The following is a 144,179-nucleotide window of genomic DNA, read 5'->3' on the forward strand; positions in this document are numbered from 1 at the left end:
TGTAAATTCGATATTACATAAGTAGTAAGGCATCTAAACAGCCAGTTATAAGTTAAATGCGAAAGAATTTGTCTGCTTTTGCGACGTTGTTCTTACATAAAGTACTGGGCGCTGGTAGTGCAGAACCCGTATACTAGAGAAATTATCTTCTTCCCGAAACTTTGAAACAAATCAACAAAAATTGAGGAAAAACTTGACAGCGTTATATTGTAATATTTAATAAATGTAAACCAAACAAACTATTAAACATTACTACAATTTTGATGATGTTCATACGGTACAAGTTTACAATGCGAAACTAATAAATCACGCAATATTTTAAAGAGCATGCGCATGGATGTAGCATCCGATTTCCTGTTATAGTAAATTGTTGTGCTCGATGCGTATTTTTAGGTCGTTTGTATTTGTTAAACTTACAGCTTAACTAAAGCATTAATCATTTTAGTCGTTTGTTTGTTTGTTTTTTTGTTTGTTTGTTTGTTACCAAGTGAGCTTTGTAGGTAGTTGTTGTTTTTGCATGTTATTTATAGCATATATTGCAAGATACTCTGTTACAAAAATCTTAATAATGGCACTGCTAAATCACTATACTTCTCTTTTTACTTTAGTGCGCGCTTGACTAGAATAAGCAGTGTGCCTCACTAATTTAATTTTTGAACCAGCTTGTAATAAGTATTTTGTTTCAATATGGTTAACTTTTGATATATATTTGAGCATCAGTTTGTGGTTGATCTTCACGATCGGAGTTTAGATACCAGTAAATAGTAGGAAGTTAGCTCCGTGATACCGATGTAGTTGTGACTGTATTTGGCTTTTTACTCATGTCATGCATCGGCACATGGTGCAACTAGGGAATTGTGAAGCATTTACAGTACTCTGAAACAACGTCTCTTCGCTTGAAAACTACCCATTTTACTCCAGTTTTGTATTTTTAATATAATACCACATAACGTTGTAAGTGAGCAGATATAATAGCATTAAAACTTTATTAAAATGTTTTAGAATAATGCAGATTTATGTTTATTGTAAAGTTATATTCTAAGCTGCAGAAAGTAATTGCTTATGCATAAATCAGATATATATTATACTGGCTTTAGTTGTTTTTATTGGTAAGATATGATTACAACCTCCTTCAAAGTCTATTATTGTATTAAAATTGACATGCACATAGAATCAATGAAAAGGTTAGAATGCCCAGACCTGCCTTAAGTGGCTCAGTAATTTCTAAGTTAATTTTTAAATAATTGTGCAGTTGAACTAAAGATTAAGTTAGAGGGATTTATTACAAAATATATAGTACTGTCAGGTCATAGAAATTCCACCACCACTTTTCAGTATTTATTGTTATCACTCTACAATTACCATGCATACTATGAACAAATTTTATACAATAATTACTATGAACCAATTTTATACGAAAGTTCTTTTTTCATTCGTTATAAGAAATAAGGTTTGTTTGAGTACCCCAAAAAACCAAGTTGTTTTTGTGTATTTCGTCATTTGTGGCATTGTGTTTGTTTCTTGATGCAGTTTTATGTGGTGTGTCTTCTAATGGGTTTGCTAGAAAATCTTTACCAATTATATACCAAATTTAAGTTGGAGATACATTTACCTTTACTTTTTGATTGAAGCTGCTGTATCACCTGACCAGTTTAATTTTTGTTGCAAAATTTTGCCAGTATTAGATAGAAACTCTCTACACAATTTAGTTTCATACTCATTCTCACTAAAAGCTAGCTATTTGCTATTTGGAAATTTTTGAACTTTCAGTTAATGCTGGCAAAAATTGTAGTTCTTTCTTCTCATAGTTTTTCCACGAGGAGTTATTATTTGAATATCTGTACCAGTAGATATAAATTGTTTTGTTATTCCACATTGTTTTTGCTTCACTCAAATACATTAGACGGACAAATAAAGGAAAGCAAATAATGGCTCGTACAATTATTTGGTTTGCTATAGAGAGCAGGTTTTTCGGTTTGCGCCCCAGACCATGGAATCACATACTAACATTAACCTTTATGACATAATTGTAGCCATGAATTGATTGCTGTCATGGTTCTCTCACACAAGCAGCGCGAGGAATTGTAAGTTACATTTTTTATCAAATAACAGTGTTGATTTTGATTTAGTTGTAATAGCCAAGGCAGGCACTAACATTGCTTTTATGTACACTAATGTGATTTTTGGCAGTTCATTCTGACATATTGTTTACTTTCACATCATCATTCTTTGCTGATAGACAAGGAGGCAAATATGTGTTAGTTTTCTGTTGGCTTGGTAACTGGATTCGCCAGTGGCTATATAAGGTTCTTAGCCTGCATCTTATTGCTTTAGGCGGCAAAATAGCTTGCTGACCCCTGCCTTCACAGAGTGTCAAGGTGATGCTGCTATTGTTTGTACTGTAATTACAGGGATAAAGCGGTGGGTGACTATTTAAAATCCAATGGATATCACAAAGCCTATGCCGAGTTTCATAAAGAGGCTGAACTGGTATGTAGATTTTAATTTATAACCCAAACAGTTTGGCTGTTCGGTTGTTAGAACAAACTGCTCGTAAAAGTTTCTGACGAAGTCAATGACACTAGTACTATTGTGTTAACCGGCATTTATTTATGGTTGCCTAAAATTCAGAGAAATTTTTGATACTGTAGCAATGACTTACCTATTGCTAGTTACACAGGTGTAATGTCAGCATATACCTTTCCAAAATTACATGACTACATTATGACAACGCTCGCACTGACTTCTGAAGTATTTCCATGTGCGCTTGCTCTGAAATTTCAATTGTGCTGATATTTTCTTTGCGACCAAATCGAACCGCTACTTTTCATACTTGTGCTGACTGTGTATCCCTAGTGAGGCAGCTGTTAAAGTTAATTTGCAATGATTTTTTTAAAGTTTTTACTTGGTATAAAAAGAATTATCTCAATGGTAATTTTATTGCCTTCAGTAATTTAAAAGATGCTTTGAACCGACCTCGACATGCCATGCTCGGACACATTAAGTTACAGTTACATAGATCCATCCCTTTCAAATATTGTGCTATATTTAATACCGAATGTGCGCTATATTTGAACAATAGTCAACCGATTGAAGCAATAACAATGTTATTTTGCATCAGCTTTTCAATTTGTAAATTGATTAAAATGCATAATTTTATGTACTAAAATTTCATAGAAATTTAGCTTTTGATTGTAATTGTATTTTATTGAGTTTGTTTCATTTTAATCTTTTCATTTTTATTATTGCTGTGATTATTCTAAGCAAGTTGATGATGGCATGACCAATGTATACTCTAACCTTCACTCGATGTCTGTTTTTTTACTTTGCCATAAACAGATTCAGTGTATTTGTTAACTTCTCAAATGTAACAGTGTTCAGAACACCCACTGAACCCACAAAAATCTTGAAATGTATTTTCTTGTTAGCTTGTTCAAATTTGTAGCTAGACCAAACCTTGCAAATGGCTTGCTTTGCAAACAGTGCAAGCATTATGGGTTTTTAGATGGATCTTAACTTGTTCACACAACCGAGGGCATACATCGTTGTGTGCCCTCCTCCGTTACAATCTTGCGCCGTTCTTTCTTACTATCCTGTGCCCTTCTCTGTTACAATCCTGCGCCATTCTCTCTTACTATCCTGTGCCCTTCTCTTTTACTATTCTGCTGTCTCTGTCACATCTCTATTTACAAAGTTTAAGTAATACATCCAAATATTGCACATACTTATGATGTCAGATCATCTTAGCTACACGTATGCATGCATTCCCTGAGTCTTGCTTCCTCTTATTTCACATAACATAAATATTCCTACCAACATACGCAAAGGGTTTATATTTTAGTATTCCTCAAATGATAGAGGTTGCTAATGTTCGCTACGATTTATATGACTGCTCTCTTAGCAATTGTAGAGACGACTGTAGAGATATATAATTGTGCTGTGGTGCAACTTGCATCAAAAATAGGGTTCATTTCATTACGAGGAAGTATTTTTATGTATACATTCAATTGTGTGATGCGTTAAATAGTACTGGCAGCTTGATTGGAATGCCTAACAAATTAGCTAAAATACATGCCCCATCATTCAAATTATAAAATATGACAAATCACAAACAAGACTGCCACGTGTGTGAAGGCTTGTTGAGTAAGGGTTCTCTGTATTTGCGTTTATCAATGGTGAGGTAGGAAGCGGGGTTTCTCCTTTGCTCTTAGAAGCCGTTTTGCTCAAGCGCTTACATTAGCTAATGGACATCAGTGCAGATAAGATACATCATGATTGCAAACATTGTCTAGCGTTGTGTTTTAACATAAGCTGACTTACGGCATGTTATCTTGAGTGATTTATCTTACAAATCATGTTCCACAAAAGTCATTAAAGGTACATGTAGATATTCAGAACATATACAGTGTAGTTACAGTCAATATGACACTTATTAAAGCCTTTGCTGGTGGAGCACAACTAGCTAATTTTGCTACAATCATTCTCTCCGCTTGTAACTGCGTTTGCATTAATGCTTTAATACTCTCCTAGGGATGCAGACATGAACAGCGTTTGGTCAAGTTTGTTTGCAGCGTTCTATTGATTTTAGCTCATTTATCAGATGAACTTAGAGCAGTGACTCACATAGTTCCATTGCTATTTCTAACACGAATATAACTACAGGAATAGAAGTTACTGCGACCTTTTGTTATGTTGGCTTGTGTATCGCAATACCCCAACAATATGCCTGTGTACTGGTTTTCTATGTGAATAGAATATTTCTCTTACTCTTGTTATGCTTTCTCACGTGTTCAAACACTTTCTTTGCAGCCTGATAAAATAGAGGATAAATTTACCGGCCTTTTAGAGAAAAAATGGACATCTGTGATAAGACTTCAGAAGAAGGTACGTGTTCCCTGCATGTGTGACGCGTTCATGGGTCGTAGGTGGCTATACAGTGCACCCTCGAGATACGATGTTAATTCGTTCCAGGGTTGGCATCGTATGGTGAAAAATTCGTATGTCGGGGTATAGAGACCATTGTAATTATACAATGCAAACACCCCCTGGTGAAAATCGTCAATTTTTTTATAAAAATGTGTACATATTGACAATTAGCAACAAAATAGTATGTTAACTTTAGTAATTATAGTTACCTACAGTAACTGTATTGTATTTAGTGTATTTAAATGGTTATGATCTGCAATAAAACGCAAAATTATAATGTGTGTACCAAATGTAGTACGTAATTTAAGGAGTTCTTGCCTTCAAAAGGGACGCATAACATAATCTTTGAATTCACTTCAAGTTTAGCTTGCTATGCCTACACTTAAACCTAAGTTTTAGTATGTATTTTGAACTATTTTACTGAATTTCAACTTTTTATCACGAAATATTATCTTTCAGCAGTTCCTATCTTCACTTTCACTATAAACTTTAGCCTATCTGGTTGAAACCTTTTTCAACCTAATTCAGTAAGGCCGAGCGATGCAGTTATAGAAAGCGGCCTCTCGCACACTTGACCATTTAATGGCTACCGAAAAGAAAAATAAAATTGTTTTCTATACTGGACGTACATACCTTTGGAATAACGTGGCTTTAGCTGGTACATGTAGCGGGTAAAGCAGAGAGGAGGCAAAAATGTATCAATGCTAATTATGGTGTTGTACACTTTAAAATAAATTTAAAACGTAATGAATTGGAATTTTTAGCAGGCTAAAAGAAGTTGTCCATTTCTGTCCAATTTTTCTACGAACAAATTGATGGTGCAATGCAGAAAATTGCTAGCTAGCGCTTGTAAAAGGATCCAGAGAATGTGGTACAGTAGTTTGTCTTGTATGAAATTTGCACAAGAATCAATGTAACCATACATACAAAGTTTGTACGTATTTATACCCTATGGGGGGACAGGGCTTTAGCAAGTTTTAAAAAGTAATGTGGATGCGTCAACTATCTTGAGTAGCTAGTTATATGAGTTACATGCATACATACGATGAATTATATTCACGTAGAAGATAACAAGCCCACATGCGAAGACATGGTTAAACAAGAAAATATAACATAAAATCAAAGGGAAACAAAATTAATAAAATATGAAAAACATGCCACACAAGAGATAAATAATATATATTATACATGCATTGTTTTAATGTACCAGTCCATATCAGTAAATTAAACACTTGAAATATTTCTGCAAATGTGGGATTTTCTGTATCTTCCACATCCTCGCCTTTACTAAATGGTTGCTCCTTTTGAATGCTGATCGCGTGCATGACCTAGCTCATTCAAATCTTCAGTCGGAAGCTCTTTCTTGTGCTTGCTTAATGAAGTTTTTGTTTTAATAATAGTTGCAAATACTGATTGGTTGCGATCATATTCCTTGACAATGTTAATAATACGGGTCCCTTCTTCTTATTTACGACATCCAACTTTGTTGACATAGAAATCATTTTTCCTTCGCTTTGTAACGTTTGTATCGGTCTCAGATTCCATAGATAACAAATTAAATGTAGCTAGTTGTAGTTATATACGTATGCTGACTTAAAAGTTTATAGTAAAAGCTATAATAACGCTACAAATGAATATTTGCTTTCGCTTGTGTAATTTACACGAAACTTTCCACGTGAACATGAGAGAAGTCGATCCTCGTGTCTCTTCTAAACATTCTAAGAATGTTTTCGGCAAACTATATTTCGGTGTCATTTTTATTTCGACGTGTGTTATGAGCACACCGACGGCCAAATTTTAACTCGGGCGAAACTTTTCTCAAATTCGTATGGTGAAATAAAATTTGTATAGCGAGGTGAAGATATCACAATGTTTGACTTCGTAAGGTGAAAAAATCGTATATCAGGGTAATCGTATCTCGAGGGTGCACTGTATTTGCCTTGGCACTTTGAGCTTAGGTATACCTTTTGCAACTATTGGCCTATATATTCTTGAAAATGCCTTTGCAGCTTTTTGCTGGATCTATAGTATGATAGGATACCATGCATTTATATCATGTGTAAATTGTTATTATTATATATTTGCATTCTTAATGGTATCTTATTTTTTTAATTCATAATTTGAAGTTAATCGTTGTTTTACGTGAACATACAACCAATTTCATTGAAATGCATGTTAATCTGATATCATTATAATTTTTCTTCGTTGGTGTCGTCGAGGCTTACATCGAGCCTTACATGTACCGTTACAGCGATGAGAAGGAATTCATTGCTAAACAAACTTTTGATACTGGTTTTCAGTGTTCACCTGCTGCCGGCAATTCTTGGCTTTCACTTTGAAAGTCGTTTGTGAGGTTGTGTTTGGACATCTGCATTATGACTTTATCAAGTTTATAACCCGTAGTTACAATCTACTTGTTCACTTAATTTTCGTTCCGTCGAAACATCTGTTATTTCAACAAAAGCAAAACGTTGCACTGAGAAGTTACTGCTGTCTTTATGCACATGCACAGTAGATAGCTTATAGGGTTGCTGAATGTAATAAGTAGACACATATCAACACGACACTGTAGTGAGTAGACACATATCAGCATGACACTGTAGTGAGTAGACACATCAACATGACGCTGTAGTGAGTAGACATATCAACATGACGCTGTGGTGAATAGACACATATCAGAATGACACTGTAGTGAGTAGACACATGTCACTGTAGTGAGTAGACACATGTCAACATGACACTGTAGTGAGTAGACACACATCAACATGACACTAGTGAGTAGACACATGTCAACATCACACTGTAGTGGGTAGACACATATCAACATGGCTATATAGCCAGTAGACTTTCCCCACTTCCCCTAACTACATAGAAATACTATGTTCAGAAGCTCATCTACTGGTTAGGTTATGGACTTGGAGTCAAAGCTAGCAGATGCTGAGAAGGAGTTTCATTCAGGAGGCCCAACAAGGGACAAGAGAGATCCAAGTGAATGGATTCCGAGACCTCCTGAGAGGTTCTCCCTAACCGGTCATCGTAGTCCTGTGGTAAATGTCATCTTCCATCCTGTATTCAGCGTGTGTGCCAGCGTCAGTGAGGACGCCTCTATAAAGGTTGGTACTTGTGTCTTTCTCTGTCTTTAAATAAATATGTCCTCTTTCTTATCACATTTGCTTTCATAAAAATTCGCCATTAGCAAGGAGATCTGTGCTGTTTGATTAACAAAGATTTTTGTTGATGGTCTCACTGTAAAGTTTGTTGGTCAGACATAGCGAAGTGATTAAAAGATTTGCTATTTGTTCAACTCTCTTGTATCTCACAGCTATGGGACTATGAAACGGGTGACTATGAGAGAACATTGAAGGGTCATACTGATTCGGTACAAGATGTAGCCTTTGATCACACTGGTAAACTGATGGGTAAGTCTATTAAAATATTTTACATATCTTTTTATCTTGTGTAAGGTCAATGTTTTTAACGGGGTGCCCTGCTTGCCTTGCAGTTGTACCTTCATCCCTGTCTATAAGTACACCACTGTAGCCTTTTCAAAACACTTGAATATTGATACTATGGTACTTTACATTCCTGATATTATGTAATTGTCTAACATATATCAAAGTAATATATTGTTTTAGTTATCAATGTTTCTTTTTTCATATGGTGTCAGCGTTTTGTTTGTCTGATAAAAAATTGATATTTGGATTCTTCAATATTCACACTCACAGATTGCTCATTATTTTCTGACATTAGCATAAGGCAATTGCTATTAATTCTTTCTTTCAAGAACATGGTAAATACTTGAAAGTTTTCTCAAGTTTTGCACCTTTTTACTTCCACAGTATGTATAAGAGATTTCTTGATATTTTAACCATACGAAAATACAATTGGCAATTGATTAAAATATTTCCCAGTAACCAGCTTAACAGCATAACAGAGTTTTAGTTCTAATGACTAGTAAATCAGAAAACACTAAAAATTCAGTGCATTAACTTGCTAGTAAGTTTTTTTATATACTTTTGTTTTTTAAAATCACGCACAATTACCGTAAAAACTATTTGAATGCCATGGCACTCTATTTTTCGACCCTTCTCCTATAGTGGAATTTTATTAGAGGTGACGTTCACATAGAGGGTGGCGCTGTATTGTCTATCTGGTTCATCAGAATTTTGGATGGAAAATTTTTTCGGCTAGTTTGTCAGAGTTTTGGGATAGTAAATTTAACTTTTTTACGAATGAAGCAATGTTATTATTGCTTATATTTTGCACTCTCCTTCAGGCGGAGCGACATTAATGTCGTCGGCCTCCGCATTTTTGCTAAACCGTTTTTCATATGCATCGAAGTGTCAGACGGAGTTGAACAAAGAACAACTTTCAGTAAAAAAATATTGTCTGGATACCGCTATTGATTATATTTATGGTGTCGCTTTCATAATTTTAAAGAAGAAACTGTAAAGCTTTGAAGTTAAAAAACGAACATAACATTTTCAAGTTTTGAAAGGTTTTTAACGTTTTAAAGTTAAAATATGCCATAACAATGGTTGCTATTATGTCGAATGGTGTTCTTGAAGAGTATTCTCGTCGCTCATTGAAGCGCTTTAAAGTTTTCAGGTAAAATTGTAAACCACGTTATGGACAAATCTGAAGACAATGGAATCAGATTTAGACCTTAGCGGCTTCGAATCAGAGTGTAGTTCTGATAATTGTGACGATCGATTTTTCAGGTACACTGTCACTAAAACCATGACAACCACTACGGCAACAACAACATAATTTATTGTTATTGATGCGATCAAGTCATTATTAGCATCGTTTTGTGGACACTTTTTTACTGATCACTTTCTATTTTGGGTTCGTAAAGATCAATGAATGTCAAAGTGGTGGTCAAATAGAGGTGGTGTTCAATTAAAGAGTTGCGCTGTATTTTTTAATCTGTCTCCTATAGTGACGTTCTATTAGAGGTGACGTTTAAATAAAGGTGACATTCAAATAGAGGTTTTACGGTAGCTGTATCTAAGAAATACTAAATCTTTGTGGTCAACTCCATACTTGCCCATGACTGTATTGTGGTTCTACTGTACTCTCTTGCATTATTGCCTGTTCATCTCCCATCAGCCTTTTGTCTGTCTATTCATTTAGTCATCTGTTTATCTGATTCTTGCAGCATCCTGTTCGTCAGACCTTAGTGTGAAGCTGTGGGACTTCACGACCTATGAGTGCACGAAGACCCTCCAAGGTCATGACCACAACGTCTCTTCTGTCCAGTTCTCTCCAAATGGCGATTTTATATTCTCAGCTTCTAGAGACAAGTCCATTAAGATGTGGGATGTTGCCTCAGGGTGTGTATTGTTCCTGCTTTATATATAGCAGCCAATACACATGTCTTAATTTGAGTTTATACCCAGATCTAAACAGTTTTGATTTTGTTCAAACCTGAACATCACCTAGCCATAGCAAACCTGTGGTCAAGTGTGCTCATCTTAAATGTAGAAGGAATTGTTTCATGTCATTTAATTTGTACTAATGCTGTGGAGACAATTGCATGCATTCCACAATTTATACAAATTGGTAGTAAAAAACCTTTAGCAACAGGAAGAAAAGGCCATGTTATGAACATTAATTCACGTGAACAATTTATTTGCAAAATTTTTGTTTGCAAATTCTACAAGTTTTACAATTTGATAAAAGCAGCTAGGTTTATAAGTAATAAATATATAATAAACAACTTGTAATACAATTAGGTCGGGTGAAATATCATGCTGTCAAATTGTTGTAATATCTGTTTTTCAGATGTGCTCTACAGAACCGCGTGGAAATAGCGAACTAATTTCAATCAAGGGAGACAAATCCCCAAACAATTTTCTATGAAAAATAACATTACAGGCTTATGTTGTTAATAGTTCACGTTGCACAGATATCTCTAGTGTAATCATAATATTTAGTGTGTTCATGAATTATCAAAAACATTTTAACTGGAAATAACTTTAGTCCGAATAAAACTTTCTAGTTACATGTAATTCGTTTCTAATTCAACTCTTGTCTCTTTGAGAAGCTCAGTGTCATGTTATTGATTGTCGCGTGTCAATGATTTCATTTTAGATTTGATACCAGCTTGGTTAACATTAATTTTGGTAGCAGCGAAAGCTATGTAGACGGCTACTAGCTGCTATCTCTGACAATCATCTTACACAGCAGTATCTTGAACAACATTTATTTATGCAGTGACATAGACTCCTCGGCTGACCGCCATGCAACTATGAAAAGAGTGTTCGTTGTGTGTTAGAGACCCAATGTCATTATATTCTAAGAGGTTCCAATCATCCCATAGTTGTTTAGATCGCAGTCTTTTCATCTTTTGTCTTTCTTAAAATTGTTCAAATTGGTACGGGCCCATCTCAGAAAATCTTTTTTTTAAAATTAAAGTACAAAGGTATTTGCTAAGTTGGCCCCATATAATTTCTATGGCTGGATCAAAACTTATTATTGACTGTAAAACAGGGAAGGAATTGTACAAAAATGTTATCATTTTGTGTAACTCCAAAAAACTATTTATTGGTGAGATGAACAATTGCTGTTTAGCCTGTCCTTATAGACATGTTACTTCTATGTTAGTGGAATCATTTCCTCCTGTGACCGGCTAATATGATATAATTTTCTAGAGGAAAACTCACTGTTGCTGAAACTCTTTACCACTGAAAACATCTCAGTATACAGCTGTATTATTAAGCTTTAGCACCTCTTTAAAATATGGCTAAAGTAAACATGGATGTAATACCTTGCTAGAAAAGTTCTAATGCGTCTTATTTGCACTTGTACTCTGTCTTTAAGTACTGTGCACCCCTGCCATACTTCATCAATTTGTTCCGGTGTTGGCTTTGTAAGGCGAAAATGTCGTATAGAGAGGTATAGAAACTTGTAGTAGTTATCTATTGCAACCACCCCTGGTAAAAGACATCAACATGTTATATAAGTACTGTACATATAAAAAATTAATAACAAAATAGTATATCAACCTTAGTAACTGTGGTTACCTACAATAACTTCAGTGTATTTAGTGGTTATGCTCTGCAATAAAATGTTGTTACTATTTACAGTATGTGCCATATGGAGCTCTTACCTTCGAGACAGACATATAACACAAACTTCTAATTTAACTTAAATGAATTTAGCTTACTAAACACTCACATAAAGCTGAGCTTTAGTATGTATTTTACTAAACTTTAATTTTGTCATCGTATTAATCTTTATTACCCATTTCTGGTTTCCTTGTCACTATAACTTATAACGAATAATGCTGAGCTGAGAGAGAGCGAGTGAGCATCTCATATTTTGATGACGTTGTGGGAGGGGTTTCAGCAAATAGCATATTTGCCTCTTCGTTATTCCGATGTATTCAGCGCACTGACCGCCAAATTTTGATTTTAAGAGACATTTTTGTTGATTTCATATGGCGATAAAAAGCGGTATGTAGGGGAGGAAAAAACATTGGTTTCGCATTGTACGGCGAAAAAGCCATAAAACAGGGACGTCGTAACCTGGGGGTGCACTGTAACTACTGTTTGTAAAATTTGTCATAGTTTTTTACACTTGTTTTTATACTACGTATCTTACCCTGCAGATATTGTACGAAGACATTTCTAGGACACAGGGAGTGGGTGAGAGCTGTTCGAGTCAATCAAGATGGTTCTCTCATAGCCAGTTGCTCTAATGACCAGGTTAGTTTTGTTTCAGAATCAAAAATCTAAAGCTAGCTTTTTTGTTAATATCTCTCTTCTCTCACATACCACCATTCTCTAGAACATTCTATTGAATGTTTCTGTTCCCTCACAAATCTTTCCATAAATGCATATGCTTTCTTAAGCAGACAATAAGTTTGCAGAGATATCTCTAGTCTTCAACCTCATTTCATTCTCACAGCTATTTTGCTCCATCCATGACCAAACTTATTGATGGCTGTATATTTGACTGAATGGATATTTGGCTTGGAGGATTTTTAAAGGGTTGAAATTTGGCGTAGAGGACTTCTAGCCGAGTGGACAGTTAACCGAAAAGTGTAGTAACAATAACTTTATTTGACAAAAATGTGCTTAACCCTTTCGATGCCGTAGACACGTAAATGCATTTTCTATGGTCAAGTGCCGTAGACGCATAATTGCGACTTTCCCAGCAATTGCGTAGTAACTTCATTTTATTATTCGTTGACAACATAACCCGCGGTCTTAAGGACTTTCACGATATTGACAACGTTGTCCGAAGATATCTCTATAAAATTAGCCTAAAATAATGAAGCAATTTTAAACTTTTGTTTGAGAACTACTAACCTAAAAACGAACAATTTTTGTCTAAGTTTTGCTAAGTACCGCGCGAGTCAGAAAACAGGTAATTACTTATGTTGATGACGTTATAGCCAATTCAGATTTAGATTTTCGTGATTATACAGATAATCAAAGTAACAGCAGTGAGTCTGATAGTGGTGAAAATAATAGTTTTGTAAGAGTAAGGAACTTTGTGGAGGATCGTCTTAGCTTCGTAGCGATCGCTTCACATAGCTTTATCATCGCCGCACAAAGTATAGATACATTGAATTTTTTGCATAGCAGTGTTAGTTAAAAGGTTGGCAAAATAAAATATGTTACTAAAAATGTTCTAGATAGAGTTTGAAATTGAAAAAATATTGTATACATATCATGAAAAAATACCAGCAATTTTCGGTAAAATGGCTGGCACTAGGCCGATAGCTAAATTTGTACATGGATGGCACGGAAAGGGTTCAAAAATCTTTTAATGAAAGAAAATCAAAAGACTTGAAGATTGTATACAATAATTTTACTGTAGTTAAACTTTGTTTGAAAATATCTTGTATCTATTATATATACAACTTCATGAAATTCTAGTTTGGCGTAATAAATCGTCAGATGTGTCAACAAAACAGAATATGTATCTGCGCAGTTATTAGTTTTACTTTGCGGATTAGACATTGCAGTCGGGAAAAACTAAATAGTAATTGTGACAATAGTAATTGTTGTAATAGTAATTACAACTGATTGTAAAATTACTGCAGTCATGGTCTATAAAGCCAGTGAAGTTGATCAAAAAAAATGAGAAAAGTTCTCGATGCCAACCAATAATATTTCAGTTAGCGTACAGCCCACAAAATTAAGAGTTTTTTCTTTCTGCGTGGCCAAAGGGGTGAGTTTGGAAAAATCTTAGAACGGATTAGGCAATTTACATGTATGTTACTGTTCCATAACATAAAATCCCTATAATTGTTATTATTTATTTATTATTTATATTGTATGAGCGTCTACTGTATTATGGAAAAAAATCACTTAAAAAGAGAACAATATTTAAAGATTGTGAACAGTTTCCTTCAGAATATTGCTTTTTTATACTGCTTCTAATTCTCAATAACAGACCCATAGAGCATCTCTATTGGTAACTTCAAGTCCAATTGCTCTTTTCTTGCCTTAATGACCGAACAGCAAACAAAAACCCGTTTAGTTTTCATTTTCTGTTCGAATTCTCTAAACCAGCCTATACTAGTTGTAGCTGAACCATTTATTTTTAAAATATGTTTGAATTTTGAGTGAGATTGGAATCTAAAGGTAGTAATTTTAACCCTTTGAACCCTGGCCGTTTTTGACAATGCGTGTTTGTAACCCCTGGGCAATTTGTGTCTGTAACCCTGGGTAATGCGTGTCTGTAACCCTGGGCAATGCGTGTCTGTAACCCTGGGCAATGCGTGTCTGTAACCCTGGGCAATGCGTGTCTGTAACCCTGGGCAATGTGTGTCTGTAACCCTGGGCAATGCGTGTCTGTAACCCTGGGTAATGCGTGTCTGTAACCCTGGGCAATGCGTGTCAGTAACCCTGGGCAATGCGTGTCTGTAACCCTGGGCAATTTGTCCAACAATCCGAAGTTTTAAAACTTTAATTAAATATATCTAAATGTGCTCATATTACAATGATATTTGATAAAACACTAGTAAAAAAGTTGGGCAACCCACAGCAAATGTCATCAAACAGAAAAAAAACTACTTTCTGTTTTGTACAGTACTTCACCATTATTCAGGCTAAAACTAAAAAAATTCAAACTAAAAAAATTCAAAAATTTTTTTATAAAATTCGTAAATACATTTACAGTAGTATCATATCTATCAAGCACATGTTCATCATCATTTCATGACTCAAAATATGCTATAAAAATATAATGAATATAATAAAACTCTTTATTTGCATCATAATCATTTATTATTTACCAACGAATGAGCCGCATCGATTTTTTTGCGATGTCATGCTAATAAAGATTTGGGTCGCAATCACAGAAACCATGGTTAAGTCGCAAATCACGAAGTTGAGTTATCCGACTTTGAAGTTGCACAAACTGAATTTATAATATTGGTAACAATTTTTGTAACACATGCATCTGGACCAATCAAAGAATGATCTTTCTGAATCTGAAGTCAGTTTAGCCAATAGAACCCTCGGAAAAAACCCCTTAAAACTGTTGCTATGCTAAACAGTAAGTACTGAAAAATGGCATCCGATAAAAGTATTCGTTTTTTTTTGTCGATTTTAAAGATGACTCTTGCCATTTTGGACACTTATAATGAGTACTTTGGTATTCTAACTGATGTAAAAAGCAGTGAAAGTAAAGGGAATGACGATGACGAATCCTAACGATTCTTATAAGATTGTTACAATATTTACTTATAAGAATAATCATTCGCATTTACAAGATCGAAGTATATAGTGACCGATGGTGTGCAATATGTTACTGTTATTATTTTTCTAAAGATTTTGTTGATGATACTACGGCTGTGCCAAATATCACGGTACTACCAAGCTGTTTTTAATATCTGGAAAATTAGGTAATACATTTTCTTATATACAGCTATTTCCATGACAAGCTAAAATCTGTTTAGATTTTTAAATTCAGCATAATTTTTTCGATATAAATACAGAAATCTAGATAAATATTACAACTTCTTGATTGATATTGGTTGCTATGATGTTTTGAAATGTAAACAAAGTTGTGCATTGGTTTTCGTTTCTCAAACTTTAACACCAGTTTTCTCAGAACTATGTTTTCGCACTAATGGTTAGCCTGTCTTGACAAGCTGTTGTTTTTGCGTAGTTGTCCCCTCGTCGAGCGGCGAGCAACAACAGCTTGTCACAAGACGTACTGCACCTGATGCATCAGCTGCACTTATAAGGAGTTGTTCTCTTCCGTCCACGCGGCTCGGCTGCGATGTTATTCCAGTCGCTCCATTGGTAATCATAACGGATTTCATGCAAAAATTTATGTAGAAAAATTAAGATAAGAACGTTTAACTGGCGACCCCTCTCTGCAGCAAACTTTATTAGAATTTGAGAACTTAGGCAACAACAGCGACTAAACATGTCGTTATTTGTGCGCTCAGTCAGTTTTATTTCTATTTTTGTATCAGTCAGTTTTATTTGCTCTTATGGATTTTATTTTGAGTTTATTATATTCTTAAGTTTTACTAAAGTTTATCACAGAAACTGGTTTTTGGTTAAACGTTGTAATCTTGTTTTTTTTTCTACATAAATTTTTGCGTGAAATCCGTTATGATTACCAATGGAGCGACCGACATAACATCGCGGCCAAGCCGCGTAGACGGAAGAGAACAACTCCCTATAAGTGCAGCTGATGCATCAGGAGCAGTACGTCTTGTGACAAGCTGTTGTTGCTCGTCGCTCGACGAGGGGACAACTACGCAAAACAACAGCTTGTCAAGACAGGCTAACTAATGGTAAATGTGCATTCAGTTTATTGACCATAAAATCTGCTGAAATTAAGCTAAAATCAAATTTTTTTTTCGTGCAAAATAACTGAGAATTTTATCCTTCTGCTAGTGTAGATAACTCCAAATCTTACAATCCCGACTTAACCATGGTTTCTGTGATCATGACCCATTTGTTATTATAACAGAGGAAGTAGATAAATATCTTTGAAAACAGTAAAAATGGATGTAAGAATTCCCGGGCTTTTGTTTTATGCAAAGATTAAACAGATTGGCGTGCGTTGTTGCTTAGAAACAGTGATTGTAAACAGAGTTGTGCCAAGGCCGGTTTTCCGGCAAGCACTCACTCTAACTACTGTTGATCAACTTGTAAATAGACATCAAGCACTAAGGCTACAGTTTCATTACTCAATATAGTAACTTGCGCCATGTAATCAACTAGATTGGAATGTTGTTAAAATTCTTACAGTATAGCTTTAGATTTGTCCAAATTTGGATTAGTGATTGTGTTTTCACCCATTTTGTTATCTGAGATTTCTTACCATACTCTACAGTTTACCAGTTTTTCATTACTAGTTTATTTTCTTTGTTGTCTCATCTTGTATGAGTTGTCAAGAGCTGACAATTACTAGGTAAGCTCATAAAATGTTGGGCTGTCGGCTTGATAGAACCTGATAGTGTATAACAACCTTGCAATGATTCTATTTGCCAATGATAGCAGTTTCCGTTTTACATGGAGGTAAAATGCTTAGCATGTTTTGAAAGGCAAATATCTTTAGATTATATTTACACGTTTCTCTATTATTTCGGTTTAAGTAATACGGTGTTCTGTAGTCTTCAGATCTTCTCAATTAGAGTAATCAACTTGAAATCCAATAATAGTAGTTTTAGCAGCTGTCGCTGTCATAAATTGATTAATCATAGTTTAATCATTGTGGCAGCTGCCTATTGAGGCACTTCTCTCAACTGCAATAGCTATTGGCATGCTATGTGCAGCTATGTGCATATCAGCCTTTCAAGAATTGGATTGAGAATTATAAAAAGGGACATTGCTGCAGGTTGTTGTAGAACTATGTGGACGATCTGATCATTTAGTTTGCAGTAAGAGCTAATATGATAGGCCTGTAGTATGATCCAGTAGTTCTGCTGGATATGAAAGCTGTAGTGATATAATCGGCGTTATTAAAAACCTCAACATCCATGTTTGGAGCGTTGTACAGCTCGAGTTGTTATCAAAACCTGGTCAGAAACTTGTCGATTTTCTCGTAAATGTTTAAGAGGGCAACTTTAGAGCTTGTTAGATTTAGGGTGTCATTGCATGATTGCCTTATAATCCATCACAAACACTTACAGTACTAATGGACTATAGTTGAACGATATAAAGATGTTTCAGATATAAAAAATCATTTGCTAAACAAATTTTATGTGTCAAGTTTGTGTCAAGTGTCATTTTAGTATGTGTCAGCACAGCTCTGATTACACTTCATAAATCTATCTATCAGACAGGATTTCGGCACAAGTGGCAACAGGGCTATGATGTTCTGCAAATCATGTTTTGCATTATTTTCAACAATATTATTTTATTATATAATTTTTACAAGCCAAAAAATTTTTCATTTTGCCATAGAGTTTTTATTAAAGCACATCAATTACATAAGTACTGTTTCAGCTTATTCAGGTTCTTCAATATCTTGGCTTTCAAATGAGCCATTGTTTGACATGGTGAGACAGACATTGGTTGGTGTTTATAGGATTTCCCCAGAGCTCTATTGCAGAAATGTTCAATGGTATAGGCTCGGGAATTGTGACATCACAATTTTCATATTCGGTGTTGCGTGCTCTTACCGCTTATTTTATTGTTTAACATTGGAAGGGCTTATAGGAAAGGAATTAACAACATGCATGCCGGTAGTTAGCCTTATGATGTGTGATGAGTGTTAAATATTCTCGTGCACCATATTTCCCATCTAGATTGTCCTCCAAAAATCAACATAACCATTCCATTAAGCAGTGCGTTGTTGTTTATATCAGTGCTCAGGGCATTTTGAGTAGGCAGCACACCCTTCATTCTTCCATTCTGCCCAAATCTTGCTAAACAGTTTAGATGTTAACTGACAATGCAAATTATTATTGCTTTAGCAGTAGCAATTAACATTGCAGATCACAATTTGAATAATATTTTTGTGTAATATTGACCAAGTACCAGATTTTATCACCATTTACAAGTCATGAAAATGGGCAGAAATATTTGCGATCTTTGCAAAGTATCGACTGAAGACGGCTTAGACGCTATAATTATATTAAAATCGCTTATCTTCAAATGTTATCCGTTCGAGTTCCTTATTCATAAAAGCAGAGCACGCATTAAAAGGTTTTAAACAAATGACTTCCGATAATGGCTAATTTTTATGAAAAACTTTAAATTTCCTATTTGTGTAGAGGAAGAATTTTTTGCCAGTTCACTCACTTCACAAGATGTACGGGTGTATATATAAATGTGGTATTTGTGGAATATGATTCTACCTTGTGTTATAACTTATAATTGTCCGCCATGTTTGGTAACCATAGCTACTGAGTTTAGCGGTGGAGGTGAAGTGCATAAGAACGGCAGCCAACAGAATGCTTTTGTCTTGTATTCATGAATTGACTAATTGTCAGTGTCGACTTGTTAATTCATGTCTATGTTTCGCCTACAAATTAACTTCATGTCCCAGCTTGTAGCATTGTGGGTGTTTTTGTCTCCAAGCTGATTTTGTGTTCTAACATCGAAGTCATCGCTGAAAACGAAATATTGTGATTACATGCTATAAATAAATGGTATTTTAAAATGATGTCAGTTAACCTTAACGGTAACCACTTTATAATTGTTTTACGGTTTATAATACAGATACTGTATTAGCACGATTTTATGCAGCTGTTTTATATATCGGTAAAGTTTTAACAATTAGGCAAGTACTTTATTTGGAGAGTATTTAATTGCAACCCATAAAAAATTTAGTTTCATGAAAAAATGCATTAAACGGAAACTAGTTTTTTGTTACGTTTATTTAGCTTTTAGGTTGACTAATATTACTCTCTGTTATTTTACGGCTGCTGAACACCAACATTGAACCATTAGACTTCTCAACTGTTGCGCTCCCTTTTTTAGTTAACTCTATTCTGTATGTAATTCGTTGAGTTGAGTGAATATAGGTTTGGACTAACTAGACAGTGACTAACATCAATAGGAATAATCTTCAAATTTGCCTTTAAATGATTAAATTTTCAAGAATCTACATCGATATTGCTATATATGCTTGCTGACTAACATATCAACATGGCTAGTGTCAATATATAGTCGAGTTTTAATTTTATAAACCATGTAAACATTCATTCTAGGATGGCTAGTTCATGCTAGAGAGCAATGTCGGTTATCCACAAGAGTTACCCTCTCTTACCCTCATTCTTTCGCTTCTACATTAGTGTTGGGCCGGTAAGGAGTTATCCGCTTTTACCGACACCGAGTGATTATCGGTATCTAGAAAACCAATCATTTCCGGTGACAGCTAGTTATCGGCGGCCTGTTGGATATGATCGGTATTTATCCGTGAAAGCCTATCGGTAATTGGTTATCCGGAAAGACTTTTGTATTTGACAGGCTACAGCATTACCAGCGACGTGTGCGCGAGAGAATCTCCTGCGCACTGAGCAGCTTATGAAAGAGCTCATTTGACGTCTCGCCCACAATCGCTATGTAACGGAATGAGAAAGAAATGAGAAAAATAAAAACGAAAAATCGCGCGTCAATTGATGTTATGGTTAATAGCGAAAATGCATTTTTGAGGAGCACGCTAATCAAAAAGAGTCGCTCAGCGCACATTGGCAATCACAACTTTTTTCTCAGACATTCTAAAACACAATACATCCGAATTATACTATAACTCTTTCTTCAACGAACATTACTGCGCTTACCTATAGGTATCCAGTATTGTATTACGTTTTACATTGATAAAATGTAAAACGTAATATACGTTTTATATTTCATCAAATATAAAACGTATATTACGTTTTATATTTGATAACACCACTGTTTGATATTTGATACATTTGATATATTTATACGTTTTATATTTGATTTATTCTCCTACCTGCGCTATATAAAAATGGGCAGTAGGCAAGCTCAAGTTAAACACACACTGAAAACCATATACCAAATTACAATACCGAACTTTCTTAGTTGGCAAAGGATACTGAAGATGGTAAATACCGAGGATACTGACACCGGGAAAGCCGATAAAAAAGTGCAAGGATATCCTATCCGGCACTAAATTATATACCGGCCCAACACTAGTCTACACCAAGTGTGGTCAAACTGTTTGAAGTGAGAGAAACATTCAGAAAATCTTATTTTTCAAAAGACTGCATCTACATTTTGCTTTTTGTAGGCTTTTGAAAAGTACTAAAAGTCAAACAGTTATATATACAATGTATATAATTTTATTAAAAAAGCAAATAATTTTCATTAATTATTCTCTAAAAGTGAAAATCACCTGTAGTACGTACATTTAAAACCGAGAAACTTTTCAGTAATAGAAGTAGAATTATTTAATAGTCAATGGGAATGATACAGCAGACCACTGTCATTGACCAGTTTGCGTTAATCTGGTGTCTAGTTGCCTGCGCTAATTTTTGGTGCACATTTGTGTAGTAAAATCTGCCTCAAAATTTTCAAAAAAATGTCTAAGTACCTGTGATTCAATCTCCATGCTCTTGTTAAATTTACTGCACTCACAACTGGATCCATAATATGTTCGAATTTCAAAAAAGACTTGCAAAGGCTTTCTTCTTGTATGATGGGCAAATAGTGTTAACATAATTATTAATTATATGTGCACCTTACGCTTCTTTGACTCACCGATTTCAATTTAATTTAAATTTGATGATTGACACAGTCGCTTTTAAAACCAATTCTATCGATTACAAAAAGTGTTTTTGAATCTTTAAAGTTTGGCATAAATCTTACAGCAGCCTCCCTACTCCTGTCAGCTGGCGACATCTTTGACCTCCGTATGCTGTGGCCACACTCATTTGTTCCTACTGCATTTCTAATTAGTCTTATAAGTTCACTGCTCTCTATGAAGAGTTCTTAAGCTTCTCATGAATGTCGTGTATGGCGATCTGGTTGTTTTTCAGACAAGCATGCGAATAGAAATTATTATTTTGCTAGATAATGAGTATCTTCTTTTAATTTCTGGTTGTCTGATTGACTAACATATGTATCATTATTAAGCTTGTCAATATCTCAACTTGACAATAAACTCGGCAGCACAGGATAGACTCCACTACTTCAGTCTTCCTCACATCAACACAACTTACCATTTTCAAATTTAATGACTTTCTCATAGCCTTGTCCGTGTCATGTCCTATCTTACAATCTCATTGATTCGCAATCGCACAAGCTCATTCGACACGTTTTCAAGGGCCGATTTCTATAGAGACAAATTACCTAGTTTCGTCTAAAAAGTGCCTTTGTGCAAATTTTATTAACCATTCACAGTAGAGCTGGTTTCATATTTTTATTTGTCACAACATTATTATTATTACTATTAACACAGAAATCTAATCTTGTATGTATGAGTAGCTCCCCTTATTCTAGACCATAATAACAACTTTCTATTGACTGTGAAAGCATGTAGAATAGCGCAATCCCATTTGAACTGAATATCCTATTGAAGCTCCAAAATCCCACTCAATGAAGAAAAAACAGAAATGAAATAAATTAAATAGTTTTTATCACACTCGAAGAAGTAATGTTTTAAAGATAACTGAACAAACATAATTATTGCAGTGTATGGAGTCTGACAGAGTGTGTATATTTGTTAAAAATAGACAAACAAATAGGGTGTATGTAGTTTTAGTGTAAAGTTCCTGTTGTTGAGGAGAAGAAGCTTTCTGGCTTTGCGTATATTTAAGTCTTCATTACCAAGAGTTTCAATCAGTGTGTCATTAGAAACTAATGCTCTGTTAGCAGCCATTTTTATTTTTTGGTTGGTCAGTAGTACCCTCGGTATTTCGGCGATATTTCCAGAACTAATAGTCGAATCTTTGGATTCTGGAAATTTATGAATTTGATTAATGAAGAACTACCCAAAAGTGATGAGAATTTCATAATCCTTTGTAAATTGGAAGTGCAAAATATGGAGTGGAACTACGCGGTTGAGTTTACTCGGGCTCAGGATCAAATTGGGACACACCTTCCCGAAGTATCTCAGACTATGCTACAGTGTTAAAACGCTAGACATAATCTGATGAGCTGATGATAAGTTTACTGTGCGCTCAGTTCACATGAATTTCTGTCTGTTTTAGCTCAGTTCTCACATGTTATTAAAGATGTGATTGTGTCAAATTTTAGTTGATTTTAACAGAAAGTATTGATTTTTTTCCGTCAATTAATATGTTGTTTGTTGTGTGAGGCGATCTCATTGTCAAGATATTTGAAGATTAAAATCGACAACAATTGATCGACGTAAAATGCTCAGAAAAAAAGTGCTCAGACTTGCCCAAAATGATGTAACGCGTGATACAACCTGTCTCTATTTCTCGTATTCGCATCGGCTATTTGCGATAAAAGTCTAGTCCTACGCGGCTCTATTGGCATATATTTTATTTTGTATTTGCTCATGATTGCTAGAAAAAAATTTTCAATCTCGCTACAGATACATTATTATAAATGTTGCAAACACCTCAAATAAGGGAAATTAAAATTTTTTCATATTAGTTTCCTCTACATGCTAACCGACTACAATTCTGCCAGTCTATGGTAATTAGTTCATTGAGTCAACGTATTTCATCGCAGCATTTTTATCAGCGAAGTTCTCAGTTGCTACCCACACCGTAAACTAGTTACTAAATAAAATAAGCAAGCCGCATCTTTGAAAAGAATATGTTTGAATATATGGCGAAACTAACTGCTTCCCTAAAAAGGTCATGTATAGTCAACGTTATCTAGTCATTATTAATACCAATATGTAGAAAAAATTTACTGGTCACATTTGATTAGTTGATTCAAATATGAAACAAATGGTTTTATGAGTTGACTGAAATAGTGAATGCAAAACGTCAATTTCTTTGAAATCAATCAACCCACCGATTCTGGCAAAGGGTTAATAAAGCCATTCTTGCACCTGGTTGGCGGTTTGTGGACTCATCGGTTTTCACTTAGTAGCGCGCGGAGCATAAAAATTTTTGAGCTCAATATTTGGTCTGTTGGAATTGAGTCGAACTATGCAAAAAGTATGAGCTATGCAAAAGTATGTGTCAATACAGCTCTGATTACACTCCATAAATCTATCTATCAGGCCGGATTTCAGCACGAGTGGCAGCAGGGCTATGATGTTCTGCAAATCATGTTTTGCATTATCTTCAACAATATTATTTTATTATATAATTTTTACAAGCCAAAAAATTTTTCATTTTGCCAAAGAGTTTTTATTAAAGCACATCAATTACATAAGTACTGTTTCAGCTTATTCAGGCTCTTCAATATCTTGGCTTTCAAATGAGCCATTGTTTGACATGGTGAGACAGACATTGGTTGGTGTTTATAGGATTTCTCCAGAGCTCTACCGCAGAAATGTTGAATGGTATAGGCTCAGGAATTGTGATGTCACAATTTTCATATTCGGTGTTGTGTGCTCTTACCGCATATTTTTATCGCTTACTGCTTATATTTATCAACCACAATAATGACGCTAGTGGCAGGTGAAGGTAGGACAACTCCGGAGAACCAATGAAAATGACAAAGGAATCAGTGTCATTAGCTCTCCATGTACAGATTATTTTTGTACTAATTAACTCAGATTTCAAGCACCATACTATATTTTCTCGATGGTATTATGCACTAATCCTCTCTTTTTATTGTGATGTTGAGGGGCATGACTGAGACTAATTAATTTCAAGCATTGTGTGACCTCGCAAGAGTGGAATCTACATATAGTCCTAGGGCCACTGCAGCTCACAATTTTAATCGGTGTGATTTCATTACTAATCACATCATTCCATTCCACCCATCACATCATGGGTGGTTAACAACCAGATATGTTGTTAGTAGTCATTTCTGTTTTTGTTTAATTTTGTTGTAGAAGTCAATTGAATTAAATCAATCGTTGGGGTTGACTCACTGTACTCCGGGATTGTTCAAAATAGAGAAGCCCTACTGTAAATAACTTAATCTGCCTATAAGCTAGTATCATACACAAAGTGATTAATTGAACTGTCCAGTACACCTGTTTTCTATTTTCCATATACTGTAATTTATTCGATTATAATAAAAATATTTAAATTTTTATATTTTTTTCTTTTTGGTATTTAATTACTAATCAGTTATTAATCAAGTTATTAATCATTTCTGTATGGGACAGACAATGCCATCATATAAAACAATGTGATAATAATTACTATAAATGTTTAAAATGAATGAAAGGATGAAAAAAGTAAACTCTAACAATCACCCGAAATCTATTAACCCAGAACATGTGTTTGTATTGGTCGGGCGTTAGCACGATCCCCGGGCATTGTTGATTTTCTAGAATGCTAGTTTATTATTAGCGCTCTCTGGGTTTAAGAGCACTGATTTTCACAGAAAAGGGCAGCCTCAGTGGCAGCGAAAGGGATCGACGACCTAAGGCTAAATGATGTTTATGACATCACATTGTGGGAACATTTCATAGTTCTATTATTCTTTGTGTATTGAATATAGGCTCATTCGAAAGCCAAGACTCTGATGTACTGAAATATATGATAAAAGTACTTATGTAATTGATGTGCTTTAAAAACATCCATCCAAGTTGTGGCCGCTCACATTGTTTCAGCTCATATAATAGGACAAATTAATCTACTACAGCAAACTCAAACAAAACATCATGGTTTGTGCAGCACACATTCATGTCTTCTTTCCCATTTATGGCAGTTTCCAGACTGACACAGCTGCTTCGCTGGTGGTACCACATAAACATCCTGTAATCAATAAAATAAACTACGTAATAAATATGTCATTCATAGATATGTTGTTTTAACGTGTATTTATGAAAAGCTTTTAAATTCGGAGTTAGATAGAATGCGAGTGAAATTTTAAAAATGAATAAATGTTTAACAAAAGCATAAGTACGCCAAGCCAACAATTCGAAGCTTTGTTTCAGTGAGTTAAAGATGAGCATTGATCAATCGATTTTTCTCACTTTTTACAAGTAAGAAGTCAACATAACTTCTAATCATAAATCTAATTTACTAGCTAAAACTGCCAACGAAAAATTGAAGCGGATATTATAGCTAGGTGAAACGATAACAAAGTTATGAAGTGATGATTGGTGATAGCAAAAAGTTATAATTTGATTAATTAGTAAACTTATTCATCAGTACTAAAATTATTACCTTAAGTATATATAACACTTGTTCATCAATCTAAGCCATTATATTGCTAGATATTATAGATTAATTAAGAAGCCGCCAATTTAACAATCAACATTATTTATTTCATAGGAAAAACTCAGTGTGCATCCGTATCACTCACACATGCACAAGAAGTTACATTGTAATCTCAAACAGGGAAATATAATCTGTAAAAATCTGTAAGACTGTAAACACTATAGTGTATATATATCGGAGACTCAAAATTAAAGATAAATTTACCTCCATTCGCTTATCTTCCTCTGCAGCATAACGCTGCTGACGCCTGTCAACTCTAACCGTAAGCTGTCTGCTCCAAACTTTAACAACCCGATGGTCCTAAAACTCCGAGTCACCTTCGCAGGAACTGGAAGCATTGTTACAATTCTGTTGTTCGTCAATAAAATGGGTCGGTCCAGTAATTCAGTAAATTAACGATGTCAATTATATTAGTAAATATCGATGTCTATGCTCGATCTAGTAGTTGAGTAAAATTCCTAACTTTGAGATCACAGACAAAACGATAACATTTATTATGACCTATATAAAAATTTTGTGCTGACGATTGGCTAAAGAAGAGATCTTACACGTATATTTAATGCTTGTGGACTCTTTTCACATGTATCACTAATAATACAGGTCACAAATAAATCGCTCACTCGAATCTGAGCGTTTCAAAAATGATCTCATTCAAACGCTTATATCTCTGGACAGGGTTAGTCTACAATGACAAAAATGACATAAAATTGTAGCTGATGTTTTAGTCTTTTATTGGTCTTAATATCATTTGGTCGACTTTTTTGATACAATCACATCTTTAATTCCACTATTTTGGTTATGCTATATATATTAAAGCATTTATAAACGATTCGGAGGCCTCCTTATGAAAAGAATTTAATAAACTATTGAGATGTAAACCTGTTGTTCCAATGACTTTACTTGCTTCTTTCATATATATGTGTAAGAATCTGGCTCAGACAATTTTTGTCTTTCTACTGTCATGTCCATGGCTTGCAAACATTTCATACTGAATACTATATGACGTACATTACATACGTGTATACCTCCTATGACGTAAATTCCAGATATAACGTAAAATATTTGTGTGATGTTTTTGCTTCCTACTACGTAAAAGATTCCATATAACGTAAAGCGTCCAGTTGGGCGAGTCTTCAAAATCGATTTGAATGTTAGTTTATTGTGCCGCAGTTGCGGAAGGAAAATCGCCGCGGGTTTGGCGTTGTATTTATTATATATAACTTTCGTGACATTCTTGTTAGTCGTAATAAATCATTAATTGTGTCGATAAAAAGGCGAATAGGATAGCTGCGCAATTGTTCATAAATACAAAAGCAATCGATTGGTGCAGGTGTTACAGCGTCGGTCTACCAGCCTTAATGTCATGAGTTGGAGTATTGTCGAAAATTATCTTAATTCTAGCTTTGACCCCCTGTATAGTAGTGATAGACGACGAACAGGTAGAACTGCTTTTTATAATAAAAAATATTTTGTTTTGCCTTATTGTAGACGCACAAAATATTTGTTATTAGCTTTATGTTGCAGAATAGACTTCGTTGTTTAGAAAAATAAGCAAATCGTTGTAAATGAACGTCAAAAATGTGCCGTCCTTATCAACATGTTGTAAATTTATCGCAATCATGGTCTATAAAACCAGTGAGATTGATCATGAAAAGGAGAAAAGTTGTTGATGCAAACCAATAATTCTGCAGTTATGGTACATCCCACAAATTGAAAGTGTTAAGTAAAGTTTTTCCTTTTTGCATGGCCAGACGGGTGAGTTTGGAATGATCTTGTAATGGATTAGGCAATTTACATGTATGTTACTGTTCGTATAACATAAAATCCCTATAATGTAATGCCTATAATTAATAATCCCTAGGGATTATTAATTATTATTAATTATGATTATTTACGTTATAGGAAGTCTTCTGTATAAATAGGTTAATTATATTCATAGGATATAGGCAAGGAAGTCTACATTTTCATATATTTATTATTCACATTACAGTTTTAAAGTATCGCAGTGCCAGCTTCTCCAATGTTCATGCTGGCGACTACTGGCCTACTCAACCAATCCATAGCCATATTTTGTCATTTTGATGGATATATTGTAGACTGTACGTGTCTGGGTAATAGCGACTGGAGAAGTGAAGGCAGATTTTAGAGAGCATGACCATGTGGTCGAGTGCATAGCTTGGGCTCCACACTCCGCTCACACCAATATAGCTTCAGCCGCGGGTCTTCAGGTTGGTTTAGCAATTATCTTTACTTTATGAACAAGTGCTTTTGGAGGTATCGAGATGATTTCATTGTCGTGAATATGCTAGGTCTGTGCTCAATTTGGGCTCTATTGGGAATAGATGATTGTCTGACACAGATCAACAACTGTAATAACGCTGTTGTATCCAATTGTAGAAATCGAGTGCTGCAGGCCCTTACCTTGTGTCTGGGGCTAGGGATAAACTGATTAAAATGTGGGATGTCAGCTCAGGTCAATGCTTATTCTCAATGGTGAGTTGTCCTCTATTACCTCGCATTTCCAAATACTCTCCATGACTATTTATAAATGCTCTTCGGCAAATGCTCTTTGACAAAGAAAGCCCATGAACTTAACGAATCGTTCATGTTAAATATGGAGTGAAAAGTTTGGATGATAATTTTCGATTAAACTTGAACAACAACAATGCTTATATTGCAGTATTCAAAACTTGATTGTGGACAGATGTTGGTTTTAAATACACATTTTAAAATGTTTTCCAACTCTAGTTTTGGTTTGATAGTGAGAGTAAACTCTACGTGGTTATATCTGGTAGGCAGACATAGTCATCCTATCCATACATATCATAATCATGGTAAGCAGACAATCATCCCTGGCAAGCCTCAGATCCTCAGATTTTTTCACTTGCTCATGTTTTGGGTTATGTTTTTCTATTGGGCAGTTGCTTTGTCACGCAATACCCTTCTCCTGATTTGTATTAAAATATTTTTATATGTTACAGGTGGGCCATAACAACTGGGTGCGTGGTATACGCTTTCATCCAGGTGGAAAGTATATACTCTCAGCTTCAGATGACAAAACGTTACGAGTCTGGGATATAGCGAATAAGCGCAACTCTAAAACTATTGAAGCTCACTCGCACTTTGTCACATCCTTAGGTATAACACTTGCCACTTTGTGCATGTCTAGCTCTGTTGCCATAGCCGAGTTGTAACCTCCAAAGCAGTGGTTCTCAAACTTTTTGCTCCATGTCCGTCATCATCAAATTTATCAAGTAGTCACCATAGTGAGACAGTATTTGTTTATTACCATAATGAAATTGTAACAGCTGTGAAAGGCAGCAAGTAAAAGCAACAGGGCATTATGCTTATTTGAGTGTGTCTTTTTCTCTAATTACCTTGTCCTGCGAGGACATAGGTGATTATGATTCTCCAATGCTTTCTATAACCATGACTATTCCTGTCAGGTTTCAGCAGTGGTTTGCCGTTGCTTTTTGTTGAGTGTTTTTATTGAGACCATCATCTTTAGCTAGTTGGCTGTTGGCTGGCAGCTCCTCCGTCCTTTGTCAAGTTTCGTTTTCAGTTCCGCTGGGGTTGCTAGCCGTCCTCCTCATTCACGCCGGAGCGCAGATGGGAGACGGTTTAGTTGTCGACGGCCCGACGTGGCACTGAAGCAATTGCTGTTAGATTTTCTTCCTAACACCACCATTGATCCTGATGTGACTCAACCACTGACCTATTGATCATGGTCAGCACCATAACCTCTCACCCACAGCTGCTTACTTTTGAACCAGAGCCGCTATTTGAGTATATACTTTTTTAATGTGATGAGTGGTACTGCGCTTAGTTGACAAGTGCATTGATTCGAAGAGTAGTATTTGTCAGAGCAGACTGTAACTCATGTCTCACCGTCAGTTTGTCTCTGCATTTAGTCTTGATTTGTAGTAAGGATAAGAACGTAATCTCGCAAAGATATGTTGACACAACTGATAGCGGCGTTTTTAAAGCCATGTAAGATATTCTTGGATACGACGTTATCATTTGTGACCAAAACTCTTCCGTTGTTTTTTTCCATAAATCCATTTTTGTAGTCAATTTGAAAATCAATGAATTCATCCTAGAATATGTCTGTTAGCTTATCAACCGATGGTCTGAATGGGTTTCATGTCAAGCTCAGGTCATTCTTGCTGACTTATTTAAATTTCAGTATCTTTTAAATTCAATTCCCAGCTTTGTCAAATCGTCCCAAATTTCGTCATTGACTGCATCTGGCACCAAATCACTTTTCGTTCCCAGGAAAGACAATGTCATGTCAGGACAACATGTCAGTATTACCACTGTTGATGTTTTTATTTCACTTCTCTAGCTTTTCAAGGAATGCCTTCAAGGAGTCACTGAATTTTGCATTGTTTGTGCTTCTACCTTGCACCTGTAAGTTAAATCTGTTCAGGTTTTCAAATATGTCAGCCAGATAAGCAAGCGTATTATTCATTGCTCGATGTCCAGTCATGAACACTATTCTGTTTTGCCCTGATCTTTTCAAAACAGTCATAATTCTTCTATAAGCTCAAAAAGACAATGTGTTACATTATCTTTAGACAGCCAACTCACATTTGTATGATGCAACACGACTTGCTGGTCTGCATCTAAATTCTGTCAAAATACCTTGAAAAGCAATTGAATTGAAAACGCATTGAATTCTCCACTCATAATAAAACTGACAATTTGTATTGCCAGGTTTAATACAGTTTGCAGAGATTTAGGAAGAGTTTCTCAAGCCAGTCGATGAATCACACAATGGACACCTTTGCTATCTGGTGACAGACTTTTCACCAATACGTGCAAGCCAGGCTTTGATCAAAACATTGCAGGTGCTCCATCTGTGCGACAACCTCTAACATTCTAATTTATTCGCTCTTTTTTAAAAAATACAGAGGGTTCATTCATTGAGAGGAGCTTTCATGGTTGTTCCCAGTTGTTCACAAAATAGTAATTCTTGTTTAATTGCCCCAGAGTGAGTGTATCGTGCGGAAACTATCAACTGGGCACAAGAGGCTGTCTGATGATTCAGCCAACTGAATGGAGAGAAAGCCAAATGTAGCAAACTTGATTTCTGCCATTAGTTGCTCTCTTATATCAAAAGTCATATCATCAATTCACCTCTGAACATTATTATTTGAGAGAATTTACTGCAAGCTTATTTGAAGATTCCTTGCTGAATAGAATCTCTGCCACTTTCAGAACACTCGGCTTGATCAAAGTTTCACCAACAGTGTGTGGCTTTTTTTGGCTTGGCTATATCTCCAAAGAAACAACATATCTCCATCAGCTCTATCATTTTTTTGCTGGAATGAACCAGTCTTATCTAGTCTTTATTTTTTTGAGTTTTTCTATGTTATAGTTTGGTCGTAATCGTTCTCTGAGGGATGCACTTGGACCAAGTGCTCCTTCAACTTATTTAGCTTCAGAGAATCATTTGTAAGTACCTACTTGCAAACAACACATTGGGTCCTTTTTTCCTCACTAAATATTATGGAAATCCGTATTAAAGGTATAAATGTTCATACATTCTCTTTCCGCTCAATCTGCCAATAGTAAGTTTTTAATACTGTTGTTATTCTTGCTAGATAGTGCTTCATTGGATGCGTACAGATTTACTATGTGGTGATCCTACATCATATTGAGGCACAGACAGGCATATAGATACCTAGCGCAATAATTGCATAGAAGAATGCTATTACATTACTGCAATGTTAAATTCATTTTTGGGTCTAATAAAATTGCTGAAATCGTGTCACTGTAACAAAACTATCATGTATATGTAAATTAGAATAGGTTGTTTTCTTACATGTGTTTGAGATACAGTGCTTGAATGTGCATTTCACAGTTAAACTGCTGCTAAACAATGACATTTTTACTATATATGAGAAATATACATGTAGTAATTTCACTATTTTTAAACATTCCTACCAGTTCGGGAACTGCTCTGCTGTTCCAAAATTTAGTCTTGCATCGTGTTCTCCAACTGTTACATTGGCTATGCAATTTTAGTTACTCATAGACAAAAAGCTCAAAAGGTGTGCCATTGTATGATTTTTTCTATGATATTACATTAATCTTAATGTTGTAAAATCGACATTTATCTAATACTTTGCTCACTCAGGTAGAATAGATATGTCTTTTTTGATGTCTCACTCTTGTGCTTTAAGGCTCTGATCAGGAGCTTCACTCACCAGCTTTTAATGAAATCGCTCCCGAGTTTTAGCCTTTGGGAATGTGAATAGCCTCATTCCATATCTGGTTAGATTCCGCTGCATAGCTTCTCATTAGCTAATGACTAACCATTTGTAAGAAACCGATAATTACTTAGATTGCTATTGACCAATTGCTCGCTATCAAGTTACGTTCACTCAGCGGAGCTGATTCCATTGCGCATGTTTGTGAACTTTATTAGCCTTTTATTTGTGAGATAATGTTCTCATAACACTTGACTCACACGAATCTCTCTCTTATATTTTCAGATATGCATAGAAATGCTCCCTACGTTATCACTGGCAGCGTTGATCAAACTATAAGGGTGTGGGAGTGTCGCTGAGTCATTTGCCAAGTTGCTGTCGAGATGAGCACAACTTCGCATGCTTGTAAACAATATACACTGAAACTATTTTTACAAAGGCCTGTTTTATTTACGCTGATCTACGTGTCTAGTTTTGCTCTCTGCTCACACTAGACCACTGCTGCGGTCAGTAATATCGGGCAGTTGTCATGCAACCTCTTAGGTAATCTGCTGCTCCGGTCCACAGCTGCTACACATCCTGTGTGATATCTCCGCTTGCCAGCCGTATATCAGCTCCCTGATATCAATGACCTTGACTGAGTGACACCATTGTAGTTGTGCTGGTTTCTAATGCTAAGTGCTTGGATGTCTTGACATTTTCTTGTGTTGAGAGTATATTATTTAACACTATAAAGATGTTTGTGCTAATTTTACCATAACCTAAAATGGTGGCATGGAGAATTCTTCAAAGCATGATGTTACAGTCGGTAACAATGTTTGCTAACTTGTTGGCAGTTGCAGGTGGGCTAATGATTCACCCTCTAGACCTGTCATAACTATGTTGGACCTTCCACATTTTTTCTTGGGTCATTGATGATTTTCGCTACCTTTAGCTAATGCTGTTGTAAATATATTATGCGAAGCTTAGAGTGAACGACGAGTAAAATACGTAAATCTTAACATTTTCTTGTAGTTTATAAACTAGTGGTATTTTATTTAAGTAGCTTTGTGACAGCTTTTATTGCTGTCAAATAAAGACATTGACCCATCTTTCAGTTGGCTGTAGTGACCACTGCAAGTTTATATGAAGTCTAATCGATTGTCAACATCAATTAAGGCTTATGTGACACAGAAATTGTTTTGAAAAAATTCAATGAACAAAATGTGTTTACAATGTTCACTAGTATGAAAAAATGGTGGATTTGAAAGCACTTGGCAAAAAACTTATCTCGGGGTTAGGTGGGCAGTTTTACCTCAAAGCATGTATACTATTACCTTGCAGCCCTTGTTAAACAATCCTCCCAATTCAATGTTATGACATGGTTACGCCTTACCACTGTGCACATTGGTATGGTCTTGTAAAAATTGTTCAGAGCAAATAATTTGTAGGTTGGCAACACCTGTATATCTCTCCAGACATATTTTTAACCCTTTCTTCACTGAGTTAGCAATACCTTGGATACTGGTCGCATCAAAATTGTCTATTTGATTTTGAGTTTTTAAATTTATTGACGCAAAGGACAATACTGGTGGTCGCCCTATGCCCAAATCACAGATGCAAAGCTAATTCTATTGCACAATTGCAATAATGTTCAACGTGAAGCTAACTTTAAAATTGCATAGCTGTTAGCATTACCAATCTGGTCAGGTTGCTATGCACCACATTAACAAACAATGAAGAGAAGACGACCTGCTAAAATATTTCTCTATTTTCTGAATGTGTAGAGTAATGCATCCCTTCATGTTAATCTGACAGTTCCAGAAGTGGAAGATAGTAAGAACTGGGTCACCTCTTCTCTACCATACTGCGTGACCCAAGCATGCATCGCTATGATGCAGTCATTGGCGATTTCGACAAACAGCCAAAAAACAAAGAGTAACATTGTATGTACCTATTTTTGCAATTTGTTTCAGAATACAGCAGATCATACAGAGCTCTTTGGTTATAAATTGTTCTAGTCACATTTATTGGATTTTAGTGAGCTGAATGCGACAGACTATAATTAAATTGTGTGCTCTGATTGGAGGATCTGGATTACATTTTACCTATAAATATATAGAAAAGACTTCATCACTGCTTGCATAAGCTAGGTATTGCAGATGATGCAGTTATTTGCGTGCATGCTTCTGAAGACCAAGTAGTTTAGCTGCCACACTATCAACACACGGCAGCACTATCAAGGTAAGTTCTTTTAGAAGAAATTACCTATGAAGATGAGTGCAGTCATGAAGGATATGCAACACTGTACAAGTCAAATGAGCATTGCTTGTAGTTTAATCAAATAATCTTTGTACTGATCACACATAAGTTTGCACACAAACTCATATGTGTGAGCAAACACATCTTTGTAATATGCCGTGTATCAAAGTAATAGGCTAGATAATACATCATTTCAATCAGACAGTAATATCTCACCACTTTTTCGAGAATAACAATAACTGTTAGATGTTTTGCATTTCGTATGACGTAAATTTTAGAGTCTGTCTACATCAGATGGCTACTTTTGTTATAATTTTGTGGTTAATCATGACAATAGTTTTTGTTTACTCACATTGTTGATGTTATAGGTGAGAGATCTAATGGTATAAATTTAACGGAGAGTGGTGAAGAATGGTCATGGATAACAAAGGAGAGCCTTTGCCAGTATCCATGTCTAGTGAAATGGAGGCTTTATTTAATCTTTCTACAAACCTACCAATATCCCACCAGTTTGTTCCACTGGAACGAGCTGTCGCAATTGGCATGATAATACTGCCAGTTATGTTAGCTACAGACATCGGCAATCTTATTGTTCTTGTTGCTATTGCAAAAGTTGACCAACTACAGAGTTCATCAAACAGGCTAGTCGCTTCCTTGGCAGTAACTGACATGCTAGTAGGCCTCGTGGTGTTGCCTCTCGCATATTTGGATAGCATCATGGAGTGCTGGCTTCTTGGAGATTTAGTTTGCAAGCTCTTCATAACAATCGATGTTTCGCTATGCACAAACAGTATCCTTCACTTGTTGCTTATTGCCATAGACCGATACTGGACAGCTACCGATGCGACATATAGCCAACGACACGCCAAGCATGATCGTTCTTGCCGTGTTGGTGTTCCTCTAATTTGGTTTTGGTCACTGGCAGTCGGCTTGACTTCTTTTATTAGATGGCCTAATGACATCCAAGAAGAAGGTCTCTGTAGCATCAGCCTGAACAAAGGCTACACTATTTATTCCACATTATGTGCATTCTATGGTCCGCTAATCGCCATCATTGTCATCTATATAAATGTGTTTTCCGCTGTGAAGGCAACCGTTCGAAAAAAGAATTTTAAACAGGCGTGTAAGACAAAAGAGCTGCGACATCTTCTAATAGACCAAGAGATAAGTACATCGGCACCAGCGACTCCAACAAAGCTTTCTACTTCCACAGAAATGAGCGAGTCCATAAACTTAAACAAAGGAACATCACCGCCTCTTCCAGAGGCCAGAAACATCAATGAAGATCTACAAGTTGAGCTCATCAATGGAAAAACGGTCAGCAAAATAAGTGTGTCCATGAGACAAACGGCGAGCCCTAAAGTTCAAAAGAAAGCCAGCCCACCTCAACTAACAAGACAGCAGAAGTTAGCCGCGAAACGTGAAAGAAAAGCCATGCGAACTCTTTTAATAATTACGGGCATCTTTGTAACTTTCTGGTTGCCATTCTTTGTACTCGCTGTTATTGTACCTTTTTGTGGAGAGCGGTGTAAAACAAAGTCTGTTGCGCAAGTGAGACAGGTGGTTACATGGCTAGGTTACTCAAACAGCATGCTCAATCCTTTAATTTATACTATATTTAGACCAGACTTTAGATCTGCTTTCAAAAAGATTTTAAAGGGTTGTTGTAGATGCTGATCTATTGATGCTGTAATTGTAAAACCAGTATACCAGAGTAGAAAATAAAGTAGAAACATTAGACATAACATTTAATATACTTCATGTACACTTGAGCTTAATTAGTAAATACATCAAAAGTTCTAACAAATCGCGTAGAGTAAATTGGTATAGAGAATCTATAAACCTAGAGCAAGAAATATAGATTTTACTCAGAATGATACATTCACCCACAGATGAAAGCTAACAGGAACGTAAGAAGTATTTCGAAATCGCCTTTTATGTTCTACCAGTTGTTTCACAGCACAAACAAATTGCTTTTCTGTTTCATATATAAGAAGCCCAAGAGATAAAAATCTATCTGAGATAAAAATTGTTTTTAGAATTCCCAGGCTAAAATTATATCAATTTTAAACAAGCACACACCAGCCATAGGCAAGGGAATGACTCGTACCTAAAAGCGGCTAGAATTCAATGCCTTCAAGCTAGTACCCTGAAATGCAACTAGTGATACTCTAGTTTGTGTGCAGCTATACCTTTTTAATAGTCATTCTTTAATCTTGGTTAAAAATATGGTAAGCAGATGATGGCTAAATACTCCATCGCCATATGTCTAGTTCATAGGTCAGTTTAGTAGGTGATGGGGAACCATTTTTATTTTGTCGTATATGTGCTTGCGTGCCTGCGAGCAATCCCTCTAAGTTCAAGTATGATGTTTGCTGGCAGGGGTTGTGCTTGCTTTCAAGAGCATTGTTGGATAAACAATGGCTCTGTTATCTTGGTTGGACATTTGTGAGTTCAGTGACAAGGAAACGTCCACGACGGTAGACGTGTCCAGTGACAGAGAGTAATTTGAGGTTGGATGTCATTCCTGCGACCAGTATACTAGTGGCCTCTGTTGGGTATTAAACCTAACCTGTTGTTGCATGTCAGGTGTTCTAGATTACTAGCCCACGGCTGCTCTCATCTTTATTTCTAGTCACTTTAGGAAGGACCACATTTCTGGTTACCCACAAAAACTGTAAAAGTAACGATACAACATTATTATAAGAAACAAGGATTGGGCCCAAAATGTCTTATACTTACCGTAAGAATATCTCTATATCCTTGAAAAAGCTCACTCAAACATTAATAGTGGCCACCGTTAAGAAATTTTCAGTGAATTTGAAAGACGAGCTAGTCGAAAAATTTCTTAGCAATCTTTACCAAAACCGTAACAGATCTTAAGGGGTGCCTGCTGAAGATCTGCCCTATGAAACAATGAAACCTGAGGTACCCAAGTGCTTGCAACCATAACGTCCTATGGCATATATTCGACATCTTTGTATCATGGGAACATGAATGCCGACTACAGGCCCTACCCGAGTGACCTACATGTATACTTCAGGTAGTGAATTAAAACTGTTTATGAATTATCAATTTTTGATATGCATATTCTCAGCATCAGAACCAGTGTTCCATTCTCAGTTTTTCAGTTTATCAGCAGAATCCTTACATTGTGAGCAAAAAGATTTTAAACCCTTCCAATTAAAACATAATGTAGTGTTATTTTTATTACTTTACTTTCTGCTAGCATGTTCAAACACCTTAAGTGACCATAAGTCACCTTAAGTCTTTCAAGTTGAAACATCGTTAATAAGCTCTTACAATAATTCTATCAAGTTGAAACACTTTCAGTGAGCTCTCACAATAATTCTATAAAGTCTAAACACTTTCAATGAGCTCTAACAATAATACTATCATGCTTAAACACTTTCAAACTTGAGAGCTTGTCATCGTCTTCGATTGTGTGAGTAATTTATTGATGACAGTAATATTAATTCCCAACACAAAACTTACTCAATCATAAACATAACTTATGTGTCACCTATATTGCATGTGATCGCACATTAACAATAGGAGTCCCTGATGATTTTAGTCTAAACTTCATATGATACAAGCAAACCTTTACTTATAATCACATCTACATATATATATATATATATATATGTATATATATATATATATATATATATATGTCAGAAGTTCATGTATGTCGAGAAGTTATATATATATATATATATATATAACTTCTCGACATGATATAAATTTGAGCAAATATTTGCTTTGACATGAGAAATAATTTTGAACATACATCCAAAATTTGTTAATACTCAACAGTTTTGTGCGTAAAAGTAAACAAGCTCGTAGAGATTAAATATAAAACATCACAATAATAAAAAGTGCATATTAATTCAAATTATATCTAAAGTAAGTCCAAATAAAGTATTTCTATGACTCACTTTAAGCCTCCGCATGTCTCTAGGTAAAGTAACATTAAAAGCCTTTTTATAGATGATTAGTTTAGTAATTTTGCTTTTCTATACAATTTACGCTTTTACATTTAGTTTTCACATCATTTTATATAATACATTTGTTTGAATGTTATACATAATTATTTGACATACTTTGTCTCTGAATAACACTCACTCCAAAGTAGCAAATATCAAAACAGATTACTTCCTATGTCAAGGTTTGACTGTACATTTAATATGTTATTATGAGAACATGTTTGCTGATAATTACATCATGTTATATGATTACATCACTACAATTCTTAAATTTTAAGTTTTTTTTAAATGTGCAAACGCATTATTGGTTTTCTAGCTGTATAAAGCAGAACACATAACAATATACCTATACGCTGTCAGCACCAAATGTCCTAAAATATGAGGAATCCATGAAATATTACCGCCTTTTTACAATGCAACAATAGGGGACAAAGAAGATAGAACTCGGACACAAAGGCTAGATTCAAGTACTTTGAACAGTGTCTGTAATATGCATTGGTGACTAGTCTAACACAATTGTATTAGTCAGTACAATAACCCTTACAATAGATTTGAGTTTGTAGTCAATAACTGATGTGTGAAAATACCAAAATCTTCTTATAAACGATCAACTTCACAATATTCTAATGGTATATCTATACACGGCCAGGCTGGGTTTGTACGTAGTATCTATTTATCTGTGATAAAATAAGTCTGACAGAATTAATAGGTGTAAATTTAAATCACCAAGGCACAACTAGGTGATTTAAATTTACGTCAAGTCTCAGCTGTTGCTAGCAACTTTCTGAGGGGCATGCTTTGTGGGTTTATCCCAAAAAATTAGGCTTGAACAATCTCAGCTTTTTAGTAAAAATTTTGAATGTCATCATTTTCAGACTAGAAAATATTGATTGTGTGGGATGTTGCTGACGATGCACGGCCAATATTAAAATATCAGAAAAAAGATCGTTCACGTGTCTCGTAATCCCGCAGTAAACACAAGCGTGGCAAATGCCAATAAACCTAATCTCAGATATTCCAGTTATTTTCCTTCCTGTCAATCAAATGTGTCTGAACAAGTCAGCTTAATATAAGCTGAATGTGACGTTATTGAACTATCAAAATATATAGAACTCTCGTAGACCATTATAACGACAAGGAAAGATTGCTCAGCAAGATTTTATTAAATGCTGTGTCGATTATTTCGCAACTGGTGAACAGAGCCGACACAGGTCGCTGCCAGTGTCATAGAATATAATAGTTAATCATCAGAGACGTAACGTGTCAATCATATGAAAAGGCGAGGGAGATTATTAAAGGTCTTAAGAGCTATGAACAAGCGCTCAGGGGACGAGGACCTGCTAGAACCTTCTTTAGATATTCACTAAATATGGTCCCCGATGGTAAGAGAACACAATTAGTCGGTAGCGCAACAACTTTTCCCCAACTTTCGCTAGATAGCCATAAAAATGTTAATTATGTAAGCAGCGGATAGTTTTTAGATGTTTCGTAGTCTAATGTAGTTTACAATGAAGAGAATAATCCAAAGTGACCTATTGAATTGACAGAAACAGTCTGTTCTACATTATCATGCAATACTACAGGTATGGTCCGTCCATTAGTAGAAATATCAAACCAAAGAAACTACATACACAATAAAAAAAGTCAATGAGCGAAATTCCCATGACTTTTTGACTGTCCTTCTGCGCATGTTACGACGGCTGATCAGCAACTGCACTCCAGAAAACATGCAAATGTAGTGTAAAAATGAATACATTACACTGTGTGCATTCATGTGGAAACGCAAAGGAGAAAGAGCACCTGTTAGCTGATGCCTTGTAGGATACATCCTTGTCACAATCGGAGCCACTCGTACTTCCTCCGGTGTCTGAGTCATTACAAACTGTTTCTTCACTTCCTGTGCAAGGATATGAAAGCTACGTCACTGTTATCAATACTGCACTTTTTCAATTGCTGTCTCTTTATTATGACTAATAGGTATTGCGGTGAATGGGGTATTCAGCAAAGTGAAGGACTTCTCCAGCATCTTTAATATAATGATTTTTCATGTTAACAAAACTGAGAAGTTTGCATCGATGATCACTATCAAGTATTACATTGTGCAAAGTCATTTAAATAACAGAGCAATTCGTTACTTTAGCCAGAATAGTACAGCAGGCGGAGTAGATGACTTCCAATCAGAATGATAATACTGACAAAAGCCTTCAGCATGTTTCATCTTTCTTTACTGTCCCTTAGCTGTGTCTTGCTCAGCAAGGGACAGTAAGGGACAGTCCTTTACTGTCCCTTAGCTGTGTCTTGCTCAGCAAGGGACAGTAAGGGACAGTCCTTTACTGTCCCTTAGCTGTGTCTTGCTCAGCAAGGGACAGTAAGGGACAGTCCTTTACTGTCCCTTAGCTGTGTCTTGCTAAAGCAAGGGACAGTCCTTTACTGTCCCTTAGCTGTGTCTTGCTCAAACCAAGACACAGCTAAGGCTGCGTTTCCGTTGAACAAAGAAGTTATTTGTTTCTGTTATTATCATTACAACCATTTCAGTGGTTTGAGTCAGTTGTAGATAGTAGTAGCTACTAAATCAAATAAGTATGATGAAAAATAATTTGTGGATAGTGGAGCAGACAATGTGGAGACTCGTTGATTTACAAGAACACTCGTTTGCTAGGAAAACAATTAGCATCATACATGTCAGTTCAGGCCATTTTTTGATCAAGAGCTTTTACTGAACAGATAGCCATTGCGTATAGCAAAAAAAAGTGGTGTTAGGCCCATAAATTTATCACAATTCTACCATATCGATTAGTGCAAGTATCCATGTCCAAGTAGATATGGATACTTGCACTGAATGTGGAATGGATGTGCAATGGACTTGCAATGGATACGGAAATGCAAGTAACCATATCCGAGTGTGACATATTCATGTATATGAAATGTATGGTCTACCATTATTATGATAATATATTATACTAACATCATGTATAAAAAGATAAACAAAATTATCTATACGTATCTTATGTCCCTCTCATTATTGACATCGGATATTGCATTCAAATTTGCAGTGTTATGAACCTCTTTTGATATATAACAGGTTCTAGCATATAACTTCAACTATAGCCTCAGATACATTGCTATAAATATCTCAAACGATTTAAAGATAGGGTGGCTAGCATTGGTCTCATTGTTTTTCTCTAAACGCTGTGTAAACATGAATACTGGGACCTGATGATTGAGCAAAGAAGAGACCATATAAACAAGAAGCGCTACTATTGACGTCATTTTGGAAGAAGCGTGAGCACGTTTTTTCTTCTGAGCGTTTTAACCATGATCCAGTTTTCTACATTTTAATCTTGAGACATCTTGACAGTCGACTCACCTAAAACAAGAAACAAATTCTAAAATAATTTTAAAATATCCACTTTCTGATAAAATCTAGTAAAATCTTTAACATCAGGCCAATAAAGGACGATAACAAAGCCACACCTACACAATCAACTAACAACAAACTTAATGCATAATCCGATATCCTATTACCTAGAGTAACCCTCAGAATACGAAGTTAATCATAAGTTGAGGTGATCACAAGTCAAGCACTGACTATATGTTACCAAGATGTTTATAAAGTGAACATCGCACCAATGTACATGTTGAACAGAAACCGTTTACAGAAAGCATAAACTGTCAAGAGGGAAGCTAAACAAAGAATTATGAGCTAGCTACTTTAAAGCAATAACTTGTCGTACACTGTCACGCCATTAGCTTATAGATTTTTCACTCAACTATACAAGTCCGTTAAACAGATTCAGAAGATGTTTGTCACAATCAAAAGCACAAACAGAAAAGGAGTGATAGAAGTCGGAAGACAGAGAGCAATACACTTCATTCAGCTCAGAAGTATTGATAAACTGTGAGAAACTCATAGAGCTGTCTCAGCATGTTAAGAGCTGAAGAAATCCAGAAAGCCTTGCAAGGTTACAACATAGTGTATCTACACAAATGCACTAATTTAATCAGGGGCCAGCTTTGTGTAAGTTCCAAGACGACGGCGGGGAGGGAGCAAGGAACTATTAGCGACGGATAGCTGTACTAAAGAGATGATGTAGTTAACTATCCATGTATATCTATGCAGCTACCACCTGCATCTGCTGCCGACAGCATCAAACACCCTGCATGAAATATGATTAGATGAAAGTAAAGGGTAGTAATGAGAAGAGGTTGATAACCAATTTACGATCCTCAAAGTGATGAAGGGAAATGGATTTGTAAGTCTGCCTTTAGAAGCGACTTAGATGCTACGAGAATGACAAAACATTTCAGACACGAGAGGTCAATGACCAAAAAGCGTGATCAGTGAAAATGTACTTTTTAACAAAAAAAAACAGCAAAACACTGCAAATCCCAAAACAAAGACATTTCACATACCTACTGCATATTCACTCAAAGACCATCTTTATTGGCTTCGAAAAATTCAAAGAGATCGAAAAATTGTACCTAATGCTATCTGTCCTTGACCTTATATAGCCTGCTTTAACAAGCGAGATTCACTCCATGATCTCTTTATTTTGTCTTGAATCACCTCCGGCTGTTAACAAATATTTCTTAATGTGATTAAACACACTTTCATCCAAGGATGCTTAAAATGTCTTTATTTTATTCACATCGTGCTCCTAGATTGATGTATCAGTCTGAACATTGGTGCAATATAAAATAATTCAAAATAGTAAAACATAGAAAAATATCCTTTTACGTCTCACCAAGTCTAAAGACAAACCCATCAACTTCATTTTGGGAAACCCATTACAACCAACCTTGGGCGACTGTCCTGTTGTCCTGAATAGCCCAAATAAATTTAACTTCGTTCTGTAAATCAACTAGGGCTTGGTAGGCTTCAGTATTACAGGCTATATAAATAATAGCAGAGTATAGCACAGTTGCTTACTGCATATAGCCATCTCCACTTTTTCCTACAGAAATAGATGCCCTAAAAAGAAGAGACGAAAGTTCCATTTATCATTACAACGAATAATACCAGGTTCCGATCAGGTTTTGGTAATGTGAAACGCTGTGACAATATTTGAAAAAATACACTTTGGGTGTTTGTAATAGTAATGACTAATAAAGGTATATACATGTATAAAGAAATTTACAGAATAAAGAACGAAACATCATCTCGATTCCATTAGTTAGTTATAGTAAAAGGCGTGTCTAACATTCCCCCACATCAACTGATTCTCTTCATGTTATGTTTAGTAGTTACAGGGCACAGAGCAAACTTGAGAAATGTTTAATCTGCCTTTAATAGAATGGTGAAGCGGATAACTTCATGCACAAGCAAAGATTGAAATGGTTTTACAACATCTATTTTTATTCTGACCCATAACAGCTGAACCATGAATTGGCAAACATGGTTAGCACACTAGTCTGCTGCAGTAGAGGGATCATCAGGGAATGGCGTTTGGGTTTTAACACTTTGAAGCCTGCTTTCATGATAATTTGGGAAATTGTCTGCCCAAATTATCCAACACTCGCGTAAACGCGGCTCTTTAGTTTCACTTTGTTTTTCTGTACGTTCGGTTTACCTCAGATTACAAAATATCGGTCGCTTTGTGTGTAATAGGTTTTCAGTATATTGCAAAGTTTTAAGTCTATTGGCTTACTAGTGCTTGAGATATGGCTGAAATACCGAGGGTACTTTCAATCGACCGAAAAATGGCTGCTGACAGAGTATTAGTTTATAACGACAAACTGATTGAAATTCTCGGTAACAAAGGATCAAAAACAGGCAAAGCTAGAAATCCTTCTCTCAGCAACAAGAGCTTTACACTAAAACTAATCGTTTTATTGTTCATAACAAATATACACACTCTCTGTCAGACTCAGTGTACTGCAATCATTTCTTTTTTTTTAAACATCACTTCTTTGAAAGAGTGAAAAAAATTATTTAGTTTTTGTTTTTGTTATTAAGTTTCGCAAGCTTGGAGCTTTAATATGATATTTCGCTTAAAAAGAATTGAGCTATCCCAAGTGCTTTCACAGTTGATGGAAAGTTGTGTATATGGACTAGGATCAGAAGACCTGCTTGCATATACAAGATTTTTGAAGTTTGCTCATGAACAACTCTTCATAACAACCACTGTTGTACACAATTTCAACAATTGCCTTGTAAAACAAGTGGAACCGCAAAGGATTCAGTTGAAATTTAGAGATTTGACTAGAGTTTTGTTTTATGAAGAAGCTATCTGCTTGGGTTGAGAACTAAAACATACCGTATAGACAGTGCTCCAGTGCCCAAACTAATGCGAACACCAGTTTGTAAAAGAATACAAACATAGAAACCCTCAAGCAGATTTTTACTTTTTATCAAATAGAACTAACAGCAATCATCTCCAGAGTTTCTAGAAGTTCATCAACCACTTACAAGTTTGCACGATCGTAGCATTAAAATACATATTATTATAATGTTATTACTAGAGTTATAGGCTTACTATATATATATATTTTTAATATTAGAGTTATTATATTATAATGTCAACTTATTATCATACTGTTATTATATTGTTGTTTTTATTAGTATTATTACAAAGTTATTATCATATTATTATTATATTGTTATTATTAGATCTATTATTATATTGTTATTATTATACATTATTGCTATTATTAGAGTTATTATATTGTTCCATATATTATTATTGGTTAATACAATTAAATTTCTAGCTAATCAATTTCTAAAGATGCTGCTTAAGGACACTAGCATTAGAGCACAAAGCGTTACTTACATATTGTTGTAAAATGATTGTTATTTTTGTCACGATGAAAGAGAAAGCTCGGTATCAACTCACTGTAGTATCTGCATGTATATGTGGAGATGCATTGCAGCATTGGTGAGTCCGATATGAAGTGGTGCTGAGTGGATTCATAATAACCAGTTCAACAAGATCAAAACACAGGCAAGGATAAATAGAGGAAACAGCGCTGTGTAAGTTATGGGAGTTGATGAAAGAAGGTTTTGAGCTTCAAGTCACAAAAAGGCTTGAGTACCTAAAATAAAACACACAGATATAACCAGAAATGCATATTGTTGATTCAAAAGTTATTTAATGAGATGGCAAGGCTGCCATACTACTCTGATAAGCAAATCATACTTTTTCTTTGTTGACAGGAATCACTTTTATCATAATTTCTATAACCTTACTGGTTTCGTGCACTGGTGGTAAGTGATGTTCATATTTCATGGTAACGCTAGTTATGAAAAAAGTGTGGTCTCCATGACAGCTATGAAGCATTAACAAACCACAGTGCCATTTTAGGATGACGATTACAATATTTTTATTATAAAAGAGAATATAATGCACATAGATTGACCACTATAAATTTTACAATTATCACATATTATGGATGTGTTTGTCGAGCTTGTACACTTTGTCTTAAATAGTGTGAAAGTTTGTTCCCTATAATTTAAGCGTATGTATGAGTGCTAAAACTAATTATTACAAATTAAAAGTACACATCACTGGAAATGGCAGGCTAATACATAAGGTAGGTAAGAAAATGGCTTAATGTGCGTGATATCCTTATTAGGTTGACCTTGCAAGAGGAGAAAACTTCCATGTAACAGCTAACACTAGCCAGGGAAAAATATGCTTTACAGGTACTAATATCATAACACAAAACTAGGGTAGCCTGGCTGCGCAATCATTTGAAGAGAGAGCAGAAGAATTAATGATTGGTGTATGACTAGTGATGTGTTCCAAGGTGGGACTAAAGCCAACACCAACGCGCGCATTCATGTATAGCCATTATACCATGACACATTTCATATGGGTGTGTTCTGTAAAGATGTCATCTAAAAAGAAAATTTTATCAAATACTTGGCCTACAGCCAGCATTTGTTCAGAATATGTATTTTGGAATTCTTGCAGCGGCTTCACTGTTTCCACCTGCATAGATGAGATTTTGTTGGAAAGCAAATCGCTTCCATTTTCCACTTTGATGTACAATCAATGTTCATCCTTGCAAATCAGCAAGTCTTTTATGCAAGGTCTTCAATAAAACAAGAGTTGGTTAGCTTACACTGGCGATCGGACCGGAATTAAGTGAATATATCAACTTTTGTTAAGTCAGTACCAAATAGTCTAAATTTGAGGACAAAAGAGTCACGCTATACGAAAAGAAACTAGTTGTTAATTGTAAAATCCAAGAATAATTAATCTTCGACCCTATATACACATATAATTACATGATTTTAGGAAAAAGCAACTATGAAACTATCTAGAATAGTAATGGCAAAATTTTTGTGTGTGTATATTTGCCCACCTTATAGAGCGGTCTTTCCTTTTTTTTTATTCAGTCATACGAAGCGAACTGAATTAATATGAGTAGTAAATAGATTATGGAGCGGTCTTTCCTTTTTCCGATTCGGTCGTACCAAGTGAACTGAATTAATATTAGTAAATAAATTATAGAGCGGTCTTTTCTTTTTTCGATTCGTTAGTACGGAGCCAACTGAATTAATATGAGTAGTAAATAGATCAATGAAATAAAATAAAATTTACTACTAATTAAATAAATTAATGAGTAGTAAATTAATATTTACTGCCAATAGAAGGTCACGTGAACGTAGTCTTTTCCGGCCACCTAGACAACTGTTTTCGCTTCGAAAATTATTTACTAAATTTCTACTTCAAAAAGGTAAGTACTTCTCATTCAATGTTGTATTGTCTACGAATTGCCACATCTCCACTAGTTAAAAACGTTGCATTTGCCACTGTTGGTGATAGTAAACATGTTTATTTCCTTCCGCAGCTGAGTTACTTTTATTTTCTTTCAGCTACGAATACTACAGCTACTACAGAACTTGCACTGGTACTCCGAGCGTTGCGATAGGCGATGGCGAAGAGAAAGAGAGCAGGGTATATTACAAAAAAGCACACCATCTCATTCACTTTTAGAAACGCTCCCAATTGAAAATATACCTCAAATAACCTAAAAACCAGAAGTTTTACCAATTAAAACACTCACTTCTTGAAACAATACAATGCCTTTTAAAAAGCCTACTGCCACAACGCAAGAACAGATTGATTCCCATACAGAAAGAGACCGAATTCGCAAAGCAGTAGCTAGACGAGCAGACACTGCTGAGCAAACACGGCTACAGCTAGAACAGGTCAGAATAGCTACTGCAGCTGCTAAAAGTGCAGAAACTGCAGAGCAAACACAGCTTCACCTGCAACAAAACAGAATAGCTACTGCATCTGCTAGAAGTAAAGAAACTGCAGAGCAAACACAGCAACGCATACAACAAAACAGAATAGCTACTGCAGCTGCTACAAGTGCAGAAACTGCAGACCAAAACAGCTACGCCTACAACAAAACATAATAGCTACTGCATCTCCTAGAAGTGCAGAAACTGCTGAACAAACACAGCTACATCGAGAACGGGCCAGAATAGATGCTGCAGCTGCTAGAAGTGCAGAGACTGCTGAGCTGACCCAGCAGTGACTCAAACGGTTCAGAGCAGCTGCTACAGCTGCCAGACGCACAGAAACCACTGACCACTACAGCAGCTGCTCGGCGAGCTGAATTTCCAGAGCAGACGCAACGGCGGCAACAGCAAAATGCACTAACTGCAGCAGCTGCTCGGCCAGCTGTACGTTGCATGCTCAAGAATAGGCACAAGCGAAAAACTGTTTGTTCATACACCCAACAGAAAAACAAAAAATGTTGTCTATCCGCAAGTGTTGCATTGAATTAACATAGTGTTATTGTTATGTCATGCTTGCATTGAATTAACGTTACGTTATTGTTATGTCATGCCATGTCCTTCATGTTCTGCTATACCTACATATTATCCACATGCAGCATTTTCTAACATATCTTTCAGTATATACATGCATATATTTTTATGCATTCGTTTTCCTTATTGTATCTCATAAAAAGGCTATCATGCTGTCGTTGTTTTATTATTGTAAGGTGCTAATGCTGTATCTGCCTTGACATCATGCTGTCTGTGCTGTTATACATGTAAATTTTACTGATAGTAAATTTTATCAACACAACTACATTACTGCTGCACTGTTTGTGTATACCATGTCAAAACACAGGCTATTAATAGACGAAGAACTGGTGAGCCATAATTAGTGTTTTAAGCATGTAGAAGTCTCCATTCAATAAATGCTGGCGATAGCTCAGCAGTGCAATAGCAAAATATTTTGTAGAATTTCTTGAAGTGTGCAAAATTTTTCAATACTGCCAGTTTGAAGAACTTCAGTTTGCCTAGCAATGTCAATTTCATTATCAGTTTTCTATACAAAAATAGGACAACTCCAATTTGAGTGGTTTGAGATTGATGCATTGTACACTAGCTGTAAAACGTATTGCAGATTTCCATTGTTCTCCCCAACATTATTGACATGTACGACTACATATGTGTATGCATTGTCTGATCACTACAACAATTTCAGTGGACTGCATATTTGGAGCTGTTTTACAGTATGAAAGACAACTCTCAATAAACGTCTTGCTGTACATGAATCTGTTCCCATGGACGGGTAATGCAGCTAGTATATATATATATAAGACAATTGCACAGTCATACCTCGACATATGAGTGTTCCGACATACGAGAGATTTGAGATACAAGTAAATTTTACCTTGAGATCGGGAGAGGTTTGAGCTATGATCACACGAGATGCTTCTCGGTGTGGTCACTAGGTAGCCGAGTATGCGAAACCATTTACGTGCAAGAACAGCATCGCTTGATCTTTTATGCCGGATCAGTTTTAAAAGTAAGTCAAAAAGCGAGGCCAAAAATGGATTTCTTTTGGAAAAAAAAACAAAAAAAGAATATGACATAAGAATTAAGTTTAGTGTAGCGTAGGAGTAAAACTTATTTTTAAATGTGTTCCAACTGTCTCGAAGGCAAGAATTTTCATACAGTATTGTCCATAATAATATTACATTTTATGTCATAATAATAAGCACGAGAAAGGTATTTGTTACTTGGTTAGCCTAAGTAGCGAATTAAAAAAATAAAAGATGTTTTTCCGTCATAATATTATGTTTTTAGGTGGTTTGTCAGAGGGTATAAACGGATTAATTAGTATTTAGTTATTTTATACATGTAGAGGACAAATTAATTTGAGATACAAGAGAATTGAGATACAAGCTCGGTTGAAAAAAGCATTCAACTCGTGTGTCAAGGAATGATTGTAGGTAATAATCAGGAATACTAGAGTAGTATAGCTACATGAAGGCAACTAATTTAAGGTTAGTTCCAGTAATTTAAACCTGTCAACAAATTCACTTTTTAATTGCTGATGCTGTCTCCAGCGTCTCCGAGACTATGGTTATACCAAATCTTAACATTGTTTTACCAAGAGTAAGCATGATAGCAAGCGAGCAAATGCTTTGTCACTTTGTCTTCCAAAATTCTTAACTTTATTATGCTAATTTAGACTACATTATTCCAAATTGGCTCTATATAAGCACATCAGCAATCATTCAAATTTTAAGAAAATTCAAAGTTGATAATAATGCACATACATATGTTTACATGAGTTAAAAACTAACTTGTTGAAAGCGTTTCAATGGGAATGAACTGAGGAAACCGGTAGCATTTGGAATTGAATAAGTGTTTACAAAGTAACAAAGTGTACACACTAAATATTGCTATATCGAATTACATTGACACACAGCTGAAAGCCATTTTGAATGTTTTTTTTTAGAATCAGCAAAGAATTTTGCATAAAAATCAATGCATTTGTCATAGAAAAGGAATGTGCAATATTTTTTGTAGTTTAGTGAAACCTGCTGCAAAAGAAAGACACATTTTTCTCAAGGAAAAAGAAAAAGGGTCAAACTTCAAAGATAACCTTGAAGTTTGACCAAAACGCAGACACACACCCTCTAATATAAAAATGTAGTGGTCAGAAATATCTTAGGGTTCAGTGTTGGAAAATTTCATTTGCATAAATACATTTAGGTCGCTGTTTACACTTTTTTTTCATCCATCCTAAACCCAAAAAAAATTGAAACCGCTATTTTATGAAATGATTGTTGAGTAAGGAAAAGTTGACTGGTTCATTTTTGTTTGGCAAAATGCTAACCCAACATCCTAAAGTTATTGTGGCAAAGCTTTGGGCGCATCTGTTAACTCTGTGATTCGTGATCAATGTTTCTGTATAGGTGCTAAGGCCAGCTGTTATAACGAGTTTTCATAAGGAGAGTTAAGGCGAGTATTCAATAATCATAACGGCAAAACAATAGATAAAGACAATATCAGCATAAAAATAAGCATACCTTTCTTGATGACTAGCATGTATATATGTATAATAAAATTACTATACTTTAATAAAAACTGTATAAGCTTATTGTCAGTGCGGAGGCAAACCATAGAACTATACCGTATTAGTGCGTAGTACATATCATCGACCATTAAAATAAATGCAGTGATATCAAGGTCTGATAGAAACGCATGCAGTTTGCAACATTGAATTATCAAATAACAGATTGGGTTATTTATGATATCACTGCCTGTGATAGATTTTCCGTCAACATAGTCATAATCATAGAGGTAGAAATAATAAAGAAGAGCAGTGGTGCATTTCGACTTGAATAGTTTTCTCTATTGAATATAGAGAATCAAGTTAATTTGTCTATGGTGACAGTAATGAGCCGATTCAATTCAATTCTTATTGGTAGAATGTGCTAAGTCAATTTGGTTCTACATGAATAAAAAATACTATAGAGAGTTGATGCAATTCATTTTTAAGATGAGCTGTAAGGCTTACTCAAGCAAGCATGTTAACTCGAGTTCTCATCTGTGGTAGATTGCAATATGTTACGAACTTAAACGTGTTCACTTTTATGGTATTTTTGCCGTGAGAGAAGTTCACAGTTGTTAACAAATGACTATAGTGGTTGGATCCTTTAAAGCCGAGTTTCTCATAAACCTAGTGTCACTAGATAATTGTGGTCTGCCTATTGACAAAACCTCACTTTGCCTGCTTTATTTAGCTGCTACCTAAGGAATAAATTTGTCTTTTGAAAGAGCTGGTTTGACAATCGAGAGAACAGGTGCTCTTAGATGATACATCAAATGCAGTGTGCAATCACTTCTTTCAGTGTAGAGTATATGTGTATGTCAGCAAAGAATTGTCAGCATGACTAATTTCATTCGAACATACAATAAAATACGTAGTGAAATAATCGGTATTTCCTATACAAACATTGAAGGACCAAGCTAATATGTGTAGATAAGTTAGTGATTGTGGTTTATTGTTATTTTATATTTTGCTGTAAATCAATTTTGGGTAAGAATTCATATCTAGAGAATTGATTATCTATATGGGAGAATCGAATCATTGAAGTTAGGGTAGCTAAAGAATTGAATTGTGATGTTTTGCAGTGAATTGAATCAATTCTTAAATGATGATACAAAAGAATTAGAAATTGAATTGTTAATTCTTTGATGAGAATTGAATTGAGTCATTTTTAAAGCCTTTAAAACATCTATGGAATCTTCTAAAATATAGAACAATGCTTATGAAATATTATATATGATATATTTAACTAATGTTCACTAAAATGAATGAGCGTACATTGAACATCAACATTTTGAAAATGACTCGACATTACTGGTATTATTACTGCCTTATTCGGTCCAGACTTTTTGCTCAAGACCGATTCACCTTTTTAGACATTTACTTCCTTTTAACATTTCTAATTTTTGATATTCTGCTGAACTACTAATGCAAAAAAATTCATTCTGCTATGAGGTACATTATTATATATAACAGCATAACAATTGTCATCGCGTAAAACAGGCTAATGGGGGAGGGCCGAAGGAGGTAAGAGTACGCCTGCTAACTCTCACGCATTGGGCGTGAGACTCACGCAATCACATCAAAGAAAAAATGAAAATGAGTGAGAAATGCGTGAAATTTTCGCCCCAATTTTATATATACTATCATTGGTACATCAATTGCCCCAAAACCAAATCTCAAGCATTGCCCCACTCTTGGGTTGGCAGGCCTGGGTAAGAGCGGCAATGAAAACTATGTTTAGTAATACGACCAACACAACGTTAAATAATAAAACAAACTTTGATGCTATCACTATCCATTTCTATAAAAGTCAATAACATTGGAAAATAATTTTTAGTATTTTTTACATATTCTCTTATTTATAATTCGTGTAATACAACGGGACAAAATTTTTAAACCAGCGATAAAGGTTAGAAATTGACCAAGATGTAACTTCACTTGAGCGCCGCGTTTAAGGATAATCGTTTCAATGAATGAGTACAACTTTGCTGGGTAAAAGGTGCACAGGCTTTTTAACGCTTGCGCATATTAGCGGATATCAAAGTAGGCCAGTGGAATTGAGTTGATTGGAAATACGCGTACCCCTAGAGTTTTGCGAATAGGTCCAAATTATATAATTTAAGATTGCTTTGGTGTTATTAAGCATTTCAATTTACTGAACATCATTTTTATCGTTCATTCGCTTGAACTATTTAACATATTTCGAGGTAGTGCTAATTCAATTTAACTGTACATTACATGAGGAATCATTTTTCGATTATACTAGTTCAAAAATATGATGTGAAAATCTAGCTCATGATGAGGCGCCTTACCTTTATACTTGTAGTTGAACTACTAAACTGATTATTTATTCTCAAGTTTTTCTCTTTATTTGTTGAAATAATTGGTTGTTATCACTAATTGTCGTGAATAGGTATTGTTAATGTTTAAGTTGCATAATTATACTTGTAGGGTTTTGGTTAAAAATATCATGCGACGTTCAATGTCAGCAGAAGCTTAGGCCGATATGTTCGTGAAATTGTGATCTTGTTTTAGTGCTTTGCTGCTGAACTCATGATGTTACTGGTACATGTTCTAATTAGCACTTACGCCATACTTATAAATTTTGGCTGGACAACTGGCCAAGACTCTGTAGGTAAGTTTTTTCACTGGATATATGCTGCAATGTTTTGTATGATCATGTTTTTTTTGCAGGTTTGTCTTTTTCCGCTTTTGGTTACATTTTTTGTTATATTGACGATAATATTACGGTGAATTTGCCTAACACTAGGTACTGAATGTTTATTCAATTCTATTGCTTGCAAAGCATTCTCTTCAAGGGTTCTCTTTTTAGTTCCTGAGTGTCCATTTCCTTGGGTATCACAAGGCAACAAATGCTATCTCTTTTCCAAAGATCCATTGCCTTGGATAGATGCTGAGATTCACTGCGCAGTAAGCTTGTTTTTCTCTTTTCACCTAAATATATATTTCACTGATATTATTATGCAACACTCTAGCACCTGGCAGCCATCTAGGTATTGTTTGTATTGTAGACAAATGGAGCAGAGCTTATCAGCGTTAATTCAGACCTTGAACATGCTTTTCTTCAAAACTGGTTTGCCCTGAATGAGATCGATCCAGATAATCGTCAACAGTGGTATACTTCTGGGCGTGCTGAGCCTGGAACACCAAGGAACAACCCATACTTTATATGGGCGGATAAAACAGATTTTGGTAGTAGAGTTTTTTGGACAAACGAGGAGTCTGCAAAAGCTGACAATGGAGATTATGTAGTGTATAAATACGCCGATACTGGAATCCATGAAAGCCAGCCAGGTTATTTCTGGGTTAGAGATGATGGATTACTCCCTCGTCCATTCATTTGTGAGATCTTTAAAGATGATGCCATTTTGCTTACTTCGAAACCCCGAGATTTCGGTAAGGTCTGCCGCGTTTGCACTTCAGTTTCTACCAGTCTAACATGAAAGTTCAAATAAGGAAATTTTATGTATTGAAGTAGGCAAAGTATGCTTTTTTAGTTTTGTTTCGCACAATAATGCATTTTCTAATGCGATTGTTCATTCCAAAATATTTGTACCGTACTTTTCGGACTATTAGCCGCTACTTTTTTCTGACGACTTGAGCCATGCGGCTTATATAAGGGTGCGGCTATTCTGTGACTTTTTCTTTCAGCGTTAGGGCGCATTAACCAGAATCTCCGATTAGTGAGTTTCTAGCGGTGAAAGAAAATACGAAACATTGCCTAATGGTATTGTTCCGTTTGACAATAGGTTAAAAAGCGTTGGTTAATACGAAACAGTGCCGCTAGGCACTGTTCTGTTTTAAACTGGAAATTTGCTGCCGTGTTAAAAAGCACCGTCCTGAGTTCTGTGGCCTATACAAAGGTGCGGCCTATGTATTGTTTTATTATCGTTTTTTTTAAATAAAGCAGATGCGGCTTATATAGGGATGCGGTTTATAGACCGAAAAGTACGGTACTTGAAATTATGAGTTTTATCGTTGATGAGTATCACAATTTTTCCGTTCTCAGTCTTAGTCCTTTTTTACAATAATTACAATAAGCCTTACAATAAGCTGCTTTGGAGTGTAGACATTTTGCAACAATTACCGATAGTTCAACATCGCAATTGCCTCACAGATGCGGCATTTTGGTGTGATAATCTGTACCCGAACGGTAGCGATCTAGTACAGATTACGTGTATTCCACTTTTAGTATTTGGCACTGATGAAGTCCACCCTGATATGGTGGAGAGAGGTCCTTATTTCGTTAGCCAGCCACAGAATGTCAACTTCCAAGTAAGTGTAGAAGCTCGTGACCTCCCAAAAGACAGCTCAAGTATCGCGTTTGACTGCACAAGCAGAGGCTATCCCCAGCCTGACTACATCTGGTATGAGGACACTGTCAACGGGGTAAGATTCTAAAAGTGTCTTCACTTGGTGGGAAGGTTTAGAGTTGGCTGAGGCTTTTATGTTCTGATGCTTTGTGTTGTTGTCAACTCGAAAGAAGCAAATCACGTATGATTTAATCCTTTTCTCTTGCGGATTATAAATCTCTGTTCTTTATTAAGACAAAGACAGAGGTGTATTTATTGTTTGTCAAATTAAGGTTTGCCCTTTGAGTCTCTCGTTATTCTGCTTTTGATTCGTGGCAAAGCAAACCATAAAACAATCAAAGGTTTGAAGTTTATTATTTTGTAAGTTTTCCTAGACTTGGTCATCCCATTCCTCATGCACTTTTTAAAAATCATTTGACAACAAACCCTGGTCCTGCATTACAAAAAATTGTGTATTTATCTTGTTAGTAAGATTAATAGGCTGAGGAGAAGAGTATCACTGCTAATGTATTTAGTTCTGAGTCCTCGTCATTGCAGACAGTGCGGGTTCAATCTGGTGATCGAAGGTTTACCAATATTACGATTACGAGTGGTCGACTGACTATCCATGACCCGTCCAAGCAACATGACATGGGCTCCTACTGGTGTGAAACCTACAACAAATTTGGAAAGATAAGGAGTGAAAAGGGAAGAATAAACTACATCAGTAAGACAGAAATCTTCTATTTGTTGATAACAAGAATGTTTAGGCTGCAGTTAGCCTTTTTATTTGTCCTTTTTATTTATCGCTATCGATCACATAAACGTTGACATTTCGAAACACATTTTATTAAACCTTAATATAGCAAGTGTAGTCTTATACTGCCGTTTTTATAAGCTCAAATATAGTTTGAACAAAACTATGTCAATTGTTTCTGCTGTTTTATGTTTGTTGTCAATTAAATCGAGTTACATGTAGATTTATGCTGAAACGGTTATTTAGTCTGTTGTTTCTCATAGGTTTTTCAGTTCTACTCGATTACGAGACCAGAAGATTTTGAGTTGATTGTAAACATTAATAGTTTGCTCAGTTTCCTTTATAACATTTGTGGAATTTTTAAACAGCTCTGGAAGAGTTTCCCAAGAGTCCCAAGAATGTAACCGCACGGGCATACGATTCAGCCGTCATCATTTGCGAGCATGACGATGACACAGAGGGTGCCAGTGAGTTATATTTTATATTCTTTATACCATCTTGCTTCGTCACTTACCAGGCTTTTTTTGATATTAATTTATATCCATATCGTTATATCTATATCCATATCGTTATATCTATTTTAATATCGTTATATCTATATGAATATCGTTATTCTCATTTGTATTTGGCAAACTTTATAGATGGTCGAGTAGGAATTCATGGATATTAGAATACATTGTTTCTACTTTGTGAATTGTAGGGTTTAGTTACAGATGGTTCAAAAATAATGATCCCCGGCAGTTCGTCAGTTCTGTGTACACAGAACATATATTCATTTCGGCATCTGGCAGTCTCTACTTCAGTTCGGTTAATGACTATGATTCTGCAGCGTACCACTGCACCGTGTCTGTCGAGGGTGGTCGTGAGTCAAGGAGCAGCCCCGGTTATAATCTGATTGTAGACACAACCTCCAGTAAGTGCTCCATAGTTGTCACTCATGTAATAAATAACTGATATGTATTGTTGAGGCAGCGTTGATTCATAGGCTTTGAAAAATTAGCCACCCATTGTTGTTGATGTTGGTTGGATGCATGAAAGTATAAAGCATTTGACTTCTTTACTGACATTAAAACGTTTCTATCATGCCTGTCTGTTTTAGTCAGGCTCCTAAGTGTTATGGCCACCGTTGCTAGTAATACTGGCCTTGAAAGCTGCTTGAATATTCTAAAGTGGATTTATAAAAAATTTCATAAAAATTATTTTCATGTTAGAGCATTATTTTTACCTAAAGCATCCGCTATATTTGCTGATTATCAAACCCAGTTGAGCTTGCTCAAATGGAGTCCATTTTGTCACCCTATTTTGCTATTAGATTACCAACCCGTTGGTCCTATCATACACAATGACTTTCTCAAGATCATACCGAAGAATCCACTGAGAGGTGACTTGGTCTATCTCGAGTGTTTCGCTCGGTTCACGTAAGTTCTTGCTGTTATTCATTTAGCTTATTTTAGCTTTTCCCTGTTTTTCTAACGTTACATATTCTAAATGTTCACATTTTTGAAAATTACTGCTGGAATATTTACCAAAGTGTATAAGTTTGGTTTTCTCGTGAACTTGTGTTTAGTGATAGCGGGTGCTACTTTCATGATGGTAACTTACATTATTTTTTGATGCTTTTTTCCAAGTAACTAGTTTTTTTGGGTTTTTATCTTTATTTTTCATGCTTCTTTAGAGTTAAATCGTGTGAGCATGTTTTGAACCTTTATAACCCTTTTGCATAATACCTTTGAGCCGAGTTAATATATTTGCAGTGTCTCATGAACATGCATGTATATTACTAGTATATCCCTAGCAGAGTTTAATTGTTGAATGTTGTGAAGCCGTAATCAAAGACTGGTTAATTTGAGAACACGACGAACCAGACCCAATAAACAATGTAAAGAACTCATTTGCAAAATGTAACCTTCATAGCTAGAAACAAGCCACAGCCAATCTACCAAAATTTGTCTTGAATACTTTCGGGCTGGCGCCAAAAATGCTATACGTATACGTATGTTCAACATATGTTTATGTAATAACTATTCCCTCAGTTATGGCATGTCATACTTGATGATAAAAGCTAGTGTTCAAATGTGTAAGTGGTTTTACGATGATTATGCGGACACAAAGCATGTTTCCTGCGTTGTCTGCCTGCAGACGGAACACCGATGAGGTACCGCTCTACACCTGGTCAAGGCCTAATGATCGAGAGCTGCCCGAAGGACATGAACTTGTTGACTTGAATCGCCGTCTTATCATTCACAACATACAGCCAGCGGATGAGGGCGAGTACATTTGCACTGTTTCTTCACAACAAGCCTCGAATTCTAAGAGAATTACTCTCAGCATATCAGGTAAGCTGCGATTTATTGTTGGTCGTTGTTGCTCGGAGAGAGTGAAGGATTATTTGGAATGTTTCACAAACGAATCTTAATTTTTTTTATAGCCAAGCCTTACTTCAGTGAAGGCAGACTCGATGATGAGCATCTAGACGTGAATGACACCTTCAGGTGGATCTGTTTAGCCAATGGTCAGCCCAAGGTATGTACTGACCGTGACTGCAATCATGCACCCTTTTCCTTTCTTGAGATTGAATATAGTGGCCCTTAACAGCATATATTTGAACCGTTAAACCAATTTATAAAAAGTTTTCATCTAGGAAGAGCGGATAACTCCTGCATTACATTTTTCGTGAAAATGTTGAGAGACTTTAGTATCAAGTCAAACTAATTTATTTTCAAGATCGTTTTTTGTTCTCATCTTGTAAAACTTGAGACTAGTTGAGGAAACTATCTAAACATCAGTCCTAGTGTGGGTTTGGCTTTGTGTCATAACTATGCCTGTCTACCTAGATACGATTGCCCATGCAGTAGGCTCACTGCTGGATACATATTTGACTGCTCGACCTTATGACCTGTCGAAGCTGGTGTTTGTATTGCTAATCTATATATACGAGGTCTGATCCAAAAGTTCCCGGAATGGAGTTGTATACTCGTGCATATTCACACGATGGAAAAAACCCATTGCAGGGTTGGCTGGGAAACACCTCTGGAGTGTTGTCACAAAATTTCAGGTTGCTATGACAATGCGTTCTCATGTGAGCTAACGATATGTCAAGGTCTGTCCGGTGCTTCCGTCTTTTTTTTTAACAAATTTATCGTCATGCCTAATCAATCGGAACAGCGTATTTGCATTAAATTTTGTGCGAAATTAGGGAAAACAAGTACTCAGACAGTTGAAATGTTAATTATTGCTTTTGAAGATGCTGGTCTATAAAAAACACAAATTTTTGAGTGGTACAAACGTTTTTGTGAAGGTAGAGACAGCACTGAAGATGACGCGAGGTCTGGCAGACCAGCGTCGGCAAGAACCTGCTTGTAAATTGACAGTGTGAGGTCACTAGTCATGCCAGATCGACGTTTAACCATTAGAGATATTTTGAGAGACTGGACTTATCTTTGGAACTGTTCAAAAAGTTTTAACTGACAATTTAAACAATTTTTTAACAAATTAAACGAGTCGCAGCAAAGTTCGTGCCAAGCTTGCTGACTGATGACCAAAACGAGCTCAGGATGCACGCTTGCAACGATTTTAAGGACGCTTTCAAGAATGATCAAAACTTTATTTTAAAGGTCGTAATATCCTTGTTTTTCCTAATTTCACACAAAATTTAATGCAAATGCGCTGTTCTGGTTTATTAGACATGATGATAAAAAATTTTTTTTAAATACCGAAGCACCAGACAGACCTTGACATATCGTTAGCTCACATGAGAACGCATTGTCATAGCAACCTGAAATTTTGTGACAACACTCCAGAGGTGTTTCCCAGCCAACCCTGCAATGGGTTTTTCCATCGTGTGAATATGCACGAGTATACAACTCAATTCTGGGAACTTTTGGATCAGACCTCGTATATTTCTCAAAGTATGTGTGTGGATCTATCTGTCTGTCACTCCGTCTATAGCTATAGCGCACGCTGATTATTTTACTGATGCGACTACGCGTTATGATGCCCCTGTTAAGAAATATTTTTCGTAAGGTTCAATTACTATATCTAGGGTCAAGGCCAATTCTTCTCGCGCGGACAATTTTATTGTCTCCGTATCGTTGTATTCAAATTTTTGATGGATAGCTTCTGGTCGAACAGTAACCCTTTTTATACACACACTTTTACGCAAGAATTTTTATTAATTCTGCATATTCAGGATTTGTATTTTTTTCTCAGTTCGTATTAATTGTATCATTATCGAATCATCTTTTATTGTAATCATAGCAAAACCGACCTAATTTAGCTATTGCTAATTATTTTACATTTACATCTGAATCTTTTTATATATTTTTTTTTGTTTGTTTGACCTGCACGAAACATTTTTCTCATGACATGAAGTTTAAAAGTAGTTTGAAAAAGTTTGTAAACCTTTACAGTTGTTTTTATTTTCTCTTTCAATTTATTTCAATTACGCAAGACACTTTTCTCATGATATGTAGTTTGAAAGTTAGAATGGCAAATGGTGTTATATGTTAAATACAAATCAATTTTCTGTCTAAAGACTTTTTTATTACCCGAGCAACGCCGGGTAGCACAGCTAGTCTTAATTATAATAAGAGTCATGTCCATCCGTCTGAAGCCAAGCTAAGAGCGTTAGGAAAAGAAGCAATTTTCATGTACTGCATGGGATTTGAACTCAGACATTCAGCTTAGCAGCCAAGCACACTACCAATTGCACCACTCAACCATCTTGCCACTCGGTGGAATAATTGTGCACATAGTTATTACACATGATCTCTCGTGCGTGGGACTGCTAGCGTATTAGTGGTTATAAGTATTTCATATGTTAGGTGCGGTCTCATTGATTCAGTTCAGTGTTAAAAAACTGCTATAGCGGTGCACTAGAAGCAGGCTTTTCAAAAATCCTTTCTCATAGCATGCATTAAAGCGGTTTGAAACCAGTTAAGCTTGTTTTTGAAAATGTTAGTTTTCTGTTCTTGTTATTCACACGAACCGAGATTTACATAACGAGGCTACATAAGATGACTATGCAGATTACGGCGAGAGCCTTCGGCTGGGCTGTTTCAGTGACCAAAACAGTGAATGACTTTTCAAGAGAATGCATTTCCTGATACTTCGATTTGCATTCGGAGTCACACAGGAACTGAAGACGACATGAAATTTTTGTCATAAACATTTAAAGACTTTTACTTTTGAATATTTCTTATGAAATACAGTATCAAAGTTCCAGCGGTTAAATAATGGCGTTAAACATTGGCTTCATGTATATGTTCATGGGGAGACTACCGCTAATTAGTTGGTTTTTTAAACTTATTTAGTAAGTTTCTAGCGAAGTAGAATGCTAAATTTGCTTTAAACCTCCCAGAATGATTTTAGAATAGAGAATTATTGTTGGTGTTTGTTGTAGCCCACCTATAAATGGTACAGAAATGGCCAGCTATTCGATGCCAACAGTCTGCCGGTAGGTATGACTGGACGAGTTACGTTTAGTGAGGACATGAGAGTTGTGGAATTCACCAACCTCAAGATTGATGTCGATCCAGGAATGTACCAGTGTGCTGCCACAAACGCTCATGGTACCACCTTCAGCTCAGCCCAGATGAGAGTGCTTGGTCAGTACTTAGAAGGGCTTAAGTTCGTTCTCCTCATGATCAATTTACTTCACATCATTAGACATATGTCTGTTTTTCCACGAACTGTAGTGTGGAAAAGACGAAGCACTTTTATTTTGTTTACAAAATGATTGTTATCTGAGATTTGTGAAAATGTCAACACACTTTTACTTGAATGTTATCAATCCATTGTCTTATTGCGAAAATGGCCATGCCTTTTAGTAGCCGTTATTTTCCAAGTTGTCTTGCTACTGTGGCTCATTTTTCGGGTGTGAAATTAATTTATACTTGAATTGCAGATCATATGCTTCTATATCAATACTCATACTACCACTTGCTAGATGAACAATTTTTGTCTTGTCACATGATGTATCAGCTCTGTGCAAAGCAGTCTACCTCCCAGATTTGTTCATCCTGGTGTCTGTTTTATCATGTAGAATTTGGGCCATCTTTTGTAAAGCATCCCATGCTTGGCAAGGTACTTGCCACTGAGGAGGGAAACGCAACTATACCATGTGATCCCGAGGCTGCTCCTTCTGCTAAGATCAGTTGGTTAAAGGATGGAGTCGTGAGTTTAGCAACCTTATCTTGTGCATAAACATTTGGAGTTGCTCACCTATGCTCATCAATTGCTACCATGATGTTTTACACTGTCGTTACCGTTTATCGCTGTATTTATTTTTGCATTTACTGTATTATTGTTAACTTTTTCTTTCCGTTCGAATCAATGAAAATTTGAATTCTGAAGCTTTGCGCTCTTTGACTCTGAGCTAAATGACACTCTTATCATTGTTTATACATCAGCCAGTTATTAGTGTTCTAATTATGTACATCTCATATCCTTGCTCTCTTTAGGCCTACCAGGTTAGCAAGGACTCGACAAGTTCGAAGCGTCTTCTGCCCAACAACTATCTCTTTCTTAGTGGGATCACACGCTCTGTCGACGAGGGCATCTATACATGTGTAGCGGAAAACACTGTGCCCAATAAGGCCACCGGTGAGCCTTTCAGTAAGGCACAGGCGCACATCGAGCTTGTTGTTATTCGTAAGTCTCATTTTTCTTTATTCGGTGACACAAACGTTTGTCACATCTACAGCTAGGGTTCTTATCGTACACAGTCCCGAGATTAAAAAGTAGTGGCCCTTAACAGCATATATTTGAACCGTTAAACCAATTTACAATAAGCTTTTCTCTAGAAAGAGCTGGTAACTCCAGTATTTCTCGTGAAGATGTTGAGAGACTTTTGTGTTAGGTTGGACTACTCTATCTTTAAGACCTTTTTATGTTCTGATCTTGTAAAACTTAAGACAAGTCGAGGAAACCGTCTAAACTTGTTGAATGAGGTGCATAGGACTGGTCACAGCATAGAGTTCCTCTCAAACCCATGCTAGAACAGTGAACAAGAACTTATGAACACTCCAGCTTATCAACTCTGCGATATGTGAAATAATTTTGGAGTAATCAAGTTAGTAACATATACTAGAGTGACTAATATACCATTGGTTAGTGCTAAACTCCAACATTATACAGTGAAACCTCGGTTCTCGAAAGCTTCAGTTCTTGACCAAAAAATTTCAGATTAGGTCATCTCGGATCTCGAACATAAATTCGGTTCTCGGCCAAACTGGAGCATGTGCATTGGAACTGAACGTTCGAAACAGCATGGAAACATTCGTTACCATTAGAGGTGGAACGAGACACGAGACGTCTCGAGTATCGACCTGTCTCAGTCTCGTCTCGAGTTAACTATTGCCAAACTCGAGACAGGAAATAGAACTAAAGCGCCTGCGCACGGTCGTTAAAACATGGCTTCTTGCGGTAGCAACAACTCCATATATTGTAACGGATTGCGGGCAGCTGCCTTTAAAGTTATACCCGGTCCGTTACTACCTGTTGCTATTGATTATGTTGGCCACTGAGTCTAATCATGTAGTCCGGACAACGGCCCTGTTATATTTTAGTTCGGTTCTGATAAACAGATACCGGGTTGTATCTAATTACTCTTCGGATAATCCAATTTAATAAATTGGATAACTTTTGTGGGTAAAATGTCTGTATTTTATCGTATCGTGTCTAAACACCAACTGACCTTCATAAAATTCGGGCCTCTTTTACGTATATACTACCAATCGCGGGTAAAACTTGCCCGGACACGGAGAAACGAATGAAAGGCCGTGTCGACCATAGTCCGTGTTCGGTTAACAATGACGTTTTGTTAACTCAATATAAGAATATACATGTTCATGTATACAGTAATTAATATAATTTCATGAGTACAATTTAAATATAATTCACATACTACAGTTAATACATAAACAAAACTTAACATTAATGAAACGATAAGAATGAAAGTGTTATCGTGTGTTCTTTTAGTTGCGGTATTTTTTTGTAGAGCGACGGCTATCGGTTTCATTACACATTACATTAAAAAGTAAGAACTATTCAATAGATGGTAAAAATATACATGTACAAAGCAATATGTTTATAATAATTATGATCAATCAAGCTCAAAATTCTTAGAATATATAACTTCGGTATTTTAGAGCTGTTTGTGTCACTTTTGTTTACAAAAACTACATGCATATCACTATGATAATTAAAATGTTGTATTTAAATCGTTTACACCAAGTGAAAATTCAATTTAAAAATAGATTTATTAATTTATATATACCGAGTAGCTAGTACTTGTGTAGTGAAATCATCACCAAATGCTCATTATTTTACTGTCTCGTGTCTCGAGTCTCGAATTTTCACAAGACAGTGTCTCGAGTCTCGTCTCGAACTTAAAAAACCTGTCTCGTTCCACCTCTAGTTACCATGGCTCCAAAAACAAAGAAAGACGCTGAGGAAATATATTAAAAATTTGAAAATATTGTATTTAAAAAGGAATTGATAGCTAAATATGAATATGCGCGTGTAAATATGTGTTTGGGTGAGTGAGAGTGGTGTGTGTGGGCTAAGGAGTTTGGGTGGGTGCGTGTGGTGCGTGTGGGCTAAGGAGTTTGGGTGAGTGTGGTGTGTGTGTGGGCTAAGGAGTTTGGCATGGCAAAATCGATCATAAGTTCCATCGTAAAAAACAAAGACCAGCTTAAAGCAAGTGATGTCGCTAAAGGGTTTATTATTTTTAGCATACAAAGACAATGGTATTGAAAGAAGTGGTAAAAAAATTTTTGATGTTGTATCTCAATCTTTCATGTTTTCGATGTTTTAAGATTAAAACATATGAAATGTTTACTTTTTATGTACTTTTTTCATCATCATAGATAGTAAATTTTTTATTAAAATTAAACGATCTATATCTACTCATTTTATTTATAGTATGCAGTATACAGTACAGTTTATGGTGTAAAATGTTAAAAACATACTTTACAGAAGTTGTTTTGTTTTTACTTGGAACGGTTTAAAATTTACATACATTAATTCTAATATGAAAAATTGTTTCGGATCTCGAACAACTCGATTTTCGAACCACCTTCTGGAATGGATTATGTTCGAGAACCAAGGTTCCATCGTAATTGACTGTGCCATTGGTGAGCACATAACTCCAACATTATAAACAAACACTTGCCTCATGTGCCATTGGTGAGCACATAACTCCAACATTATAAACCAACACTTGACTAATGTGCCATTGGTAAGTAATTAACTCCTAAATTATGAACAAACACTTGACTAATATGCCATTGGTAAGCACATAACTCCAACATTATAAACAAACACTTTTGACTGTTGCTTATATTAGCATAACCCATTAACATGCAGAGGCATCAAGAAGTGTGGTTTGCTCACCACTTTTTGGATGACTTGAAGTTTTATATGCTATGGGAAACCGAATAAGGTTTTTCACCTTCCACGAGTTGAGTAGGCTTAAAAAGAGTTTAACATTTTTTATGAGACAGGTACAAGTAGTGCTCGTATGTTTAACAGGATATGAAGTAATCAGCAACAATGAGATCCAGTAGTACAGTATGAACTGTTAAACATGTGGTGATGTAAAGTTTGTCTCGAAATGAAGTTTTTTTTACATGTGGTGTCTGATGGTTCTTAAAATATTGCAGTTTTGTGAGCCAGTGCATTTGTACTAGTACTTAGTAGTTACTGCGAGAAATAAGGTGAAACGAAGAAAAAATAGCCTGAAACTAGTGGAAATGATGAGGTTGGAGTGATGACTAGAGATGAATATAAAAAATCCATATCCAAACAAACAAAATATAAACTAAGTTATAGTAATTCAGAGTTCGCATACAAGACTAGCTCTGTATCTCTATTACTCACCACCTCCAAATACATACCGCCCTCTCTTGTATCTCAATTACTCACCACCTCCAAATACATACCGCCCTCTCTTGTATCTCAACCTCCAACTACATACCGCCCTCTCTTGTATCGCCAACTACCTACAGCCCTCTTGTATCGCCGCCTCCAACTACATACCGCCCTCTCTTGTATCTTCACCTCCAAATACATACCGCCCTCTCTTGTATCTCCACCTCCAACTACATACCACCCTCTCTTATATCTCAACCTTCAAATACATACCGCCCTCTCTTGTATCGCCAACTACATACCGCCCTCTCTTATATCTCAACCTCCAAATACATACCGCCCTCTCTTATATCTCCACCTCCAAATACATACTGCCCTCTCTTGTATCTCCGCCTCCAACTATATACCGCCCTCTCTTGTATCTCAACCTCCAAATACATACCGCCCTCTCTTGTATCTCCAACTACATATTGCCCTCGCTTGTATCTCCAACTACATATTGCCCTCGCTTGTATCTCCAACTACATACTGCCCTTTCTTGCATCACCATATCTATATCTCAACCTGTCATTCCCTGATGTAAAAGAGCAGTGACTATGGAATCTACTTTTATTGATTATATGCTTTATTTTGTTTTAGCCATAATTTAGTTCGAATTTTTTAAATGGTTTTATATATACAGTAATGCATAAGTTTTATTGCTTTGTGTAATTATTTGAAGTAATTATCCCTGAGCTTTTGTAGATGAGGAATGCATTAGATGAAATACAATGGACTGTTATAAGAATTGTTATTATATTATTATATAATACATTATATTATTATGTATTATAATGTAATATAATATTGTTATAATAATGCAGTAGATAAAATACAGTGTTTTGTTATAAGAATTTTTGCTCCCACATATTACCAGTTTAAAATATAAAGTAAATGTTGAAATGGATAAACTTCATGTGTCAAGATTTTGCTGTAGACTACACATGTTTGCGCTGCTTAAAATTGCATGGTTTTCGTGTTCTTGCAATATTGTGATTGTACACACCACATGGTATTTTATCGATTGCGTGTTTTATTTAAATGATGTGTTTGTAGAGAGGAGTCGGCTAGCCTTTGGCCCAATTGATATGAGAGTTCCATTGTTTAGCAGAGTGGTGTTACAATGCAGGGGCGATTTCGATCCAAGACTTGATCTAGTCTACATTTGGTATCACAATGATAGACGTGAGTTTTCATGCAGTTTTCTCTATGTATAGTTGCACAGACCAGTCGCTAGTAATGATGGAACTAGTGATACATTGGCTTATACGTTCATTAGCTACTTAGGGCAGCCGAGATACTTAAATCTAGTGCGCTTGTCTTTATTTCCAAGTCTGTTAACACCTAGAGGAAATTTTTTCATGTTTTGAAACCGACTGAAAAATACTTTCGCCGCTGCAAGAAATAAAAATTAAAAATTTAGTATTTAGATAATATTGGTAAGATCATTTCATTGGCTGGTGTACAACTGGTGCATTTGATATTTCAGAATCGGCATTGGGAAGATAATTTCTGTAGGAAACACTGGCACAATGTACCATTTGTGTAGACCTTGCAGCATACTCTGTGTACGCAAAAATTCTCGTTTTAGAAAAGATGGTAATTCTCTTCATCTCATCTTAGGCTACTATTATATTAATTGCTAAAGATATGATTTTAAGCTATGACTCGATATTTTCATGAGAGAATATAAAGGGTTAACTCTATGCCTGCATGACTCACAAATATTCTGGGGGTTAATTGGGTTATATTGTGTTATCTTATGAAAGATGGAGAAGTTGTATTCTCATGTTTTCTGTACTGTTGTGACACTCTCATGCTGTCTGTAGAAGGATCAAAAAGTTTAATTAACTCATGTTATATGTGCAAGGATAGAGATGCTATACTGGCATGCTATTCATATATGGATAGAGAATTTGTGGCCTCATGTTATTATATGTACAAGAATAGAGACGAATTAATTAATTAGTCGTACATCGACATCCGAGTGTCCCAACATACAAGACAATCTAGGTATGAGCAGTGTTTTTAGCAAGTTTCTCCCTTGAGATACGAGTAATCTTTGAGATACGAGCTGGTTGATGGCCAAGTATGCGAGAGGCTGCTTCCGAGACTCCGAAAACAGCATCACTCAGCCTTTATCCTCGATTCAGTTTGAAAAAAGTTTTTCAAAGGTTGGCTAGAAGTTATAGTGAACGCGAGGGAAAAAGTGCAAAACTGGAAACAGATAATAAAAAAATTAAAACAACAAAATTTAAGTAAGTTTATTAAAAGATTAAAACAATAATAATAATAATAATACAAGCTTTAAGTGTGTGTTTAGTAGGCCAAATTAATATAAGTTAAATTTAAAGTTTCTCTCACTTAGTATCGCAAAAGTTTAGTTTACCAAATGCATTGCTGTCAGTCTCTCTCAGACCACTATGACTGTCTTGAAGGTAAATACTTACAGTATTGTACATATTAATGTTACATTATATTGCAGATTCTAGCTGCTAAATAAGTATTTGTTACTTTGTTATCCTAAGCTACTAAATTACAACAATCCTGTTTTATGTGTTTTTTTTCATAGAATGCAGAATGCATTAAGCTCGTATGTCGAGGTATGACTGTACTCACAGTTTAGGACTAAGGACAAGAATCAAAAGTAAATATGAAACTAGAGAAATGAAGCATGGATCAGTTTGTCATGCGCGAGTGCTTTAAAAGGTTTAAGCTCTGTTTGCAAAATTGTGTTACTTGTATGCATTTAATTTGAAATATCTTCTGCGTACCAAGTTCAGCCATTTAAAAAAAATGTTTTAAATTATATTGTACGTCGAGCACACCTTGCAGGTTTGGACTTTGATGACTGGAAGATGGCACAGATCTACAGCCGGGGACTGGGAGTGAGCAGGGGTGATCTGGTTATCAAGAATATAACATACGAGGAGAGAGGCCAGTTCAGGTGTACCGTGATGACAAAGAGTGACTTAGCCACTCGTTCAGCCACTGTACAAGTTTATGGTATGACTGTTAGCTCACACCGACTAGCCCTTTGTGTGGCCTTCTTCTGGATAGCTAAACAGTGTTTCATTCTGTCTACAGTTAGATAGAAGGGTGCAGTCTGTGTGGATAAAACATGCGATGAGATTCAAAACCTCGTAGGAATGATGTTGGTTGTTAGTGTGACTGGGCCGGCTGAAAACTTTGTTTGGTTTTTTTATCTGTATCTGTGACTTCTTTACGCAGGTCCACCGGGTGAGCCGGCTGGTATTGTGCCATCTAATGCTGGCAAGCACTCAGTCGTAATCTCATGGTCTCGAGGAGCCGAGAATGGAGCTCCGGTCACTTCCTACCTCATTGAGAAGTACAACGAAGATACACAGCTCTGGGTGCTTGCACAGAATGGTACTATAATACACGTAGACCGTACTGTGTAAACGATGTGGTTTCCTTGCATCTCATCTCTTACCCCTGTTAATCAGATATTAAAAATTGGCAAGCTTTTTGTATCACACTTGCTGAGACTTGGTATGTTAAAGATGTAGTTGCGTCAAAATTTAAGTTGATCTTAAAAGAAAGCATTTTTTTTTCTCTATCAGTTGATATGTTGTTTGTTGTGTTACGCGATCGCATTGCCAAGATATTTGAAGATTAAAACCGAAAAATTCTGATCGCCGTAAAAACGCTCAGGCCACAAAAACGTGCCCAGCCTCGCCAAAAATGATGTCACGCGTTTGGCAACCTGTCTCTATCTCTCGTATTCACATCGGCTATTTGCGATGAAGGTCTAGTCTTACGCGGCTCTATTGGCATATATCTTATTTTGTATTTGCTCGTGTTGGCTAGAATAAAATTTTAAATCCTGCTACAGATGCATTATTATGAATGTTTAAAAGGCCTCAAATAACGAAAATTGAAAATTTGTTCTACTCACTTTCTCCAAATGTTGTGTAAACATTTGGGTACCGACTACCAATTCTACCGGTCAACGGTAATTCTGTCAAGTCACTTTATGTCGAACGCGGTCTTTGTATCAGCACAGTTCTGCAGCTACCCATATAAACGATATACAGCCTCCCATAAGCCCCGCCCACATTATGTCGCCTATTACCTATTGCCTACGTACTAGTTTCTTACTACTATTCTTACCGAATGCTAAATAATTGAAATAAGCAAGCCACCTCTTTGAAAAGAATATAGACAGGGATAGAGTTTTAAGGATGAGAAGTCTGCTGCAAACTGGATTTGAACTCACATTCTCCAGTTCTGCGGACACCCATATACCATATCCGATTCACTACAATATTCTGCAAATCATGTTTTGCATTATCTTCAACAATATTATTTTATTATATAATTTTTACAAGCAAAAATATTTTCATCTCGGCATAAAGCTTTTATTAAAAATATTCATCAAGTCGTGGCCACTCACATAGTATTAGCTGATACAATAAGACAAATTCATCTACTGCAACAAACTCAAACAAAACATCATCCAGCACGCATTCAAGTCTCGCTTTCTCCTTTATGGCAGTTTCCACACTGACAAAGCTTCTTCGGCTGGTGGGACGACATAAACATTCTGTAATCAGTAAAACAAGTAAATGTAAACAAAGTAGATGCAATAAATATGTCATTCATAGATATGTCATTCTAAAGCGTATCTATTGACAGCTTCCAAATTGGGAGTTAAATAGATTGCGAGTGTAATTTTAAAAACGAATGAACATTTAATAAAGGCACAAGTACGCCAAGCCAACGATTCGAAGCTTTGGTTCTGGAAATTAAAGATTTGCAATGATCAATCGATTTTACCCACTTCCTACGAGTGAAAATAATTTGTAATCATGACTCTAATTTACCAAAGAAAATTCGAAAAAAATATTATAGCTAGGTAAAACGGCAGATAAGCTATGAAACGATGATTGGAGATAGCAAAGAATTATCATTTTATTAATTAGTATATGTATTTATGACTATAAAAAATATTACATTTACTAAAGTATAGAAGACTAAGTTAATTTACCTCCATTCTGTCTTCTTCTGCAGCAAAACGCTCCTGACGCCTGTCAGCTTTGGCCATAGGCTGTCTACTCTAATCTTTTACTAAAAGTTGCTCAGATAACTCTGAGTAGCGGTCGCTCGAACTTGAAGCCATTTTAAAACTATGTATAACTTAGTAATTGTTGAAACGCGTTGAATCAGTAACGATGAGAATGAATTCTCTAGCGATGAGAATCTTTGAGATCACAGACAACGCGTTTTACGAGTGATAACATTTATTACGGCCTATATAAAAATTTCGCACACATGATTGGCTAACGAATCGACCTCATATTTATTGCTCGTGGTTTCGTTTCAGATACCTTGCTTGTGACGTTACGAAATAGGCACCCGCTGGAACGTGAGCTTTTTAAAAGAGGGCCTCATTCAAACGCATATATCTCTGGACAGGGTTGGTCTACAAAGACAAAAATGGCATCAAATTGTAGCTGATGTTTTAGCCTTTTATGGGTCCTAATTTCATTTTTGACGCAACTACATCTTTAAAGGTGCTTATCATCGGTTGTCATTCATGTATAAAAGAAATGGAACATAGAGAAAATGTTTCAACAAGCCAAAAACTTTCATCTGTATCATATGTTTTTTACACTTAGACGTTGATCGCGTGAGCCAGGTTTCACTCACTTTAAAAAAAACGCTCATAGACTAAGGTCTTACATCAGCGAAGGTGTTATATTTAGCTTCTGTAACCTACCCCTGTTTCTGACTAATGATTGTGCTTGGCGTTCTCTGAGAAATACATTTTTCGTCATTCCTTTAATGTTAATGTATTACCTATTCATCATTGTTTTCTTTGCCGACAGTGACTGATCCAGCTCATGTGGCCTCGGGTAACACGACTGTTGTCGGCCTCTTCGCTAACACCGGCTACTTGTTCAGGATCAAGGCAGTCAATAAATATGGTGTCGGAGTGGCCAGCATGCCCTCCAGTAAGTCTCAGTCACCTTATCTCTTCATTTTTTCTTAGTCAGCAGATGATGTTCACACCGTTGATTATCTTATTTACGTAGACCGAATCATTACAGTCAAACTGGTAAGCAATTATTCATACCGGTATACTCTTTCACACAATTAGGTGAAAAGACGACTCCTAAAAGTTGTCAACATGTTGTGCAGCTATTAGTAATCTTGCATACATATATATTTCTAAGAGTTGGTGTGTAGGTGCGTCCAGCTATAGCTGTTAAAATCTTTGGAGATAAAATTCCACAATCTCAAGGACTTGAACTCGAGGAGCTAGTGGTTGAAGTTTTAAATTTAAGCGCTCTGCCACTGAGCCATACCAGCCATCATGATTGTAGGTTTTCTCATCCACACTATAATGTATGCTATAACACGCTAATTATTTTAGCATTGCAACCTCGCGTTACCCCTGTTAAGAAATATTTTGGGACCCAAGTATATGCAACACGATGCTTCATCGTCTTTGTTTCACTAGGGCTAATTTGTTCAGCCCCATGATATCGACAATAATTTATTTACGAACTTAAAATTTGATGATTTGTGTACTGATTATATACATTATTAAGATATATCAGGTGCTCGCCATGGCGAGTTCAGAGTTATCCGGTATCCGTTATAATAAAAACTATTCGCAAATGGATAAATGATAAAATTTCAGTTTGAAGTTTATAAAAATACATACTAAAACTCCCTGAAGTCTGATTAGTAAGCTAAATTCATTAAAGTTAGATTCAGCATTTATGTTACACGTCTGTCTCAAAGGTAAAAACTCCACATAGTTCATTGTAATGTTATATTATCTTGCGGATCGTAACCACAAAATGCACTAAAGTCATTGTAAGTACCTGTAGTTACTAAGGTTAACATAGTATTTTGGTACTATTTTTAATGATCATGATTTTTGCTAGGAGTTGATTGCATTATATAATGACTATGGGTTTCTATACCACTCTATGTTCGTCTATACCCTATGATATTTTCGCATGCCAACTGAAACAAACTGAAATCATAATTGTATACCAAATAATTTTTGATTGTAATCATAGCGAAATAGACTATATTTAGCCATTACTTGCTAATGATTTTACATTTAAACGCCTTTACATTTTATTTTTCCTTCTAATTTATTTCAGCGAAACACTTCTTTCAAGTTATGAAATTTTAAACTTACAGTTATTTCATTTATTTTTAATGTAGTTGTCCTGCACAAAACCTTTGTCTCGTGATATGAATTTTTAAAGTCAGTTGTTTGAAAAAGTTTGAAAACCTTTACAGTTGTTTTTATTTACTCTTTAAATTTATTTCAAATACACTTCTCTAATGATATGTAGTTTGAAAGTTAGAATGGCAAATGCTGTTATATGTTAAATACAAATCAATTTCTGTTCAATGACTTCTTTATTACTCGGGCAACCCCGCGTTGTACAGCTAGTTATTATAATATGAGCAGCGTCCATCCAAAGCCTCGCTGAGAGCATTAGGAAAAAATAGCCTCGCACGGGAGTGCAACTGTTACTCCGGGTTACTGATCAGCACGCTAACCACTACTCGCCGCCTTAACTTAATTATGTGCATACTGATTACTCATTACGATCTCTCATAGTTCCCAGAACTGCCAAGCGTGCTGGTATAGATAAATTAATAATCTATCTATACTTTCTAATGAGCACAGCTATTTTAGATACACTTCACTATAGGGCACATCGTGACATGAATATGTTAGTAGCTTGTCAGGTGAATTATTTTTAGTTTACATGCTAGTAAAGTCTACAATATGAACTATGGTCTCATTGTCTCTCTTAACTCATTCGCACCTGACTAATTTCCAGGTGATTAGCCCCAAATACCGCTTATTTTTCAGAAAGTTGCCGTAGTTCAAATTACTACTACATAAGACAGACTTGAGATAATTTACTTATTCAAGATTCACAAGAACCAGCAAAGTCTCTTTCAAATGATATTACATTTATATAGACAACTCGGATCCCTTTTATGTAGATCTATGCCTCAAAAAATGTAGTTTCAGGAAATTTCCAATTTTGAAAAAAATTTTATTTGCTGAAACAAAGTTAGTTTTGCACCATAAAAATTGCAAAATATGCAAAATTTGACTAAAATTACTTATTTATTACATACAATACATAGTTATGAATATAATTTATACATATGCAGTTGGTCATGAACATGAAAATCATGAAACTCTAATTTAGAACTTTTCCTCGCGAGTATCATCCTTCAAACAAAAGCATAGCAAATCTACATGCCAATATAACTCAAATAAAATGTCACGAAAATGTTTCAAATAATGAAAATATGTTCAATAACTCTTTTCTTAACTTTTTAGATTTCATAGACAGCTCTAAGAATCAATATGCTTTTATCAAAACTGAATGATAACGTTAGTCTGACTACCTGAAAAGTACATTTTTATTCGAGCATAACGATTCAAATTGGCAAAATTAAACGTTAATAAAACTTTGAAACATTAAAAATAATGTTTTAATTTGATTTATGCAGTCTCTCAATGTCTTACCACTTCTGAATCTGCATATTTACTTCTGGAGTTGAAAAAATTTATCACGAACGATAAAATTGTAAGTCGGCATGATGATTTCCGGTTTTGATAGATGATGAGATGGCTGTACTAATTTGGTTATAACTTTTGCCAGAGACGTCATAGATTCATATTTTAAAGTTTGTCTGATTGGCAAAAAAACTTTTTTTCAAACTAATCAAAAATATTCTTTTGTAATTTAAAAATAACGATGCAGGAAGTTGGTAAATTTCAGACACGAGTTAACTCACATTGGGTGCCTAGCAACGTTATAAATACGTGAGTTAACTCGCATTGGGTGCCTAGCAACGTTATAAATACGTGAGTTAACTCGCATTGGGTGCCTAGCAACGTTATAAATACGTGAGTTAACTCGCATTGGGTGCCTAGCAACGTTATAAATACGTGAGTTGACTCGCATTGGGTGCCTAGCAACGTTATAAATACGTGAGTTAACTCGCATTGAGTGCCTAGCAACGTTATAAATACGTGAGTTAACTCGCATTGAGTGCCTAGCAACGTTATAAATACATGAGTTAACTCGCATTGAGTGCCTAGCAACGTTATAAATACATGAGTTAACTCGCATTGGGTGCCTAGCAACGTTATAAATACGTGAGTTAACTCGCATTGGGTGCCTAGCAACGTTATAAATACGTGAGTTAACTCGCATTGGGTGCCTAGCAACGTTATAAATACACGAGTTAACTCGCATTGAGTGCCTAGCAACATTATAAATACGTGAGTTAACTCGCATTGAGTGCCTAGCAGCATTATAAATACGTGAGTTAACTCGCATTGAGTGCCTAGCAACGTTATAAATACGTGAGTTAACTCGCATTGAGTGCCTAGCAACGTTATAAATATGTGAGTTAACTCGCATTGAGTGCCTAGCAACGTTATAAATACGTGAGTTAACTCGCATTGAGTGCCTAGCAACGTTATAAATACGTGAGTTAACTCGCATTGAGTGCCTAGCAACGTTATAAATACGTGAGTTAACTCGCATTGGGTGCCTAGCAACGTTATAAATACGTGAGTTAACTCGCATTGGGTGCCTAGCAACGTTATAAATACGTGAGTGAACTCGCATTGGGTGCCTAGCAACGTTATAAATACGTGAGTGAACTCGCATTGGGTGCCTAGCAACGTTATAAATACGTGAGTTAACTCGCATTGGGTGCCTAGCAACGTTATAAATATGTGAGTTAACTCGCGTACGGGTGCGAATGAGTTAATACTCGTACGCAGTTTGAAATGTATTTTTATTCATTTAAGAGTTTCTGTTTGTAAGGCCTAGATAACTCCGTAACGTAAAACACTGACCTCTCCTTGTTAAAGCTTTATTTATTTCTAGTGCTATTTTGCTTCCATTCTCTAGTAACGCCGCTATTTCCCTTGAAATTTGTCTGGTCAATTATTTCTTGTTTTCACTGCATGGATAACTGCTATAATAAGTGTTAGTATTTCTACCTAGTCACAGGTACTTCCTTGATTGGCTGTATCAGTCATATTCTGACAGTGTAGATAACAAACACTAATATCCAGATATGCTTATTACAATATACTGGCTAATCGCTATGCTACACTGTCAATTACACTGGCTAGAATGATAAGCAGAAAGTATTTGAGTCTCACCTGTTTGCAGCATCAATTATTAAGACAAGTCCTGACAAACCAAGTACATACCCTGAAAATATCAGGGCAGGAGGAGGTAAGGAGGGGACTCTTGTTATTGAATGGACACCCCTTCCTAAGGAGCAGTGGAATGCGCCAAATGTTCAGTACATTGTCAAGTACAGACCAGATGACGGCTCTGATCAGGGCAGCTGGCAGGTAAATGCTCACATTTTTCTACAGTTCTTATACAAATGTATATGGCCATGAGCAGACACTCGTCTGTAGTTATGGTTCGTTGTAGTTAGTATCGTTGTGCAATCGTGTAGTCACTTGTGGATCGTAATGACTCTTAAGCCATTAAGTTTCTTCACGGTCGTTCAAACGCAATCTTACAGTTCTGTGATGATGAGGGTCAGCCTATCCGCCATGGCAGCAGGAAATCTGGTCGATGTGTTGTTACCCTCGGGAATAACCTATTCTACCTGCCTTATCAAGTGCAAGTCTATGCAACCAATGAGATGGGGAATGGACCAATCCCGGAGCCTGTCACAGGCATGTCTGCTGTCAGAGGTAAATTTAGATTACCTACTTTTTCAGTGAATCATCTATATTCACAAAATATAAATCGTCGTTTGCAACCATCTTCGCTTTGCCGGATTGTCACTGTAGATACAGCCCGGCCTTGTGCTCAATATGCTGCCACATAGTCCAACATCTTGTAGTCAATTTTTAGATATTTTTCTATCAATGCTCACTATCGATGCTCACTATCGATGCTCACTATCGATGCTCACTATCGATGCTCGCTATCTATCCTCGCTATCTATCCTCGCTATCGATGCTCACTGTCTATCATCACTATCGATGATCACTATCGATGCTCACTATCGATGCTCACTATCTATCCTCGCTATCCATCTTCACTATCGATACTCACTATCGATCATCACTATCGATCATCACTATCGATCATCACTATCGATCATCACTATCGATGCTCACTATCGATCCTCACTATCGATCCTCATTATCGATCCTCGCAATCGATCCTCACTATCGATGCTCACTATCGATGCTCACTATCGATGCTCACTATCTATCCTCACTATCTATCCTCACTATCTATCCTCACTATCTATCCTCACTATCTATCCTCACTATCTATCCTCACTATCTATCCTCACTATCTATCCTCACTATCTATCCTCACTATCTATCCTCACTATCTATCCTCACTATCTATCCTCACTATCTATCCTCACTATCTATCCTCACTATCTATCCTCACTATCTATCCTCACTATCTATCCTCACTATCTATCCTCACTATCTATCCTCACTATCTATCCTCACTATCTATCCTCACTATCTATCCTCACTATCGATCATCTGTTAGTTCGCATAGACTTGGGCATCTTCTCTTTAGGGTATTTTTAGATTGACACCTCAAGCAGACATTACTTTCAGAGACACCGTCCGATTTTCTTTTTTTTTATGCGAGCTAAAAAATGTGAAGTTTAAATGATGTGCTGTGTTATTCTCGCTTCATGACGGGGAAATTCAGATCCGAATTAAAATTTAAAGCTCGTGTGTATTTATAATTTTGTACTGTATAAATGATCGTAGCTTCGTTTAATGATTCTATTTTTATTGCCAAGTTTGGATCGTCGTAGTATTGACCTCCACAGTTTTGGTTCTCATGGTTTCTTTTAACATGGTCCCTGTTTTTGGTGGTCGTGGTTGCGAGGAGCTTAAGTTTTTCCCCAGCTATTAACTCTGAAAACCAATTTCATATCATACAAGAATAAATACTGTGTATAATGTTGAGTAGCTCTACTGTAGACTATCCATTGATTGCAGTGCCAACCCAAACTCCAAAAGAGATTGTTGTGCAGCCGTACAATGCTACAGCTCTCACTGTTTATTGGAACCCAGTGCAGGACTCGAGGGAGTCAACTGGAGGGGAGCTACTTGGTTTTCATGTAAGTTCATGAACGAACTTCCTCAACAAAACTTCTTCTCTTTTGCTGGTTTTATTGCTGACAAATGTACTGCGTGTTAGAAATTCCTGAGATGCGGTTGTATTTGAAGATTCAATACTGGAAAGCGTCGAGCACACAATCTCTTGGTCGAAGGAACACCATCTTGGGTAACGTGACTAGCGGGAGGATTATCGGTCTAGAGCCCAACACCGATTATTTTGCTACAGCTCAGCCTTTCAACTCTGCGGGAGATGCTCCTCCTGGTAGAAGCATCCCTCAGACAACCTGGTTTAATGGTAAGCTTGCGTTTTGACGGTAAGCTAGCATCTCGCGAGTCAGTCTAGTGGATTCTTTACATCTCTATAATTGTCAGTTGTCTTATGTTAATATTTGATAAGTCTTATGAGATGAAGGCAACCAGCAATTTTCAGAATCGAACTCCTTCATGCCAACTTCAGTACCGTCTGCTAAACAACTCCAACCTTCATAGATAGCTAAAGGGTGGATGAGAAAAAACCTGATTGTATGCAATCATAACATCACTTTTATTACTATCAAAGTATAGCAGTCGTAGTAGGAGGTATTTTGTCTATTGTCAGCATTTGTGCAAATATTTTAATTTTATGTGAATAGTAATAAATGTTTAATTGTTTGATTTATTACAAAACTAGGTAAATGCTCAGCGTTGCGCGGGTGATTTAATAATTACCTAATGGATTTGATAATGTGATAATTACTAATAATTTACCTGGAAAGCTAGATCTTTACTAAGACAATACACACATTTTGGGCCAGCTTAACAATTGTTATGCCGAACAGTCAACAATGATAAGTATTAACCCCAAGCAAGCGCTTCAAGCATGAGTATCTTAACCAATGTAATGACCATTTGCCCAATTAATCTGTTGTATTCCGTGTAGCTTAATGGTTAATGTGCCGCCTCTAGATTTGTAGGTCCTGAGATCAAATCCAGTGCCATATAGATATTTCATTGCTAGATTTGAATTGCTATAATTTGGGTTTAATAAAGTCAACAGTGAAAAAGACAAACACCGAGACTTATATATATAGATTAAAATCTTACAAATCAACATTGATCAAGGGTTTCTGTAATCGAGTTATTTGTAGAAATTTTAATACAACAATATGTTTTAGACAAAATTCTTACATTTAAAGTTTTTGACAGTGTACACAGCATCGTTATAGAGTGGGTTAAACATGGTTACCAGCGATTGCACTTATCCTTCGTTTTTTCGTGACGTCATTTTATCGTTGTCGGCCATCTTTATAGACAATTTTATCGTTAGAAACACGAAGCTTTTGCAATGATAATTTGAAAACAATGTTTTTGTTTGCAATTTTTTAATTATAGTATCAAAACAACACTTAAAAGTACTAATAAATTAAAGAAAAACGATCATTTTCTACAAATATGGCGGTTTTTCGTGAACGAGCGCATGTGCAAACGACTTGATGACGTCAAAAAAAACGATGGATTAAACATAAATAGCAGCATCCAATGATGAAGCATAGGCAACTATAATAGTCTATACATAGCATGGCAATATGTAGAATAAAATATGTCTAATGAAAATACATATTTTCTTGTTTGTAAATGTTTGAACTTGTAATCTGAGTGGAAAGTTTTTCATATACATGTACCTCAATTTTATGGATTTGTAACATCTCCGCACAACGCTGGGCGAAATAGACCGTCAATCATATTTCAGTCAGGTTTTTAAAGAGCGAATAGACAACTTCGATAAAATGATGTTCAAGAAGCTATTCATAGAAGCTATCAAGCATCATTTAATAGGTTTTGGAGTTGCCTACTTTCAGTTTGAACTTCAGTCTACTGCAGTTACCTATCTGTTGTTAGCAAGGCCATATTATAATTCCTGACTGTTGCTTACATAAACAGATTTACACAACTTTATGAATGAGTCATTTTTCCTCGCATTATGAAAAGCCTTGTGTAGCTACTTTCAGGGCCCCTTCTTAGAGTTGCTGTCATTGTTTTAATTTGTGTTATAGCTCCTCTCAACATGCCCGAGTATGTCACCTTGAACAGAACTGATGGTCAATATCTGGGAGTGCACTTCAATGGAGTAGTAACAGGGCCAGAGGAGGAGCCACTCGACGGTTACAAAGTGAGTTGTTGATCATAGGCTATGACCAATCTGTAACACTTGATGCAAAGAGGCTAAACTTGTCAATGTTACATTGCATTACATCGTTTACCTTAACAGCTGCAGAGGTCTTTTGTCGAAAGAATAAGCTTGAAGTTACGAGCTCACCATATTGTAAAACTATATGATCATGCTAGTCGGTCCTTGACCTGCCTGAACCCGTGGTCATTCCATGCAAATTATGCTGCTGTTTGTTTGCTCGAAAAATTTGTTCATAGACAAGTGTATGGAGTCTTCTCTCGCCATCTTGCCTTACAGCTAATCGAGACTCCAACTATAGCAACAGGTCTAGTGCGGCATACGTGTAGGTGAATGTCATCACCCCGACTATTTTTTCGAATTAATGCTTTCGCTTGCAACCAAAACCTATAGTTAGGTTTTGTAGACGCCGGAGTTTTAGTCATATGGCCAGCTATGAATAAACAGTTTGCATAATAGGTTGAGTGTTGGTAGATCGTTATATATAGGAAACATTAAATTGCTACATTATAGCTGCAGGTTTAGAAATTTTCTTTGAAGTGTTCATTATTCATTTTAAATTAGCGGAAACAATATAACTCTGTTCACAGAGACTGCACTGTCAAGGTTCACGTTGGTTAATCGTTACCAAAAAGTTCGACCTAGTCAAACAGCCTTCATTGCATTATATGTCTTATAGACAAATGTTCATATACTGCCCCCTTTAGTCTCCTGCTTGTTCTGAGTGTTTATAATAACCAGTGTGAACCAGACATTAACAGCAATTGAGACCGTCTGTTACAGTAGCTTAGATCTGAGATAACTAAATTTTACCCGCGAGAAAAACTCCTTCATTAGTTTATGGTCCATGCGTCTGGGAAATATAATATTGTGGTGACAGTTTCATGTTAACACCAAATTGTTTTAACACCGTTCATTATAGCTGAATCGGAAAACTGTATTTTTTAAGGCTCAAAAGCCGAATCGGGTAGTCATAAAATGCATTCAATCAAGCAACTACAATACATTCCAGCTTGTGATTTTTCATGGTCAGTGTGTTTCCAAAAGTGCATGACCTAGATTTTAATGACCTTGAAGGTTATTGATACAAAAACCCTGTGCTTTGGTCTACATCGTCATCGTTTTTCATTTGCATCATGAAAAATACTATCAGTCTTTGGTCCTCCTCTCTCTCCTCCTCTCTCCTCTCCTCTTTCTCATAGCTCCCACAACGGTAAATATCTAGCTTCAAGTGAGAACTGCAGTACATGAGATAAGTTCAGGTACTGAAGTCTGAAGGTTCATCAGGCTATGGAGTCTCTATTGTTGCATCTACGCTTTAGCTAAAAGCCTCTCAATATGTAGGTTTTGGGACCATGACCGATGCATGGGGACTGTAATGTGAGATGCGGAGTAATCATGGGCTATAATTAAACACCGGCTCACATTGCTCATAACGCTTTTGAATGAGATTCTTGTAGCGTTCGAATATAAGCTAAAGTGTCACCGGTGATTAGGATCAATCGTGTCCTGTCCTCTTAGCGCATCTCTCTCTTTTGTTCTCTTATCTGATCCATCACGTCTGTTTAAAGGTTCAGATACTTTACATAGTCTCCGTTTAGATTCAAGATTAGAGATCAGTAATTAAAGAATAATTATTAGTTGGATATTGTTTAACGAGGAGCTAACAGTTCCCAGCGATTACTTTTGTTCACTAGCTCACTGCCAAAGTCTCTCAGTTTCCTACACATTTATTTGGTATATTAGATAACTACTTGAGGTCCAAGAGCTGCATAACTGACAACTAGTTTGGTTTCAAGGACTGCATAACTGACAACTAGTTTAGGTACAAGGACTGCATAACTCACAACTAGTTTAGGTACAAGGACTGCATAACTCACAACTAGTTTAGGTACAAGGACTGCATAACTGCCAACTAGTTTAGGTACAAGGACTGCATAACTGACAACTAGTTTAGGTACAAGGACTGCATAACTCACAACTAGTTTAGGTACAAGGACTGCATAACTCACAACTAGTTTAGGTACAAGGACTGCATAACTGCCAACTAGTTTAGGTACAAGGACTGCATAACTGCCAACTAGTTTAGGTACAAGGACTGCATAACTGACAACTAGTTAAGGTACAAGGACTGCATAACTGACAACTAGTTTAGGTACAAGGACTGCATAACTCACAACTAGTTTAGATACAAGGACTACATAACTCACAACTAGTTTAGGTACAAGGACTGCATAACTGACAACTAGTTTAGGTACAAGGACTGCATAACTCACAACTAGTTTAGGTACAAGGACTGCATAACTCACAACTAGTTTAGGTACAAGGACTGCATAACTCACAATTAGTTTAGGTACAAGGACTGCATAACTCACAACTAGTTTAGATACAAGGACTGCATAACTGACAACTAGTTTAGGTACAAGAACTTCAACTTCAGCTAGTTACTCGCAACTAACTGAAGTTGCAAGTAACCAGATGAAGTACAAGGACTACATAACTCGCAATTAGTCAAGTTACAAAGTCTACAAGAATAATACAAATATTCAACCTATAGCTACATGTGGCTAGTATAACAGGTGTGCAAACTTGGTTTAAATGTCTGGAGCGTTTTTTCGATAAAATGGTCAACAGACGACTGGTTTTTATGACTGGTTAGTCGGAACCATTTCATGTCATAACTCAGATAGTGAATGGATTAGGTCTCGTATGGATTTAACATACATTTAGCCAAAGTGTTAATGTGTAAACGACAAAAATATTCTTGAGATCATTGGTAGGGAGTTATCTACCACTGCCTAGGCAAGACAATTGCTGGGTTCTGCAATTAAGTTATTTTTTAGGTTTACAATGAGTAGTGAAAGATGTTGATTCTCTCTACTGCTTGTATGTACCATTAGGTGAGGATTTGGCGTCAGGGGGAGTCATTGAGAAATGCAAAAGATTACGATTGTGGGCGCCGCACTTGGATCATGATTGAGGAGTCATTTGAGAAAAATTCATTCTACAACCTGCGTGTATTTGGCTACAGCCGAGGAGGGGTTGGCAAAATGAGCTCACCTCTTATCCAGTTCACGATAGGTGAGCTGTGTAATTGTATTCATTTAATATATATATATATATATAAAGTTTGTTTTATAGCCCCGGTTAACCCATGTGGGTCGTAATGTCTATTAAAGCTCGGGTCTCCTACCAGAGACCTGAGAGTTTGAGCGGGTTCAGTGGTTAGGGCAATACGATCACTAGCTCCGCGGTTTGAGTCAGACAATTACTATTGGTGGTGTTAGTATGAACATCCAACCACAATTCCTCCTGTGCCTAATCTCATAAGCAAATAGTCACAATAAATCCTATACCTGGGGGAAGACCGTGTGCAGTGTCGACCGCTAACAAGAAAAGCTAAACGAAAGGGAAGATACATATATAATATGACTCTAAATTATTTTTAACATAACATAATACGTCTGTTGTGTCGGTATGCACACAACAGACGTATTATGTTATGTTTAGTATAATTTAGAGTCATTACATAAGTCTATGATAGACAGTGAAATTGTGATTGTGCGAGCTTAAAAATTTACAATTCAAGCTTTAGACGCTACAACTGATGTGTTCTTCAACGCATTTGACGTAAATTTTTCTCCAAGCATTGCAGTGTCGTGAGTAAAATTGAAGATGTTGAAGGTGAAAGTTTAAACTGATGGGTAAATGGATAAGTTAGTTTAAGGCTCGTGTGGTGTAAGTTTAGAGTAAGTCATGCACCGTGTCTCTATCATACATGTACATCATACGCTACTTCTGCAGATATGCATATTTACAAATTAATATTTTGACCAAAGTATGTTGAATATAGCTGTGTGGCTTGTGGTTTGCGCTATTATATAATATGCTACTATTGGACACTCGCTATGTTGCAGGGTGTAATGTGGTACAGAATACAGACGATACTGAGACCCAGTGGGTATATCTATGTAACTGCTCCCACCACACGCTGTCCTTCACCCTCCTAGCTGCAGTGTTCTTACTACAGTTATACAATTATCTCTCTTGATCTTACCAGTTTTTATATAAATGCTTGAATGTTATTTTGGTATCGCATATTCTTTATGTATATACCACCTTGTACATTGTAGTGTGACAAATGTGGTTCCTAAAACAACTTGTTATCTGCCGAGATTTTCAGAATTGTAAAAACTATTTTTACCGTTCTGGCCGGTATTAGTTTGTTGGAAATACCTGGGTTATTACCAAGAGGCAATCTGCAGTTATAATTTGAAATAAGATTGCTCAGTTTTTATTTTTGTAATGTTTAGCTGCGGATACCGTGAATCATTTAAAAAGGTTTACATATAGTCAAGCCGGCCATTTCATATCCTCAACAATGGCAGAAAGATTTAGTTTATCATAGGAATGTCTGATTCAATGTCCTCATTTCTGCCTATTAACTTCTATTATTGTAGTACATTCCTTCTAAATGCATTCCATTTTATACCAAATCAATGCTGCGTAAATACATTGATGAAATTGATTAAGTCATTGACTATAACAATGCTTTACAGGAAGTATATGACGTGATTTCTCTGTTTATCTGCCAAGTCTGGCAGCACCTGTCATTGACAGCAGGTATATTTGGTAGCAATAAAGATTATTAGAACTGTAAAATGTTGAATAACTAGGTTGGCAATAACCGTTTACCCCTTCATCTACCTCCATGTTTAAGGGAATTTCAATGATGATAAAAACTCCAAGGGAACTAGCTTTTGTGGGACCAAAGAGTGATTATGTATGTCACACAGTTTTATGGTCCCTATTTAGCACCTTGTTTGTGGCTACCAGTAGCAATAATATATTTAAAGATAAACTTACTCAAAATTTTGGTAGATTTTATAAGAAAGTATCGGTATTTGTCTGTCATATGACGTAATTTTTAATGTTTGTGGTGATCTGACCACCAGGATGTTGCAAGATTAAAATCGAAGACACTTTAGCGTAATGAAAACGTCTAGAAAAAAAAGTTCAACTATAAACATTGTAATTGTAGTTCAGTTGAATCTGAGCGGTCTATTAAAGTATCTCATTCGAACGCTTATGTCTCTGGACTGGGTGGTCTACAAAGACAAAAGTTACGTCAAATTAGAGCTTGATTGTCTTAGCTTTGTATTGATATTATTGTCATTTGCGTCACTTCGATGCTGTAAGTTCATCTTTAAAACTAAGCCAAAGCTTCCGATAGCAAAGACACTCTCTTGTGATGCGCAAGGATAAAGGCTGCGCCGTGTGACCTAACAATCACATCCAATCTCTATCTCCTTCAAACAGGAGGTAGAATTAGACCTGCTAGATTTTAGAACTACCTATCTCAATTTTTTGCTATCTCTGGCTCTTACGATGTCCACTCTTTTGGTTAATACTGTCGAACCCTAATTATTTAAACTAAAACTTGACTGATTATTGAAGATAACATTTGTGTACCAATAGTTTTCAGATTACTAGTTTTTTAAAGAGCTTAAATGTAACATCGTGGTTCTCAACCAGATTTTAAAATTAACTCCCTGATTTTTCACCTGTTAGTGTTTTACCTTATACAAGTTTCATTTACATTCAGGTAAGGATTTAGCATCAGAGTCTCGGAAGTTAAATATTATTTCTACAAGCTCTCTAGTGAATGGATACATGCCATTGCCTTTTTAAATTGTGTTAACCAGGTTGGAAATAAGCTTATTGCTTTTTTGTTTAAAAGGCCATGTATTTACGCTTTCAGTATCAAAATGCTAAATCAAGAATTAATTTTTGGTTAGTCTACGAGAGTGTAAGCTCTGTCTAGCCATAGACAAGCCGCTAAGGACTCGGTGCGTCTATTAGTCTCGTGACAATGTCTTCTTACTAAAAATGTTTGCTCTGTCAAGATGATGCTGTCTAGTTTTGCTCATTATTGTGTAAAAAGCAATAAAATGAAAGAAGACTGTTGAAAGCTTTTGGTCACGGTCAAGACTTAGTAGGGGAGAATGCAAACTCCTTATAGATTGATGTAATGTTTGTCGTTGTTATAAGCACACAAACATAATTCGGTGAAAGTGCGGGGCGGTGAGATGAGTGGGTATTATTATTTGCATAGACCTTGTTCGGTAATAAATTGCTTGCCAGTTCTCGTCGAAAATGACGAGAGTGTGTGTAGTTACATCGCTCGCGCGCGTCGCTAGCTTTGAACTTGTCTATTCGCGGTGTTGACAAAAGCTCTGAGCTTTGAATTTGCTTTTATTCATTGCACACTTGAAGTTGCGTCTCCACTTAGACCAGAGCAATATCATTGGTTTCGTCTCGGTTACCAGGGAGGAGCAATCTCCTAGGTAGACTTGTTATTCGATTGGGAGGATGGTGGCTTATCAGTTCCTCAATAGAGTAGTGGTGTTGCTCTCTTAGCTAACAACTTATGGAGCTTCCTTAGATGTAATAAAATCCCTGTTCGAATTGTATGCATTGCCAGACACCTAACGAGGCTAGCGTTAAAAGTGAGGGTGAGGGAGATTTTGTATTCCCTACTTTTTGAGAGATGTTAAAATTATCAAAAACAAGTGCAAAACAATTTTTAAATAATATTGTTATGAGGTCAATAATCCTGCTCATTTCAAATGCATCAACAGAAGTATATAAATATAAACGGATCATTTGCACAAAAACTTGAAGCTAGAAAAGATCTTTTGATTTCCTAAGCGACATGTCTTTGTCAACACTTATATTTATAAGCAAGCGGTGAGTGTTTTCAACACTGTCATGTAGAGCTTCAACAATGCTGATTTCTTACTCATCAAATGTATTTGCAGCATTATTTAATATTACCAACAAGTCATGTTAATAATTTTTAAAGATACATTTGTTGTTGTGAATCTGTATTGAATGAGTTAAAATCCTCAACGCCTGGTTGCAGTAAATGCTATGCTGCCTGTCTATAACGCACCTAATGCTGTTGACCATTAAATTGGCTTGTTACACAAATATCTCAACTCATATCAATAATTTTGCATCCCAAGTTGAGGTTCTTCAAGTGTAAGTTTTGCTAGCTTGTTTCACCTCATCCATTTAGTAAGCTTATCAGACGTGCACCTGTATAGCGCGTATGCTGATATGCTATGCATGGATTCGATAAATGTCAGTGTGATTTCCCCTTGTCTTCTGTTAACTTAGAATGATACTCATGCAGCTCATTTGACATTTTGTTTTATAGGAGATTGGATATGAAAATTATTGAACGGTTATTAAAATCTCTGTTTATCCATTACTCAATTGCAAATATCATACTTATAATAATAAAATTCAACACTATTTCGATTCAGTTGTATTTGCGCCTGAGGATCATTTTGCGTTCTGCTTTGTATTAATTACAGCTCTATGTTTGTGGTTATAAATACAACAAGGAGTTGTATAAATAAGGTATTTTTAGACAGTATTTTATCATTAGCCACCTTGGTATATATAAAGTTAGCTGCGATCTGTGAGCAACCTAATCACCTTCTGTTGGTGCTGCCAGGGAACATGGACATTAATCAAGGTAAGCCTATTATCACATACAGCAGGTACACTTTGTTACCCTTTTTATCGGCACCTGCTATTAGCTTCTCATTAACATATTTGATTATTTTGTCCTTATTGTATGATGTTTTATTAATAATTTATCATCTTTATTTTATATCTTATGATTAATTTTTGTGAGTAGCAAAGATTTGGTACATTTTAGATTTAGTTTTTGTATGCAATAATGACAAAGTTTGGTCATTCATTTAAGGCATATCATTGATGATATCATTAGCGAGTATCCCATAGGTTTTTATGGAATGAGGAAAGATCGGCTACAGCATTGGATGTACCGTCGTGTGTCTGAAGTTAAAAAGTTGGTGAAGGCGCAATACAGACTGGTCAGGTTTCTCGAAAGAACATCAGATAAAGCCGACGTCTCTTCTCATGGTTCTTTAGTAAGACATAGAACATTCTATAAAAGCTGACAAGAAAACAACTAATGGAATGGACTTCATTATTTTCTAACTAGAGCAGCCTTACCTGTGCTCAAAAACAACTTTTTTACTTTGTGTCAATGAAGCAAAAATACAATATTTGTTTTCATTTGTGCATAAAATACTTTTGGACATATGATCGACTAGTGTAGGCTCAGGTCTAAACCTGTAAAGGAAAAAGGTCGCATTCAAGGTCATACTTGAGGTCATACTCAAGCTTTTACTCATATCTCCTGTTATTGGACAGAGAGCGAGAGATTGGCACAAAAAGTTGAGCGTATGTTGTGGAGATTCCATAATGTTAGTAGATGAAAAGACACTACTTACAGTTAGAAAGATAGGCCTCCTTTATAATGCTTAGGCCCCTACTTAGGCCTTTATTTGAAATGAATATGTAACTCATATTAAAGTAATTTTCAGTTGCATAACCAAATCTAGACAGGAATAGCCTGCACCCTCCACAAACACAAGATGGTTTTTATAAAATAAATATTTAAAACCTAATAAGTGCTGGAAGGCCTGTTGGCGAAGCCGCTACAACCTCTGTCTCTTTTCACCCACTATAAAAAGATTTTATCAATTGTTCACCAAGTTAACAAAATGTGACATGTTTACTAAAAAAGTTTTAATCATCCTTATTCGTAATATATTTACAACAATCTTTCTATACGGCACAAATATGTTGTTTGGTTGCAATATGTACCTCGGTTGCTTTCGGCGTGGTACAGATGAACTAGTTAAGGCAGATTCTGATACACAGTTAAAGTAATTTAGAAATTCTTAAAAATATTATGCCTACTTGCAGTATTATATAGTCGGTATGAATAGGTTTGTTGCTACCCAGGAGAGGACAACTTTCAATACCTTTTTATAATTGTCAAGCATTTTAAATAAACAAACTATATTGTATCAATACAAGAACAAAAGGTGTAATCCATAAAACGCTGTCAGCTATAAGCTAAGGCAATGAGAGAATCGTGACATACACGGAGGCCCTTTATTGCTATGTACACTAGTGGATTCACAAGGCAGCTGCTCTTTTCTCCCACGCAGTTATACAATACTCCTGCCTCTGGGAGTTCAAGCCATATGATGTGTTCTAATTCACTTCTCACCCTCAACAATTAGTATCTTTGCTAGATCAAAATTAACGAAGCCTTCGAATTGCTTATAATCTGTGAAGCAGTCGGCTATTATCACGCTTTCTCACAAAACACACGCGAATCACAGTCTAAAAGAAAACTACAGTTAAACCGTCTTATAAGTGTCTGTAGAATGAAATAATTTTTAGTTTTGTTTGCATAGACCCACGCGTGTCTTTGATCTTGTCGAGATGGCAAGCTATCAGACTTTTATTATCTTTTCTTGATACTTCATTTCAATAGATGTTTTCGCTTATTAGCTTTTGTGAAAAGTTTTTAAAATCTTCACGTGTTGATCTATTGTTGTCCGCGATAGCTTTATGATTCATGTATTGTTCTATTATGCCGAAGGTTAAACTCGGTGGTGGGAACCTAAACCGCGCACACTTCGTTCCTCGCACTCCTGTTATTCAACTCTAGTGTCTTTACCCAATAAAGATGGGGATTGATGAGTCTGAACAATTAGCGCTGTCCAGGGTGGTGTTTATACAGCGAACCACTTCTCTATAGCTCCTTGTTTGATGGGTGTAATCCCATTTATACGCTAGTGTAAAACAATCTCTTTCATGCATTCTTACTTTCATACTATCACCTCTTTGAATCTAGATAGAGTAATGGAACTGAAAGCCTATAATGATGGCTTAGAGTAAAAAATATCCAATAATGCACCCAACGTACTGATTTACTCTTTATTTTATCTGATAGATTGCGAATGTTCAACCAATTGTACAGCCAAAGTGTGTCTGAATAGTGCAGCCAGAGATATTGAATAGCCAATATAAAGGAATATAAAAAATTTTAAAGCTGGTTTTTAAGGAACTTATAGCTCGAATTTCAAGTGCTGTCAAGACCCAACCCTACCTTGTGATTGTCTAGTGTGAACGCTCTCACCTACAAGACAAAATGACGCATACCAGATTCTACTCTATTCATTTCTACACTTTGTAATGATAAGTTATGAGATGTTGTCTTTTATGTGTAAATGGTGAGTCTATTGAAGCCACTGTCTATGATGGACCACTCCCAACTGCTAATAGGTCTGTATCCAGACAGTTTATCCATTTATCAATTTCCAAAAGCGACTCGGTCAAGCGTGCAGCAGTAAATCGGTAAATACATGTACCAGAGCAAACGCGTTTGCTCAGCAGACCTTTTTCGGAGTTGCTCACTTTTCTAGCTCCATTGAAAGTCCTCACACAGTCGTAAAAAGATTTTTCTAGTTGTTTCATAGCATTCATGTTTTTATTCAACGCATAATTCACTGAGTTACTGCAGTTTTTCAAGTTTACAGCCACCTCAACTTCACTTGACGAACTTTTTTATGTATGTTATCATTGTTAGGATGTCTTCACAAACTCGGTGTCACTTTCACCTTTACCCATTTTCAATCTATACCAGTGAATATATTCTGTAGCATTTCTGTCACTTCACCTCTCACATATCTAGTCCGCTTTTTGACCAGTGCTTGGCGCTGATGACCAATTTTTAGTTTCCAAATATTTACCTTGCCTATGTTTTTTCTACGTAACTAAAGAAAGAGATTTGTACAGATTTTAGGTTGAATCGTTACCACAACATCTTGTTTAATGGAAAAACAATTTTTTCGAGCGAGTGAAATTGTGGCAAGTATTGTGTAAATGGTAGGAAGTGGTTAGCTGAAGAAAACATGACAGATCTTTAAAATCATGCCTGATTAGTAGCAAACAAGTTCGCATTAGTTTGCTTTTCCTCATTGAGTTTCTGAGTAAAAGCTACAAGCTTATAATTTTTACAGCAAGATTATGCGGATGACTAATCAGTAAGATAGATAATAAAATCTGGTTTAAAATCAAAGGAAAATAGTCACAACTTGTAATAATACATTTATATGGCATCCTTTCTGCTAGAGAGTCTCTCAAACCGACAGTCACACAAACTCAGCTACAGTAAAGCGGCTTTTGTCACAATCATTCTAATCTAGAAATCTCATATTAATATTAATTCTGTATTACCCATTTGACTGAAGCATGGGTAATAATTTTGCGTTCAACTCATTTAAGAGAATATGTAGACGATAATCTGGCTATTCCTGACAAGAGTAATAGTAATGCTGATGAAATGAATGTATTTTTTGTTCAAGTGAAGACAGTAAAGCGAAACCTGCATATTCTTAACACCTGAGCAGGTTTTGGCAAATGAATTTTGCTCAAATGTTAATTCGCTCACAGTAGAAGAATCAGCCATCTTTTTGGCAAACGTTGAGACTTCTTTTATGTAGTGTAATCTTTGAGACGATATTATCTAATCAGTAATTTGGAGCAGAGATACAAAGTGACTTGAAAAAGTAATGAGCGTATTTGCAGAGTGCAGGATTGGTCGAAGGAAAGCAGTTAATTAGCATTTTAAAGGAATACTTTAACCAAGCAGAAAAACAGGAAAGGTAGACTTGTCTCTACTAAAACAGAGAAGACAACTTTGAATGGGTACTGACAAGAATTTAGTGTTCCAAATAGTTTATATCACCATCACCATGCTTTGTGTCTAATTTCTATAGCCAAAGACTAGACTAGAGCTATTTTATGTTTAACATCTACAAACAGAGACTGGACTTAACTCGTTGTGAGTATCTACAACGGGAGGCAAGATTATACCTGTTTCATAATACTGGCAGGCGAGGATGTCTAATATCAACAAGTAAGGACTAAGTTATAGTTATTCTATGTCTAATATCTACAAACACAGACTAGGTTATAGTTGTTATATGTCTAATATCTACAAACAAAGACAAGACTGTAGTTATTCTATGTCTAATATCTACAAACAAAGACAAGGTTATAGTTATTCTAGATCTAATATCTACAAACAAAGACAAGGATGTAGTTATTCTATGTCTAATATCTACAAACAAATACTAGGCTGTAGTTATTCTATGTCTAATATCTACAAACAAATACTAGGCTGTAGTTATTCTATGTCTAATATCTACAAACGCAGACTAGGCTGTAGTTATTCTAAGTCTAATATCTACAAACATAGACTAGGCTGTAGTTATTCTATGTCTAATATTTACAAACAAATACTAGGCTGTAGTTATTCTATGTCTAATATCTACAAACACAGACTAGGCTGTAGTTATTCTATGTGTAATATCTACAAACACAGACTAGGCTGTAGTTATTCTATGTCTAATATCTACAAACACAGACTAGGCTATAGTTATTCTTTGTCTAATAGAACCAAGGAAAAATTAGATTACACTTAAAGTATGTCTAATACTGGGCTGCAACAGTTTCAAGTGATGGCTGAAGAAGTTCCCATGCATTATTAGAGCGATCAGGCAAGTTGTGAGTCACTCCAGCTCGGATACATGCTATCACTTTATCAAATAACTTCTATTTACCTAATATGAGAGGCTCTTCAATTCCTCTACACATACAAATAGTTAACTAGTATAATGGCTAAGATAGCTCGTGCCATCATCACAAATAACACCCAAGTCTTTACAAATGCCATCAAAGGTTTCTAAGACGGCATCCCTGTTATTCCAATCATTTCGTCATGAGTCGAGGTGTGGCTTTACTCACAGCAAATATTTAAGATTATATTTCCGCTTTGAAAAGGATGTTTTAGAACAAAATATGGTATACTGTGATCTAAAGAGCCGTGCAGAGAGTTTACTGCATGTGCTTCAACTGTTACGGATCCCTATAAATAAGTGTGTGTTGAGGGAATTTGTACTTCCTTTCTTACAAACCTCTTAAAAAAACTATTGTTTTCATAGAAAATACTGTAGCTTTCAGAGGTTAATTAACCAACTGAATCTTTTTAAGGTAAAACTTAAAAAAGGCACTCGATAAATACTTTTTCATTTATCCTCTCATCTGTTTCTATGATGAGTTCAGTGGTCTGGTTCGGTACTTGACTGGTAATTAGTGCCGGGCTTCAAGTAATGCCTAGCGCTTTAGTGAGCAGCTGAATCTATCCTGGTTGGTTGTTTACTGTAGCCAGAGCGTAGGTAGAATAATAAGTGCACTCGTGACCTACACAAAAATACAAAATTAACTTTGTAGCTCGCAGAGATGAAGATCTTTAAAGTGTTTACTTTCAGTAAAAGAAACAACAGCAAATGTGGTCTGCACTCATTTACTCTCTTCTATACAAGATGGAGATAAGCACACGCATTACTATAGCAAGTTTCACCTGCCTCCTTAACGCTTTCCTAATGCGCAGCAGGGACTGAGCACCGGCAGTTTCTGAATAAGAGTGAATCATCTGGGCTAATCGCCTTACTAACGCACTTGCATCTCCATATTTCTAGTGTTCAAGCCTTTCCTATACCTGCGACTCATCTGCATCGGTGGGATGCCTCCCTCCCCTCTGGCCAGTGCCAATAATGGATGCCTTGAAATACAACCAGTTGAAGAGTTGAAACGGTTTTTAACTGTTGTTGTTTTAAGAAACAATAAGACAATGGTGCAGATATTAATACAATCGTAGCGTAACGCATTATTACCCGCCATGCGTATAACAACGTTGATGCATGCAACACAACCCCTTCTTCATTATACGCGCCATAGTAAACACTCGTGGCCGAAATAATTTTTTTGAACTATTAACCCTATTCCCAGGTTCGATTTGTTATGGCAGTGTGCGCGGTATTGACTGGTGTCCGTATGTCATTATTTGCTCTCTCGGTCGTCTCAATTCAAAAGTTGATTGCTGACAATGCTGAAATACGAATCGTTCATCAACGCAAACAACCTGAATGGAAAGTCAATACATGCGACTCTTCCTATATGTATATAGTCCCTGTATGTTCATAAAAACACGATAATTACTCAACAAAACTCCCTTGTTTTTCAACCTATTGATCTTTGGTTTAGAAGAATACCGCTCTCTCTCCTACCTTTCCCTAGAGGCTATTGAGATGTTTCGCAACAAATTACCGCTATTTTGAATACAAGCAGTTATGCTGCGTTTTGGCAAGCGTCCAAGTTTTTGAAGAACCTCAGCAAAAGTTATTTTTCTATACAAAATTTGTGAAGACTTCTATATTCTATCAAAAAGTGCTTCGATAGTTTTAGAATTTCATAACATTGCTATTGCGCTCTCTCATTTGTTAGAAATCTGATCAATCCCAATACTCCATACTGTGACTCAAACAAGCCTTTATTACCATGTAAACATGTTTGAGAAGGGGGGGGGGGGTGTTGAATCAGTGTCGTAATGTAAGTATTAATAAATGATGCTAAATTAATTCACATTCGATAATATATAATAGATAATATATAATATATAGGGCCTAATATATAATATATTTACAGTTCTTCAAAGAAAAATTAAACCACAGGTTCTGATATCGAAGCCAGAAAGCTTGAAACTGAACTACGTTATTATTATTTCGACCTAACCAAAGCTCGTACTTGATTGGCTTAACCAAAGCTCGTACTTGATTGGCTTAACCAAAGCTCGTACTTGATTGGGCAGCCCAATTTTATACGACTGGTTTATTCGATTATGTTTCAAATAGCAGCAAAAGAGATCAGATGACAGCAGTACAGGAAGTAGTTAGATTCGGACCCGCATGCCAACTTCTGGTACTACCATTTAGAATAGAACCCTTCGGAACCTTGGTTTTCATTGCGCTGTCGAGTCCCTACAACACTTCCTTTTATAGATATGTTACTATGGCCGTGTCATACATTTATGATGCATGCGAAGCAGTACGGAGGTCAAGGAGCATCTAGGAAGAGCACTACTGACAGACCTGTGAGCTTAGCTAAAACAATAAGTTCAGACTAGCCTGTAAGAGTCGGCCGCCCATTATCTATTCGCAACTGCTATCTCATAGATATACCAGATCATACAATAAACAGAATTATGCTCTTCAGCTGTCTTTAGAGCACACATATAATATGTAAATGGGACGAGTCTGTTCGATAGCTTACACTCGGCGATCAACACGTTCACGATAGGCCTCGGTTAATCTCTCTCAAGTGACTCTCAGAAGAGATGATAACAAAAAGTGTGGCTGATGCTGGTAGACTTAACCCCGGATGATGTCGTCGACTAGTCTGTACCCTTCTATGCACTCATGATTCATTACAGTTTAGCATTTGTCAAGTATCGTTTCTACCTCTGCTATCGATTTTACAAATCAAAATTCATTTAATAATTTTACTAATAAGCGGAAGAACATGGAGAAACTATGATTGGATGGCAGCCTTAAAGGAGAAACTATCATTGGATGGCAGCCTTAAAGAAGAAACTATGATTGGATGGCAGCCTTAAACCATAACTGCCACGAACAACTTTTATCGTATTTACTAGGGAAATCAGACACGCTGATTTCGATTTTGTAATCAAAATAAAGATTAGGCCACTAACTTTCAGAGTAATGAAGGATTTTTTATAGCGTTTTAATATCGGTCTCGAAAACAACACGATCGGCATAACAAGCTCCGCCCATGAATGCGTGACGTAACCTAGCTTTTTAGGAACAGAAGTTACGTAGGGATGTTTAGACCGATTTAGAATAATAGAGATGGGTGTTTTAAAATCCATTAATATTTAAATTCAGCCTTAAAAATAATATCAGTCTTTTCTGAAAGGTAGATAAGCTATTTAGCATTGCATATTTAAAAAGCGCGATAACAACGCTAGCTTGTGATAAAATCGCGCTTTTTGAGCTCATTTTTCTTGGCGTCCAGCCTATTTAAACGTCATGTGACAAGCTGCAAGCAATTTTAAATAGTTTATATCCCTTTCATAAAAAACTGAAATTATTTTACAGGCTGGATTTAGATAATAATGGGTTTTAAGACACCCATCTCTATTATTCTAAATCGGACTAAACATTCCTAACTTCCGTTTCTGAAAAAGCTAGGATTCGTCACATATTTATGGGCGGAGCTTGTAATGCCAATTGTGATGTTTTCAAAACGGATATTGAAACGCTTTAAAAAAGCCTAAATAACTTTGAAGGTTAGTGGACTAATCTTTATTTTGAGTACAAAATCGGAATCAGCGTGTCTGAGTTACCCAGTAAATACGATAAAAGTTGTTTGTGACAGTTATGGTTTAAAGGAGAAACTATGATTGGATGGCAGCCTTAAAGGAGAAACTATGATTGGATGGCAGCCTTAAAGGAGAAACTATGATTGGATGGCAGCCTTAAAGGAGAAACTATGATTGGATGGCAGCCTTAAAGGAGAAACTATGATTGGATGGCAGCCTTAAAGGAGAAACTATGATTGGATGGCAGCCTTAAAGGAGAAACTATGATTGGATGGCAGCCTTAAAGGAGAAACTATGATTGGATGGCAGCCTTAAAGGAGAAACTATGATTGGATGGCAGCCTTAAAGGAGAAACTATGATTGGATGGCAGCCTTAAAGGAGAAACTATGATTGGATGGCAGCCTTAAAGGAGAAACTATGATTGGATGGCAGCCTTAAAGATGAACTTGCGTTAAATTTTAGTAGATTTTATCTGAAAGCATCAGTGTTTTTCTATCATTTGTGATTGTTTTTTATGTTTGAGGTGATCTGACTGCCAGGATGTTTAAAATTGAAATCGACAAAACTTGACAAGGGAAAGTGTGACTATGACATCTATAGTCGCAAAGAGACTGACAGAATAGAGACTCGTGATTCTCGTGACTTAAAAGCAATAGCCGATATCAACTATAGCAACGATAACAACGTTATTTCTCAGGTATTCTCTTTTTGAGCATTTTAACCATGGATCAAGTTTTGTGAATTTTAATCTTGAAATATCCTGGCAGTCTGATCACCTCAAATGTCAAAAACAATCGCAAATGATAAAAAATATCGATACTTTTTAATGAAATTTGCTAAAATTTTGTGCAAGTCCATCTTTAAAATTGCAAACCGTGATTCCAGTTCGAAACATTAGCACATGTACTTGGGAAGGCTTTATTGTTGTTTTACTGTTGTAGTAGTTTTAGAAAGAATGTTTTAAATATTTGTTTTATGTTAGTACGCGTAAAAAATGGCATGAAGAACTCTGGTAGTAGAGTCATGTCTGAAATATACCCTAATTCGGGTTGCCTAGATGGATGTTGGTAACCGCCTCAACTGTTATGTCAGCAAACAGTGTGATAGCTTGTGGCTAATAGCCTATGAGATTTTGAGGTATTCACAAAAGGTTTTTAACTGACTGCTTGTGTAGACCTCAGTCTATTGCAAATGTCTGTTTCTACGGATCCACTAGACCAGCGATGTTATAATTAAAGCTTGACAGGCATTACGCAGAGGCTGTGCCATGTCCAATCAATTACCTTATTAGCTAGATTAAAACATTTAACCGCTTGAATGATGCCAAATCTGTGATATAACACATAGGTAATTGGCTCTAATGAAGCTCTGAATCTAAACATTCCCACACCACTGTCACTTGAAAGTGGATGGCAGCTGTTAGCAAGTGCTCTAGGTGTTACATATCATCCCAAAACATTTAACCAATTCAATAGTATAAGTGATTTTATGTGATGATATTGATGTCTGGTCCTCTACAATATATAGTTTCAGAACAAATATGTCTGCAGATTCTTTGATGCTATTCTCATCGACCAGTTCTCAAGCTCCCACTCTCATAATAAAGAGGTTGTTAAAGCTGCCCTAGGCCCTTGGTCCTGTGACAACGAGCAAGCACTCGATCAAGCCTGCCACTAGCTCCTATAGATTGTTACACACTGGCCGACTAAGTCTTTCTTTTATGTAAGAATGCGTAAGTAGTGATTAAGATTGATGGTGATAACTGGAAATTTTAATTTCATTTGTCAACAACGAAGATCAAAAGCTGCCGCTCGTGAATTCATTAAATCTGAAAGAAACAATTTGCACGCTTCACCTTTCGTAGCGGCTGCTATCTGAAGGCTTAGAGGTAGGTAGAGGCCAGAGCTATCTATATAATCCGTTTGTTTCTCTCTGACTACCTCACAATCTAACGGCTCCTCTCATGTTAAAAAGCGTGTTTGGCCTTGCGTATGTTTACCGACTATTTGAAACTCTTTGATTTTCAATCGACGGCCTCGATCTAATCTATTTCCTGACGACACCTAAACTTTTAATGCTCTTCTTCTGATTTCCGATCGCGTGGGAACATCTTTTCATCAAACATATCGATTCTTTGACCTTCACAGCTGATTTTACATAGTTAACATATAAATTCATTTTTGCTTGAATTTATTACCACATGTTGTGTATTTAAATTCATTAGAATAGTTTAAAGTGACATCAGTTTGAACAACAGGATATAGGTCAACAGAAATTGAGGAAGTCACAAGTTACCACTTGTAACGTACAGCGAGAAATGTATAAGAGGTCTACTATTGATTCTAATAAACCATAATTTGACTCTTCTTTGATGATTATAGTATATTAAGTTACTTATTACACAATAGCCTGTGTACCACTCTCCTCTATGTGTTGGAGGTGGGAAGGGAGCCTCTGTTTCCACTATTTTCTACAGATGTAATTGATGTGATGTAATTGTCCCTTTCCTATTATTCTCGTTACATTTGAGCAGTGCGGTAGCCTCTGTTCTCACTGTATTCCATGTATTGGAGGTGGTACAATAGCCTCTGTTACCCGTATATACTATCATGTTGAGGATAATTATAGAACAGAGGCTATTTCGCCATCTAAAATTCAAAGTGGCGCCCTGTGCTACGATTCCCTCTGTGTTTGAAGTAATGTAACTTAACCACTCTTCTTATCCACCCTCTTGCGAGCTCTGACAACCTTTAGGAAGCGTTTTTCTAAAAGCCGATATGAAACATTGCTGAGAGAGCCCTATTTGAAAAACTTGTTGAACTTATACCAAAGTTTAATATATTTTATCAAAAAGTATCCGTATTTTTCTATCATTTGCAATTGTTTTTGATGTTTAAGATGATCTGATCATGTTTTCTTCATAGTGTTTTAACCGCGAGCAAGTTTTGTCAATTTTAATCTTGCAACATCCTGGCAGTCAGACCACCTCAAACATCAGAAACAATCACAAATTATAGAAAAATACTGATACTTTCTAATAAAATCTACTAAAATTTTGTGTAAGTTCATCTTCGAGGCACGAAGATACCAGGCAATGAGGTTTCACTGTTTCCTCCTATGGTGAATTACATGCCACTAGCGCCATAAATAGCACTGACTACATTCATGCTTGAGCCAATCACTAAACATAATCACACTATATTTTTATTGCTTTTCGATTCCTGTATGCGACCTCTCGAGACAGTTAGCCTTAGTTTCAGTGCTGAGAAAATAAAGCGATGCATGAGGTAGGTAACGATACTACCACCCGCACACTGTTGGAGGATTTTCCCTTGTGACACAGAAACTATAGTTGCGTTTTGATCTGTTGTGTACTCTGTCATCACCATTAATAGACCTCATAAGTGTTGCTTATATAATTGTGGTCATGTCATCGAGGGAAAAGGTTTGCTGCGTTTGACCCATTGTTCAGTCTGTAGAATGCTGAGCCCTGGGCCACATGAGGCCGGCTCGGTGTCCTGGAACTAGGTGTCCTGGAACTAGGGAATTTTTGGACATAATTTAGAAATGTGTCAAAAATACTACCACAAAAGATATTTTTATGGTGAGACCAGAGTGCGCAAAGCGCAAATCAAGGTCATTTGTAGGCAAAATGTACATCACTAAACAAGCCATCACATTTTTTATTAAACAAGAAACAAGTTTTTTCTATTCCAACATAAATTTTATTGTCTTCAGCAAATTTCTTTAGTTTGTTATGCCGGCTTACGTAACTTTCTAATAAAGTCATTGCTTTTCAGAAGAATAGCTCGCAAGCTTATATATTCTGATAGACGGCTTTAGCTCTTGACACCAGTCTCTTCATACGCGTACGTATGTGTCCCTATTACTCGTCTCTCATTGGCTAACTGGAATTCATCTAGCCAATATCTCTGCTGCATGCGCAATCCCTGCACTTCATCAAGCCTGACTTTTATTCTCACTCTTCATTTCACGCATGAAGCGCACGCCTATAGAGATCCATCAGTACAGATTAGTCTACCTTCTTAGCCGCTGCCGCTCCTCCATGGCAAAAACTCTCTGACCTCCAATTTTCCTCGCTGATTTAACAAGCACTATTCTACCTCGACTGCAAGACTATCTGGATATAGCCAAGACTATCTTTACATAAACGATAAATTATGGACTTTGTTATTTTAAAGGTGAGTCCTGTACATCGAAATCTGTAGCAAATTTGAGTGGTTATAAAATGCTTGTCAGTAGATTGCTAGGGCTGTGTTAAATGATTTAGGTGTATTATCAAGTTTAAAATATGAACTTTATTACTCTGTGCATCTGTATTGTTGATATCCTAAAAAAACTTATAAAAATAACACTACATTTAATAATAGTTAGCTAGAAATAGGAGTAGGCAGCATTTGTCACTTCTATTATCTAAGAAGGCTTTCTTTGCCTTTCATCATGCCATTAGCCAAAAAGGCTTGAAAAAACTAAAATTTCAGTATGAATTTACTTTAAAAAACAAAGAAATGTATAAACTTTGAAGAAATAACCTTTCGCCATTGCTACCTACATAAAAATGAAAAGGTATACAGTAAAAAATGCACTGTAGGTAGTAGGCATGAGATGACAGGTGGGTGCAGGTGACGCAAGGCTTATTATTGACAGATGGTCTCATATCTTCAGCACTGGTGCTGATACTGTAGGTAAAGAGAGTTCTTGTGATCAATGACATCAATCAATTATCACTCCTCAAGATAAGAGACTTGACTCACTCGATTCTGGCAAGCAACAGTTCCGTAACTCAGCCTGTTTAAGCTAATCGTCCTCTCATGTCCCATTGTCAACGAAGGAGGCAGGCCTCGCCTCAACAACTGATAGATGTATCTAAAGTAAAAATATGCTGGGTGATTGCATTAGTTGATGCTCTGCCAAAGCAAACACCAAGTGGAAACCGTAGTATAAATTCCCAGGCTATCAGATTGTGCTGATATTTAGGTCAGCCATCCTATCTCAGGGCTATTAGGTTGAGTTTATTTCCTGTCAGCAGGCTCTCTGCCATAAAAGTATTTATTCTTTATCCTGAGCTTTCTAAGACATCACACTGTCAGCTATCAATTTTCATTATTGCCACTTTTTTAACCTTAGCTCGCCGGTCCGCTAGTAGCCTTTGTTTCCTAATTTGTGCACCACGCCAATAGTAAATACTAACTAACAAAGGTTGCATCCTCAGAATACTTCTTGAATGCTAACACCTCAATATTTTAGTGAACAGAATTGTAAATTTTCTTCAACGAATATCTCCTACTAACATATTCTAACTGAAACCAAACCTGTTCAGAATGGGCATATACCTAGATGTGTATAGCTGTATCTATATTATATATTATATATTATATATGCCATTTCAAAGTAATTAAGTTCAAAAAGAGAACTATAAACTCTATGAGTTGAGTTTATTAAAACTACATGATTTTTATGGCTAAGATTCCTCATGGCAGCTACAATGTTGATTCACGTTTGGAGCTCATCAAGCTGTGATTGCCAGTTTTCTAACAGTCAATCGAAGCTGGAGCGTCAAGCATGAATCAACATTGTAGTTGCCACGAAAAATTTTAATCATAAAAATCGTCTTGTCATATTTATTTATATATCTATATATATTTATTCATTTATTAGTGGCGTGGAATAACGAGGAATATAATGGGAATTAAGGAGGTCTAGAGATAGCCGAACACACCTGACATAAATGCTTGCAATTAATTGAAGTGGCCAGTCTGATCTGCTGTCTAATGGGGAGCACCCAGGAGCTTCCCGCTGATCAGCTTGTCTCATCACCCTCTCTCATCAGCCTCTCTCACCTAGTCCGTGCTTTGGAATTACCTTAGTGCTTGTTTGGATAGCGTGGCTAGTCTGTCTTCAAAGGGTCATCAAAGTTCTTTGCACATTTTTGGCACGTTAGTGAGTTACTCAATCAAGACATGAAAGGCCGAAAGGCTAGCGTGGTACAGCAGTAGTGTAGCTCTATGGAGTCTATTGTTATTAACTCACTGGTTAATTGCTAGAATAATAGATCTTACCAGGGATTGTCCTCTTCTATCTTATCTCTTCAATCATTGCATTTGATTGACACTTTGATATCATTTTGTACCAAACTTCTAATTACTGAGAAACTCATGAGATACTTGAAGATACTTGAAGTTGTTTACCTACGTAACTATGGGATTCCTACATATTTGTAGGAATCCCATAGTTTGGCTTATAGCTGAGAGGCTGTCAGTTAATTTTATGTAACACATTTAATTCATCATCTAGCATGTTATATTATTGTTTAAAAATATGATTTGAACTTTTGCTACTGGTATCAAGCAGCATAAAAAAGTGACTTATCGAGAGACGGAAAGGAGGTTTTGTAATTGATGTATACCGTTGTTATAAGACAAATCAAATACCAGATCTCTGTCTGTGCTACCAATGTGGGAATTGGACTAGGTGTGAGCCAATAATAAATTTATTGAGCTACTTTTACTGTAAATAGTAAGTATTGTGAGTTGATATTGTAATAACGAGTATGGTTATTTCTACTAAATCTTTGCTCTATTGGAATTGCTCTATTGGTAATTTTGTCATTCAAAGTTGGTGTACATAAATGGCATTTGGTTGTTGGCAAAATTTCCTTATAAAATAAAATGACAACATTTTTACATCGAGCAATTCAGACATTTTTCTTCTCTTGAACGCTGCAGCTTGAGTCAATCTAACTCGCTGACCATGTAAAAACAGTAAAAGAGTTTCCATTGAATGATATATCTGTGTAAGAGAAGCCAAACTCCTTCCATTGTTATTATATTACAGTTTTTATTGAAGTCATTTGATACTCATGTAAACCTTTATAATGCATAGCATGCCACGTTTTCACTCGTACGCCTACATAATGCTCCAACCACATTCAATTTGAAAACATCTTGATATTTCGCAATCTTGCCTTTGTTTACGAAACAAGAGCTGGTGACTCTAAGATTGAACATTGGTCGTAGAAACTCATCGCTACCCACACGGTTTGAGCATCATCCTTCTAGCATATGATGGCATTTACAGTGATTATTTACAGGAGTACATAATACGAGGGCCATTTCATCTTCTAGGTGTGTTGGAATGGGTACTCCCATTGTAGAATAGGCATTGTGATTGGAGTTAATTATTTGGAGGCGTTATTTGATTAATTAGGGCGCTTATAACTGTTCATTAATTGCTCTCCACATTTCATCAAGAAGTCTGGCTTGACTTTCATGGCCATTTATTGCCGAATCTGTAAAATATTGTATTTATATAGCAATAAATCCATTACCTTCATCAGCTGGCTTCATACCCTACCTTGTATTACAACGAAAAGAGGAAGCAACTCTTAAATAAAGCTACAATGTTGAGTTAGCATCTGCTGGATGACACTTAGTCCTGTCGGTTGAGCTTTGAATTGTTGGCCTATAGAAATGTAGTAGATATAAAAGCAGGCCCTCAGGTAATTTAGCCCTAGTTGAGGTGCGACTAAGTGGAAGTTGTGGTGGGAAGGATGGCCGGTAGCTATTCTTCAGACCACATAATGTCTCAGACGTATTCCTACCAGCCATCAGCCTTGCTTTTCTATTCAGTCTGACGCCCCTGCCTAGTGAAATATTATTCTAATGCATTTTAGGAAGCAGGATATGACCCGCGTAGCCTTTGATCTCGTACATTACTCTATAATCAAAAGTATAATTAGTTGATTGACTCCCCAGTCTGCGTTGAGGTACTACTTTGTCACTTAGAATATTAACATTTAAACTGAAGAAAAGGCTAAATGTTACCAAACCAAGCCAACCTCTCAAATACATAAAAACAAAGCTGGTGGTAGGTTATTAAAGTCACCCGCTGGCCATGACTGAAATTTGATCAATTTTATCAGAGATCGATCTTGCTAAAGTGTAAAGTTGCGATATTTGTTAGCTTGTCCATAACACTGCGCATGATCGATTTTTTTCATCTTATTAATACATGTTATCTTATGTATTTATGACTGTAGTGGCCATGTTGGTGTTGCGTAATTCATAAACGGTTCGCTTTTATGTCGTTCGTTGTATAAGTATAAGTAATTATTTATACAGGAAATGTAATTTTCATGCAACTTGTTCCCCCATACCTAGCTTCGCTATGCTATAACTAACTTTTTTCACAATTGGATTGACCTTTCAGAGCCGAATTTTTTTCATGAGCAGTAATTTCTTTCAATTTGTATCACAACAATTTGTATCAAACCAATTCCTATCGATCTTAGCTGGTATGATCCTGATCCTTGGCTGCATTTTCACCATCTTTCAGTGTATCATTAAATTTGCGAGCCAATGAAATTTCTGTCACGAACAGTTTTGGGTTTGTTGATATTTTGAAGCAAGAACAGAAAACTCCTTATCAACATAAATATCGGTGATGAGACAAATTGCATCATCAATGATGCATAGATAACAGATAACATTGTTTAATTTCTGACTCTGTTGCGCAAAGCAGCTGGCCTGCAGCTAAACATCGTGCTTAGTATCTGTCAACCACTCGCTGTACGCTGTTCGAGATATTGCTGTCACTCAAATACGCAGATGGCCAACTCCTTCTTATCCGTATAATCCCTTAGTTCTACTATTTACTCGCAACTATATATGTGTCAACGAACTGCCTTCCCATGATACCCCACCTGCTTGCTATTACAATGTTGTGCTGCGCACATTTCAAATATCCACCTCTGTGACCGCAGATGTGACACATTTGTGCGTGCTTGCTGCCATTAAACTTACTGTTTAAAATTAATTTGTTCCACATTAAACATGCGTGTAACCTAATTTGTTGACACGGCTCATGCCGAGTATAACTGGAAGGTCGTTAGTAGCCGGAGGTATCGCATATCAAATAAAGTCGTGTAACATTAGTTTTGTCAGCTGGGAATGGCCAGCTACACTCGCTTATCTCGGGAGAAATAGTGTAACATTTAGCGGCTAACCGACTGAGATGCAGTCAGTTCTTAGTTGGCATAGTTAGGACAAATAAGGTGCTTCAGAATAATATTTCATGCGTCATCATTAGGTTGAGAGCGCTCGACATTTTTTAGCATTTCTTGATAATGTCTCATGGGAGCATTTCATTGCTATTATTTAACAACATGGAATATGATATACCTTTAGTGTTCTATAGTTTACTCGTGCATTCTTCTGTATTGTAAGCCTCGATTAGTATGCCTCGCTGGTCAACTTCTTTCTCTCAACATATTTCAAGTACAAACTTAAAAGAAATAGTAAAGATCTATCCTATGAGTGCACTTGCAGCAGAATAGATATATTTATAATATTCATAGATTCAGATATATTCAGATATTCATAGATAATATCACATAGCTCTAACTCGCATAACAAACAGCTATGTACCCAATTCTAGAATGTTCCAAGCATTGCAACACATTCTTAAATTAAGCAGAGAAAAAATACGGTTTTCCGCTATGGAATTTTTTTCATCAGTTCCTTTCTCAGAAAGTTAGGAAGATTGCCAGATTTCGAGTGCACAGCTGAGCATCATGTATGCCTGCAACGAGTATTTGCGTCATTCTACTGTACCTACCAACACTTGACCTGATAATTATAACATATATCGTGACCACTTCTATAATTTGCTTTGTGTGTTCAATTTTGCATTTTCTAATGAATCCAATTGGTTGAATACAAAAGTATTTGTTATTCCTAAAAAGTTCACGCTAAGGTGAAGAGGTATTGTAATCCAAAGGTGTATATAACCGCGCTGCATACACGCTGCACATCATAGCACTTGTTTCCTTCGAGTTGAATACAGTTGACTACTTCACACAATGAAGCCGTTAAACAGGCAACACCGTGTCACAGATAAAATGTTTCGTGATTTGGATTTCACCATCGTAAAGGTTTGTGAAAACTGCGAAACACATCGAAACATTCGTTTGCATGTTTGTTAATGCCTCTGTATTTCTATTATAGTTGTTTCTATTGTAAATCATATGATATTTAGGTGAACGGCAAGGATTTATCAAATGCGACGCACGAAGAAACGGTCGACTCTCTTAATGCAGCGCAGGAGCCAATCGTGGTGGAGGTAGAGAGACGTTCCAGCAACACCCGTATTACAAACACACAGAATTCGCGATTGGAGAAACTTAGCCTATCTTCAGTAGCGACTCAGACGGAGTGTTCGATTTCATCAGATGCCGCAAACTCAAAGATATTCATTGTTCCAGCACCTCCACCCATTACCAGGTAAAGAAAACATCACCTCCCCGTAATTATTCTTGTTGTTTCATATAACATTTAATTAGCAACTAGAGATTGCGTTAGTAAAACAACTTGGAATCTGTTTTTGATTGAAAGTTGGTTTAATCAAAGCAAGAGGGTCGGGTTACCACAAGCCCCGCCGCTGCTGCCCTTATTGTATAACATGAAGCGTCAGAATACTAATGACGCATTAACAGCAAACTTCTTGAAATGTTCTTAAAACATTTCTAATTTATTTACTCGTGTAAGATGAAACTTGGTCAATTGATAAAGCGTTTCTCTTTGTTCTAGGAATAACAGTTAATCTCCATTAATATATATGAGTTGCTATTCTGGTTCTATTGTGCAAGAGTTAATCATGCTCATTCCGTTGCTCCACAATGCGACTAATAAAATATTATGAACAATAGCGTTTTATGCAATGCTAGTTAGGAAAAGCGGTGACCTAGTGATTGAGCTATGATACTTAATGATCGAACGATATCTAATGTGTGCAAATCAAGTTCAATACGACGACGAAGGCCATGAGATTGCAGTGTTTTAAAATGTTAAACTCTGTATATTTTAGCTCATGTGAGGAAGTATTGGCGATGTCCGCTTCAAGCAGTGAATCAACGCTAGATGATGGAGCCTATGAAGTTGAATACCATGTACGTACGATTGTCTAATTAAAACAGTCGTGTTTATTTATGATGGCTTGAAAACATGTTAATTCATAACATGCCCAGGGTTGGCAAAAACAAACAGCTCACTTAAAAACAGTGTTTAAACTTGGCGGTCAGTGTGTGTGCAGTCTTACTCGCAAGTTAGTTGTTCTGTTGGAATCTAGATGTTTATTGGATTTTGTGTCTACAAATAAGCTAGCCTACAGTTCAATTCAATGATGTTTGCTTTCCATTTACTCGGCGTGGAGTTTGTAGTTATTTTATCACTGACAATAAATAGTCGCGTATAATATGATTAATTAAACTCAAATAGCATGGCTAATCATTGCAAGGGAGCCGTCAGGCATCAGGCACCTTGTATAAGTGTTATTAAACGCTTCTTAGACAATAGTGATATCGTCTCTCCTGCCATAAACATATGCTGCTAATGAGGTGAGATGACTTTGAGAAAATGAGGAATTAGCCTGATTGACGGTGGCTGACAGCTCTGCAATACACTGCGCGTTAGTTTAACCACTTTTAGCGAGCTATCAAGTGTTAATATCGTCTGTCTGGTGCCTTTTCTAGAAAGTCATTTTGAGAAGAGATTGTAACTCTGACCGAATTGGACTGACTCTCTCCTATGAGAAAGCTGAAGATGAGGACATGTCTAATATCTACATAGAAAAAGTCGAGGCCAATTCTGTGGCAAGCAGAAATGGAACAATACAAAAAGGAGATCAAATAATTCAGGTAACATCACGATGATGAAAGCATTCATGTACTCCGTTTAGATTTAGAGCAGAGGATCGGTGCAGATGCCAAGTAGTAGGTTGGTTGCCTTCAAATGGTCTAATTTTGTAAAGTGAGAGGAATGGCCAACTCCTCAAAACAATCATCTATTGTTTGACTTCTGGTCAATTTAAACAGCGGTGAGTGACTCTTGAAAACGCGCTCAATGCAAGTTGCACCGAAAAGTTTTTATGGGTCACTTATCTTATCAAAAAGAGAATCAACACTTGGCCCTACTATAACCGTGTGTACTAGGTGGTCTTTGATGCTTATTACCTTGCATTGTTCACTCCTTTCTTTCGTTTGTACTTGGTTTCTCCAGAGAGATCAAACGATTAGCTTTGTATTGCTCTTACCTAATGGCATTGTTTTACTTATAAACATTTTGGTATATTATTGTAGGTAAACAACCAAAATGTGAGAAACAGAGCGGATGCTATTAAGATCTTTAGAGAGAGCGGAGCGAATATTCAGCTGCTAATTTGCAGACTGGCTCACCCAGATCAGGTGCGCATCATCCACAGTTACTTTCCTTCTTCATAGCTGTAATTTGAGTTAACCAGGTTGGAGTGGGTTCATGTTCTGATGTACTCAGCATAGCTTGGTATCTTGTTTCCATTCTTACTCCATTTACACTCGGCTAATCTCTGATTAAGAGCCAGTGAAATACAACCTATTTAAGGATTGTTTAACACGGCGGAGGCTTTTAGTGAAAAATAATATTTTTTGTATGCCCAGGCAGTGTTTACGCGAAAACTAGTTTAATATGCCCAGCCCTGTTAAGCTAAGTAGCGCCACATGCTGGCAGTGTTTGGATTGGATTTCAGCGAATAAGAAATGATCAATCAGTCTGTATATCAAAACACTGGCTGCAATTTATAAAAATAATACTGCAAATGATTAAACTTGGGGTGAACTCACTTTTGATGTCAAGCAATTGCATTGGCGAACAACGCCCGGCCAGATTTTTGGCGGCAAATGAACAATTTATGCATTCAAAAGGAATAAGACAAATTTTGACGATCTGCTGTTTCTAGCTCTGGGGAGCCATGAGCTATTAGCGTAGATGAATTTTACAGGCTTTGCTGCCTTACGCATCTGGCCATTAACACAATCATAAATAGCATCATTACTGGCCTTTTCTGCAGATGGATGATGGTTTCCTCGAAGAGTGCTGTAGCAACATTGAAGAGGATCATGTTTATGAATATGTGTATACACAAGATATTAGAGGGATGCCACTTGACGTCGTAGAAGAGGTGAGTACGCATACCCCAACATCAGATATAAAGGTTATATGATGATACTAGACTTGCGCTCAAGCACTCCCTATCTTAGCGAGTGTCAGCTGACTCGGGTCTCTAGCTAGATATGAGAATCAATGAGATGTATGTTTGGCCAGACTCAACAGATATGGTTACTGTTTACAGAGATCTGAATACGAAGATGAGAGTAATCTCACCGACACAGCTACACTACCCAGCCAAAAAGAAAAGGAAGGAAAAGATTCGGGTGTGGGACAAGATAGTGCTGGCAGCTCTGAACAGGTACGTTGCAATGCCTTTGAAACATGTTGACAACTTGTTTGCGAATATTTCTCCATAGCCTGTTAGCAATTTATCTCTTGAGCACATTGGCAATCTCTATAACTCTTTAGTGATCTTTCTTTATATCCAGTTAGCAACTATTTTTTGACAATGTTGGCAAAATATCTCTATAGCTCTTGGGCAACATTGTTTTATAGTCTTTTGGCAAACTTGTCTTGAGTGGTTGGCAATCTATCTTTCAAGCATACTGACAATATTTTCTATTTATTTTGTTGTCATTATTGTAGTAATAACTCTCCTGCTTATCTCATGCAATGAAAAATTGCAATATTCTTGGCAAATGTCCAAAAGTTATATTTTTCGTTAATTCTGTCAGTGTGCAAATACAGAAACTTATCATCTTTTTGTGCTTCAGGAATGTGAGTCAAGCCACTACGAGACTATAAGCCCTTCAAAGGAGCTCGATTTACCTGCGGGTATAGAAAAAGACTTGAAGTTTCGACAACTACTCGAGGTTAAGTGCGCCGAACTCTCACTTGATTCCGTTGATCACCTTTGTACCAAATTAAATCAACTGCAAACTGATAGTAGCAACAGAGTCGTCCCTAAGATGGGAACGAAAATAATGAGCCATCAGACTGGTAGTGAACAGTCAGGAATGGTAACACAGGCGGAGATGAACGATACCGCCTATAACACTGCTGAAAGTGCTCCAACTACTCTTGAACTCACTAAAAACCTAACTGGATCGTCTTTTAGCTTATCACCTAGCAAAAAACAAAGTCGAAGATTATTAGAGAAAAAGAGACGACAAATAGACAGCCCAAACTCTTCTCCATTGACTAGTACGACTGACATTACCTACACAACCGAAGATAAGCTAGCTGAGACGATGGCTCAGCAGCAACATATTCTCCTTCAACAATCCAAGAACTCTACATTAACCAAAGACAACCAGGAGGTGACCGAAGATGCCGGAACCTTTACAGAAAACTCACACATGGAGTGGGTAGTAAAACGTAGGTCTGACGGTAGCAGATATATAACAAGACGACCAATTAGAACGAAGATATTGAAAGAGCGCAAAAAGAAACTAGAGAATGAACGATGTGGCATGACGACTGATGATGACACAATGTCAGAACTAAAGGTAGGCCGGCACTGGACACGTGATGAGCGAAGAGCACATTTGCAGAAAGCACGAGAGCATCAGCAGCGTAAGGCAATCATGCAGCAGAGAGTCGAGATGGCGCGTAAGCAGGCACGGGAAGGCCAGAATCACATAATCGCAATGAGCCACAAAAAACTACACAAACATACAATGAAAGACGTTGACTTTACAACTGTTCAAGAACTTCTTGCTCACCAAGGAAAGATACCAATCTCTCCCTCTAATCTTGTTTCCGTAACAACTGTGTAAACATGTATTCACAGATTACAGTGGTTTCAATTTGTGCTATGTATTGGCGAACGGTGCAATATTATTCTACATACATTTATGTATGTGAATGAAATTGATCATGCTGTAGGGTGATCGATTCGTCATTATTTTTATTACTAAATTATTGGGTTTTACGTAACTGAATTAAAGTTACGCAGTATTTAAAGAGGAATTATCTGGCTAGTCAGTTTGTTTTATCACAGTCATATGTTATCACTCGTGGCACTGTGGAGTGTGTAGACTATACTCCGCCATATATATATATATATATTACACACGAATGATTGTGTGAAACTTCTATCAAGTGATAATCTGTACAGAAATAAATAGAGATATAATATATAGGATATCGTTAGTTGATGTCAATGAAAAGTTAGTAAATTCTCCATAGAACATTAGACGGAAGTTTTCAACTTGGTGCAAATCTGACTTCCCACTGATTGCCACTCATCTCTTTTTACACAAGAGTTAAGGAACCCAGGCATATTGGCCATCGCGCAAGCACCTATATAAGCGGCGTGGTACCTGTGAGGACTCGTGTGTACCTGCAACATAAATATCAACAGAAGTTCAATGAGTTTGTTTCATTTGCGATAGATGATTGCACACAAAGTGCTATTGTTCAGGATTGATAAGTAGCTGTGCAAACACTAGTTTCAATTTGAAGTCTCCCATAGACATTTATTCTAGCCTGCAGTGATTGGAAAAATATATTAACTTTTGTCTATGGAACTGGTGATAAAACCTCAAGTGTTGCCTAACGCCTGTACCACTCGCAACAGCAAAATGACGTAATGTCAGATTTTAGAAGAATCGCTAAAACACTGTACTAGTTAGGGCACTAGCTAGATGCAGCTCGTGAGAAAACCCTTATTTACCTTAAAGATAATCTTTTACATAGTCCTATCAGCCGCAGTGCAACAAACCCTTGCAGGGCAAACCCTTGGAGTTGACTCAGACAATTCCTCATATCAATTAGACAAAAAGAATTGGGTGGAGCAAATAGTGGCAGGACTGCTGATAATCGCTATCATTTGAGTGGCCAATGCTTTATTCACCAAAGTTCATTAGTGGCTGACAGTATGTTAAGTTGACGGCAATGTAACCTTAGGAATTTGGATAGGACTTCAAAGCTAAGAAAAACAGCCAAGTTTGAGATAGTCTATCCATTTCTAACCACTATCAGCATCGCCAACACAAAACATGCACCGAGCGGAATAAAACATTCACCAGTTTATGATGAGACTTGAACGTTGTACACAGCGAAGTTGACCGCTGATAAAGACGGCTCTCATATGTACGACAACCACGTAGACACAATGCTATCAGTTTTGACGACAATCTCTTACACACGTCCGTCTGCAGCACCGAGCTCCCTCTCTGAGAGACACCGCATCTGACGCGGTGTACAACAGGAAAGACTTTATAGTAGTTACAACAAATAATACAAAAGATTTGCTTATCTCTCCACTAAGTTGACTGTAAAACACGCGAGGACAATGGAGTGTCAGCTGAGAGCTAGGCATGGCTTATCTCTGCTGCGGCAGATGAAAGAAGCCTTCTGACATTCTAGTGCAGGTATCTACGCTGCTTAACTGCCGGTTTCCTCTAGGTCTGTACGAAACACAAGGCATTCTAAATGCAATGACAAAAGTACACAGTCACAGTATTTAATCATCTTGTGTGCCGGCCATCCGATATCCCTTAAAGCATGGTAAGAAACCTGTTGTGAAATCCTATCTAAATACACTTGAATGAAAATGGTTCATGTCAGGTAGATTTTGCAATGTTACTTTTTGGTTATAAGCAATTTTCTTACAAGAATACAACTTCCTTTCAATGAAAAAAGAACAGAAAATGTTAGCCTTTTGCATATCCACTGTACTCTTGTAAATGCTGCCCTCTGCTGATGAACAGATGCAATCATCTAGTAGTAACCATAAAACCTGTTGTACTACTTGGCTCGTCTTCCCAAGAGTAAATGTGCTGCTTTCATTTTTTCATATTTGAATAATTTTACCAAACAGCACACGGTTTTCAATATTTGATATTGGCGAGCATTGTCATAAAATTGTTTTTTAAATAATTTTAAAGATGAAATAGTTGCTACAGCTAAAGACCGATTGTTTTATAGCGCAATTTGCTTGGTCTCTCAAGACCTTATAAGTGTCATGATAATCGTATCTCTACCAAATAAAACACAGAACAATTAAGACTTTATATATGCAGACATTCATTTTATAATCTGATATTCTGATAACGTTGTTCGACATTAAAATCTAAAGCAACTAATTTATTTATTAAACCAAAGTTCATATTCAATATTATGTTATATTTACGGAGATAAGAAGACCTCTCTCATGCAAATGCAGTAGATTGTCTTTCAAAAACTGCAAATGAAAAGATATTTTGATTTAAGTACATAGCGTGGTCATTATATCTCATTTTGCTGACAAAAATGCTCATATGTAGAAAATGGAAGTTGGATTTTTTAAGCTTGGCTACACAAAAGGATGTCTAATATATGTGACACTATAATCAGAACTATCGAATATTGACAGGGTGACCAGACTTTACGACGAATCGCCAAAGTTTTCTCTACAATCTTCTATAAAAAACTGCCATTTTTCAATAATACAAGTGTAAACTGTATATTAGCAAATAAAATAATTTGCTTAATGTAATTTCCAACAAACATTTTAAATTTTTATTAAGCTATAATTAAATAATCGTAATGACAAAAGGGTCATTTTTAATGACATTTTTGTTATCACTCCCAAAATGTGGAAAGTGTGCTCAGTAGTCACAGAATTAACCAATAAGATGTGCGAGACGTGAAAATGCTGAAATTGGTGCCAAGGTTATTGACTACGCATGCCGAATGTATCATATCTTTCCACATCACTGTGTGTAGCCGCTATGTTGGAACCTGTTGCCTGTCACATAATGGCGCGTAACACTAGCTCCGGAACTCTGCAGTCGTAATGCGCCTCATTAAGTATATGCATAGCCACTAGTCAACAGGTACAAACAGCTAATAGCTCTACATGAGAGACTCTACATATAGAAGGAAAGAGTTTAAAATATGCTATGGGCTGATGACTCCACAAGCATTGGTATGCTTCCAACAACGTAGGTAGCCATGTGCCTCAACAAAGTCCGAGGTTAAATCAGGGTGTCAGGTTTAACGCCTTAACCATGAAAGAGTTTTATAGCGACAAGTATTCGCACTCAGAAACATGACCAGTGGTCAAGTGAGATTCATGAGAGAACTCTGGTCAGTTGTTGATAAACAACAGTGCTGAGGCAAGGTAAACAAGTGCCGGTACACCGCTTGTTACGATTCGCTAACAGAAAAATAAACTCGGTGAGTGAGGTGAAGTGAATGACTCACATTTGGTGATCTCCTAAACACAACCGATATGCAAGAGAAAGGTAAATGGATAAAAAGAAAATCGATCACTGGGTCAATGCGCAGTCGTAATGCCTATTACTAGAGTGTAGTTGTGGAGGACTTAACAAATAGATCCTAACAATAGACATGCGTAGCACTACCTAGTATAAAATAAACAGAGGTAATATTTATTGCTGACATTAGGGGTGACCCGCACTCAAAATCAATAGCCTTGTAATAAAAAAGATTAGGTTATTCGAAAACTGAGGCATTACAGAGCAATGTTCATGAACAGAACAGGATTTTTATGCCTTCATTACGCTAATACACATCCAGGGTTTTGCCCTCCGTGTATGTAGCGCTACCACTCTAAGGCACTGATTCTGAACAATGTATCGACATAGTAAACATTTTTCCTTTTGTAAATATCCTGTGAAAGAAAGGTGGGCAAGCTTTCGAGAGCGATGGCATGCGCTGGTTTTGTTACAGGAAAGTCAAGAAGTGCAGATCTACGCATTGTTCAAAGCGCTACACGAGTTAACTGAGATCGGTTTACCCCCTCAGTCGCTTTTGCACTTTTGCATTCACTTCTATCAACTTCTACTGATTCCTAACAAATCATACCAACTCGTACCAACCCTTACCGACTCGTATCAAACCATACTAAGTTGTACCCACTTTTACTGACTTGTACCAAATTGAATCATATCAGCACAAATCAATTCTTACTGACTCATACAAAATCATCCCAACTTGTACCAACTCTTCCTGATTCATAAGAAAAGGGAAGAGATGTTATCAAATCATATTGACAACACTGACATACCAAATGTGCTTCACTAGTGCTGAGTTCCAATATCTACTAAGTATGTATGTCAAATCATAGCGTATGAAAAGAGCACCATACTGCAGCATTTACTTGTTTGAACGAAAAGCTATGCTAATCTCCAGATCGACCTGATGCATATGTTCCTATTAGACAAACATAAACTGCTATAGCAGTAAGCCTGTTCAACAGAATTCACCTCAATTGTTATAGATGATGGAGCCAGCTTTCCTAGCTCTATTCGTAGACGTTCGGCAAAGCCATCTGTCAGGGTTGTTCCTCCGCTGAGGTAAATACTCTGCCACATTCTATCCCTACTGCTTGATGAACAGTTTTGTATGGCGTTTTTGATGAGCTTAGGTAAGGTAGGGCCATCATTCCCTATCAGCTCAGTTTTCATTAGGCCTTCAGCGGCCTTGAACCGTGCTGTGTCAACAGCTATGTGCCTGGCAGAGAAATGTAAATATAAGCAAGGAACAATACGATACTGTAAATATATAGTACAAATTATATATAAAAATTTATATATAAATTAATATTAATTTATTTATATTATAATATTAATTAATTGTATTATTATATTAATATTAATTATATTATTAATTTATATTTATATACTGCATATATACATGTATATATTTAATATAATTTATATATAGTTTTTGAACATATACTATAATTATATTGTGAGTACAATCAAGGAACTAACAATATACTCATCCAAATCTAACCATTTGCTGTATTGAATAATAAAAGCGGAAACAGTACTGTTTCTGAGCAAACTCGTAACATGCCCAATTTGTTGGCATAAATAATATTAACATGAAATAGTGAATTTCCACCTGAGATGAAAGTTGGGAGGCAAATCAAAATTGGATAGGTCAACAGTGATCTCGCACTCTGACTCATTGCACATATACTTCAGCAGGTCATCTCCGTAGTGCCTCGACACGAAGCAAGTCTACAACCAAATGAAAGTTTACCTTATCTTGCGTCCAAATCATTTACATATAAATTGTCTCAAGACTGACGCAAGTATCTGTTGATTACGGACACCACCACGGGACACCACGGTGGTTCTTTTGATTCTTTTTCTAATCAAATATCCTATTTACATAACTAATTTAATGCATGCCTTGAATCCAATAGAGAATATTATAACAGTTGATTTGTATGTATAATGTGAAACGTGAATGAGTGTAAACTTAACGAGTATTTTGTTACATCTGAGGATTCCTTTGGAATTACCTTTTCTTTGACGAGGCGAGGAATGAGCATTTCAACAGGAGTAAAAAGTCTATAGTCAGCGAGGTAACTGTTGAGGCTGTCGGTCATATGACTGCCTCCAAATGATTGCCTGTTTAAGCCTCCACCTACCAGGTGCCCTGTGTCAAGAGATGCATAGTTGCAGACACTCGGTGGTTCAGAAAATACTCCAAGAGCTCCTTGCAGGAAAGGTTATAAATGTGAAGAGCTGAGAAGAATTCTCCTTTTGATCTTCATCATAGAGAGAGAAGGAAGTGGTAGAAAGAAAGAAGAAAGAAAAGGAGTTGAGAGAAAGAAGAGAGGTAGACGAGGTGTAGAGAAAAAAATAGAAAACTGGAAGAGGTAGAATGCATGTAACAGAGCAAGATTGCAAAGAAGGCATGGGATGAAGAGAGTGTAAGACAGAGAGTTTTGGAGAAGAGTGTTAAATGAATGCAAGAGGAAAAACTAAAGACTACAAGAGTATTTGAAGGTGTGAAATAACATAGCCGTGTGGGAAGAATACATATTCCACTTGATCTCCCATAAACGCACGGCTGATGAATTCCTGCTACACCCTGGCTATGAAATCAAAATGCTTGCATGTTGAATGAGTCTGACATGCATGTGTTATTATGTGTTGATTTAAGCCAGAAATATCAATAGTTTTTGTTTAACAAGCTGGATGACACCTAACAACAAGTAAGATCTCATGTCACTGGATAGCAAAGGAGCGTGCATACTATTTGGCTACGATTAAACAAGTTAACTAAACAAAAAACATATTTATTTGAAAAGAAACTACATTCATCTATATTTCAGTTAACAAAAATACGCTAAAGTGAAAAAGTCAGAAAATAATAAGAGAACACGATAGCATACCGTCTATTAGAGGCACTATTTCAATTCTCTCGCCGATGTCAACGATAACTCCGCAAGTAGTTTTATATAGGAAGGAAGTGAGTAGGGATTGATTGATGATATTGACAGCGGCCATCTTGTATTTCACGAGCAGTAGATTCAGTACCTCTTCCTTTAACCTGTTGCTGAAGTTATGCGGCGTCGAGAGCAGCATCTGAGAATGCACAAGGTATGAATAGTTCTACATGTATACACATGCAGTATATCCATGAATCTAGCGATCTATTTGACTGGTAACAGTAAATTCAGATGAACAAGTAAATTTTTTTCTTAAGTTGTAAGTTTAATAGTTTTATAGGTTGATGAAACAGGAACAGAAGGAAGGGACCAAATGCTGTCGAGAGAGGATAAAACTTAATACAGAATCCACAACTCAATTTTAATGAAGTTATTTGAATTGCTGGATTGCCAATGAAGAGCTAGAGATGTGTTTGCTGACCTATATAATATGACCTATATAAACGCCATGCTATTGAACAAGGTTGAGCTGGAAATAATATTAAGAGTGGACAATTTGGCGCAAAACATGACAAATTGTGTTTATCTCTTATGCAAAGACAGTAAAAGCCATGAGTGCTAGCTGATCAGAGAATCGGGAGGAATAAATTAGACATTAAGTTTTTCGTACTGATGCTATCGCTCATTGGATCTCAAGCGGAACCCAACACAAGCCAGAGAGTTCAACGATAACAATCTTATGCAGATAATTTCCACTACAAAGTGAATTTGCAAGCAAACACTTCCTAAAGCTGGTCAAAAGCATTCTTGAACGGTTCTGTTCTTTTACAGATCAGTTGCAGCAACAAACACAAATAAACACAGCCGCCAAAAGAGAAGAGGTAGACAGCAACAAGGAGAAATTCTCAGATATACAGCATTGAGCAGACAGACATGGGAGATATCGAATTTTTTTGTCCAAGCTAAAATGATCAAGTAATTACTAAGCATTTTCAAATGGATAACGGAGCATCAGGCAGTGACACCATGGGAAAGTAAACCTGGTAGAGTACAAACATACCAAAAGAGCAAAAAGCAGCCAAGCTTACGTGCACTTTCTTCACTGAGTTAATTATTCATGGGTGTAGCAACTTTAGTAGAAGTACCATGAAATCGATACCAAGCCAAATATTCTACCTCACAATAAAATATCAGTGAAATCTCAATAGCACACAAATAGTTACATGACACATACAAGCAGGTACATGACACACACTAACAGGTTTATGACACACGCGCAAAAACAGGTTCATGACACATACATATAGGTACATGACACACACAGACAGGTACACGACACACTCAGACAGACCAAAAACTACTACTCATTTGAATTTTTAAAATCACTAACTTTTATAACAATTGCATATACCAGTGCTTAAAAAGAAGGCTTGACAACAAGCAAGGTATTTACATACCGCATAGACCTCTACATCCCTGATTTTCAGCTCTTTAAAGATCTTTGCAAACAGAGCTGGAAGGACTTGCAGGTTGACGCGGGTCTACATTCAACAACAAAGACAATTAGTTCCACGTTTCTAACCATAAATAAATAATAGATGAATCATTTCTGTACTGTAAACACTGCACAGCTCTGATCAGATGAGGCAGTTAAAACCTTTGAGTATCATATGCTAAGAAAGCGCATGAGCAATACTAACCCTGGCTGCGCAGAAACATGTGATAAAAACCAATTAAACATGTGATGCATGCATGACAAAAATGTGGGCTTATCTTGTCTTCATATTTCACCGCTCTACGACTAACTAAAACACAGATAGTGATGCTCTGCCAATACCAAATGACAGTAGTCGAGAAAAGACTGGTATTTCAATGGCTGGAACATATACTCTCAGCAAGCAGGAAATACCCGGAAAATGTGCAAGGTGTCAAAAAGTAAAATAATTTTAGAAGTTCATCCGAAGAGCTGGAGGTGAAATGCCGGCTGTAATCTACCCCCAACTTTGCAGATTTGGAAGAATAAAACAGTTTTACAGAAAGCTGCATTTGTATTAGTTTTTTACAACCATTACCATAATAAAGTATGACCAGGATACAACCATGAAACACGCAGGTGACAAAAAACTTACGTCACAATAGAAGCAAAACTTCAAAGGTGCATGTCGACCAGGCGTAAAATAACGCAGTCATTATATAACACCTGCGGTGATGATTTTGGTTTGAAATTTACACTAATGCACTTAATTAAATATTTTATATGAAATTGGTGTCAAAGGAAAGTATGTAACCTGATACATAAAGAAGGGGACTTTATTCCGGTGTCCTAGTCATTGACGTATGCGAGTTAAATCGCATCGCTGACGAGTTAAAACACTTCGCTGACGAGTTAAATCATTTCGCTGACAAGTTAAATCACATCGCTGACGAGTTAAATCATTTCACTGATGAGTTAAATCACTTCACTGACGCTGTGATTTAGTATAGAAAAGTAAAAAAGTTCGCATTAGCTAGATGCATCCATCACATTGTTTTCATTGCAAAAAAGTTGGTAAAACAAAAATTAAAACCTTTAATTCTTTACTCATTTACCAAACTTCCTTTCATAGGCCAATGGCTGATTTCTTTCCTATTGGCTATAATTCGCATTCCTCCATAACACTCCACCATACTTATTCAATCTATTACTGTGGCAAAAACTTGTATTATACCACAAATATAACTCTCTTCCCACAAATACTGGTAAGCCCTGATGCGCTGTTTGTGAATATTTATACATTCTAACAAACACAATAGCATGATGAAGATGCTGACTCATGGGATGCTGGCATGAGACCGCACGGCAGCGTCTCTGAGTATCAAACAATGTACAACACCAACCACGCCAATATCAACATTCTAGAAAGTTACAAAAGCATACTTGTAAGTACTCGCAGCTGTCATAACACTCACATTTATCTAAGAAAAAGGGTATATAAACTTTTGAGAGAGTGTTAAACATCAAAATGGGTCAGCAACAAACCACTGATACAGAGTAATAACAGAGTTAGCCGAGTTGCACTTCATTAGATGTGTTACAATTCTGACTTCAATCGAAAAACTTTAAGAAAAAATGCTTCAAAAATCGATCTTTTTTTAGTACAAACACAGCAAGCAAGATGCAGATGCTACCTACTCATCTCAAACAATTAAAGTAAAAAAAATTTCTAATCATTTTATAATAAGTTCCAAAAAAGTAAAGCAATATTAAATGATTATAAACAATGAAAAGCTAAATAATATAAATTTCAGCAATAAAACTTCATTCGAAATGCTTGTAGCTTCTTCAGATGTATAGTTACGCCTGTTTAAAGTTCAAAAACGGTTTAAAATTAAAATGGTTCAAAAATAAAATGGTTTAAAATGGCTTTGTTATACTCATAAGCGATGATCACAAAAAACAAATATGCGTGTTGTGATGCTGACTAAGTTATGTAACATAACAATATTTTCAACAATAGCTGGCATTTCATAACAATGGGCTGTAAGCTTAATGTAGCGGATAATGAAATAAACAAAAATGTCTACCAGTTATGAAAACAAGGTCATAGTTGGTCACATGTAATCATAGGAACATCGTCTCTACAGAACGCTGAGTAGAGTGAAATATAACAGCTGGCCGAGTGATGCTTTATAAACACAATGTTCTCTTTACCACCATTGGTGGTAAAATCATGATCTTTCATCATTCATAGAAAGCATAATAAAAATTCATAGAAATTCATAATATTCTATGTGCAGACAAATCCATAATTATAACACGCAAATCGATGTTATTGAAAGTAAAATTTTCACGCTATCATACCAACTAGAATTAGAAGAAAATGTTAAAATCTAAGGCTATTTATCCGACGGCGCCCAGCGCCCATCTAGTACTCGAGTTCATTTCTTGAGACTAATAAAATATTACTAAATTATTTGTTGTGACTGAACAAGAAAGAAGTGGTGAGCATGTTGACAGAGACGTTACTGCTATTAATACATACGAGTATCTGTAAAGGCCCTAGAGGCTGGGAAGGTAATGAAATTTCGAGTCGTTAATCTGTTCCAGTTTTTCATTATTACAGCCATAAATATGGAAATGGAGGAGAATTACTTAAATAAAAGCAGATTATTACATGTACGTCATGTACTTTTTGAAAAAGAAATTGCAAAAAGTTCAGATCCAGGTTGCTGGCATTTACACTTGTGTTCACACTAGTATCTCACTTTTGGTTGGTCGACTACGACTAAACGTTACATTATAAGTATTTCTATGTTTCTTCCAAAATTACGATACACTATTTTATCAGAAAAGAAACTAACCATAGACTGAGATCATTCAAACAGAAATAGATACACATCGTGTCAATACAATTGTTACGATGCAACTTTAAAGATCGATCCTGTCGACAAGATAAAGCTCATGCAAAATGTCATCCGTGAAATGTCGATCAGTTGCCAACAAGCAATTGTGGCGATCAGTTGCCAACAAGCAATCATGGCCTTACAAAGCAAAAAATATGGTGATTAAAATCTGTAAATAAAATGTTTTTATAAATGGTAAGACTAAAAATGCCAAAACAAAATAAAACCTGCAGCTGTGGAAATCTGCTGCGTGTGCTACAAAACTAAAAACAACATTAGCATGACCACCTCAGCCATTACATAGGCCTTTATCAATGAGAAGAATGAGAGACATAATGGAGACAAGCAAAAAGAGTTGGTCTTCCAAACTGCCACAGAAAAAATTAAAATTATTGTAATTTTACATTTGAACAAGATTGATATAATACTGATCTAATTTTGGTTATAAACATAGGCTAATTAAATATTTGTGACCAACAGTTCAGACTCAGATGAAGAAGTCTTACAGCAGGACTGGAAAACAAATCCCTGCTCAACACCCATGATGCTACGGTAAGAGTATTACACAATATTATTGACATTATAAACCCACTGTGTGCACATCTTTGCAGGAAGAGATGGGCCTGTGCATGCCATGAACTCTGTTCTCCGGTTCATACGCTTCGTGTCCAATCACCAGCTCTCCCTGACCAGTGCTGGAGCTAACGCATGGGAAGAACAACTGGGGATAGCTGGCTGCAACAACGCCCTGACACACGTTACAAAACAATGCTATAAAACTAAAAGCTCACAATGTTGCCAAGACAAAAGTCCAATTACTTTCCTTTCTACCCAGCATGAACATTTTGTCTATAAAAATTCCATATTGTCAAAAATCGCCTAATATCAAATATTAAGCGATTTTTGACAGAAATTTTCTGGCGGCAGTTACGACGTTGTTTCGCGTGTGGTGCTTGTCTGGCTGTGACAGCGCCACAGCCTGACGAGTGCCATACGCGAAACAACTTTGTAGCTGCCGTGAGAAAATTTTTGTTGAAAAAAAATTACACAATGTATTATTTCTGAAGTTATCATCTGATGAGAGCAGATCTATATCTGTTTGAAACAACTCTGTAGTGATTGACTAACATCTAAGTGCTCTTTATATTTTACTATACATATATATATATATATATAACCTTACCCATATTATTATTATTATTTTACTACACGAAAATTCTATATATATATATATATTTATATATAAAATTTTCGTGGAGTAAAATAATAATAATAATATGGGTAAGGAAAAGAAATTGAGCTAAAAGTCACCGCAATCGAAATTGTTTAGAGCTATTGCGCCGTTCAGGTGGCAATATTTTTTATCTACATATATACCCTACAGGATGAAATTATGCGCGGAGTTAAATTTCGCGAGAATTGTCTTTTCATGCATATTCGCGGACTAAATTACTCGCGGATGAACACATTCGTGGATGAATTAATCTGTGAAAGTAACTAGCAATAGAGTAAAACCTTCACGTGCGTATACCACGTGTTTAGGTTTCTATTTAGCTAAGAAATGGCTCTTATTAGTAAGCTTAGCAATACTAGCTTACTGAAACTAGCCATTGGCAATGTTCTAGGCTAATGGCAAGTGACAGGCAACTACATTACCTGTCACTGTTTATAAGCTGATTTTAATACCCGTGCAACGCTGGGAATTCCGCTAGTATATACATACTACACAATATCTTTTGTCTAACTGTGGGGTAGTGGCTCTACAATTTCAATAAATTTCTTGAGTAAATTTTTCAGGGTACCTACAACTGTAAACGCTGATAAATTCGCAAATATGTATGATTTGACTATTTCTATGAGCCAAGAAAAAATTGCCATAACTTACGCTCACTGCCGAGCAATCCAGCTCGGATGTTGGTGCTGCCAAGGTCAACAATGATGACCTTGGGAGTAGCAGCCGATGGTGTACTAACCAAACGTGGTTGTATGTAGTTAGTGTGAGGAGAACATTTGATCTGCGTAGAGAAACACGCCCTCCATTGCATGAAGTCGTGCTCAGAGAAACATCGTACCATCAGATAGTGACCTCTCTGAAACATAGCAGGAGGTCTGTTCCAATTTACTGTGCAGAAATATTAAGAGATCTAGATAAGATTTAGTGTAAGCTCACAAAGAAGAGGCTGTAATAAAGCGAGATAAGATAACTCTAAATATTGAGTGGCTCAATGCTGTGACGATACACGCAGTGCAGTATATGTAAACACAGTAATGATATACAGTGTGGGTTTGATAAAAGCGTAGCACGCTTGGTTACATAAAAGATCTCATCAATTGGACGGGAGGTCAGATAAGAGAAGTTGTGCACCAACATTATCTCAACCAAATAAAATTAATTTCGCTTTTTATACCATCGACAATGGATTGAGTTGGAATGGCCTACTCAATGAATTGAGTTTGATGTAGAGATATGGCCATTCACACAGAAGATGCTTCCCATAGCCTGTGGTACAACATGAGTTTTATGTCGGTTTAGGCGACATTGGAGTTTATGTCAAGCAATCATCTGCAAGAGATTCTTGTAATGACAGTAATAAAACATTATATATCGCACTTTTTGCTTTTTTGTTACACAAGGCATTCCTAAGAAGCAAAAAGTGAGCGGGTAAGATTGATCTGTCTCTAAATCCTTTACACTATTAACACTTCACAGAAAATCTTATTGCCATTCGAGTAAAATCCCGTATCAACACATTGGACAGTTTTGAAATCACAAAACACCAATGAGACACTCTTATCAGATTGATTGGCCAAACCTTGTAGGTTTGAGCTTATCGATTGCAAAATAACTTGACACTTTATGCCCGAAGACAAGTCGATTTCAATAAGCAAAAAAGAATTTGTGACAGGCTACAAGTCGAAGGTGTAATGTTAGCCACATTTGCAGATGGGAGAAAAGAGATAATGACATTCTTTTTAAATTCCGTTGTATAAGAGGGCTGGTGGGCATGATAGTTTACTTTCGCAATTGCCAAAAATTGTAAGAAAGATGTGGAGCCTTGACAGATATTTATCGGATCGGATTGTTATGCCCTGAGCACAAAGTTGACCAAATTCCTGGGCTGTATTTTTGGATTCGACACGGATTATGTATATCTGAAGAATAATGCTGATGAAGGAGCTCGCAATAGATAACCGCCAACATTATTTCACATAATGACACTGACACGTTAATAAGAGCACAAATAGAAAAGAGTTAAATTTGAGAAACAGAGATAAAATCGAGAAAAGTACAATGCAGAGAGGTTAGCTCAAAACGACTAGAACATAAGCGATAACATAACCTGCGCACTTCATCAAATGATTAGAATTGACGCAAACTAGGACTCTCTGTTGTAAAAGGCCAAAATGACATTCTCTGCTCAACAATTGCCGAGCTAACTACAAACAAGTTACAATTTATTATAAAAACGCTACAGCTTTCAGTTTTATTGTAAAAGTAAATAAATTTTAATAATGGTTTGTTTTGCAAAAAATAGGTGTAGCGTGCAGAATAGTTGACACTGCACACCACTGTCCAAATTTCAAGATCACTTTGGAATGCAAGTTCAGCAAATATGTTTAAACTAGTAATAGATCTTATAAATAGCTTGTGGACTGAACAATAAGAGTGGGTGGTGCCAAGGACAACCTTATTTGGTAAATGCTTGTGACTGAGCCAATGTATACTATCTCAAACATCTTTTCTGACAAGCTTAAACGAACTGACTGATGAGTAGTTGACAATCTGGCACTGCTTGCCATTTTGGTCAGGGAATCAAAGATACAAATGAGACAACTCCCAATACTGAAATATAACAACCTATTATTGAGACAAACAACGATACGCTTTTAATATTGTCATTAAAAGAAATGGATTGATAGTCGGAAACGGATATTATTCGCTGTCTTTTATGACAATGCCAAGTGCTTTGTTAAACAAACCCATAAACTATAACAACTGACACGAGCTATTCCTATTCCGGCAGCATTAACAGCTATAAATTAGATTAATGTCACAATGTAATGTAGGAATATTACATTCCTTTCCATGATATCATCTTGGCAGCACCGGTTGCTGCCAACAGTTAGCAGGCAAATGGTCCTACTATATATTCTACCAATTGACTATTCAGCTATGCCTAAATGGTGGACTAATAGAAGCTCCAGAAACTGGAGCAACAGCAGAGAGATTCTCTCGTCTTCGAGCGGCATCCATGAGAACCTTGGTTCATATTTCTAACAAGAATACCTACCGTAATTTTATTTTTAACATCAGAATTTAAAATCTGTAAACCATTCATAACAGCAAACCTTATAATAACCCAAAGAATTATTGCGATGCATAAAAAATAATGTGAAGTTTTTGCTTCTTTATTGGCAATTTTTCAGTTCATTGACAGATACGGTTGCTAGCTTTATAAACCTAGAAAGATAATCTCCAACTCATGAAATTACATAACTCTCCTAATGGTTTCAAAGCCTTTCACTGGCCTCGTCAACTGACCAAAGTTACCAGTAGATTAACTATTACTGATTGCAAGGCTCATGCAAATACACCTAAGTCAATATTCACCCACTGGCTGTTCACAGACCTACAACACTATTTCAGCACGCTCTAGCAGTTATCTTGCCATGCATATTATAGTAGAGTAAACCATAAAAATCAGAGTCTTTATGGCTACCACTAGCCAGTGAGGCAAAACTAGGTCACCTACCATAACCAACAGTTGATAGCCTCTGCTTACAAATATTGTTGAAATGTGTATGCATGTACACGTGAGTTGTTTTGCATGCCAAGATGAGTAAAACATGTTAAAATAAATTATATGTGAAGAGAAATATTTATATAATACTTTTTATTTAATATTTTATATGTTTAATATAAAGTAATGGTCAGTTTGCTTTACTTTTATTATATTTTGTACATTTTGGTTATTATTCTTCTAAACATATTTTTGCAGATGACGACATGTAATTAAAAGAACAACTCATATTATGGAAGCAATCGGTAAGTTAGGGTAGAATATATGAAGATAAGGAGAGTGGAGGAATAAACATATTACAAGATCTGGTGAATTCTTCAGCTCATTTTTACTCTAATAGACATCTGGGGTTGAATAGTAATTTCCGATGAAGTTTGCCTTTATGTCAATCAAACAAACTTTTACTAAAAACACTTCAACATTTGTTGATGAACCATCTAAGAGAAAGTGTCAACCATAGGAAGTAGTATGACAACAGGCGTCGACAGGAGGTATTTGTGTGTCGACCAAAACCAAGTCTGCCCGACGATTATTTGAGAAAATGCCTGGTTGATAGTATAACAGAGAGATTCTAAGTTATATTTAATCTGCCAAGTGAAGCAAATATTAAGTTGATTGCGAATCAGACTCACAACTGCTACAGCAATGAGAAGACAACTACTTAGGGAATACCAGCTGATGTCTACATCCATCAATCGATTTTTGGTTCAGGTTAGCAAGAAATTATCTTTTATATTTGCAATAAAAAAATGGCTCGTGAATACTAATATATTTCTGGGAGTTAGCAACACCCAAAATAATTTTTGGGAGTTGCCTTCTCTCTTATTATTATCTACTATATAAACGGCAATCGTTGTCTGTTTATCTATCTATCTATCTATCTATCTATCTATCTATCTATCTATCTATCTATCTATCTATCTATCTATCTATCTATCTATCTATATATCTATCTATCTATCTGTGTGTCTGTCCGCTTTATAGAGTACCGTACTTTTCCGACTATTAGCCGCTACTTTTATATAAGGGCGTGTCTACTCTGCGATTTTTTTCACCGCTAGGGCGCATTAACGGAAATCTCCGGTTAGTACACGCCTCTATTATAATACGTAACCTGCTATTCATCGTAGGGATGGACGATAAATACTGATATGCTAATAGTATGAGTTGTCTTCTCGATATATTGAGTCACCGATAACTCCCAAATATGAGCAGTATAAATAAATTACCGTATATGGCGGTCTTTTTTTTCGATTCGATCGTTAGTTAGTAATCTTTTATTTTGCTGATAACAAAATAACAAAAAGCCTCTATTTGCAGGCATATTATCCAATAAAACGGAAACTGTAGAAGAATCCTGAATGCAAGATAGTAGTGAACAATTCATATTTAGTTTGAGATTATTTGTGTAAAAGTTAAAAGAAAATTTACATGAGAGGATGACTTCTAATAAGTAATGCAGGATAGCTTATACAAAGATAAATTGATTGATATTTCCACTACTTAATAACGTTGGATTTGCCGCTGTTCGTGATAGTTGGTCATGTTCATTTCCTTCAGCAGCCGAGTTACTAATTTTTTTCCAGCTACGAGTAGGCCTATTGTAACTTACTATTACAGAACTTTCACGAGTACTCCGAGGGTTGCGATACGCTATTGTGAAAAGAAAGAGAGCAGCTGCTATCGACTTACTGTCACCCTGCATCAGCCATGACCAGCTATACGTCGCCTGCTCAAAAGTAGGCACACGCCGAAAACTGTTTCTTCATACGCCCGACAGAAAAACCAAAAATGTTGTCTATCCGCATGTGTTGCGTTGAACTAAGGGAGGGAGAGAGGGAGAGAGAGAGAAAGGGAGAGAGAGAGAGAGGAGGAGAGGGAGAGAGAGAGAGAGGGAGAGAAGGGGGAGAGAGAGGGAGAGCGAGGAGGAGAGGGGGAGGGAGAGAGAGGGAGAGGGGGGAGAGGGAGGAAGAGGGAGAGAGGGGAAAGAGGGAGCGAGGAGGAGAGGGGGGGAGAGAGAGAGAGGGATAGAAAGGGAGAGAAAGAGGGAGAAGAGAGAGGGGAGAAAGGGAGAGAGAGGGGAGAAAGGGAGAGAGAGAGGGAGAAAAGGGGAGAGAGAGGGAGAGCGAGGAGGAGAGGGGGGGAGAGAGAGAGAGGGAGAGAAAGAGGGAGAGAGAGAAAGGGGGAAGAGGGAGAGAGGGGAGAGAGAGAGGAGGAGAGAAGGGGAGAGAGAGGGAGAGGGGGAAGAGGGAGGGAGAGGGGGAAGAGGGAGGGAGAGGGGGAAGAGGGAGGGAGAGGGGAAAGAGGGAGAGAGGGAAAAGAGGGAGAGAAGGAGAGAGAGAGGGAGAGAAAGAGGGAGGAGAGAGAGGGGGAAGAGGGAGGGAGAGAGAGGGGAAAGACAGAGAGAGGGAGAGAGGGGAAAGAGGGAGAGAGAGAGGGAGAGCAAGGAGGAGAGGGGGGGAGGAGAGAGAGGGAGAGAAAGAGGGAGAGAAAGAGGGAGAGAGAGAGGGGAGAGAGGGAGAGGAGAGAGAGGGGAGAGACGGAGAGAGGGGAAAGAGGGAGAGAAGGAGAGAGAGAGGGAGAGCGAGGAGGAGAGAGGGAGAGAGAGGGAGAGAAAGAGGGAGAAGAGGGAGGGAGAGAGAGGGGAGAGAGGGAGAGAGAGGAAAGAGGGAGAGATGGAGAGAGGGAGATGTAACTGCATATTTGGAGTTGTTTTACGGTATGAAAGCCAACTCTCAATAAACCTTATGCTGCCCGTGAATCTGCTCCTGTAGACGGGTAATGCAGCTAGTAAAACAAAAATAAACATGAGCAGATCTCATATGAATCTGTTAAAAACTCCAATTTTAATGCTTGCACTTAAAGATTTAGTTTTGCTACTATCATTGAGTGTAGTTAACTCATGTCATGCTATTCAAGCAAAACAGCTCATATAAGAACTTTGTAATGCAAGGAAATAGGCATTGTTTTCAATTACGCGAAGTTGCATTCACTTTTTTGAAAACAACAAACAACATTTGTAGGCCTACCACAATATGTACGAAATGTAGATAATGCGGTCAACAGAGAGACGCTAAAATAACTGAGCAGATAATTAACATGTATAATTAGTCTGCTGCAGTTTCTAGCCCTATGCCGACTTATTCCTAACATAGTCTGTTATAAACCAAAGCGGCAGAAAATAGCAAAAAACGACGCATTAAATTGCTTAAAACTAATAATAAATGCCCTAGATAACTGTAAAAGACAAACAATTTCAAAGTGACGCTTAATGCAATTTTTTAATTTTCATCACTTGGATGAGAATGTTATCATTGTTAGGGAGTTGTCACTTCATATAAAATGAGAAAATAACTCCCGATTAATAAAACAGAGTCGCTAATTATTTTAAAGGTTTATCTATGTTTGTTATAATTTCATATACTTCACCTTTACTAATCTCTTTTAGATACAGCCTTTTAAATGAAACAACTGTGTGTTAGAATATGTATGAATCGCTCAGTCCATAACTGGAGTGATAGATGCTACATTCTTTCAAAAAAGAGTTTTAATTCATGAGAGAAAATGATATCATCACTCATCAGGTGTGTCTACGTCAAATTGCATAGGAAATAAAGTGCAGTACTTAAAGCTAGTAGCCGTTTATCTGTGTAGCGGTAGGCAAACAATTTGGTTTAAAACTTACCATATCATCGATGCCAATTACTCTGCTCGAGAATTCCTCCACCTTGCCACCCATTAATGACATGTTCGACTCCAGTGCTCCACTTCTCTGCAGTAAAGAGATGGCAGCAATAGTTAATGCTTCCAACAATGAAATTCTTTAAAACTTTAAACAAATTTAAAGTCATAACCTTTAAAATCTTTAAAGATGATGACTTTCAAAAGTTACTTTTTGCTTTATGGGAATCACATGGCATACGGCCATAAGAAGTAAAGAATAACTTGTAATGGCCTACATACGCTTGTGGAATATGAGCAAATAGCTAGCACTCTTCAACATACACAGAAATACATGTGACTATTTACAAACACCTAAAGGTACTGGTCAATAATTCTGTCATCCACCACATCACAAGATAGCTGTCTGGTATTTTCTTGCAACATACAGCAATGTGATTGACTCATTTGACATATGACACACGTTGTTTGACTGTAAGCTTCAGAGTGAGATCAACTTGACAACTAAAGACTAGGTAAAAGAATATGCTATCGTGATGAAAGCGTGGGAACACAATCTTAAAAAAGAAGACAAGCAGAATTTGTCAGATCTGTAAAAAGGTTTTACAACAGAATACACTGCTTCAATGTGATACACTGTTGCACTCAGACAGGTAGAAATATATGGAGTTAGAAACAACTTGCATCTTTCTTCATTTATAATGTACAGTAGATGCTCCTACAACGTAAATTATCTGTTCTTAGAATGTTTATTTTTAGGGATTTTATGTAATACGAACAGTAAAATACATGTAAATTGTCTAATCTTCTAATTGCCAAGATCTTCTGAAACTCACCCTTTTAGGCCCTTCAAAAAAAGCTAAACTTGACTGTTAATTTAATGACTCTACTCTACATCAACTTATTTCCTGTTTTTTATCTTTTTCACCTGGTCCATGACTACGGTAATTTTATGATAAGTTAAGGGGAGCGCACACTTCGATGTCAATTTAAATTGATTTTTTTTTAGACAGCAACATCTATGCTACAAAGAAAAAACTGAAAAATATTGTATATGTTTAAAATAAATTAAAACAAAAAAATATATATACTATAATAAGAGTGGTGTCGTCATGTCTGTCTGTCTGTCAGCTTGGTAGACTGACACTCTAGCAACTGCACCAATCGACCGCCTTTGGGTATTTTTGAATAATTGTGCAGCTACTTATTCTGTTTGGTTTATCGACACTCCTGATGATCTCTCACAGAACACTAGAAACGGGGTACTAGTCCCACGACCAAACACGAGCAAAGCAAGTGTTTGGGAGCTTTGTGAACACATAGATGCATATGTGCACACAACTCCCGAAAAGTTTTCATCAATGGCCATTCACAAACCCTTGTACCGAAATCACATCAAAAAATTTAACCATTTTTCTGTGGAGTCGTTTAAGTATAATAATGATACAAAATACATATAAACCTATTTAAATATGTTACCAAGTTTTTAAAAAGTGTCGACAATATCCTAAAACTTACCTATCTGATCAGATTATACATAACTAGAAAGATTAATTTGGCCTAAAATCGCCATTAATACCTGACAAGCCCTTATAATCAAAATTAAAACCGGCCAACAAAACACCCATAAAGCCGTGCGACAGATAGTAGAACCATAAAGCCATGCGCATTTCACGAGAAAAACGTGCATATTTCACCAGTCTATAGCATTGTCCAATTGCCGAAGGTTTCTGTAATAAACGTAGACCGTTTGATGCATAGACCGATTTACAGGTACAAAAATGTGGTACACAGTTTATCAGCCTATGTTTTTTGTCCAATTTCCGAAGGTTCCATTAAATTATCTAAAACATTAGTCAAATTTCTTTACATCTTATATACAAGCTAGGGCCGAACTACAATGCCCCTTTATGACAAGAACATTTCTTTATTTTGCTCCAGTTTGCAGAAAACTTCTAGACACACGTGAATGCTAATGCTTGCTTTCTGTTACAGATCGTTGTCAAAACCATTCTACATTCAACACAACCAACTTTCAAACTGTGTATATTACACAGCAGCTTGCCATTTTACTTCCAACATTGCATTTCTCCTATTGCAGGGGAGAGATATAAACATATATAACAACCGAGACGGTTGTTATCGCTTTAAAATATCACTTTATTCCAAGCCATAGAGATAAAACTCAACTTTTAGTAGTTAGTAGGCTTCGTTATTACCATCATTGGCAAAATATTTTTTGTCAACGAATTCTCTAAAGTTTTAGTGAAATTTGATTTTTACCAAACATCCGCTTAGCGATGGCCCTTCGAAGGCAAGGAAAAGCGAGGTAACCTTGGCATAAACTTCAAGAAAAATTGGCAAAATTGATCTTGGTTAAAACGCTCAAAAGAAAAAGATGTCTCTTCTTCTGAGCATTTCAACAGCGTTCAAGTTTTGCCAATTTTAATCTGGAAACATCCTGGCAGTCACATCACATGAAACAACAAACAAATCTCAAGTGGTAGGCAAATCTCTATACTTTCTTATAAAAAATTTTTAAACTTTACATTAGAAGCATTTAATTTGCAACAAGCCATTCATGCTTTTGATTTATATTATAGTTTGTATATGTACATGTATCTACTAATAAATACATGGACTTATGACAGTGCTCTGATAACTTAACGTTCTGATAACTCGAACACTTTCACTAGATCCCGTGAAGTTTGAGTTATCTGTGTTTGAGTGTATGATCTTTTCCTTTCATTGTTGCTGTTTGTTGTACATAATAACACCCAGTACATTACAGCTACCATTGTAGCTACCATTACAGTTCTCCTATTGCACTGCAGTGTCATTTGACTGCTAATATTGCATTTCTCAACCAGCAGTACCCTTTCTTTTTTCCATTATCACGTTGGTCGTGGGCTGTATGACAGGAGAATTTCTAGTATATAGAATAGAAATAACCCTATACGCCATTTTATTTCCCAAATGCAGCAAGAGAGCAAACTATCGTTAAAGCTAACTATTAGACTCACAACATTCAAATCGAATTTGAGAACTTGCACCGATTTGACGCTTTACGTCATATGGAATTTTTACGTAATTCTTTGTGAAAATTCTTTATGCTAACTGGAATTTCCATTATAGGAGCGTCTACTATACAAGAAATGTAGAATAGTTCACCATACTGCAATAATCATACCAATTATCTTCTTTACAGAAAATTTTGTGATGAAATGTATCAGTTTTCAGTCTAAAGCATTGATAAACAGTATGACATGCGTACTAGTGCTGTACTCAGTCAACAACTCATACTGAGAAGCAATGCTTTTTCATATATTACACTTCATAGATTACATTTCATAGATTTCACTTCATAGATTACACTTCATAGATTTCACTTCATAGATTACACTTCATAGATTACATTTCATAGATTTCACTTCATAGATTACACTTCATAGATTTCACTTCATAGATTACACTTCATAGATTTAATTTCATAGATTACATTTTATAGACATACATTTCATATTCTTTACTCTATGTACACATGTGTAAAAATTTAACAATGATGCAAAGGAAAACATCGAAACAGTCATTTGTTTCTCATTTAAAAACTTTCAAAAGTTTTCTGTATAGAATGTTTCATAGAAACTTTTGAGTATGTTCCAGACCTGGCAGCATCCCACAGATATATGGAGTAAATAGCTAAGATACAACAAAACTCGAGGAAATGACTATGGAAAGAAAGACGCCTTACGCTGCATATCTTACATCATGAAAGTAGATAACTCCATCAACCGCTTTACAGTACGTCCTTTTCCATGTTTTTAACAATGTGTCTTTATTTTTCCCAACTGGCATCCGCTCTAGATAACCTTCCATATTGATGATGTCATCTCCCTCTACCGTGAACTACAAACAATGCACGGCCAAACTTTCATTTCTGCAACTACCTTTCCCCGCTGCCGGAGCAACCTTTTCCCGCTGCCGGAGCAAGGATATTTATTAATACTTCAGTGTGTATACAAGCTGTTTATCTTTTTCAAAACTACAATACGGTGGAGTTGTTATGGGCTTATCTCAAACCCCTACAGAGCTCACATAGTTTACCAAGTCTAACAATGCGATGAACTACAAGCTCTTCAGAGAAGTGAGTGAATTCTCATACTCGTGATGGCAGCGCTGACTCCGTCAATAGCTATGAGATAATAATCATGTATGCTGGTGGAATAGAGAGCTGTAACCAGAGTCAGGCTAGATTAATGAACTAGATTATTAAATGAATGCATTGTTTACTTACTTCCTCCGCCAACTTTAAGTTGTAAAGTTCTGAGAGAAGCTTCGCCTAAAACAACAAACATTCAACAATCTAAACAAACATCGTAAGGGTAGGTAAAACAATGCCCTCTCCGGATCTTGAATGAACGAAACTAACTCCAAGCCATTAACTATTGATGTATTGAAACGCAGTTTCTTTTAATTAAGTCAGCGTTGAATATTTAGCTGAAAGGTCGGGTACTGTTACAAGCAGAAGAATCTGGTCAAAGATGTGCATACAAGTCATCATGTAAGTAACTAGCCGTCAACCCAGTGATGTCCGAGATCATCAGATCATCAGATTGCCAACAAATGGGTGCTTAAAAGGCTGGTTCTCAGAAATATTACATGCTAAGTAGGAACTGATCATAGCTCAAGGTATGTTTTTTATCCTTGCCATTGGCACAACTCTCATCGGTCACCCCTACTTACCGGACTCCATTTTTTCATGAACACTCGTTCCTCGACTTTCTCCTCTTCATCTGAGAGGTAATCATACACGATATCTGCAAACAGACTAATGGTTAGTTCCGACACTACAGCACTATTAATACCATTTATTTTCTAGCCATATGAGCTCAAACTTTGCACAAACTACCAGGACACAAAATGGTATTATTAACATAGAGCTAAGTTATTTGCAACAAGCTGAGACATGCTAGGTGTTCCTCATGGCTGAGATAAAATTTTTCAAAACATTTCAGGCTCGCATTAAAAAAAGTGGGTAAAAAAAAATTAAGTTTTCACTGCAATCATTAAATACTTTAAGTAATCACATACAGCCTTAAAATAAATGTATCATATAATACTATGTGAAAAAGCTAAACATAAAAACATAAATTATAAACCTATTAACTAAATTAATCAAGTCACAATCATTAAAGAGGTAATTTTATCGATTCTTTATAAGTTCAGCAAGGCGTCAGTCCGGTAGACAGGCGCCGCATACCATACGATAAATTACATTAGATATAACTTAAACTATGGCTACTTAATTGGTATGTTCAAAACTTTGTTTTCAATTTTTATTAGCTTTTTACTTTTATTTACTAAACTGTGATGGTTCAAAAAAATTCAGATGCAGCATGAAGGGAATTATTTCGTCCGTCAAGACAAAAATTTGCTCATACTGCATTTTACATCGGATGTTAAAAGATTGAGTTAAGGGAATCGTAAGTCAAGGTTTGACAGTATAGAGCTTGAACAGCTGGTTACTAATTTGTAATGAGACAGTTTTAGAGAATAAAAACGTAGATATAAGTACAAAAAGTTGAGGATGATTTAAGCGCTTCTCAACTCACTGCTGATTGGGGAACAACTGTGTTGTATTAAATATAGAAACAGCCTCAAACCAAGATATATACTGCGACTCAACTGCCCTCATTGAATAAGACCAAATCCAAAAATTAGACGACTGTCTACAGAAGTAGCCTCCTCATGCAGGGAAAACCGCTTTGGGAAATACATTTCACCGATATTCATCGAAAACCTCTGAAGTCCACGACTTTCTAGTTGGCATTAAAGATTAGCTCTGCCGGCCGTGAGTAATAGAAATATAACCTATACATAGCCCCACATTCAAATTCGATTCACTCATGCAATATTAGACCATGGCTTCCAATTACATAAAGTCATTCCTTCTTCACCAAATATCTAAATTGAAATCTAAATTACCCATTATAAAACATAAAGCGAGTAGAGCACATAAAAGTGGTAAGATATGTGGAGAAACACAAGATATGCCAATTTATCATTTGTTCCAGCTTGAACACTTACTGATGTTACAGCATGACCACAACATATAAATACAGTCACTTACATGTAGTCCAAGACTTTCTTGAATAAATTTTCTAACAAGAGTGTCATTAGCAGACGAGTGTCATTAGCAGACGAGTGTCATTAGCAGACGAGCTTATACAAAGTTTTAGTAGATTTTATCAGAAAGTATCCGTATTTTTCTATCATTTGTGACTGTTGTTGATGTTTGAGGTGATCTGACTGCAAGGATGTTGCAAGATTAAAACCGACAAACTTGATTGCAGTTAAACCACTCAGATCAAGTGAAAGCACGATTATGGCGTCTATAGTCGCAAAGAGATTAACAGAATAGAGAACCGAAAGGCTGCAACTTGAACTCAATCCATTGTTTTTTTGACGCCATCACCCTATTTGCACATGCGCTCGTCCACGAAAAAGCCGCCATCTTTGTAGAAAACGATCGTCATTCTCTTGATTAATAGAATTTTTCGGTGTTGTTTTAATACCAAAATAAAAAATTTGCAAACAAAAGCATTGTTTGCAATAATTAATTGCAGAAGCTTTGTGTTTTTAACAATAAAAGTTGTCCATAAAGATGGCAGACAAAGATAGAATGACGTCACAAAAAAACGAAGGATAGCTGATACCAACTATTGCAATGTTAGCAACTAGTGATGTGATTCAAACACGTATTTTTCTTCCGAGCGTTTTAACCATGATCGAGTTTTGCCAATATTAATATTGAAACATCCTGGCAGTCAGATAACCTCAAACACTAACAACAATTGCAAATGATGGAAAAATGCTGATACTTTCTGATAAAATATACTAAAATTTTGTTTCAGTTCATCATTAATGAAGGCGGGTTAGCAACCAGCCGGCCCTTATTTGTTTTGACGCCTCTTACTGCCCCTATAACTACTAGTCCTTTTGTTTGAAATGCATTTGGTTATCATCTACAAACACAAGCAAAACATCCTAATTTACCAGTAGATATGCTCACCAGGAGGCAGCAGGGTACCGTCTGAGTCTGATGACGCCGAAGTGAAGCCACTCTCGTCGGTCGTGTATGATGTCTTATCAGACGCTGTCTCAGTCTCTCCAAGGTTCACATCATCTATGCTGGTCTCAGGCATACCGAGGTCCAATACAGCTGACACAGCAAGTTGTGGTGATATGACAAGTGAACGAGGAGTGGCGAGGTTGCTAATGTCACTTCTTGGTGATGTGGCTAAACTGGAGAAGGAACGATGTGAAAAAGGAGTCGATGCGTGTATTGCCACTGAATTTAGCTTGCGTTCTCCATACTGCTCAGGTTCATGAAAAGGACTACGATTCGAGTGTCTGTTGCCCGGCAGTGAGTCAGCTGCTGAGGCAGCAACAACCAAATGCGCATATAAGTCAGTTTTCTCAGCATCCTGAACGGAAGCTTGGGATCGCGTGTTGCGCAGAGATGCAGTTCTGACCTTGAGTGTGCGTTTAGGTTTGCCATCTTGAGTGGGTATCCGAGGAGATGTGACGGTCAGGGTGGCCGTAGACTGTTTACGAAAAGGTCCTTTCACTTCAGGTTCAGGTGATGTGAGGACTGGTGATGAGACACCCTTAGAGTGACCTAGAATGATTTCTGCTTTTGTACTTGAGGGTGTGGCCACCTCGTTTTGAGGCCTGGCCTCGGTTGTCGTTTCACTTGATATCTCATTCATTTGGTTCAGTTCTGGCAAAGTAATAGAAGGTGAGACTTCTAAGTGACCATTTCCATAGAGGTCATCATTTCCATAGAGGTAGCTATCCAAAAGGTCTGCATCAGGTTCTTCATCATCATCGTCAGGCTCAGAGCTCTACAAGAAGAAAATGTATCTAAATTAGCCTGTTGTAGGTCTTCAGTCTAACAGAGCCTATCAATATGATAATATATATATACATTCTAGCCGAGCCTATCAATATCATAATACATATATAATGTATATTCAACTAATCGGCCAAGGTCGGCCGAGGCAAAGAATGAATATCAGAAGAATCGAAAGAATTTCAAAGAATGAGTTTTACTACTTGCTAATAAAAATCCTTCAACGTTGTATAATATGGTCAAACCTCTACTTATTATCATCTCAACACAAATTTTCTATTGTGCGATATGAAATTCGTGTAGTTATTTTACTCGACAACGTTAACATTTTTTTGAAACATTGTAGCTTTGTAAGTAGAAGTAAAGCAGCTGGTAAAAATTTATAATAAAATGTGACTACGTTGCATATTTCTATTACTACCTCTGAACATAACTACTTCTGCTCACCTGTCTCTCATGTAGAGTCACTAGGACAGCATATAGCACTATTACTTTATTAATTTAGTCTAACATAAACATTAGATTCTATTCATTTAGTTCTTTAACATAGTTATGTGTTTAATGTTATATGCAATCATCTGCAATATTTATTAAGGAATTTTATCACAGGCTTTGGAATGACTTAAATGAATGACAGCATGTTCTTATGGGAACATTAGGTTCAACATGATTTGTTCCGAGATCTGCTTCGTATGTTAAAAACATTCTAACTTCATAAGCAGAAGGTTGACTGTAAAGCCTGGTTTCTATATGAAAGCGCAATGATCGTGCGCAGCCCAGTGATCGTGCGCAATGCATTTCTTGGGCTGCGATGCAGTGTTTCCATATCGCGCATAGGCGCATGTTTTTCATTGGACAGGGTAGGTAATTTCCTTACTTTTTCGTAGGAGGAACTGATTTCTTCGGAAAAACAGCCCTCCGTTGCGATATTGGGCTGTCATATGAAAACCAGGCTTATTCTTTTGTACGGGAGACCGATTTCTTCGGAAAACCGTCATCCGTTTGAATTGTGGGATAGGTTGAAAAGGTGGAGTGATGTATCGTGGGATACATCATCGCGCGCACCCGTCGCAAGGATCCATTCTGTTGGATCCTTGCGATCAGCGTACGCACGTGGCGCGATCGTCGTGCGTTGACGTTTCCATATCACAGCTGGCCTACACACGGTGTCGTGCGCCTTGTGCTGTCATATGGAAACCAGGCTTAACAAGTAATGGTGAAAAAAGTTCCATTAGTGAAGTAAGCGTAGGTAAAGATAACTTTGTATGAGTCTGAGACACCAACATCATAAAGTAGGCACTCCACAACAGGTGCTTTTACAGTCTGACACTGAAAAGCAGGTACCATCTAAAGCTTAGTGATCAGCTAAAAGAAGAACAGCTGGTTTGATTGTTTCATTCCTTATTCTAAAGTTATGTTTGCCCAAATTTAAGCTATGGCGTAAATCATTACTCCAACAGGAGATAAACAATAATTATATGCCAGAAAATGGAAATAATTTACTGCGGTAATTACCAGTTTTAATCAATTTACTAACAGGTCACCAGAGCATGACAAGTCTATAAGGTCACGCACATGACTCCAGCAGAGTGAGCCTCACTACAGGCTATGTTCAGTCTGCAGGCATCTAGTATTAATATCTAATACTTGAACACTCTGGAAGCAGTGCCGAACATACACATCTACTCCAGGTATAAATGTTGTTCGTATCATCAGTGTCCGAGACTGACTAATGCATACCTAGTCATCTCATTACGATTGAAGCATGACATGTGATGGGTGTATGATGACAGAGGCTTTCAACAAGACACTAGGGTCGTGTTACTATGCGCCTAGCGTCATAACCAGTACAAACTACATACAAATATTTAACATTAGTAATGATAAAAGGCATTAACCTGGTGCATTATCCCGAGACAGCACTATTTATAGTAGATAAGCAGGACAAACTTGCTATTTTGATTGCTGAATATAACAAACAGCCTCTCTTGCTTTAAGCTGATATTTATTTCTGCCTTAGCAATTCACACCTGCGGCTCGTGCCATATGGCATCTCACGACACCTACTGAAGTCTCATAACTAGCAATATTGACACTCACGTCTACCAATAATGACACCTCACAGCTACCAATAATGACACTTCATAGCTACCAATAATGACACCTGACAGCTACCAATAATGAGACCTGACAGCTACCAATAATGACACTTCATAACTGCCAACAATGACACTTCATAACTGTCAACAATGACACCTCACAGCTACCAATAATGACACCTCACAGCTACCACTAATGACACATCACAACTATCAATAATGATACCTCACAGCTACCAATAATGACACCTACAGCTACCAACAATGTCATGTCGCAACAACTATCGAAAAGATTTCGTAACTATCGCCAATGATGTTTCAAAACTGCCAACAATGATCTCTAACAACTACACACACGAATGATGTCTGCCAACAACCACAATAACATTTCACGATTAGGCCTACTACTAAAAACATCTAGCAGCTCCTATCTAGGGCCTATTTTATTGCTATAAGTCAGCACTCAAGGACTCATGATCAAAAAGACTCCCTTTGATTTTTGATTTGATTTTTAAGTTTTGACACAGCAATGGGTATATATCTTTAGAAACAAAGGAGAACCCCCAGAGACCATCACCATCTAGTCATGGCACAACCTTGACTACTTCTCAGGAAACGAATTTATCCAACTTACCATCCTAAAACAATGCATGTTACGAGCCGCGAGCAAACTTACCATCCTAAAACAATGCATGTTACGAGACACAAGCAACGCAAGCACTTGCTGAGACTTGACCAGCTCAGCTGAAAGTCTTTGAAAAAGGGTGGAGGTCTGGTCTGGCACTTGAGCAATTCTCGTTGATAGGAGGTCAAACTTAGCTTGTTCTTTGTCCATCGCATCCTGAAGCTCTGAGATGACATCAAGGACGCCCTGATCAGAACAAGAATAGATTTGCTAGGACAATAGAGAACTAGGAAAAAGATAACATAGTCTACGGAAAGGAGTTATGAAGCGACTAGAGCGGTATAGCTATTTGGCGTACAACAATTGCCAGTAAATCAATTGACTGACTCTTTTGTACATCAATTTCAAGCGTTGGCTCGTTTATTGTAACTGGCCAAATTAAGCAGACGACTTGTTACATCACTAGAAGGAGGACTTGAGCATAAATCGATGCTAATTATCAGCTGAGAGGGTTCATGGGTGAGCTGTGAATGACACACTTTGATATAATGCAATTAGCTGCAGTATTCATGATGACAAGGAGGCTTGGCAGAGAACCTAGTAAAACCTATGCAGTAAGAAAAAGAATTTACCAGCATTTTAATAGTATGCTAGTGTAAGTTTATTTTTATTGAAAACTTGGCCTTCAACTACCAGATTTATTGCACGTTTGTTAATTATCTTCGGATCTCCAATAACACTAATACAAATATATATAGATGAATATAGAAAGTGGATTATTAAGAGTTGACTCTAAATATGAAAGATGACGTACGCATTCAGGTAGAGATCAATGTGGTCTTAAAGCGAGGAGCAAAAGCTGAGGCGTTGATCTCTCATATAAGACACCAACTTGGAAATATTTATAGACCCAGTCAGCACAATCAAGATATATAAATATATCAATTCATTACAGTATGGAGGTCAATAGGAGAGCAACTATTATTATTATGATTATATCTAACGGAAAAATTGCAGATATACGAGATGCTGACAATCAAAGTGAGACATGACTTTAAATAAAGTCAGCTTCTAGCAGAACTCACCGAGAATGACCTGATTTTTACCCTGTCATTACCTGGATGTCCATGAGAGAGATGAGTCTCTCAAACTCCTCATCAGAGCACCTGAGCAGGACCTTCAGACTCATACCGGGGATGAGCGATTACATCACACAGTAGTAGTAACCAGATGCCCTGACACCTGATCAACATGAAATAAGAGTGCGCCAATGACAAGTCTATAGCCTGGCAGAAGCAAACAAAAATGAGGCGCAGCTTAATAGGAAAGGAACCGCAGCGCTGACAGAGTAAGGGAATTAAAGGGAAATAAAGGAATTCTCTGCAAATAAAGCGAGCTTAATCCTATTTTTACTCGTCAAGTGAATAGCTGTTTGTTCAGGTGGATAAAAAAGCCAAAATGTGTTGAGATATGAAAATACATGTATTGCAGTCAATAAAATGCATGCAGTGATCAAAAATTGTACAAGGGTGTATAGTTGTCATGGAATGTACAATAGTCTTAGAATATACAGCAATTGGAATGTACTATAGCTACAATCTGCATAGTAGTAGTCAATGACTGTATAGTTGTAATGGAGGGTACAAAGCTCCAACAATGTACAGTAATCATTGAGTGTACAGCAGATACAAGTTGTATAATAATCAATCAGTGTATAGATGTGAAGGAGTGTACAAAGTCCTACAATGCACAATAATCAAGAAGTGTACAGTAGCGAAGAGCTGTATGGTAGTCATGAGTGTGTAGTTCTAACGGATTGTACAACGTCCTAGACCGTACGATAATCATCGTTTGTACAGTAGCTACAAGCTGTATAGTAATCTATGAGTGTCTAGATGTGAAGGAGTGTACTATAACACAGTAGTCAGAGTACTTACAGTAAATAACAGCATGAAGTAGCTCAGAGGTAAATCAAATAAAGTGTAAGCTGGTAGGTACATTCAGAGTAGAAGGTGTCAAATAAGCGGTGTAATGTTAAGTGGTAACTAAATTTGCAAATTAAATCACTGTATACTTACTAATCCTATTCAATACATAAATATAGCATATGCACAGTAAGCTCCATAGACCTATTAACTATTAGTATAGTTAATAGGTCCTATAGTTACTATAGACCTATTAACTATTAGTATAGTTAATAGGTCTATAGTAAGCTCTTTCCAATCACGGACTAGGGTACCCTGGCCAGCGTGAAATAGACAAAGAGAAGAAAAAACTATTAGCTAAACATACAGCGTTGCCATGCAATAACTTCTCCATAGAGGGAAGATTCAATCCTTCTATTCATCATTGACATTGACAAAGAAGATTAATTTGTAAACATCGGGAGTAAAAGCAAAATCAACCGCCATACAAAGCATTAAATAAATGAGTGATTGATAGCTGTGAGCCAAAGGTATTGTGAGTCCTTTGACCATTGACAATGCATTGTCATTCCGTCTCATTAGTTTGTTACAATGGCTAAGAGAGACGGTTGGAACGCTGGCCGGAACCTGCACTTGTTGGCCACTGATCAGTCGTAACAGTGAATGACTTTGATACCATGTTCTTGTGACCTTCGCTACACTATAGCAATTTGCTACACTATAGCAACTATATAGTTCACATATTGTATTAACAGTGAGACAAACGGAGCACAGAGTACAAAATGATAGACGTGCTAAAAAGTTCAGAGGCGTTTGTAAGTTTGGTGTGTAATGACAATGTGTGTATGATTGATGGAGAGAATATGTGCATGCTGTAGACAGGCTCGTGTTATACATGTAATCAAAGAACACCACGGGTTGTAATGGTATCCCTGTGCTCTATGACTACTTGTTACTGCACAGCAATGCAGATCATTCCTCTTGATAGCATATTCTACTAGCAACAGTATGTAATGACATGATGCAGCTGCAGCAAATAGCTCGGTGCACGTAACTGATCTTCATTGAAGAACTATCAAGGTGATAGTGATAGTACTTCGGTAGTTATGTTAATAAACCTTTTGCAAAATTAAACAGCATATTATAAAACAGTTCATAGCAATAAATATTACAAAGCTAAGTTTTTAGTAACCAAAGGAACGATGACAACATACATTTAGATGTTCAATATCGAGATGAGACATTTCAATTTTAGCAGCTTATGATAAAGATTATTATAAGTAGCAATAAA

At 36.5% G+C, this 144,179-nt stretch overlaps 5 protein-coding genes and 1 long non-coding RNA gene across 7 annotated transcripts in view; 4 read left to right on the forward strand and 2 right to left on the reverse strand.

Annotated features, from left to right (window-relative positions):
* Positions 1 to 2,031: 2,031 nt before the first annotated feature.
* LOC137392132 (lissencephaly-1 homolog) lies at positions 2,032 to 33,463 on the forward strand. Its single transcript, XM_068078763.1, has 11 exons — positions 2,032 to 2,084; positions 2,412 to 2,490; positions 4,810 to 4,884; positions 7,833 to 8,039; positions 8,249 to 8,345; positions 10,088 to 10,262; positions 12,542 to 12,638; positions 28,249 to 28,380; positions 28,550 to 28,645; positions 29,134 to 29,290; positions 32,653 to 33,463. The coding sequence occupies exons 1-11, from the start codon at positions 2,053 to 2,055 to the stop codon at positions 32,724 to 32,726; spliced, it is 1,221 nt and encodes a 406-aa protein (XP_067934864.1). The 5' UTR covers positions 2,032 to 2,052; the 3' UTR covers positions 32,727 to 33,463.
* Positions 33,464 to 35,019: 1,556 nt separating this feature from the next.
* Positions 35,020 to 36,285, forward strand: LOC137390704 (5-hydroxytryptamine receptor 1A-alpha-like). Its single transcript, XM_068077026.1, has one exon. The coding sequence runs from the start codon at positions 35,020 to 35,022 to the stop codon at positions 36,283 to 36,285; it is 1,266 nt and encodes a 421-aa protein (XP_067933127.1).
* A 5,280-nt stretch (positions 36,286 to 41,565) lies between these two features.
* On the reverse strand, positions 41,566 to 45,617 carry LOC137391174 (uncharacterized). The gene is made up of 3 exons (XR_010978107.1): positions 45,428 to 45,617; positions 43,394 to 43,566; positions 41,566 to 41,961 (listed from the first exon to the last, which is right to left on the reverse strand). It is a non-coding gene; the product is annotated as an uncharacterized lncRNA (long non-coding RNA).
* A 7,821-nt stretch (positions 45,618 to 53,438) lies between these two features.
* LOC137389877 (contactin-like) lies at positions 53,439 to 84,761 on the forward strand. The gene is made up of 24 exons (XM_068076027.1): positions 53,439 to 53,546; positions 53,745 to 53,842; positions 53,944 to 54,328; positions 55,125 to 55,321; positions 55,783 to 55,951; positions 56,350 to 56,448; positions 56,682 to 56,894; positions 57,294 to 57,399; positions 58,121 to 58,317; positions 58,410 to 58,504; positions 61,383 to 61,587; positions 62,025 to 62,155; positions 62,443 to 62,632; positions 66,950 to 67,078; positions 68,729 to 68,899; positions 69,125 to 69,283; positions 71,746 to 71,871; positions 76,108 to 76,295; positions 76,475 to 76,649; positions 77,940 to 78,061; positions 78,171 to 78,357; positions 80,096 to 80,211; positions 83,130 to 83,310; positions 84,147 to 84,761. Exons 1-24 carry the CDS (start codon positions 53,465 to 53,467, stop codon positions 84,278 to 84,280), a joined length of 3,855 nt encoding a protein of 1,284 aa, XP_067932128.1. The 5' UTR covers positions 53,439 to 53,464; the 3' UTR covers positions 84,281 to 84,761.
* A 15,618-nt stretch (positions 84,762 to 100,379) lies between these two features.
* LOC137389516 (PDZ domain-containing RING finger protein 4-like) lies at positions 100,380 to 111,461 on the forward strand. The gene is made up of 8 exons (XM_068075543.1): positions 100,380 to 100,576; positions 106,431 to 106,675; positions 107,259 to 107,340; positions 107,923 to 108,087; positions 108,529 to 108,633; positions 109,275 to 109,385; positions 109,557 to 109,673; positions 110,089 to 111,461. Exons 1-8 carry the CDS (start codon positions 100,556 to 100,558, stop codon positions 111,091 to 111,093), a joined length of 1,851 nt encoding a protein of 616 aa, XP_067931644.1. The 5' UTR covers positions 100,380 to 100,555; the 3' UTR covers positions 111,094 to 111,461.
* Positions 111,462 to 111,509: 48 nt separating this feature from the next.
* The window catches only part of LOC137389515 (uncharacterized), a 33,386-nt gene continuing 716 nt past the window's right edge, over positions 111,510 to 144,179 (reverse strand). Inside the window, exons 2-16 of one of the 2 annotated variants that reach the window (XM_068075542.1) lie at positions 142,081 to 142,205; positions 141,015 to 141,209; positions 137,397 to 138,231; positions 135,068 to 135,141; positions 134,619 to 134,663; positions 134,090 to 134,230; positions 130,329 to 130,415; positions 123,727 to 123,931; positions 122,434 to 122,576; positions 118,916 to 118,999; positions 117,462 to 117,654; positions 116,583 to 116,719; positions 116,177 to 116,295; positions 115,534 to 115,780; positions 111,510 to 111,659 (exon numbers count right to left, since the gene is read on the reverse strand). In XM_068075542.1, the coding sequence (XP_067931643.1) occupies positions 111,510 to 111,659; positions 115,534 to 115,780; positions 116,177 to 116,295; positions 116,583 to 116,719; positions 117,462 to 117,654; positions 118,916 to 118,999; positions 122,434 to 122,576; positions 123,727 to 123,931; positions 130,329 to 130,415; positions 134,090 to 134,230; positions 134,619 to 134,663; positions 135,068 to 135,141; positions 137,397 to 138,231; positions 141,015 to 141,209; positions 142,081 to 142,152 (2,727 nt within the window). In that variant the 5' untranslated portion in view covers positions 142,153 to 142,205. Of the gene's footprint in view, positions 111,660 to 115,533; positions 115,781 to 116,176; positions 116,296 to 116,582; positions 116,720 to 117,461; positions 117,655 to 118,915; positions 119,000 to 122,433; positions 122,577 to 123,726; positions 123,932 to 130,328; positions 130,416 to 134,089; positions 134,231 to 134,618; positions 134,664 to 135,067; positions 135,142 to 137,396; positions 138,232 to 140,972; positions 141,210 to 142,080; positions 142,206 to 144,179 lie in introns of both variants that reach the window. The other variant, XM_068075541.1, reaches the window with a different exon arrangement.

The sequence above is a fragment of the Watersipora subatra genome, chromosome 3 (genome assembly GCF_963576615.1).
Source record: "Watersipora subatra chromosome 3, tzWatSuba1.1, whole genome shotgun sequence".
NCBI classification, from domain to species: Eukaryota; Metazoa; Bryozoa; class Gymnolaemata; order Cheilostomatida; family Watersiporidae; genus Watersipora; species Watersipora subatra.

Coding starts and splice junctions, on each gene's coding strand:
- LOC137392132 (XM_068078763.1), top strand. CDS start 2,053: ATGGTTCTCTCACACAAGCAGCGCGAGGAATT. Junction 8,346..10,087: donor TCACACTGGTAAACTGATGG/GTAAGTCTATTA, acceptor TGATTCTTGCAG/CATCCTGTTCGTCAGACCTT. Junction 28,646..29,133: donor GTCAATGCTTATTCTCAATG/GTGAGTTGTCCT, acceptor TATATGTTACAG/GTGGGCCATAACAACTGGGT.
- LOC137390704 (XM_068077026.1), top strand. CDS start 35,020: ATGGTCATGGATAACAAAGGAGAGCCTTTGCCAGTATCCATGTCTAGT.
- LOC137389877 (XM_068076027.1), top strand. CDS start 53,465: ATGATGTTACTGGTACATGTTCTAATTAGCACTTACGCCATACTTATA. Junction 55,952..56,349: donor GGGAAGAATAAACTACATCA/GTAAGACAGAAA, acceptor ATTTTTAAACAG/CTCTGGAAGAGTTTCCCAAG. Junction 58,505..61,382: donor TAGCCAATGGTCAGCCCAAG/GTATGTACTGAC, acceptor TGTTTGTTGTAG/CCCACCTATAAATGGTACAG.
- LOC137389516 (XM_068075543.1), top strand. CDS start 100,556: ATGGACTTTGTTATTTTAAAG. Junction 100,577..106,430: donor TGGACTTTGTTATTTTAAAG/GTGAGTCCTGTA, acceptor TATGATATTTAG/GTGAACGGCAAGGATTTATC. Junction 109,386..109,556: donor CACTTGACGTCGTAGAAGAG/GTGAGTACGCAT, acceptor TACTGTTTACAG/AGATCTGAATACGAAGATGA.